At 47.1% G+C, this 136394-nt stretch overlaps 16 protein-coding genes, 1 long non-coding RNA gene and 3 other non-coding genes across 31 annotated transcripts in view; 7 read left to right on the top strand and 13 right to left on the bottom strand.

Annotated features, from left to right (window-relative positions):
• Positions 1 to 14371: 14371 nt before the first annotated feature.
• Positions 14372 to 16916, bottom strand: nkx6.1 (NK6 homeobox 1). The gene is made up of 3 exons (XM_040169815.2): positions 15900 to 16916; positions 15634 to 15806; positions 14372 to 15126 (listed from the first exon to the last, which is right to left on the bottom strand). The coding sequence occupies exons 1-3, from the start codon at positions 16414 to 16416 to the stop codon at positions 14881 to 14883; spliced, it is 936 nt and encodes a 311-aa protein (XP_040025749.2). The 5' UTR covers positions 16417 to 16916; the 3' UTR covers positions 14372 to 14880.
• Positions 16917 to 20348: 3432 nt separating this feature from the next.
• Positions 20349 to 22481, bottom strand: rpl17 (ribosomal protein L17). The gene is made up of 7 exons (XM_040169823.2): positions 22293 to 22481; positions 21931 to 21980; positions 21701 to 21741; positions 21325 to 21459; positions 21153 to 21251; positions 20507 to 20698; positions 20349 to 20427 (listed from the first exon to the last, which is right to left on the bottom strand). The coding sequence occupies exons 2-7, from the start codon at positions 21968 to 21970 to the stop codon at positions 20380 to 20382; spliced, it is 555 nt and encodes a 184-aa protein (XP_040025757.1). The 5' UTR covers positions 21971 to 21980; positions 22293 to 22481; the 3' UTR covers positions 20349 to 20379.
• LOC120814754 (small nucleolar RNA SNORD58) lies at positions 20833 to 20898 on the bottom strand. The gene has a single exon (XR_005711393.1). It is a non-coding gene; the product is annotated as a small nucleolar RNA SNORD58 (small nucleolar RNA).
• LOC120814755 (small nucleolar RNA SNORD58) lies at positions 21582 to 21647 on the bottom strand. The gene has a single exon (XR_005711394.1). It is a non-coding gene; the product is annotated as a small nucleolar RNA SNORD58 (small nucleolar RNA).
• Positions 21808 to 21875, bottom strand: LOC120814753 (small nucleolar RNA SNORD58). The gene has a single exon (XR_005711392.1). It is a non-coding gene; the product is annotated as a small nucleolar RNA SNORD58 (small nucleolar RNA).
• A 1438-nt stretch (positions 22482 to 23919) lies between the features above and the next one.
• mfhas1 (multifunctional ROCO family signaling regulator 1) lies at positions 23920 to 35992 on the bottom strand. The gene is made up of 3 exons (XM_040169816.2): positions 32021 to 35992; positions 26088 to 26284; positions 23920 to 25805 (listed from the first exon to the last, which is right to left on the bottom strand). Exons 1-2 carry the CDS (start codon positions 34989 to 34991, stop codon positions 26154 to 26156), a joined length of 3102 nt encoding a protein of 1033 aa, XP_040025750.2. The 5' UTR covers positions 34992 to 35992; the 3' UTR covers positions 23920 to 25805; positions 26088 to 26153.
• Positions 35993 to 36591: 599 nt separating this feature from the next.
• On the bottom strand, positions 36592 to 39257 carry ppp1r3b (protein phosphatase 1, regulatory subunit 3B). Its single transcript, XM_040169821.2, has 2 exons — positions 39048 to 39257; positions 36592 to 38066 (listed from the first exon to the last, which is right to left on the bottom strand). The coding sequence occupies exon 2, from the start codon at positions 38044 to 38046 to the stop codon at positions 37183 to 37185; it is 864 nt and encodes a 287-aa protein (XP_040025755.1). The 5' UTR covers positions 38047 to 38066; positions 39048 to 39257; the 3' UTR covers positions 36592 to 37182.
• Positions 39258 to 40431: 1174 nt separating this feature from the next.
• lmbrd2b (LMBR1 domain containing 2b) lies at positions 40432 to 48875 on the top strand. Its single transcript, XM_078088531.1, has 18 exons — positions 40432 to 40616; positions 41690 to 41896; positions 41970 to 42058; positions 43075 to 43173; positions 43247 to 43414; positions 43826 to 44036; positions 44108 to 44182; positions 44255 to 44368; positions 44497 to 44680; positions 44787 to 44968; positions 45134 to 45267; positions 45690 to 45795; positions 45885 to 45982; positions 46218 to 46321; positions 46409 to 46455; positions 46609 to 46723; positions 47197 to 47308; positions 47381 to 48875. The coding sequence occupies exons 2-18, from the start codon at positions 41723 to 41725 to the stop codon at positions 47442 to 47444; spliced, it is 2076 nt and encodes a 691-aa protein (XP_077944657.1). The 5' UTR covers positions 40432 to 40616; positions 41690 to 41722; the 3' UTR covers positions 47445 to 48875.
• A 101-nt stretch (positions 48876 to 48976) lies between these two features.
• On the top strand, positions 48977 to 52404 carry cfap53 (cilia and flagella associated protein 53). Its single transcript, XM_040169820.2, has 8 exons — positions 48977 to 49174; positions 49677 to 49906; positions 50031 to 50204; positions 50330 to 50633; positions 50796 to 51014; positions 51511 to 51727; positions 51829 to 51931; positions 52006 to 52404. Exons 1-8 carry the CDS (start codon positions 49106 to 49108, stop codon positions 52295 to 52297), a joined length of 1608 nt encoding a protein of 535 aa, XP_040025754.1. The 5' UTR covers positions 48977 to 49105; the 3' UTR covers positions 52298 to 52404.
• Positions 52405 to 53254: 850 nt separating this feature from the next.
• myo5b (myosin VB) lies at positions 53255 to 75131 on the top strand. Of its 7 annotated transcripts, none has more exons than XM_078088533.1 (39): positions 53255 to 53415; positions 58298 to 58408; positions 58492 to 58663; positions 58804 to 58948; positions 59026 to 59182; positions 59471 to 59614; positions 59692 to 59773; positions 60339 to 60446; positions 60534 to 60643; positions 60725 to 60990; positions 61542 to 61623; positions 61702 to 61842; positions 62069 to 62191; positions 62472 to 62555; positions 62789 to 62923; positions 62998 to 63095; positions 65130 to 65216; positions 65324 to 65435; positions 65512 to 65723; positions 65864 to 66020; positions 67856 to 68095; positions 68165 to 68395; positions 68482 to 68575; positions 68641 to 68804; positions 68894 to 69013; positions 69084 to 69218; positions 69316 to 69381; positions 69485 to 69724; positions 69798 to 69895; positions 70806 to 71004; positions 71078 to 71171; positions 71283 to 71426; positions 72176 to 72327; positions 72395 to 72484; positions 72665 to 72815; positions 73070 to 73364; positions 73446 to 73620; positions 73691 to 73771; positions 73913 to 75131. In XM_078088533.1, exons 1-39 carry the CDS (start codon positions 53386 to 53388, stop codon positions 74063 to 74065), a joined length of 5478 nt encoding a protein of 1825 aa, XP_077944659.1. In that variant the 5' UTR covers positions 53255 to 53385; the 3' UTR covers positions 74066 to 75131. The 7 variants fall into 7 exon arrangements, with proteins under 7 accessions (XP_077944659.1, XP_077944660.1, XP_077944662.1 ...); XM_078088534.1 differs by having other exon boundaries at positions 69801 to 69895; XM_078088536.1 differs by having other exon boundaries at positions 68659 to 68804.
• Positions 75132 to 78832: 3701 nt separating this feature from the next.
• il7r (interleukin 7 receptor) lies at positions 78833 to 82902 on the top strand. Of its 2 annotated transcripts, none has more exons than XM_040169829.2 (8): positions 78833 to 79030; positions 79394 to 79520; positions 79601 to 79755; positions 80732 to 80883; positions 80969 to 81122; positions 81480 to 81591; positions 81670 to 81742; positions 82100 to 82902. In XM_040169829.2, the coding sequence occupies exons 1-8, from the start codon at positions 78946 to 78948 to the stop codon at positions 82433 to 82435; spliced, it is 1194 nt and encodes a 397-aa protein (XP_040025763.2). In that variant the 5' UTR covers positions 78833 to 78945; the 3' UTR covers positions 82436 to 82902. The 2 variants fall into 2 exon arrangements, with proteins under 2 accessions (XP_040025763.2, XP_040025764.2); XM_040169830.2 differs by having other exon boundaries at positions 78926 to 79030; positions 81483 to 81591.
• Positions 82903 to 83888: 986 nt separating this feature from the next.
• On the top strand, positions 83889 to 85551 carry LOC144388269 (uncharacterized). Its single transcript, XR_013452590.1, has 2 exons — positions 83889 to 83999; positions 84171 to 85551. It is a non-coding gene; the product is annotated as an uncharacterized LOC144388269 (long non-coding RNA).
• capslb (calcyphosine-like b) lies at positions 84403 to 87054 on the bottom strand. The gene is made up of 5 exons (XM_040169831.2): positions 86784 to 87054; positions 86404 to 86542; positions 85127 to 85304; positions 84846 to 85055; positions 84403 to 84601 (listed from the first exon to the last, which is right to left on the bottom strand). Exons 2-5 carry the CDS (start codon positions 86538 to 86540, stop codon positions 84500 to 84502), a joined length of 627 nt encoding a protein of 208 aa, XP_040025765.1. The 5' UTR covers positions 86541 to 86542; positions 86784 to 87054; the 3' UTR covers positions 84403 to 84499.
• A 3573-nt stretch (positions 87055 to 90627) lies between these two features.
• LOC120831720 (uncharacterized) lies at positions 90628 to 100244 on the bottom strand. Its single transcript, XM_040197418.2, has 3 exons — positions 100153 to 100244; positions 96664 to 96718; positions 90628 to 95857 (listed from the first exon to the last, which is right to left on the bottom strand). The coding sequence occupies exons 2-3, from the start codon at positions 96669 to 96671 to the stop codon at positions 93958 to 93960; spliced, it is 1908 nt and encodes a 635-aa protein (XP_040053352.2). The 5' UTR covers positions 96672 to 96718; positions 100153 to 100244; the 3' UTR covers positions 90628 to 93957.
• A 202-nt stretch (positions 100245 to 100446) lies between these two features.
• LOC144388270 (uncharacterized) lies at positions 100447 to 102177 on the top strand. Its single transcript, XM_078088547.1, has 2 exons — positions 100447 to 100775; positions 101108 to 102177. Exon 2 carries the CDS (start codon positions 101623 to 101625, stop codon positions 102031 to 102033), a length of 411 nt encoding a protein of 136 aa, XP_077944673.1. The 5' UTR covers positions 100447 to 100775; positions 101108 to 101622; the 3' UTR covers positions 102034 to 102177.
• Positions 102178 to 105207: 3030 nt separating this feature from the next.
• On the bottom strand, positions 105208 to 109620 carry hsdl2 (hydroxysteroid dehydrogenase like 2). Its single transcript, XM_040197452.2, has 11 exons — positions 109302 to 109620; positions 108165 to 108328; positions 107792 to 107890; positions 107413 to 107527; positions 107227 to 107330; positions 107049 to 107147; positions 106337 to 106531; positions 106187 to 106258; positions 105894 to 106043; positions 105638 to 105766; positions 105208 to 105495 (listed from the first exon to the last, which is right to left on the bottom strand). The coding sequence occupies exons 1-11, from the start codon at positions 109316 to 109318 to the stop codon at positions 105380 to 105382; spliced, it is 1260 nt and encodes a 419-aa protein (XP_040053386.2). The 5' UTR covers positions 109319 to 109620; the 3' UTR covers positions 105208 to 105379.
• A 141-nt stretch (positions 109621 to 109761) lies between these two features.
• Positions 109762 to 118436, top strand: LOC120831765 (polypyrimidine tract-binding protein 3). 5 transcript variants are annotated; one of them, XM_078088540.1, is made up of 12 exons: positions 109762 to 109909; positions 112724 to 112899; positions 113345 to 113500; positions 113676 to 113786; positions 113925 to 114081; positions 114728 to 114787; positions 114975 to 115087; positions 115157 to 115190; positions 115268 to 115360; positions 115706 to 115928; positions 116246 to 116323; positions 116405 to 118436. In XM_078088540.1, the coding sequence occupies exons 1-12, from the start codon at positions 109762 to 109764 to the stop codon at positions 116535 to 116537; spliced, it is 1482 nt and encodes a 493-aa protein (XP_077944666.1). In that variant the 3' UTR covers positions 116538 to 118436. The 5 variants fall into 5 exon arrangements, with proteins under 5 accessions (XP_077944666.1, XP_077944667.1, XP_077944671.1 ...); XM_078088541.1 differs by having other exon boundaries at positions 112724 to 112857; XM_078088545.1 differs by lacking the exon at positions 109762 to 109909 and adding an exon at positions 111980 to 112363 and having other exon boundaries at positions 112724 to 112857.
• A 1050-nt stretch (positions 118437 to 119486) lies between these two features.
• Positions 119487 to 129179, bottom strand: ugcg (UDP-glucose ceramide glucosyltransferase). Its single transcript, XM_040197455.2, has 10 exons — positions 127671 to 129179; positions 123719 to 123863; positions 123539 to 123641; positions 123347 to 123448; positions 123163 to 123275; positions 122114 to 122292; positions 121943 to 122029; positions 121623 to 121730; positions 121458 to 121536; positions 119487 to 121186 (listed from the first exon to the last, which is right to left on the bottom strand). Exons 1-10 carry the CDS (start codon positions 127766 to 127768, stop codon positions 121016 to 121018), a joined length of 1185 nt encoding a protein of 394 aa, XP_040053389.1. The 5' UTR covers positions 127769 to 129179; the 3' UTR covers positions 119487 to 121015.
• A 15-nt stretch (positions 129180 to 129194) lies between these two features.
• LOC120831775 (molybdopterin synthase catalytic subunit) lies at positions 129195 to 130678 on the bottom strand. The gene is made up of 5 exons (XM_040197534.2): positions 130537 to 130678; positions 130246 to 130363; positions 129887 to 130043; positions 129509 to 129632; positions 129195 to 129430 (listed from the first exon to the last, which is right to left on the bottom strand). Exons 2-5 carry the CDS (start codon positions 130361 to 130363, stop codon positions 129326 to 129328), a joined length of 504 nt encoding a protein of 167 aa, XP_040053468.1. The 5' UTR covers positions 130537 to 130678; the 3' UTR covers positions 129195 to 129325.
• Positions 130679 to 133113: 2435 nt separating this feature from the next.
• Positions 133114 to 136394, bottom strand: part of man2a1 (mannosidase, alpha, class 2A, member 1) — a 9397-nt gene continuing 6116 nt past the window's right edge. Inside the window, exons 17-24 of the mRNA XM_040197339.2 lie at positions 136056 to 136178; positions 135867 to 135981; positions 135626 to 135759; positions 135169 to 135310; positions 134785 to 134918; positions 134349 to 134543; positions 134087 to 134197; positions 133114 to 133972 (exon numbers count right to left, since the gene is read on the bottom strand). Coding sequence (XP_040053273.2) covers positions 133802 to 133972; positions 134087 to 134197; positions 134349 to 134543; positions 134785 to 134918; positions 135169 to 135310; positions 135626 to 135759; positions 135867 to 135981; positions 136056 to 136178 — 1125 coding nt within the window. The 3' untranslated portion in view covers positions 133114 to 133801. The remainder of the gene's footprint in view (positions 133973 to 134086; positions 134198 to 134348; positions 134544 to 134784; positions 134919 to 135168; positions 135311 to 135625; positions 135760 to 135866; positions 135982 to 136055; positions 136179 to 136394) is intronic.

Consider the following 136394-nt stretch of genomic DNA (forward strand, 5'->3'; position numbering starts at 1 on the left):
TATGCTAAAGGAGCTACTAAAGGAAGCAACGAAGCACCTCTCCTATGCTAAAGGAGCTACTAAAGGAAGCAACGAAGCACCTCTCCCATGCTAAAGGAGCTACTAAAGGAAGCAACGAAGCATCTCTCCTACGCTAAAGGAGCTACTAAAGGAAGCAACGAAGCACCCCTCCTATGCTAAAGGAGCTACTAAAGGAAGCAACGAAGCACCTCTCCTATGCTAAAGGAGCTACTAAAGGAAGCAACGAAGCACCTCTCCTATGCTAAAGGAGCTACTAAAGGAAGCAACGAAGCACCTCTCCTATGCTAAAGGAGCTACTAAAGGAAGCAACGAAGCATCTCTCCTATGCTAAAGGAGCTACTAAAGGAAGCAACGAAGCACCTCTCCTATGCTAAAGGAGCTACTAAAGGAAGCAACGAAGCACCTCTCCTATGCTAAAGGAGCTACTAAAGGAAGAAACGAAGCACCTCTCCCATGCTAAAGGAGCTACTAAAGGAAGCAACGAAGCATCTCTCCTATGCTAAAGGAGCTACTAAAGGAAGCAACGAAGCACCTCTCCTATGCTAAAGGAGCTACTAAAGGAAGCAACGAAGCATCTCTCCTATGCTAAAGGAGCTACTAAAGGAAGCAACGAAGCACCTCTCCTATGCTAAAGGAGCTACTAAAGGAAGCAACGAAGCACCTCTCCCATGCTAAAGGAGCTACTAAAGGAAGCAACGAAGCACCTCTCCTATGCTAAAGGAGCTACTAAAGGAAGCAACGAAGCACCTCTCCTATGCTAAAGGAGCTACTAAAGGAAGCAACGAAGCACCTCTCCTATGCTAAAGGAGCTACTAAAGGAAGCAACGAAGCACCTCTCCTATGCTAAAGGAGCTACTAAAGGAAGCAACGAAGCACCTCTCCCATGCTAAAGGAGCTACTAAAGGAAGCAACGAAGCACCTCTCCCATGCTAAAGGAGCTACTAAAGGAAGCAATGAAGCATCTCTCCTACGCTAAAGGAGCTACTAAAGGAAGCAACGAAGCACCTCTCCTATGCCAAAGGAGCTACTAAAGGAAGCAACGAAGCATCTCTCCTATGCTAAAGGAGCTACTAAAGGAAGCAACGAAGCACCTCTCCTATGCTAAAGGAGCTACTAAAGGAAGCAACGAAGCACCTCTCCTATGCTAAAGGAGCTACTAAAGGAAGCAACGAAGCACCCCTCCTATGCTAAAGGAGCTACTAAAGGAAGCAATGAAGCACCCCTCCTATGCTAAAGGAGCTACTAAAGGAAGCAATGAAGCACCCCAACGACTATCTTGAAGAGCACTTGGATGATGTGAAGGTGACCTCTGGTCCACACGTGGGAGACGGCGGGTGAGAGAGCCAGCAGGTGTTGCCGTGGGAGACGTGGGTGTTGTCGGTGACTGAGTGTGGGACCTTCACTGGGATCAATAATCTGTTATCAGCAGCCGCTCCATGGAGCTCAGGTTCCCACCGGCAACGCAGTTACCATGAGAACTACTGGTCCCTGAAGGCATCATGTGTGCCAAGGTTCCATCAGAAAATCCAACAGACACTTCATTTTACAGATACTCATGAACGCATCCCAATAACGTTACTTTATTCTGGTATTCTTGTTCCTTTGACTGGTTTCTTGTTGTTCCTTTGACTGGTTTCTTGTTGTTCCTTTGACTGGTTTCTTGTTCCTTTGACTGGTTTCTTGTTCCTTTGACTGGTTTCTTGACTGGTTTCTTGTTCCTTTGACTGGTTTCTTGACTGGTTTCTTGTTCCTTTGACTGGTTTCTTGTTGTTCCTTTGACTGGTTTCTTGTTGTTCCTTTGACTGGTTTCTTGTTCCTTTGACTGGTTTCTTGTTGTTCCTTTGACTGGTTTCTTGTTCCTTTGACTGGTTTCTTGTTGTTCCTTTGACTGGTTTCTTGTTCCTTTGACTGGTTTCTTCTTGTTCCTTTGACTGGTTTCTTGTTGTTCCTTTGACTGGTTTCTTGTTGTTCCTTTGACTGGTTTCTTGTTCCTTTGACTGGTTTCTTGTTCCTTTGACTGGTTTCTTGACTGGTTTCTTGTTCCTTTGACTGGTTTCTTGACTGGTTTCTTGTTCCTTTGACTGGTTTCTTGACTGGTTTCTTGTTCCTTTGACTGGTTTCTTGTTGTTCCTTTGACTGGTTTCTTGTTGTTCCTTTGACTGGTTTCTTGTTCCTTTGACTGGTTTCTTGTTGTTCCTTTGACTGGTTTCTTGTTCCTTTGACTGGTTTCTTGTTGTTCCTTTGACTGGTTTCTTGTTCCTTTGACTGGTTTCTTCTTGTTCCTTTGACTGGTTTCTTGTTGTTCCTTTGACTGGTTTCTTGTTGTTCCTTTGACTGGTTTCTTGTTCCTTTGACTGGTTTCTTGTTCCTTTGACTGGTTTCTTGACTGGTTTCTTGTTCCTTTGACTGGTTTCTTGACTGGTTTCTTGTTCCTTTGACTGGTTTCTTGACTGGTTTCTTGTTCCTTTGACTGGTTTCTTGTTGTTCCTTTGACTGGTTTCTTGTTGTTCCTTTGACTGGTTTCTTGTTCCTTTGACTGGTTTCTTGTTGTTCCTTTGACTGGTTTCTTGTTCCTTTGACTGGTTTCTTGTTGTTCCTTTGACTGGTTTCTTGTTCCTTTGACTGGTTTCTTGTTGTTCCTTTGACTGGTTTCTTGTTGTTCCTTTGACTGGTTTCTTGTTGTTCCTTTGACTGGTTTCTTGTTCCTTTGACTGGTTTCTTGTTCCTTTGACTGGTTTCTTGACTGGTTTCTTGTTCCTTTGACTGGTTTCTTGACTGGTTTCTTGTTCCTTTGACTGGTTTCTTGTTCCTTTGACTGGTTTCTTGACTGGTTTCTTGTTCCTTTGACTGGTTTCTTGACTGGTTTCTTGTTCCTTTGACTGGTTAGAATGTTTATATATTTCTCTGATTTCCTCCTGTTCTCTGTCTCTCTGAGCTTGTGTCCTTGTGTCCTTGTCTCCTCCTCCAGGACCTCCAGGAGAGCTTTGCTGAGAACACACTGAACCCAACAGGCGATGCGTTTAGGAGCGTTGGACCTTCCTGTTGCAGGGAGGTGACTGGGTGACAGGGAGGAGGAGTGAGGAGGACATGTTCATCTATTTGGAGACAGACGGAGCAAACAGTCCATAAGAGAATGTAAATGAAGTAGCCTGAGCCAACACACCACTACTTTCTGTCTATCATGAATAAATATCGGTGCTTCTCCCACAATGCCTCACATTCCTCGCTCCGGCCAGACGAGCGTCTTGGTGGAAAGCGGCCTGTTATCAGAGGGCCCGTTGGGGGGTGAACACGAGTCATTAACCCGCGGCCCGGCTGCTGTTTGGAGAGGACGTTCCCTCCGGAGGACATTGTAGTCACTCGCATGTTTCCACCATCTACCTCCACGCCGCCCCACTGCGCCTCAGACACCACAGAAGAAGAACCAGCCGGTTTGGGAGATAAAAGATGGAGCTGAAAACATCTGAATTGATACATTTAATGATGATTGAATGAACTGGTTATTTATTTATTTTTATTTATATTATTATCTAACAGATTCAGGAGACAAACAGCACAAAGGGACGAGGAAGGAATATTCATACTAATGAAGTTTACATGGCTGGAAGTAATGATTTTATCTCCCGTTGATGACAATCAGATGCACACGATGCGTCTCTGAGGCAGAATTATGTTTTTCTGAACAAATCGTATATATATAATGTTTATGGCATCAGAATAGTAGATTTATTATAATTGGTCGTTGTCATGGATACGGGTTTCACTTGACCACTTCATTTTCTCTTTGACCACCGCCTCGTCTCCATGACGACTAATCAGTGCATTGTGGGAGAAGTAGTTCTCCCTCACATAGAGGAGTTGGAATGATTGATTAAGTGTGTAGGGTCCACTACCCACAATGCACCTCTCTCTCTGTCTGCCTCTCAATTGATGGAAAACAGGTATCAACATGTTTGTAGAATAGGAAAGCGTTACGATCCCTGCAAAGAAATATTGATCCAGATCTTGTTCATGGACAGAAAAGCAGAGATCAGACGGTTGTCGACCTGATCCTTCATGTCGCTCTGTGGTCTCAGCCAGAGGTCAAAGGTCATCAGTTCTTCCCCGAGGCCTTTCCGTTTTAATGTCACACTAATCTATCAGAGCCGTGACGGACATCGTACAGAGGCTCTTCTTCCCGTGGGCCCTGATCCACATGGTCCTGTCTAATTATATATATATATATATTACATATTATATATATATATATATATATACATATATACTTGTCTATATAATATATTAAACCACCTCTCTTTCACCCATTGATTCTCACACTTTATTTATTACATATCATTTTTAAAAATGTACCTTTTTGAGCAGAATCATAGTCTTTCAAAGTGATGATATGTGAGTGTATAGATTTAAACATCATTTAAATAATCAATGTTCTCACTGCTAATTGTTTGAAAGACTCATAATAATTAAAAGAATAATTAATATGTGGCATATAAGGAATACGAGACGTGGATCAGCAGTACAGAGGAGGGTGTGATTTAGACTCCTCGTTAGAACCTCCATGAAGACTGGCCCTGAGCCATCGGGGGGGGGGGAGGGGGTCAGTCCATCGATCCACAGAACTCAGAACCACGAGGACCCATAACAGTAAAACTTGTCTCCATTGATTTCTGCATCAGAATTCATCTTGGTGCAGAACAAAGACCCATCGGGACGAGTTATCACCGTTTGAGTGATGCGCTGTGTCGCTGGGGTCAAAGGTCAGGGGCAGTAATGAACTATGTGGGTGTGGGGGGGGTGTTAGCGTACCACATTTGTTAGCGTAGCATCACTCTGAGCTGCATTGCCCACATTTCACACAAACCCTGGACAGATCTTATCGTTCACCTGGGCTTTAAGATTTGGTTTGTAACGTTAGGAGATCCGTCTCAGAGGCTCTTCACTCGCTGCATTTCTTTATGTCTTCACTGACCAATCAGACAGCTGATTGATCGGCGAGCGATCGATCGATTGCATCGCGTCTCGCTGGTTGATCAATGGCTCTGAGATGAGAGAACTTTGTGCTCCGGTGAAGCAGAGACAGCGAGCGGAGCCTAACGGGGTCCGCCTGCTGCTCCCAGAGACCCTTTGTCCCTCGGACCCCCCCCCCCACACAGGGGCCTCTCTAATCCTTTTAAGTGGAAAAATACCAATTTGCAACGATTTGTCTCACAGCGGGTTTCGGTGTTAAAGTGTGCGTTGGTCTCTTTAACCAGCCACCATGACAGTTACCCAGCATGCATCACTGCTGGCAGCTCCTCCTGTTGACTCACAAACAAACACATCAGCAGTCTGGGGGGGGCGGGGGGGTAGCCCCCCCACAGTAAACATGTTGGAGTACTGTGGAGTAGATGGGTCTGCATCAGGAAGAGTTACAGTACTATTATATATCTCCTCTGGTGCCCCCCAGGTGCCCCCCGGGTGTCCCCCCCCCCCCCGGGTGCCCCCCCGGCTGCTTCAGGTGACATCCCTAATGAAGCATCAACACACAGTAGTGACATCACTAAGCAAACGGCGAGCCTGGGAAAGCAGCGTGATGGTGCAGGGAGTGTCAGTCAGCGGCTGGTTTCCCAGGAGGGGGGGGGGGGGGGGGTCGTGGGTCTCTCCCAGTATGCTGCAGCTGCTCTCACTGGGTGTGGTGGAAACCAGTGGCTGTGACGCCAGGCGATCATCTACCAGCTCAAAGTTGTATGAATAAACAGAGTAGATTCTGCTTCATCATCACTCTCAGATGCTTCTCTGCTGTGACGACCCATAATGCAACACGCTGTGCAAGTTGCTATAATACGTTGTGTCATTTAGCATATGGCTAACCAGCGTCTCCTCCCCCTCTGCAAATTCCTAGCTGCGCAGCGTTAGCGACATGTGCTACGTCTACACACTGAGGGCTCAGCGAGGTGTAATTACGTTTCCATGACGACGTCACATGTTGTCATGCACAGTGGAAGCAGCGCGCCCGTCTTTGTCCCCAGAGGGTGAACCAGGACTCCGCAGGCTGAATGGGTTTGTGGTTCAACAATGGTGCCGTCGGTCCAATCACTTACATCCAGCCTTATCAATACCGGCGCGTATTGATCGGAGCCGGGACCATGAACCCGTTGCTCTCAGCGCTAATATCCCAAATGCTTCTTACGACATACTTATGACGTGACCTTGGAGGATCTATCGATCCCAGCGGCGAATGATTGGACAGAGGGGAGAGTATCTCCCCCCCCCCCCCCCCCCCCCCGATGACCAGGCTCCTCCCCCCCCAAAGTTCAAAGGTCAGAAGTCATCAGCCCACACAAGGTCACGGCCGCATTAGCATCGTAGCGCAGTTAATTCAATCTTCACAAAGCTCAGCTTCCACTCAAAGAAGAATTCTGGTGTGAAGTACGACATTAATACAGCCGGGTCATCGGAGGAGACGTCTCCATAATCAATGAGTCAGACGCCACACGCCTCGACCACGCCCATCTCTGCCCCGCCCCCTTAGATGATCGCTAACGTCGGGCTAAATAAAGTTATGTAAAAGAGCTAGAAACTGCTAAAAGCTAACAGCTAAACAGCTTACTTTATTAAAGTAAATGAATAACATTTAAAATACTTTTGGGGATTTGTTGGACTTTTTCAAACCAAATCCAGCAAAAAAGTTCTACTTTGTTGTGATCCAATCTGAATCCAGAGGTTTACCTCAACGATATGGATGAATGAATATGAATGAATATGAATGAATGAATATGAATGAATATGAAAGAATACGTCTTACTGAGAGGCGGAAGCTCCGCCCCCTGAACCCTCGGCCGGTTTCTGCTGAGCTCAGCCGGCCTCTCGTTGCCTTTCACTTTGTGTCATTTTACTGGAGCCAGTAAAACACGCGGCGACCCCCCGAGCCGTTAAAGCGCAAAGAGCCGGGGCGAGAGCCGCCCGTCACCGGCCTGCCAATAAAAGATGAGAAGCCATTTAAGCCGACGGAGCAGCAGCGGCGCGTCTGCCGGGCGGTCGATAAAGCAAACAGCGGTCGGATCGGTGAGCCCGCCTCCCTCCGCCTGTCCGTCAGAGACCACAAGGTCATGTCATGGAAGAGAAACAAAGAGCAGAAGGATTTAAATAGGGATGCGCTTTCCCGTGGTTTGGGACGTGGCTCTGGAAGCACTTATCAGGTTCTTGTCATGTCACCCATGTTACCTAAAACAACATGGCTCCTGCAGCGGTTCCTAATGAGGACACTCGTCTTTAAGGCTCCAGTGCTTCACTGACAGGCCTCTGGATCATCAAACATCTATAAGATGTCCTCATTTCCTGGTTACTGTTGGCTAAAAACACACGAGATGGCGCCAGACAGAAGTCCGAACTTCAGGCTCCGTCATGACGACTGCGAGTAAAAGAACCTGTAATCAGGCTCCAAAGTTCTGGTTCTCTTTCCCATCTTTCCAACCATAACCCCCCACTGCAGCTCGATGGCTGTCAACGGTAACGTGTGATTATTGTGGCTAAGATAATGCAATAAAATATTTATATAATACTTTTTCCTTCCGGTGTGCATTGACCCCTGACCCCTGAAGCCGCCACGTGCTGCAGTCAGTGAGACGCAGAGAGCGAGAACTTTTAGCAGTGGAAGTAAAACAAACTTCAACAGAAGAGTGACAAACGCACTTTAGGACTGATGTGCCCAGAACATGTTGCTAGATGCTATGCTAGCTGCTAGGCTACCCCTGCACCACCACCGTGTCCCTAAAAGACAGTGGTTTGAAGACGTCCTGCCTAAATGTGGGGACATTGTTGTCTAACAGGAGGGGGGGGTGAGTGGCAAACAGACCACTTTGTCCACTACTAGCTAAGCTAGCTGCTAGGCTAAGCTAGCTGCTAGGCTAATCCTCTAACGTTACCCTGCGCGACCCACAGTCTGAAGAGGAGCCCCACCGTGTCCCTAAAAGACGTGGTTTGAGAACGTCCTGCTGAACGTTGTCACTTCAAACACAGACGTTAATGATGAGAGCGAAGTTCAACATGTTCCGTTTAACGAGCGCTGACCAGAACCTTCTGCACTTCAACATAGCAAACAGACATCAAATGCATTTAACAAAATAAAAACGTTGGCTTTTATTATACGTGAACATGAATATATTACGTCCCCACGTTCTCACACACATGACCAGCAGCAGCCTGCGTGGTAGCTCGGGCCGTAGAGGCCTAAACGTGGACGTACGAGGTCGTCAGTACTCACAGAACCCGTCCAGCGCTGAGCGGAAGCTGCTGACGGACAGCAGGCTTTGAGGCCGACGCTGTCAGTCACAAACGTCCGTCTCCTCCTGCAGGTCACCAACACGTCGCCGTCCTACACCAGCACCTGTTCACTTGCTCTCTCCGGGTCCACTCAACCTGAACCGGCCGCATAAGCCCCGCCCCTCTACCTGAGAATGGAGTTGGATTGGCTGTTAGTGTCAGGACGAACCAATGAAAGGGTTTTACTATGTGAACTATACTAATCTCTAATTGAAATTCCTTTTATTCACCTGTATCTATTTTTTACAGTACTTTTAGATTAGAACAAATGTTTTAGAGATGATGCATTCTTCATATTTTCTGTTAATATTCTTTATAATAAGTGTTGATATTTACTCAGTTTAGACTGTTTAAAGTCTAAGAGGGTTAAAAACCAAATGAAGTCAGTTTTAAGAGACTATGGACAAATATTATGTACCATATTTTATTTGGCCTTAACTTAAGAACTAGACTGGTAATGAGATGTTGGAGCCAAACAATAACTTGACCCCGTTTGACCTTTTGTTAATCGAAGCCACTTCCTCCTGCGGCATCGCTCAGTGATGAAGGATGAGGAGGCGCGCTTCATTTAATGTTGTTTCCTCAGATGCTCACACGTGTCACATGCTCTCTGCAGTAAGTGAGCCCTCCTCTGTAATGGAGTGACGGACACATGGGGGGGGGGGGGGTCCCTGTTCATCATGGGACGCATTGGACGAGCATTCATCAAAACAGGGATCCGTGAGGAGGTTAATGATCCGCGGGAAATTAATGTGTCCATAAAAGAGAAAAATACACCGACTGAAAAACCGCCGGATTACACATGACCAGGGGGCGGGGTTATCGCCACATGTCTCTGTGAGGAGGTGATGTGTCTCTGTGAGGAGGTGATGTGTCTCTGTGAGGAGGTGATGTGTCTCTATGAGGAGGTGATGTGTCTCTGTGAGGAGGTGATGTGTCTCTATGAGGAGGTGATGTGTCTCTGTGAGGAGGTAATGTGTCTCTGTGAGGAGGTGATGTGTCTCTATGAGGAGGTGATGTGTCTCTATGAGGAGGTGATGTGTCTCTGTGAGGAGGTGATGTGTCTCTATGAGGAGGTGATGTGTCTCTATGAGGAGGTGATGTGTCTCTATGAGGAGGTGATGTGTCTCTGTGAGGAGGTGATGTGTCTCTGTGAGGAGCTGATATGTCTCTATGAGGAGGTGATGTGTCTCTATGAGGAGGTGATGTGTCTCTATGAGGAGGTGATGTGTCTCTGTGAGGAGGTGATGTGTCTCTATGAGGAGGTGATGTGTCTCTGTGAGGAGGTGATATGTCTCTGTGAGGAGGTGATGTGTCTCTATGAGGAGGTGATGTGTCTCTATGAGGAGGTGATGTGTCTCTGTGAGGAGCTGATATGTCTCTATGAGGAGGTGATGTGTCTCCATGAGGAGGTGATGTGTCTCTATGAGGAGGTGATGTGTCTCTGTGAGGAGGTGATGTGTCTCTATGAGGAGGTGATGTGTCTCTATGAGGAGGTGAAGTGTCTCTATGAGGAGGTGATGTGTCTCTATGAGGAGGTGATGTGTCTCTGTGAGGAGGTGATGTGTCTCTGTGAGGAGGTGATATGTCTCTATGAGGAGGTGATGTGTCTCTATGAGGAGGTGATATGTCTCTGTGAGGAGGTGATGTGTCTCTATGAGGAGGTGATGTGTCTCTATGAGAAGGTGATGTGTCTCTGTGAGGAGCTGATGTGTCTCTGTGAGGAGCTGATATGTCTCTGTGAGGAGCTGATATGTCTCTATGAGGAGGTGATGTGTCTCTATGAGGAGGTGATGTGTCTCTATGAGGAGGTGATGTGTCTCTATGAGGAGGTGAAGTGTCTCTATGAGGAGGTGAAGTGTCTCTATGAGGAGGTGATATGTCTCTGTGAGGAGGTGATGTGTCTCTGTGAGGAGCTGATATGTCTCTATGAGGAGGTGATGTGTCTCTATGAGGAGGTGATGTGTCTCTGTGAGGAGCTGATGTGTCTCTGTGAGGAGCTGATATGTCTCTATGAGGAGGTGATGTGTCTCTATGAGGAGGTGATGTGTCTCTATGAGGAGGTGATGTGTCTCTGTGAGGAGGTGATGTGTCTCTGTGAGGAGGTGATATGTCTCTATGAGGAGGTGATGTGTCTCTATGAGGAGGTGAAGTGTCTCTATGAGGAGGTGATGTGTCTCTATGAGGAGGTGAAGTGTCTCTATGAGGAGGTGAAGTGTCTCTATGAGGAGGTGATGTGTCTCTATGAGGAGGTGAAGTGTCTCTATGAGGAGGAGGTGAAGTGTCTCTATGAGGAGGTGATGTGTCTCTGTGAGGAGGTGATGTGTCTCTGTGAGGAGGTGATATGTCTCTATGAGGAGGTGATGTGTCTCTATGAGGAGGTGAAGTGTCTCTATGAGGAGGTGAAGTGTCTCTATGAGGAGCTGATATGTCTCTATGAGGAGGTGATGTGTCTCTGTGAGGAGGTGATGTGTCTCTGTGAGGAGCTGATATGTCTCTATGAGGAGGTGATGTGTCTCTATGAGGAGGTGATGTGTCTCTATGAGGAGGTGAAGTGTCTCTATGAGGAGGTGAAGTGTCTCTATGAGGAGGTGAAGTGTCTCTATGAGGAGGTGATGTGTCTCTGTGTGTGTTGTTTATTTGTAGTGATTCATATGATGAAAGTACTACACAAAGTACTTCATTCCTGCAGTGTCCTCATCAGGAAGTCAATCCGTCTCTATTGTTTATCACCTCCTTACGTTTGTGCCGACTGTCCATACTTACTGTTTTTATATGCCCCCCCCCCCCCCCTCGCCCCCCCCCCCCCCCCCCTCCTGCATATTTGCATAGAGATGAATGAGGGCGAGTTTCCGTGACACGTGACTTTTAGGATATGATTGAAGAGGTTATTATTGCTGCTCTGTGATTCGTGTTAACAGGTTATGTTAGCAACAAAGGACTCGGGGGGGGGGGGGGGGGGGGGGCAGTTCCATTGCCTGAGTCTACTGAAGTGGCTCATTCTGTCATTACCTAGCCCCGCCCCCACCCTCACACCTCCACCAGCATCCATCCTCCATGAGGCCACGACCGACTGCAGCCGTGATTAATCACTGCTCTGCCCCTCAGACCACGCCCCCAAACGCTGCGATTGGTCAGATGTGTGGCGGTGCAGAAGGAGGCGGGGTTTCAACATTTATGAAAGTTTCCTTTCAGTCAGTATTACGTATTCTGAAACAATATAAAGTAGTATGTGTACCCCTGAGACTTGGTACTGCATACAGTACTACATGTACCTCTGAGATGTAGTACAGTATGAAGTACGTTGCATTTCACTCTGCATTGACGGGGTTGTTGGAGCATTCATCAGAGGACATTGAGGCTGGATTGGAAGCGTCCTTTCTGCTCAGGAAGGTTCCTCACTGAGGATGCTAAGGAAAAGGTGCTACTTTGCTTCCTTATTCAGCTCCTTTAGCAAAGGAACCACTGGACCAAAGGAAAATATATTATCTATCCCACAATTCCTTGCGGCGGCAATATTTGAATAGTGATGTATCGTTGCATGACTGTAACAACACATGAAGGCATCTAAGATGCTTCATGAGTCTCCGTCCATCACATCTACATAGCTTAGCGAGAGTCGATTCCCTAAATACCGCCTTGTCTTTTCCTAACTCCTCATGAACTCTCCTAACCACCTTTCCTTGACCCTATGACGTTTTCCACAGAGGTCAAGGAAAGGTGGTGAGGAAAGAGGGTTAGGAGGAAATATGTTTGACAATTCAAATCCAGCCATCTCTGAAGAAAGAGATCACACATCCTCCTACAGGAGAGGGGGAGGAGGGGGAGGAGGAGGGGGAGAGGAGGAGGGGGAGGAGGAGCCAGAGGCCCTCTGGCTCCTAATAGTAGGCTGTTATCTCAGGCCTGCAGGCGGAGATAACAGCCCCCCTCCACCCCTTGTAGAACATGGAGGACTCACAATGGGCTCTTTAGGAGCATTAGTCACAGCAGCTATCAAAGGCTCAGTCAACAGGTGGAGAAGCTAACAGGTGGAGTCACTAACAGGTGGAGACGCTAACAGGTGGAGTCACTTTCAGCTAGAGACGCTAACAGATGGAGTTGCTAATAGCTGGAGAAGCTAACGGTTGGAGACGCTAACAGATAACCCACTAACCTTTAACCCGATTATTACACTAAAGCCTGTTGACTTTTTAACATAAATATTTCAAATCAGACCTCCTCCTCTCCTCCTTCAGGGGATCAGACCTCCTCCTCTCCTCCTTCAGGAGATCAGACCTCCTCCTCTCCTCCTTCAGGACATCAGACCTCCTCTCCTCCTTCAGGAGATCAGACCTCCTCCTTCAGGAGATCAGACCTCCTCTTGTCCTCCAGGAGCAGGAGGAGGCTGACCAGCAGTGTTGTGGGACAGTGGGAGGAGGAGGGGGGGTGTTGATGTTCATCACACCTGGAGGACATTTAATAAAGAGACCTCAGAGTGCTTGTTTACTCCACCTGGACCTCCGTCGGCCGACCAGCTTGTACCTTAACTTATTAACTTATTTTTTACATTATAATTATTATTATCGTTATTATTCAAACATGATAAAGTCTCCTGTTTGGTTTTAAATTAAATAATTGAGACACAACTGTAAATATTATTAATAACAATGTGATCATATTTATTGACACATTTTGATCATATTAATATGTTTACTTTTCTCATTATATTTTCTCATTATGATTTAATTTAGTCATCATCAAAAATGAAATGAATCAGTTTTATATTGTATACTTTTATTTCCAATACAAATGACATCCTGTGTGTACAGAAAACCTGACTATAAATTTGATTATTGGTATTTAAATGTTTAATAATAATTAAACTAACTAATTGATTTACTATCCAACAGCTGCAGCTTATTTTTCACATGAAACGTTTTTATTTTCTTTAATCTTTTATTAAACCCACCAGTGTTTTTTTCTGCCGCTGCTCCTTCAGGGTGGAGGTTCCCAACGCGGGATGGAGGTTTCAGAGTACACGTCCTCATTTAATGACAGATGATTATTATTTTTGTTTGCATTCAATCTGTGTTGTAATGTTATTTACACATATTTAGAATCCATTATTTGATGAAATCGACAATAAATAAAACATCAAAGTTAAGTTGAAAAAATATCAAATGAAAAAAGGTCTGAATGTTCATTAATAATATGTTGTTATATTTAAGAGAAATACAATTACGTGATTCTGAAAATGACGAATTACGTCAATTAAATCTGTTCAATCTAACCTGCAAAATAAGTCTTTTAATATTTATTTTATTTTTTTTTGTAACAATTTGTTCATAAGAGGTTCATCAAATATCTCAAATTAATTATTTCGTTTTAAAAATGACTTTTTGTTTAAAGGGAAAAACCGGAACTTTAACAGAATAGAATATTAATATTTAGATTTTAAGGGCACAAATAGTTTGGTTTGCTAACGATTTCTTTGTGGTTTGTCAAAGTGAAACACTTGTGATTTATGTTGTTTTCATTACATTCTTGTGACTTGATGATGAGACACGTGACATCCGGGTCCTCGTGTGATAAATTAAAGATGCTCAAAGCGCTTCAGTGACTTTCAATCTGAGGGAAAAACGAGGTGCTGATGAAACGTGAAGCGGATCATTTTCAATGTTTCATGAACACGCGGCCGATTTCTTCTTCCAGCAAAGATTTCTTTCTTTGACTTTTAACCTTTTTTGTTAAAATCGAGTCCAAAATGTTTAAACGTTTTAACTAATGTTAAATAATTAAATAATAGCATTAATAACAGTAATCATAAGGATAATACAAATGAAAGCTTATGAAATAACAGCAGGAAATATATAAATGTTAAGTCTGAATCAATGACGTATCAAACTATTAAATGGACCATGAATTAGTGACGTCACTCACTAATTACACGTCTCTTATTAACGAGCTGTATTAATTAAACAGGTCTCTTATTAACGAGCTGTATTAATTAAACAGGTCTCTTATTAACCAGGTGTATTAATTCATCATTAATGTTTCGGCTGAACACAACAAGCTTCATGTGGTTTTTATTAAATAAAAGTGCATTACATGAACCCGCCATCAAACAACTTGAGACAGATAAATAAGAAGGGGATGTACAGGTGCGTGTGGTGCGTTTAAGGCCGACGGGAGAGGCCTTCACGGACCAGGTAAGGTTAAATATCTGTAAATCCAAAAGGAGAAGGAAGTTTCCGCCGATCTGAGACCAGCGCGTCTGTACAAAATCTGTTTTTCACGTTAAAGACTCGTTTCTACCGGACACGACTCCCGGTTCTATTTACAGCTCCGGTCCCACCGGAAGTCAACAAGAAAAGAACCGAAACCAGAAGATCTGTGGAAACGTTCGACTCGCGCAGTTCGTGAGATCCGTAAAAAGGGGACGAGGAGCAGCAGGAGGTCGAGGAGCAGCAGGAGGTCGAGGAGCAGCAGGAGGTCGGGGAGCAGCAGGAGGTCGGGGAGCGGGGGGCAGCAGGGGGGCAGCAGGGGGGAGCGGGGGGCAGCAGGGGGGCAGCGGGGGGGTTACGCGCTGTCGTTCTCCGACGTGTGCAGCAGCGGCCCCGGACCCGGTTTGTGCTTCTTCAGCAGCTGGGAGATCTTCTCGTCGTCGGAGTCCGGGTCCAGCGGCTTGTTGTAGTCCTCGTCCTCGTCCTCGTTGTCCGAAGTGCTCTTGAGCCGCTCGGTCTCCGAGTCCTGCTTCTTCTTCGCCGTGGCCATCTCCGCCGCGTGCTTTTTCCTCCACTTCGTCCGTCGGTTCTGGAACCAGACCTGCGGCACGCGCGCACACGCACACGCACCATGAGACAAAATAAAACCGGAGGTTATTAATGAATATTTGGTCGATGAAGCGGAAATCAAACACGGGTGCTCACTATTATTATTATTATTATTATTATTATCAATATTATTGTTAAATACAAGTACATATATAATGATTTCCTGGTTAAATTAAGGTTTAATCATTTAATTAATCAGATAATAACACAGTAATTTAATGTAACAGTTTATATAAAAACAACAACAATTACAGTAATTATAAGAATTATAGAAAACAACTCCAACAATTATAATAATAGTAACTAGATTTATCAACCTCATTTTAAACATTAAAAAAATGAAACAATGCGCGGCACAAAATACTGTAAAGATACATAATTCACCCTATGAATTCTGGGAAGTTATGAGAGGAAATGCGGGTCGTGCACAATGGCTTCGCAATAAAATAACGTGGTGTTTTTTTGGTCTAAATTGGGCGTCGGTAGCGCGCGTGCTCACCTTCACCTGGCTCTCCGTCATTCCCAGGGAGTACGCGAGCCGCGCGCGCTCGGGGCCCGCGAGGTACTTGGTCTGCTCGAAGGTTTTCTCCAGCGCGAAGATCTGCTGCCCGGAGAAGGTGGGCCGCGTGTGCTTCCTCTTCCCGTCCTTGTCCAGGAGGATGGAGTTCTGATCTGTAACCATGGCAACGCGCAGGGTTAGAGCCGCGTGCGCACCGGAGGACGCGAACGACCCTTCAAGCTGCTTTTTAAACGATAAAGACTCACGCGGGGAGCACGCGAAGCGCGCGTCCCTCCAGGGGGGGGGGCTCTGCATCACTCCCGGCCAGAAGATCGGCGTCCGGCCAGGCAGGTCCGCGAGGGGCTTCGGGTACCGGGCCACGGCCACCGCCGCGCCGCCGGGGCCGAAGTAAAGTCCGTGAGGCGGCGGGCTGAGGCTGCCGAACCGGGGAAGACCGGACAGGAGCCCCGCCGGCCCCCCGGGGAGCGCCGCGGGGGGCCGGCTGAGGATGTCGTTGATCCCGTGCGGGGTCGCGGAAGAGCACTGCTGCGGGGAACTGAGCCCCGAGGACGGACCCGAGGAGCTCTTGATCCCCGGGGAGGAGGACCCGGCCATGCCGCCCGGGTTCGGAGAGGTGGAGCAGGTGGGTCCGGAGGAGGAGAGCGGGTAGGCCGGGTACAGCGGGGTCTTCATCTCGGCCATGCTGTGCAGAGCCGCCAGCGGGGGGGTGCTGAGGAGGAAGGCGCTCTGTCGGGACCCGTCCATCGGACCCACCGCCAACATTACCGCTTCTGGGTCCGACTAGAACTAAACCGGGACCCGCTGCGCTCTGGACTCACAGGCAAAGTCCATCTCAGAGGAAAAGCCCAAAAGTTGAGATGAAGGAGTAGACCGGCAGGGAGGGGATCCGGGTCCGGGTCCAGGTCCAGACGAGCACGGGACGCGCACAGATGTGGAGCTGAACAACTTGTGAGAGATAATAAAACACGATCACGTGTTCTGTCTATTAGCTCTCCGGACAAACTTTAGAGGAGGCCCTGATTGGCTCAGCGCACGGTTACGTCACACGTTGGATTTCGGGGAGCCTCCTGATTGGCTCGGCTCCGATTTGTCAGATGAGCCACCATCGAAGAAGAAATATTTGACGTCAAATAAACTTTAGAAAAAGGAAGAAAGTGGATTTTAAAGTCAGAAGATGTTTTGCTGTTTCAATGAGCACGTGATGCAGTTACAAGATTATGATTTAAATGATGTATTATTTAGTGTTGAGTAAAATAAATGTGTTGTTTAAATATTGTGACACATTAATTAACTCCAAGGGTGTAAGATCTGACTAAAAAACAATTTCAATATTTCTTAAATTTGACATTATATCTGTCCCAACTATCCTAATTGATGTTCCTCATGTAAAGTAACTGGCGGCATCGTCAGCGTACGCGTTGATCGCAGCGCCGGGCCAGTAGGGGGCGACTTCCCAACTTCCATCATATTTATATGGATGTTTGACAAAATCTGATTTCATAATCAAAGAGTCTCACAAGGATTCGATTATTTAACAGAAAACACTCCGTACTTTTGTATTTGTTTATTATTTATTTGCAAAATGTCAGATTAATATTCACCATATATTCAATTGAACCATTAACTTTGAAGCTGAACTAAAGTATTTATGAAGTTGTGGTGCATCATGGGGGATGTCACGTGAGACGGACGGAGGTCACGTGACCGACAGTCATCGGCTGCTTTTTACCTTTTCGTTTTTTCTTTAGCTCTTTTTAATTCTTTAATCTGGATTTGTTTGAAATCCGAATTTGAAAAGAGGCGAAACATCGGGAGAGACTTTTCTCCTTTACTCATCTTTTATTTCTGAGGCTGAACGTCTCTTTAATCCAACGATTCATTCGCTCTAATTCATATATTTAACGTGTGATTTTAAATAAAATGAACAAAGAAAGAATAATTCAAAGACCCCGAACGCACCGTCAGCGGATTCTGATTATTTTGTTATTGTTTTTTAAATGGTTCAACAATGAAGTTTCTCACTGAGATCCCATCAATCATCTTTATTTATACGCATACAAATACACTATCAGCACACATCTATTCCTGGAATATACATTTGGGAGCAGTGCTGTGTTTTTAATTAAACATCTGGAGTCATTATTACTTAAATAAGATCATCTCATAAATTATGAAGCATTGTTGTAGATCAAACTATGTATTAATGTGTTATTATGCACCCATTCATTACTATATATACACAAAAGACTAACAAATTGTAGCACTTAAATTACACTTATAATGGCACTTAGAGCAAATTGTAAATTGGCTTATTTAAGGAAATTTCACTTTCTTGTTTGTGTCCTTATGGTTGAAATGCATTTATTGTAAGTCGCTGTTGATAAAAGCGCCAGCTAAATGACACGTAATACATATTTATATATATATATATACATTAGTTTTATATATATGTAATAATTATATACATAAATTATAAGTCACGAGATGTTGGTATGAAAATCTAAATTAAGAAAAGCAAATAACAGCATTGACTTATAAAATGATTTAAAATATAATGACCTACAAAATATTATAAATTATAAAATAATCTGTTGATTGTAAAAGTTATTGTCAGTGTTTTGTTGTTGTTATGTTTAATATGTCAGTAAATGTTTTGTGAAATAAACAGTTAATGAGAATAAAATGATTATTTGTGGATGGAAACAGATTATTTGGACGTTGACCATAAATATGATTGACGTGGTTCAAATAGAATTAGCCTGTTGTCCTCGCGACACCTCGTGATATTGGTAATAATATAATAATGAATATTCCGTGTGAGGGTGATGAACTCTGAGGCCCGGCGGCGCCCCCCGCTGGTCAGGATGCGTCATCACGATCACTGAGCGACGCGTCACGTGGGACCTTTCTGAGTGCCGCTCTTATCATGGCCATTTGACCTTTGACCCTCTGCCTCAGACACCTAAAGGATTGTGGGTTCATTCAGTTGCAGCCGAAAGTCCAGGTATTTATACTATAAATTCATGTATTGAATTATTACACTACTTTAATACTAAAGCTACTCTAGTTAATTGCTTCAATACTATTTAATCATAGTTAAATACTCCATTAATTACTAGAGAACTTAAACACGTCACCCTTCTCATAAATGTGTGTAAGCGTCTTCAGAAACATTCATATCGCTAAAGTCAAGGAAATGAAATTGATTTATCAAACTAGTGTTTTCCCCGCATGGTTTGGTATTTGCACCACGGGGGGCGAGGCGGGTAACGCGAGACATGTGGTCATGTGACCATGTTTTCAGCGGGACGGAGACGTTGGTGCTGATGCTGTGGGAAGTATGGTTTCACAAAAACTGGTTTTTGTATGTAAAAGTAAAGTTTCTTTTAACGAATTGATGTCATACATGTGGATGAACACATAACATATTAAACCATGTGATTGGTGCTAGCTGAAGATTAGCCTGAAGAGACGTTTTTAAAATGGTGGCTGTGGGGTAAAGTGAGACACTGTCTCCTTGTCTTCCTCTTAAGGACGACTGCATGATAGGAGCACCTCCAGGGGCCAAAGGTGGACGAGATCATCCGCTGCAGACCACTGGGTTCCCTCCTGACCCGTAATCACGTTAAAGGTTCTGTTGTGCTCGAGGCGACGCGTTCAGGCCCCTTACAGCCGCGCTCTGGGTGGATGAGATCTAACCAGCGGTGTGTCTACGTGGTACGCAGGGATTCTGCGTCAAGGATGAAAAGTCAAGGATTTACCCGCCAACTAAAGCGCGGTGATACGTAGCAGCAGCGTCGTGACAGAACGCTCCAAGTGTCCCTCATAAATTCACCCCGTCTGAAGTCACGTGGGCGGCCTATAAAACTATAGATCCTCGCTTACTGACGGACACATTGTCCTCACGTCTCCGTCCCGTCAACAGTCAGTATACTCACTACAAAAATATAGACCACCACTGGATCGAACTCTGGCAAAACACTGCTTGTCAGCAGTGACTCCACAGAATATCACGTCTGGACTCGAGTCCACTGGGATTTTCCCGTGTAACCGTATATTTTTCCACAGGAAGCGTTTGCATCATCCATGGTGTCAGACCGGCAAACCCTGCAGCCACTCGTCCGTCCACGTGAGGTGATCCGGAAGGTTGGAGGTTCGAGTCCCGGCCGCCCCCATGTCTTAAGTCAAAGTGTCCCTGAGGAAGACACCTGACCCCCAATTGCTCCCCGGGTCAAATGTGAAGAGGCCGTGGGTTTAAAGTGTAAGTCGCGTCAGATAAATGACATTAACTGTAGATATTTAGAATTAGACACAGCGAGAGATTTGTGGGTGTTAAATATTCTAAATGAGCCTTTAGGGTAAATTTCCAGAGGAACATTAATTCCCTCCGTTCATTAAAAGCAACTAAAACAGTCTACAACTTTCCTGTAAGTCGGTCAGCGATTGACTTGTTTATTCTACTCTTGAGCGACAGCCGCGGATCAGATTCTGATCACTTGTATTGAAGAAACGTCCTGAATTAGAGAAATGGGTGAATTTAACAATCAGAGGTACTACTTCATGTTTCTTTATGTCTCCATGGAACCAGACTGATAGCTGAATATATACTCATCACATTTATGGGAATACGATAATCATCACCGACAGGGAGTGATGTCATCGCTCATGAAGTGTCAGTCAACAATCAGACGTTATTGTTCATCACAAGTCTCGTTTTATTGGTTTTTACTCGCGGGCCATCAGCTTCTGCTTCTTCAGCTTCTTCTGAGAAACCTGCACAACAGAGAAGGACACGTGAGTCATCCGCCAGCACAGGCCCCTCCCCCGGCCCACAGGCCCCTCCCCCACACACCTTCTTCTTCTGGGCCACCTCCTCCTCCGGCTTGGGGACGATCTGCTCCTTCTCCGTGAGGATCATCTCGATGTGACACGGGGAGCTCATGTACGGGTTGATGCGCCCGTGAGCGCGGTACGTGCGCCGCCTCATCTTAGGCGCCTTGTTCACCTGGATGTGCTCGATGACCAGGGAGTCTACGTCCAGACCCTGGGACACGTCACACGGAGACACCGGGGAGGGGACGGACACGGAGGACAAATGATATTAAGATGTGAAAATTGAGCCAAAGTTACACGTCAACAATAAGTCCAGGTGAAGGTTTATTATTCATCATTTATCAGACAGCTCAGATTTCATCTTTAATCTTCATGTAGAATCAAAGGTGTCCTAAATACTCATCACTGCTGTCTCTACCACTAGAGAGAGAGATATAGATACATAGGTGTATTTAACTGGTGTGGGTGTTCAGGCACCTCCAGCTCCGATCAATAAGTGATGGGCAGGCGGTGCGTTCAGGTACCTCCAGCTCCGATCAATAAGTGATGGGCAGGCGGTGCGTTCAGGCACCTCCAGCTCCGATCAATAAGTGATGGGCAGGCGGTGCGTTCAGGCACCTCCAGCTCCGATCAATTAGTGATGGGCAGGCGGTGCGTTCAGGTACCTTCAGCTCTGCGTTGCTCTCGGCGTTCTTCAGCATGTGGAGGAGGAACTCGGCGCTCTTCTTGGGCCACCGTCCCTGAGTCCACCCGAACTGTTTGGCCTGGAGACAAGAACAGCTGATCAGACCTGAGCGGCCCCCCTCTGACCCGCGTGCCGGCGGCCCGACGTCCCACCTGAGCGCAGCGGCCCACGCCGCCGTTGTAGCGGCGGAAGGGGACGCACTGGTGCTTCACGACGACGTCCCGCAGGTACTTGTTGGCCTTGCGGATGTGCATCCCTTTGATGGCCTGGGCCGTCTCACGGGTGTTCTGGCGGGGAAAACAACGTTTAACGTCAATTAATCCTCTACTTACATATTCTTTAGTCTGGATCAATTACAAACTAACACTACTTCCTCTTATAAATCACATTTGATTAGTTTTAGTGACGCACGGCTCAGATATCATATTGTATCTTCAAGTAGAATCAAAGGTGTCCTAAATAATCATCACGGCCGTGAGCCCTGAGCTACTAACAGTTCAGTAAACGCGTCCTTAATGTTGTTCTTACCTTGAAGTGAACTCGCAGGTTCGATCCCCTCGACTTGCATGCTGTAAAAATAAAGACCCTCCAATTACTGCAGAACTTTCACTCTTTAAAACACATTTAAACTTCAAGAAGCTCAGATCTTTAATAGTCATTTTCATGCGTAATTCAAAGGTGTCCTAAGACATCATCACAGCCACAATGCTAACAGAAGCTAGCCGGTAAACACGAACAGTCGACCCGGGGATACTCACACTTGGTCGGGTTCTCGGGGTCCAGAGAGTAGCGGACCATTTTCAGATATCTGGAAGATCAGAGAGCGGTTTGATTAACTAAACATAATGACTCAACCGGCAGAACTACAGTAGCAGCGTGGACACGTGAAGCAGGTAGTGAGCCAACATGGCGGAGAGCTAACGTGATAGCATCCAAACCGGCATCCGCAGAAAGACCGCACTAAAACACAAGTCCCGCGTTCAAACGCAAAAATTCAACAACAGCCGAGATCTTCAAATGTTTTTAATGAAGCTCGACAAGTTAAGAAAGCGGGATGGACATGAATTAGTTCAGATTTAAGCTAGATTGTCGTCGTGGAGAGAGAGGACGGGTCTCTTACCTCTGAGGCCGCGGAGGGAAGAGGAAGAGCCTGGACGGAGCTCCTCTTCTTCTGCTTTATCTCCGCTGCACCGCCCCCTGGCGGCGCGGAGGGGGCGTGGACACCGCGCAGTGAGTCCGTCCGGGCGGCAGGGGGCGGTGCTGGACGCGTCACAGCTCACGTGTTCCTCCTTTGAGGAACATCCGGGACTTTCTGTCGCTGACACAAGGACATTTATACTCTATTTAAGTACAGTTTAGAGTTAATGCTCGAGTAAATGTTGTACTTTTTACTTCAATTAATTCAAATATTTAAGCATTGTACATACATTACATCTGACGGTGTTTATATCTGACGGTGTTTCCATCTGACGGTCGTTTATATCTGACGGTGGTTTTATCTGACGGTGTTTATATCTGACGGTGTTTATATCTGACGGTGTTTCCATCTGACGGTCGTTTATATCTGACGGTGGTTTTATCTGACGGTGGTTTTATCTGATGGTGTTTATATCTGATGGTGGTTTTATCTGACGGTGGTTTTATCTGACGGTGTTTATATCTGACGGTGGTTTTATCTGACGGTGGTTTTATCTGACGGTGGTTTTATCTGATGGTGTTTATATCTGATGGTGGTTTTATCTGACGGTGGTTTTATCTGACGGTGTTTATATCTGACGGTGGTTTTATCTGACGGTGGTTTTATCTGACGGTGGTTTTATCTGACGGTGGTTTTATCTGATGGTGTTTATATCTGACGGTGGTTTTATCTGATGGTGTTTATATCTGATGGTGGTTTTATCTGACGGTCGTTTATATCTGACGGTGGTTTTATCTGACGGTGTTTATATCTGACGGTGGTTTTATCTGATGGTGTTTATATCTGACGGTGGTTTTATCTGACGGTGTTTATATCTGATGGTGGTTTTATCTGACGGTGGTTTTATCTGACGGTGGTTTTATCTGATGGTGGTTTTATTTGACTGTGGTTTTATCTGACGGTGGTTTTATCTGACGGTGGTTTTATCTGACGGTGGTTTTATCTGACGGTGTTTATATCTGATGGTGGTTTTATTTGACTGTGGTTTTATCTGACGGTGGTTTTATCTGACGGTGGTTTTATCTGACGGTGGTTTTATCTGACGGTGTTTATATCTGACGGTGGTTTTATCTGATGGTGGTTTTATCTGATGGTGTTTATATCTGACGGTGGTTTTATCTGACGGTGGTTTTATCTGACGGTGTTTATATCTGACGGTGTTTATATCTGACGGTGGTTTTATCTGACGGTGTTTATATCTGACGGTGGTTTTATCTGATGGTGTTTATATCTGACGGTGGTTTTATCTGATGGTGGTTTTATCTGATGGTGTTTATATCTGACGGTGTTTATATCTGACGGTGGTTTTATTTGACTGTGGTTTTATCTGACGGTGGTTTCACACGGAAGAGGTCCGGCTGACGGGGGTCGATGGTTTTACTGGTCTGGCCCACATGAGATCAAAGTGGACAGTATGCGGCCCGCTACCTGACATGAGTTTGACATCTCTGACTTAGACAATTGATCAATGAACCGAGGAAAGAATAATAATAACAATAACAATCAGCTGTTGATGACCTCAGAGATAATAAACCAATCAGAGCTCAGGTACTAAAGCAGTAGTTGTTTATTTGGTTTACTTCCTGTTGTTCTGTGACACCTCAGATCAGCTGATTGTCCAGTAAACACTGTAGATAATGTCAACATACAAAAATAAAGATATTATTTATACGTGAAAAAACACCCACACGTGATTTGAAGTAAAACAAATTGTGAATCTTCTGAATATTCATCCCATGCTGATCTTCTTCTCCTCTTCCTCCATTTTGTCACGTAGTTTAGCTCAGCCTGCAGTCAGTTTTTTTTATAAAGTAACGTTACCAAGTTATGACAAAAATATATATATTTAACTAACAGTGGGAAATATTAAAAGAAATTAATAAATATGGCGAAGTGTTTGATTTATTTAATTAATTCCTTTTGCCTTTTGATTTTTTTTAAATTAATATTAAATTGAAAATAAAATCAAGGTACTTTTGTAAATATAGGTACCTACCTATATCTCGGCGTAAATGTTGTACTTTTTAATCACCTAATAAATTGTGATTTCTTCATTAAATCTTTAAAGTAACAAACATTCAAAATTATAATATATATGTATTATTCTACATTGTGAGTACTTTTACCTTTGGCATTTTCAATGCATTTCAATGCTGATACTTTGGTACTGAAGTACGACTTTGAATGCAGGATACTTGTAGGACAGTATTTATGAACTGGTATTAGTAGTCTTGGCCTTCCATATTTCTTACATTTATTAAATGCTCCCTGATCAGTCCGATATACATAATAATACAATCAATATCATCAATAAGTCTTAATGATCTTTAAATCGACCTCATGATTATTTTACATCACATTCGCTGTAGAGATGAATTATTAAAATGTTCCGATATGACGTGTTGGCCACAGAACCATCTGTTTTCAGTGTTTATGCTAAGCTAATCTACCTTAGCTAAGATCAGAGGAAGCTGAACTCACGCCGGTGACGCTCAGGGGAAAAGAAGAAGAGACACAGCTTGAGATTATCTTCAGATATATATTCACATGTTCATATTCACACGTGTAAATCTTCTTCTCATCTTCATCGGCTCAAACGTGCCAGAAAAAATCCGACATGAGACTGAGAGATAAGATAAAAAGATGAATTTACGCTTTGTGCTCATGGAAGTCCTCTAGAAGAGTCCAAGCTCCTCTAGAATAGTCCACGCTCCTCATGAAGATCCAAGCTCCTCATGAAGAGTCCGAGGTCCTCTAGAAGAGTCCAAGGGTCTCATGAAGAGTCCAAGCTCCTCCTGAAGATCCAAGATCCTCATGAAGAGTCCAAGATCCTTTAGAAGAGTCCAAGCTCCTCCTGAAGATCAAAGATCCTCTAGAAGAGTCCAAGCTCCTCTAGAATAGTCCACGCTCCTCATGAAGATCCAAGCTCCTCATGAAGAGTCCGAGGTCCTCTAGAAGAGTCCAAGGGTCTCATGAAGAGTCCAAGCTCCTCCTGAAGATCCAAGATCCTCATGAAGAGTCCAAGATCCTTTAGAAGAGTCCAAGCTCCTCCTGAAGATCAAAGATCCTTTAGAAGAGTCCAAGCTCCTCATGAAAGTCCAAGCTCCTCATGAAGAGTCCAAGGGTCTCATGAAGAGTACAAGCTCCTCATGAAGATCCAAGCTCCTCATGAAGCGTCCAAGGGTCTCATGAAGAGTCCAAGCTCCTCATGAATAGTCCAAGGGTCTCATGAAGAGTCCAAGCTCCTCATGAAGAGTCCAAGTTCCTCCTGAAGATCCAAGATACTCATGAAGAGTCCAAGATCCTCATGAAGAGTCCAAGCTCCTCCTGAAGATCAAAGATCCTTTAGAAGAGTCCAAGCTCCTCATGAAAGTCCAAGCTCCTCATGAAGCGTCCAAGCTCCTCATGAAGAGTCCACGGTCCTCTTGAAGAGATCTGCAACACAAACACACACGTCACCTACACACAGACACACAAACAACACTTACATACGCACACGTTACAAACACAGAAACACACACGTGACCTACACACAAGCACACTTATCAACACGTCATTGATAAACCCTGTATAGTATATTACTTATTTGTGAAGGGAAATCCTTGTCTCTGATTGGCTGCTGCTCTAACATGTGATCAGCTCGCACTCCCTCCGTTATAAGAGCAGGGAGAAGAATGTAGTTTGAGACAAACGAAAGTGAAGAGACGATGTACGTACATGTGAGGCAGTGAGATCCAGTGTGATGGGGGCTTGATGCAGGCTGTGGGGGGCAGGGGGGTCAGATCACTTGAGACAGGGGCTGACCACGGTGGGGGTGGGCGGGTAGACCAGCACCACGTCAACCCGCTCCGTGCCGTTCTTTGGACAGACGATCTCGGTCAGACCTTCAGGCCTCGGCTGACTCAGCAGCTCACCTAAAACAGGAAGTCAGACAGGAAGTTACACAGTCATTTAAAGCTCATCTTGACCCATCCACGATCATAACTACACGGTCAGTGAATCCTGTTGCAGAGACGAGAACATTTGGTGCTATTAACTGCACTCCGCTTCTTTAAGTCCTATTGATCGGATCGATCCCAGTTTGTGCTTGTAAACGGTGAATCAACAATGACCACCAATGTTGGTCACGGAGTCCCACAAGGTTCTGTACTTGGACCGATTTTATTGACCCTCTATATGCTTCCTCTGGGCGAGACCGACCAGCTAGTTAGACTTCAAGAATGTCTTGTGTCATGTCCTTCAACTCTCACATAAAGAAGACTTCAAGGACCGCCTATTTTCATCTACGTAACATATCAAAAATCAGGAACTTCCTGTCTCACAGTGATGCAGAAAAATGAGTTCATGCGTTTGTCACTTCCAGACTGGACTACTGTAATTCTTTGTTATCAGGCTGCTCTTGTAAATCTCTCAAGCCTCTCCAGTTGATTCAGAATGCTGCAGCACGTGTATTAACAAGAACTAAGACAAGGGATCATATCACTCCTGTATTAACTTCTCTGCACTGGCTCCCTGTTAAATGAAGAATAGATTTTAAGGTACTTCTCCTCACCTACAAGGCACTTGCTGGTGAGGCACCGTCGTATCTTAAAGAGCTTGTAACACCTTATTGCCCTACAAGGCAGCTGCGCTCCATAGATGCTGGGTTACTTGTTGTTCCTATGGTTTTAAAAAGGAGGCTGGGGGCCAGAGCCTTCAGTTATCAAGCTCCTCTTCTGTGGAACCAGGTTCCACTTTCAGTCCGGGGGGCAGATTCGGTCAGCTCTTTTAAAGTAAAACTTAAAACGTTCCTCTTTGATTGTGCCTATAGTTAGGGCTGGCTCAGGTTAGTCCGGACCAGCCCTTAGTTAAGCTGCTATGGGCTTAGACTGCTGGGGGAATTCTTAGGACACACCAAGCTCCTCTCTCACGCTCTCGTTCTACAATAACTCACGTTTTATTAATGCACATCACTAATTCAGCTTCTTTCCGGGAGTTTGTTGTGTTTTCTCCCCTAGCAGGTTTCCATGGATCATGGTTCTATCTGGACCCTGGTCCTGACACCTGCCGTGGCCCTGCTGCTGCCATCATCATGATTACTATTACGGTCATCGTAAACCAACATTACCTTCTCCTAAAGTCTCTGTGCTCGCCCTCCCACAGGCTTCTGTGGATGGTGGTTCTATCTGATGGTGGTTCTATGTGAAGGTGGTTCTATCTGAAGGTGGTTCTATCTGATGGTGGTTCTATGTGAAGGTGGTTCTGTGTGATGGTGGTTCTGTGTGATGGTGGTTCTATCTGATGGTGGTTCTGTGGATGGTGGTTCTGTGTGATGGTGGTTCTGTGTGATGGTGGTTCTATCTGATGGTGGTTCTATGTGAAGGTGGTTCTGTGTGATGGTGGTTCTGTGTGATGGTGGTTCTATCTGATGGTGGTTCTGTGGATGGTGGTTCTGTGTGATGGTGGTTCTGTGTGATGGTGGTTCTATGGATGGTGGTTCTGTGGATGGTGGTTCTGTGTGATGGTGGTTCTATCTGATGGTGGTTCTATGTGAAGGTGGTTCTGTGTGATGGTGGTTCTATCTGATGGTGGTTCTGTGGATGGTGGTTCTGTGTGATGGTGGTTCTGTGTGATGGTGGTTCTATGGGATGGTGGTTCTGTGTGATGGTGGTTCTATGGATGGTGGTTCTGTGGATGGTGGTTCTGTGTGATGGTGGTTCTGTGTGATGGTGGTTCTATCTGATGGTGGTTCTATGTGAAGGTGGTTCTATCTGATGGTGGTTATATCTGATGGTGGTTCTATGTGAAGGTGGTTCTGTGTGATGGTGGTTCTGTGTGATGGTGGTTCTATCTGATGGTGGTTCTGTGTATGGTGGTTCTGTGTGATGGTGGTTCTATCTGATGGTGGTTCTATGTGATGGTGGTTCTGTGGATGGTGGTTCTGTGTGATGGTGGTTCTATGTGATTGTGGTTGTATGTGATGGTGGTTCTATGTGATGGTGGTTGTATCTCATGGTGGTTCTATCTGATGGTGGTTCTGTGTGATGGTGGTTCTATGTGACGGTGGTTGTATGTGACGGTGGTTCTGTGTGACGGTGGTTCTGTGTGATGGTGGTTCTATGTGATGGTGGTTGTATGTGATGGTGGTTCTATGTGATGGTGGTTCTATGTGATGGTGGTTCTATCTGATGGTGGTTCTGTGTGATGGTGGTTCTATGTGATGGTGGTTGTATGTGACGGTGGTTCTGTGTGATGGTGGTTCTATGTGATGGTGGTTCTATGTGATGGTGGTTGTCTTGTGTACTCACAGTTATTTGAATAATTTCTCTTATATGAATTGAATGTATCGTTCATCTTCTACATTGTTCATTCTGTCCTCATCACATCATCGTAGTCTGTCCATCAGGAGACGGATCCTCTGACGTTCTCACTGAGGTTTCTTCTCTTTTCTCCCCATGAAGGGTTCTCATTGTTGGGGGGTTCCTGTGCTGATGTGAGGGTTTGGGGACAGAGGATGTTGCATTGTACGGACTGTAAATCCCTGAGAGCCGTACTAAATAAAACGAATTGAATGATCATAACAGCAGTTTACAGATGAGTCTCTGACTGATGAACTACAATAAGTATCTATATATCTCATCTTTGTTATTACACAATATTTACCAACCTACTGGTATTACGCTGAGCAGCGCAGCCTCAGACCTTCTTGTGGTATAAAGTTTAGATTTAAGGAGTTAAATGAGTTTCACGGTAAACCAACAAGATGAGGAGCAGCTTTGTTCTTAACCTCGTAAATAAAGCAGCACTTCACCATTAAGCGTATTGATCCTGCTGCGGTGACGGAGGAGTCACACATCAACCCCCCCCAGGTAGAAGAATCCTCCACATTCCTGCAGGAACTCGCATCCATAAAAGGACAAAGTCACAGCGCAGACAGATGACATCACTTCCTGTTCCACTGTGACCCTCAAGACGTTTAAAGACGTTTGGACATTTAAGAATACTCGATGCTTCATTTACAGACCAGTGGCAAAACATCACAGCAAACAGCTGGATTAAGGTCACCAGATACCATCAGGTCACCGTGGCAACGGGTAACAGACGACTCAAATGGACTTTCTGGATCTCACATCTGGATCCATGTTCCTCATCAGCCTCCGAACTCGTGTGTTTGTTCCTGTGACAATTTGAAACACTCGAGTCTCGTCTTCCTGCCGTCAAACCACCGCGATGTCACATCTTCATCGTCACATGACCACACAGTCCACCAGGTCCACGCAGAACCAAAGATCATCATGTGGGACCTGAAATCAGCTTATGGTCTAATCCCCCTCAGAGAAGCTGCTCCCATGATGCACTGGGCTGCAGAGGGTTGGACTCATTGTCCCAGAATACCTTCATATGTCTGAAGTAGATGGAATCATGTCTAATGAGTCAGAGCAGCTTTAAAGCTCTTTCCTTCTACAATGTGAGACATTTGAGACTCGCTGACCTTCAGGTCACAACACAGCTTTTCTCCACAATTAGTCCTCACACACACACACACACACACACACACACACACACACGATTCTCTTGAATAATCAGTTAAACTAAAGTGGCGTTTCTCCTCAGTTTCCTTGTGACGGATCATTTAGTTCCACATTCTTCTAAATACCACATTTTATCTGAGTGGAAGTTTCACCACTAAAAACTCAGACAGACAGACAGACAGACAGACAGACAGACAGACAGACAGACGTCAACATCTGGGGTGCAACACTCACATCATTCGAAGAAGTAAACACACTTTGTGTCTGTTGGTTTCTGCATAAATGTTTTAAACTACAGACATTGAGCTTCATTAATATCTTTTACTAACACGATTAACTAACAAGCTCGTTTCCTAGCTGGTGGTAATTAGTGGTTCTTGGGACTTTGACACGTCCAGAGGGAATAAAATATTGAAGTTAAAAAACTATAATAATCTAACTAAATAAATGAATATAAAGCATTTGTTTTCAAATGGACTTAATCCATTAAATCAGCTGGTTTGACTCTCGACCTGAATCCACAGGAAGTGGCGCTGTTCCTCTTCTTCTTCTACTGCAGAATAAACTGCTTCTGTGAGTTTAATCCCCGTTTAATCCGTTAATCTGATTAAAGATCAACGAGTGGAGCTGAGTTTAGAGGAGAGAGAAAGTGCTGCGACTCCAAACACACAATATACACACGTGTACACGTGTCGTCGTGTATGTTTAAACAAATACACACAAAGAAGAATGTATTCATTGTCATCAAAGGTGGAAGAAGTAGAACCGTGTAGAAATATAAAAGTATGAGCATGAAATTAAACTGAATAACAACGGTAATTGTGTTTTGTGCCAATACAGGCGTTTTATTTTGAAGGAGTCTTTAAACATGAAGTTGTTCCTCTAAAGGTCACCGCATGTTTGTGCGTCTTTACGTGTCGACGCACTCGTTTCCCTTCCTGGTTGTAAGGTCGGCCTGCTGCGTCTCTGACAACGCAGAAGCATAAACTAGTCTTTATTCTCGATGGAATCTGTGTTTATCTCATCACTTCCTCTCCACCTTCATCATCTCCACCTTTATCCTCATCTTCATGGGAGGAAACTTGGTGACTGACAGCAGGAAGTGTCCATCTTGCTGCAGGCAGGAGTTTCTCTGCGTCTACTATTTATTTTGCATTGATAGTGTTTGAGTCCAGCCCCCCGGAGCCCCGTGAAGCCCCCCGGAGCCCCGTGGAGCCCCCCGGAGCCCCGTGGAGCCCTGTGGAGCCCCGTGGAGCCCCCCGGAGCCCCGTGGAGCCCCGTGGAGCCCCCCGGAGCCCCGTGGAGCCCCGTGGAGCCCCGTGGAGCCCCGTGGAGCCCCCCGGAGCCCCGTGGAGCCCCGTGGAGCCCCGTGGAGCCCCGTGGAGCCCCCCGGAGCCCCGTGGAGCCCCCCGGAGCCCCGTGGAGCCCTGTGGAGCCCCGTGGAGCCCCGTGGAGCCCCCCGGAGCCCCCCGGAGCCCCGTGGAGCCCTGTGTGCACGATGAGCACGATGTCCACGATGTGCTGATGGGTGATTATTATTTTTTCATCTTCAGGAATAAAGGTCTGCAGAGAAAACTCTTGTTTTGGAATTTTAAAAAGCTGGAAACGGACGGAAAGATCTGCACCTTTTGATCGCCGTTGGTTCATTAAAACCTTCTTACCAACTGTTTATTTATTGATGATTATCAGTTTAATCCACAATAACAAGTGTTGTTTAAAAGCAGCAACTGCAGAGAGGAAGAGAAACGAGTTTCATCGTCCTCGTCTTGCTCTGCGTCTGAGGGCCGACACCACACTATAGCTGGTTAGCTTAGCCTAGCATTAAATAAATATTATTATCAAACTAATTATTGTAATTATGATGATCAGTTGTATCATCACAGTAACTATTATGATTATGATGACTTATCTTATAGATTGAACAGAATAAAACTGTCTTTAAGTTTGCAGCGATGACATCATCTCACAGATAAACATGACGACCTCACAGGAAGTTTCATTGTCATTTTTCTGAAAATCAAATCTGTAAAAGGATCTACTGACATGCGTGACATGCGTGACATGCGTGACATGCGTGACCTGCCCTCATGCGTGTAGCAGTATGTAAACACACAGAATGGCGGCTCATGGCGGGCTCACCTGGGAAGGCGTGCGGGCTGGAGGCGCCTCTCCTCAGGCACCTGGAGCAGAGCACGTGCACCGAGTAGTGGAGGCCCGGCCACTCCCCCAGCAGCGCGTTCAGCTCCTCCACCAGCGGCGTGACGGCCTGCCACGCCGTCCACATGTTGGGCAGCGAGGCGCGGCTGGCGATGGACAGGGTCTCCGGCCGCGCCGCCCCCCCCCCGGCGGGCCGGTGGCTGACCACCACGGGCACTTTTCCCCGGTGGGCCGAGATCTGCCGCCGGCCGTCCGACCGCTGCACCACGTGGCCGTTTATCCGCACGCCGAAGCGGGCGAACAGCCCGGGGGGGAACAGGAAGGGGAAGCTGTAGCGGATGTGCAGCTGCTCCACGGAGAAGAAGGGGCACGGGGGCAGCGGCGAGGAGGAGGCCTCCGCCCGCACCTCCTCCTCCTCCTCCTCGCCGTTCACGTAGCTGGGGAACTTGTACAGCGCCGCGGCGCAGTGGGGCGGGCGGCTGCGTGGCTTGTTGACGCAGTAGCAGATCCCCATCTTCTCCAGCAGCTCCATGATGAGGCGCAGGTCCTGCTGGGTCTGGATGAGCGGCCGCAGGAGCAGGCGGATCACGTTGGCGGGCAACAGGCCGTGTTGGAGGAAGCCCTCCACGTGGTGCTGCAGGTGGGTCACCCTGAGGGTCTCTCCCGTCTCGTCCTCGATCACCAGACTCACCCTGGCCCGGCCCCCCCGGCCCCCTTCTGAGAGGAGCCTGTCCAGCAGCGACGACTCGTCCCTCTGGAAGAAGACGTTGAGAATGGCGATGAATCGCGGCAGGTTGTGAAACACGTACTCCTTCAGGGTGGGGGAGTCCTCGAAGTAGAGCAGCTTCCCGCTCTCGTGCAGGTAGGACAGGGCGCTCTGCAGCCGGTCCTCCGTCAGCCCCGCCTGCAGGCCCAGACGGGCCGAGTCCCACCACGACAGCCACAGCGCTTTGGGTTTGAAGTGCAGCTCCTCCAGCACCTGCCAGGACTTGGGCAGCACGCGGTGGAGGTTGGGGAAGATGTCCCTGTGGTCCGCGATGGACATGAGCTTCTCCCTCAGCCGCTGGATGTTCCTCTGGCTCTCCGAGCAGCTGACGCTCAGCACGGGCGACAGGATCTGCAGCCGGTGGTTCAGCATGTACTGCAGCTGCGATTTCCTCCGCCGAAGGTTCCGGTCGGAGACGCCATAGAAGAGGACGTGGGGGCTGGAGGAGCGCAGGTTGAAGCCCTGCTCCAGTGCCTGGTCCACCTGCAGAGCCTGACTCCTCAGGACCTGGATGTCCCTCTTCTCCTGCAGCCCGATCTGCCTGTGAATGTCCAGGCTCTTCTCCTCCGCCTCCACTCCCCCGCACAGGTCTGCGTGCGTCCCCACCAGGCACACAACGGCGTCGGGCACTTTAGCACCAAGGAGGCGGAGGAAATACCCGACGCGGGCGTAGAAGTTTCTGGGCGAGTAGGTTTTCAGGTTGACCACGAGGACGTAGAGGGCCCCGGGGGAGAGGAAGAAGGGGTTGATGAGGTCATAGTTCTGCTTCCCTGAAAGGTCGAACACCAGAAAGGTGAGGCAGCGCTCGGCGTCCGCCACCCAGTCGGTGACCTCGATCCCTCCGCTCCCCTGGAGGCCGCCAGCGCCCGTCGGCCGCCTCGCCACGCTCAGCCTCAGGCGGGTCTTCCCGGCGTCGCTCGCGCCCATCAGGACCAACTTGAGGCGCGGTTTGACGGCGAGCTGCAGCTGAGCCAGCTCCTTCTGGTAGGCCGCGATGTACGGGATGCCCTTCATGCAGACCTCGTAGGGGGGCTGGATGAGAGGGTTGTCCTTCACTTTCCAGATGTTCACCCTGGACAGCTTCCCAAAGTTATCGGGGAGAATGGCGATTTGGTTTCCCTGCAGCACAAGCTCCTCCAGCTTCTCCAGCTCCACGATGGAGTCAGGCAGGTACGTGATGTTGTTGTTGTCCAGCCAAAGGTTGGCCAGCTTCAGCAGCTGCCCGACCTGCTCCGGGATGTGGGTCAGTTTGTTCCTGCTCAGGTAAATCTCCTCCAGCCCCGTGATACAGAAGAGGACCTGAGGGAAGTCCTCAAACTCGTTGGAGGACAGATTGAGCATTTTCAGTCTCTGCATGCGTCCGAAAGCGGCGGGCAGCGCTGACAGCTCGTTCCCGTCCAGCATCAGGCTCTCCAGGTGGTGCAGGTGACAGAAGGAGTCCGGCAGCGCTGACACGTGAAGGCTGCTGAGCCACAGGATCTTGAGGGACCGCAGCTTCATGATGTCGGCCGGCAGCTCCTGGAACTTGTTCCCGGAGCAGTCCAGCTCCTCCAGCTCGCCGAGGGCCAGGATCTCAGCGGGGAAGCGGTTCAGCTTGTTGTGATCCACGTCCAGCGTCCGCAGCTTGGCGAGGGCGGAGAAGGACCCGGGGAGGTCGCGCAGGTCGTTGAAGCTGAGGTCGAGCTCCTCCAGAGCCTGAAGACCTCCGATCTGAGCCGGCAGACTCTGGATTTTGTTGTGACTGACGCAGAGCTTCTTCAGCTCCCTCAGCTGGCCCACGCCTTCAGAGAGGCTTCGCAGGACGTTGTGGCTCACGTCCAGCTCCACCAGGCGCACCAGCTCCAGCACCACCCGGGGCACAGTGGAGAACTTGTTCCTGCGGAGCACCAGGACCCGCAGGCCGTTGAGGCTGGATCCCAGCCCGTCGGGCAGCTGCTGCAGAGAGTTGTTGCCCAGGTTGAGCGCCTCCACCTCGGATATGTCGTCGGGCAGAACGATCTGGTTGTCTTTGGAGCAGAGCGTCAGCTGGCGCAGGTTGCTGCGCAGCTTCCTGGAGCGCAGGGCGGCATCCCTCCACAGCCGCGCCGTCTTCACGTCGCTCTCCTTCTCCTCCGGGGCGTAGCAGCCGGAGCCCCCCTCCTCCTCCGCCTCCTCCTCCGCCTCCTTGTTATCATGGAGAGTCTTCATGGAGAGCGAGCGGGCGGCCGGGCGGACGGCGAGTCCTCCGCCGCGCAGGGGACACAACGCGGGGCGCGTCCGGGGATCGGGACACTCTTCGACGGCAGCGGGAGCAGCGTGTGCGGCGCCGGAGGCATCGTCACCGCCGCGCGACGCGCGACGACGCCAGAACAACGCGCGTTACAGCCGCGGGTTCGATCCCCGCTGCGGGGCGCGGGGGCGCGCGCCCGGCGCCTCCCTCGCGCGCGTCCACATCGTCCTCCGGAGCTCCGGTCGTCTGTCGGCGTGTCGGCGCGGCGCGTCCCGGGCCGAAGGCTCTCTTCCTGGGAGCGGCGAGAGGAAGTGAGGCGGCCGCTGCTCACTGCGTCAGATCGGAGAGCCCTCCTCCTCCGTTACTCCTCCCCCTCCTCCTCTTCCTCCTTCTCCTCTCCCTCCGTTACTCCTCCCCCTCCTCCTCTTCCTCCTTCTCCTCCTCCGTTACTCCTCCCCCTCCTCCTCCTCCCCCTCCTCCTCTTCCTCCTGCTCCTCCTCCGTTACTCCTCCCCCTCCTCTTCCTGCTCCTCCTCCGTTACTCCTCCTCTTCCTCCTCCTCCTCCTGCTCCTCCTCCGTTACTCCTCCCCCTCCTCCTCTTCCTCCTTCTCCTCCTCCGTTACTCCTCCCCCTCCTCCTCTTCCTCCTTCTCCTCCTCCGTTACTCCTCCCCCTCCTCCTTCTCCTCTCCCTCCGTTACTCCTCCCCCTGCTCCTCCTCCTCCCCCTCATGCTGAGGGGAGACTGAGGAAGAGGAGGAGGGGAAGATGTGCTTCGAATAAGCAGAAGTCGTTTGTTTCGCAGAGCAACGTTTCAATGAGAATCAAACGTTAGACTCGTGCACATGGACAGATCGGATTTAAGGGACACGTTAGGAAGACAGAAGACACAAGCACTTTGTCTCCATCTGCAGGACACAAACTGTGTGGTGGGTTAAACTTATTCCATCATCATGCAGCGAACTAAATAAAAGGTTAATAAAAATTTAACATCTTTTGAGTTTGGTTCAAGGAGACCGACGAGTACCTGAAGTACTTCAGGTACTACTGAGCAGTACTGACCACTAAGAAGTACTGTCCCAGGTGAGTGGATGACAACATACCAGTCTTCATACACGTCCCTGCTGTAGACCCAGGTCAGTCTGGCTCCCAGACGGGACCCGTTAGACCTGCAGGACCTTCACCTCCTCCTCTGTGAGGAGGTGAAATCCCCCGAGGAGGAGACATGAGATCCTTCACGAGCTAATCTATGATCGAGGTCTACCGGACGAGATTATATATATATATATATATATATATAAAGTAATACACACATAAAATAGACACACACACGAATCAATCTGTTGAATAAATAAACTTTTGCACAAGAGTCGAGCGAGACCAGGACCAGCAGCGGACCAGTTGACCCAGTTAACGTCTCATTGGTTCTACCTGTCTGACCAGAGGAAACTTCAGCTGCTTTGAGTTAATATTCAGTCATCGTTTTCTTAACATGAATAAAAACCTTAAAGCAAAACTATTAAATATTTCTTTGTACAGTTTCACATCAAACTTTGACCGACATTAAAAAAACAAGACAAGTTTAAAAAGTTTGACTTTATTGACTCATTTCTCCAGCGATGTGCATAGAAACATATTCAAGGACTCAGCAGCGTCTCTGTGGCTCAAACAAGGCGATAAAAAGGTGCAAGTTGAGGCTCCGCAGTGAAACATGGAAGAGCTTCATAAGAATTCAGATCAATAGCAGCTAAACAATCCTTTAAAAACAGCTCACTTTATTAGAATAGTAACTAACAGACGGTCTGAGGGTGGAACCGCGCTGTGATCAATTTATTCACATTAATGCTCACGATGAACAGACAACAAGAAAACGATTCTAAAGTTCTGACACTTGGTTAAGAAAAGAAGCTCAGGCAATTACCAAGTTCCCCCCTCCGGTGGACCCTCAGGTGGACCCTCAGGTGGACCCTCAGGTGGACCCTGGTTACTCCCCAGGAGACGCTCCACACGGAGCATGAAGCTACGGCTCGTCCACGTTCTGCATTCAAAATGTCAGTGGCAGAGCCACAGTTCCCAGTCGGACCTTCTGGGGCCACTTCCTGCTCAGTAGTACGCCCACTTCCTGCTCAGTAGTACGCCCACTTCCTGCTCAGTAGTACGCCCACTTCCTGCTCAGTAGTACGGCCCCGTGTTCTCGTGGCCCGCGTAGCTCGGCCAGTCGGGGAAGATCCCGTGTGAGCAGGTGGGGCTGCCGTATCTGTCAGAGTGGATCCCAAAGTCGAAGGAGTCCGCATGCCGCCTGGGGCCCCCCGGCCGGCTGCGCCTGGCCGAGGACCACACAATCCGGTAGTTGCCCCCCTGGCTGCCGCCCCCCTGGTTGCTGTCCCAGTACTCTCGCCCCCCCACCTGGTAGCAGACGGCAAACTCCACGTGCTCGTGAGGCCGCAGCCGCTCCGGCAGCGAGGCGCTGAAGGAGAAGGTGTCGCTGAAGGCCGTGGGGTACGAGTCCTTCACGTACTCGCAGACCACGTCCCGGTGGCTCCTCCAGCCGTCCGACGTCAGCCGCAGCTTCACAGACTTCTCGAAGGACACGTTTTTGACCTTGACGGTTCCCGCCAGAGCTTTCTCCTTCAGCACGCAGTGCTCCAGGCAGACAAAGTTCTCCTCCAGGCTCTGGCGGAAGCGCAGGTAGTCCGAGGAGGGCTGAGCGAAGTCCAGCACCAGCTGGTCTTCCTCGGCGGTGAGGGTAAGGGCGGAGCTCAGCATCTCCTGGATGTTCAGAGGGATGTCGATGGGGTCGTCGAACTGAGAGAAGACCTTCACCCTGGTCAGGGACAGACCTCGATGGTCAGCGAACGTCACCCGCTTGGCGGCCCGGCCAGAGTCTCTCCCGGGGGCTCGGGCCTCCTCGGGCGCCGTTGGCTCCTCGTGGGGGGAACGCCGCAGCCTCAGGCAGGAGCTGAAAGCCGGTTTGCGTGTTTTAGGAGACATCCTGTAGACAAACTGCTCCTTGGACAGGTACAGAGGTGGAGTCATGTTGGGGGGCCGGGGGGGCTCTGAAACACAGGAGACACGTGACTGATGACGAGATGATGTCTACTAAACCACAGCGGCGCTATGACATCAGAAGTCAGACGGTGTCGTAGATCTGCAGAAAAACACATGAATATCAATGAAATGTATCAACAACAATTCCTCATTTCTCCCCAGAGAGCTTCATGGGCACAGAAGCCTCCTTCAACCTGCTGAACATCTACAACCTGGACGGCCTTCTTCACAGGAAGGACTTCATGAGCTCCTCCTGTTCCTACAGCGAGGATCTGAATATCTGCTGCTCCGCCTTTATCATCAATACACCAGCTTCTCAACACCGAGGCTGCCTTTCCTCCATGTGCTCTTCTCCCTGCCGCTCCACCACATGGTCACCTCCACCACTGCAATGTGCACCTCCACCAGGAGCTCCACCTCTACTATGTGCACCACCCCTAATGCAATGTGCACCTCCACCAGGAGCTCCACCTCTACTATGTGCACCACCCCCAATGCAATGTGCCCCTCGTTTTTGAGCACCACCTCCTATAATAGCACCTCCACCATGTGGGTTGGTCGGCGGGTCGCCGTGTCCCACTCGGCTCGTGCAGCGGTGACCAGTGACTGAGTGACGTCACGGTGGGTGGGAGCTGCTGTGAATGACGACATGAAGCGTTAACGCGCTTTGAGTGGTCACGAGACCAGAGAAGCGCTACACAAGTACGGTCCATTCGCCCCGCCCCCTCCTCATGTCCCTTCCTCACATCTCCTCCTCTTCCTCCCTTTGGTTCCTTTCTGCTGCATCCGGTCCACGCCGTAACATCTAAACACTTCATAAAGTAGCAGAGGAACTTCTACGTCACTTCATCAGGCCGCACGCGACCCGGAGCACTCGGACTACCTCCCCCTCCTCTTCCTCCTCTTCCTCCCCACTACTTGCGGGGACTTTGTTTGCAGGACTTGAGCCCCCCTCCTCCCCTCACCTGGCCCGTTTCCCGCTCACTCACCTTCACCGTGTCGGCGTCATGGCGGTCTGGTCTTTGATCCGCGCTGCGTGCTCGCGAGCTCCTCGCTTTCTAATCTTCTCACACATGTTTGTCTCCCACACGGGGTTCACGTGAACAGCTGCACGTAAGCCAATGGGGGAGCAGGCTGAGGAGTGGGGGAGGGGCTTTAAGGGGGAGGGGCAGGAGAAGCCGGCCGTCTGTCAATCAGCTGTCTGTGAGAAGTACGGAGGCTCATTGGTGTCAAAGTAAATGCGATTTGTAGGATTATTCACAATTGATGTTTTATCATCGATTAAAATCTAAAAAGTAATTCAAATTAATTTGGATCTTTAGTCCACACTTTGTCAATTCAAACTCACTAAGCCACATGAGTATTAATTAGGAATTTTATTTTTGTCTTATTTAACCAGATTATTTATTCATGTCTGTTTAGTACCTAAAATAAATTGGAATTCTGACACTCTTATTAATCCTTTAATAGTTATGGTCGGTACAAAGTTATTCTGGAACCAGCTGTTCTTTTGGGCCTCCGATAACCTGGTCAATATTTGCAGAGGGTTAAACCTGGAGGAGAAGGGGAAAGGTCAGAGGTCTCTGATAAGGCCTCCATGTCCTGACTGAGCCACCGCGAGTGGAGCCCGACCTGCACAGGCTCTCTGCTCATGGAACCCAGCTAGAGGGAAAAAAGGGATCGATGGCAGCTCTCGTCTGGACCTTCTCATCAGGTCAATGTTCTGGTGTTGCTCTGAGCCCCCAAACATGGATTAACACGAGCACAACATGCACAAATCAGAATCACAATCAGGCCGAGTCCTGCACGACGCAGACTTGACTTGATAGTTAACGGCCTGGTTGCCTGGTTGCTGGGCTGCCCACCTGGATGTCGTCAGGTTGTGACCTTTGACCCGTGGGTCCTTTGGACCAGCTGCCAAGTGGTAAAGTACCGGGAGAGAAAGCAGCTTCTGCTTGGAGTGGATGTGACCTGGAGGACAGTCAGTGGGGGGCCGTGCTTGTAATGCGTTTTACAGTTCACCAATGAAATCATTGTGACGGGGCCCCGGACCCCTTTGTTGGATAATTAATTCCCCCGCCTCTCAGCCCACATTAAATAAAGGTGAACAAAACCAATGATAATGTGTGTAAAAAAAAAAGATCATGTGTTTATTCTAGCATGCCGCCTGATACAGAAACTGGCATTATCTATTAGATTCTCCATATATACGATCCATCCATAGAGTTAAGAATATTAACTGTGATTGTAGTAATACATTGTTCCATCCTGTAGGGGGAAATAATAAAGTCCAAGCCGAAGAGAAGGAAGAAGAAATAAACTACCGCGCATGCGTTGCTCTACCGATCGGTTTTGGGTGACGTCATCGTCCTCTCCTCTGAATTCCTCCTGGACAGAATACCCGGATGTGACTGTTGCATGCAGCAGACGGCGATTCGTCCATCGGGAAACAGATGTTTTTCACGTTAAAACATCGCGGAGAATAAAAACGTTGCCGCACGGAGATTTTACCGAGCGTTCTGATTTCACCTCACCGGTGTAGAGTCACATAAATCACGGTAAGAGTCTTCCCGGCGACTGTTGTCGTTTTGTTTTGCAACACAAGCCAGCTAGCTGGCTAGCTGTCATGTTAGCTTAGCCGGTTAGCTGATGTGGCTCTGTTCAAGTGGGTGGAGAACAGCTAGCTTAGCGATGCCTGTGTGTCCGTACGTGTAGCGGTGTTATGAGGAATAACCTTTAGTTGGTGTTTTGATGCGCTGACGTGTGACTGTTAGTTGTTCAGCAGTGAGTCGGTCTGACAACAACAGAGAGCAGCTGTTTATTGTTGTTATTATTATTATTACAGTGTGTGGTACACCGGAAGTACAAAGCGCTGTCGCCTACAACGTATCATTGCATTAACCATTGATTTATTCATCGAGAAGTGTATGTTAGAAAAAGTCAATACAAAAACAAGCAGCACAATATATTTATTTCATCACTGTGACCAACTTGATGGTTCCTGATGTCCAGACTGCTTCTGGGCTGTAGTTTCCTTAATCTGATCCCCACATTGAGCAGACCGGCTGGGTTCTAGTCAGGACCAGTTCCCCGGTGTCATAGTGGTGTTTAGTGGTTTGAGCCGTCCTGCCCCCCCTGGAATGGCACAGAGGACTCATAGATGAAGCTCCTTCTGCTGCTGCTGGAGTCTCTTGTAGTTAATGAAGCACTAATCATGTAGCATGTAACTGTCTCATCATCATCATCATCATCATCGTTATCGTCAGAGTTTCACAGGCATGTTTCAGTTGCCTTTAGTACTTTATTAATTCTTAAAGTAGTTCATTGATTCTATTATTATTCTATAAATACTCAACATTAGTACTCTGGACACATTCTACCTCTGATTTATGATAAATATGTTATTATTCAATTTATATTTGTAAATGAATAAATGACATCATATTTATCACATGACAACAACAGCTCAACACATAATCAACATTCACACACACTAAATCCTCATCGTGTGCAAACTGAAGCCCAAAATGAACCCAGTGCTGTGATTTGATGGTGATGCCGATTAGTGGAACGCCTGAATGTTTCCTCTTCCTCTGCACTTGTCCATCATCTGGACCTGGACCCCCTGCAGGTCTGGGCCGGCCCGCTGAGAGGAGTAGGCGGGATGAGCGGAGCCGCTCTGGCCATCGAGATCGTGGTGGTGTTTTTCCTGGCGCTGTTCCTCCTGCATCGGTATGGAGACTTCCGGAGGCAGCAGCGCATGGTGCTGTTCGGCACGCTGCTGGCCTGGTACCTGTGCTTCCTCATCGTCTTCATCCTCCCGCTGGACGTCAGCACTGTGAGTACCGGGCATGGACCTGTGCACCCGGGCCCACGGCAGCACGTGATCCCGTCTTCCTCTGTCCTCACAGACCATCTACAAGCAGTGTAAGATAGACCAAGAGGGACACGCCCCAGCCAATCACACGCCGGCGAACGCCTCCGTCACGCCAACTGAGAGGTGAGTGTTGAGGTCTTTAGCTTCAGCAGGACATCGGGACCCTCAAGGGGTGGGGGGGGTTTAGAGGAGCTTTGATGCTTCCTTTATTAGCTCTTTTGGCCAAAGGCTGGATTGAAATAGTCAAATGTTCTCAGGAAGGTTCCTCACTGAGTGAAGAGAGGTGACGTAGTGGAAGTGGCACCATGTTGGAATTCTCTAATGCTAAGGAAAGGAGCTACAATGCTTCCCCACTTAGCTCCTTTAGCAAAGGAACCACGGGACCATCCTTTACCAAAGAAAGTGTCCCACAAAGTGCTCCTTGCAATATTTAAATAGTGACGTGTCATTGGTCCGTTCAGGAGAACGATCGTGACGTAGAAACGCAGATCATGTGAGTAACGGCTGCATCACTCACGCCAAACTGCTGCCAAAAGCTCCTTCTACCAATCCAGAATCCAATCTTCATTTTATGACCCCAAAAAACTCTTTTCCATCTTCTCCAACCTCCTCGACCCCCCTAGTCCTCCTCCCTCCTCCTCCCTTCTTCCAGGAGACTTTGGCAACTACTTTACCAAGAACATAGCTGACATACGCTCCTCCTACTCAAACCCACTGGCTTCACCTCTATCGCCCTCACTTCCCTCCTTCACCCCCCGTCTCCTAACCAGGTTCTTACCCTAGTAACCTCTGCCCACCCACCTTTCCTTGACCCCCTACAGAGGTCAAGGAAAAGGTGGTTAGGAATAGACGTTTTTTAAGAATTGAAATCCAGCCTAGGAAAGGTTGGATGCGTCCTCTATTAGCTCCTTCAGCCTAGGGAAGGTTGGATGCGTCCTATTAGCTCCTTCAGCCTAGGAAAGGTTGGATGCCTCCTCTATTAGCTCCTTCAGCCTAGGAAAGGTTCTACGACGCTTCCTGTATTGGCTCCTTTGTTATTAACCCCTTATGAAGAAGAGGTGGTTAGGAAAGGACGCTAGGAGCTCTGTATCTCAGCTCACACCTGTTCTCCTCCTCCTCCTCCTCCTCCTCCGCTGCAGCAAACTGAAGCCCTGCTACAAGCCATGGAGCTACATCCCAGATGGCATCATGCCCGTGTTCTGGAGGGTGGTGTACTGGACGTCCCAGTGTCTCACATGGTCTGTTCGACTAGCGTTTTATAAATACATGTGCTCATGTATGTATATTGAACACTGCGTCCTCCTCTGCCAGGCTGCTGCTTCCTTTCATGCAATCCTACGCTCGCTCAGGAGGCTTCTCCATCGCCGGGAAAATCAAGACGGCTCTGATAGAGAACGCCATTTATTACGGGACCTACCTGCTGATCTTCGGCTCGCTGCTCATCTACGTGGCCGTTCATCCAGAGTGGCACCTGTCCTGGTGAGTGGACACCATGGTTCTCATCGAGTCCTCATGTCAGATGTCCCCATGACGTCCTCATGGTGTCCGACGTCCTTGTGGTTTCCTCAAAATGTCCTCGCGGGTTCCTCTTGGTGTCAGATGTCCTCGTGTGTAGACAGCATGATGGGGTCTTTCTCACTCACAATGTGAGTCCTCGTCTCTTTGATGTTTCTCTGTCGCCGTCCTAAAGACACAACGGTGGAATCTTCTGTAAACTATTTGATTTGGCTTATAAATCTTTGGAATTTTAAGAATTGTTTCTAAAGCGTCTAAAACCATTTAACCCAAACATCAGTGATCATGAGACCTCACAGCAAGTGGGCTCCTCCCACAGGAGGACAGTTGTCTTCCCGTGGGACCCACGAGGCTTTGCCCCCTGCTGTGACTCAGGTACGAGCTGCAGACCATCGGCATCACGGCGGCCAACACCTGGGGCCTGTTCCTGCTGGTGCTGCTGCTGGGCTACGGCCTGGTGGAGATCCCCCGGTCCTACTGGAACGCCTCCAGACACGGACACCTGCTCATCAAGACCTACTTCAAGGCCTCCAAGCTGATGACGGAGAAGGCGGATGCGGAGGAGAACCTGGAAGACGTCATGGAGGTCAGCGGGGAGGTGAAAAATGAAGGTGCGAGTCATCCGTGATTTTGTCTCTGACGTCTGGTTTGTTGCAGGAGGTGAGAAAAGCCAGCGAGTCCATCAAGTACAACCACCCGCTGAGGAAGTTCATCGATACCATTCTCCGAAAGGTAAGAGCAACTACTTCCACGCCGGCGGGGTGGTCCACACAGCGGGTGGATTGATCTGACGTGTCCCCTCAGTGTCCAGTGGAATACCAGGAGAAGATGGGCCGCAACATGGACGACTACGAGGACTTTGATGACAATCAGAACACTTACCCCAGCGAGAAGAGCCTGGTGAAGCTCCACAAACGGGTGAGAGGAAGCACAAGCTCCTCCTCCATAAGACGAGGCCTGTAAACAGGAAACATTAGGGGCTCTGACGCAGGGCCTTGTGGGCCACCACGGGGCCAAACCAGGCTCACCTGTGTCTCTGCGTCCAGGTGATCTACGCGGTCCAGAGACACAACAGGACTCGGGTCCAGTGGCAGATCCTCCTGCAGCAGGCGGTCCACCTGGAGGACGTGGCCAAGAACGAGACCAGCACCACCCACCAGTTCGTCCACAGCTTCCCCCCCCCCGGACCCCCTGGCTGGTTCAGTAGGTACCTGTATACGCCGACCGCAGGTGAGTCAGGGGGCGGGGCCTCATGTTATGATGCGTCAACCAAGCGTCCGTCAGAATCTATTGATCCAACACGTAACCGAGGTTACGGTGCGTCCCCTGCTTGCAGAGTGGTTCTGGGAGTGTCACCTGAGGTGCTGGTTCTACCGGCTGCTGTCCGTGGTCCTGATGGCGTTCAGCGTGGCCGTGGTCTGGTCTGAGTGCACCTTCTTCAGCACGCGTCCCGTCCTCTCTCTGTTCGCTGTGTTCATCCAGCTGGCCGAGAGAGACTACAACTACCTGTACATCGAGGTGAGGCCTCCCATCATGCACTGCTCCCGACCCGGCCCCCTCGGCTCGTTAGTCTGCCTCCCTGCACGCTTTATCTGAAGCAATTACCCACGATTCATAGCAGAGTGATGTTAGACACGGAGAATCACGCGATGCGTTCTAACGAGAGTGACCTCCGTCCTCCAGATGGCGTGCTTCGTCACCATCTTCTTCCTGTGTACCTGCGTTTACTCCACCGTGTTCCGGATCCGGGTGTTCAACTACTACTACCTGGCGTCGCACCACCAGACGGACGCCTACAGCCTCCAGTTCAGCGGCATGTGAGTCACGGCGTCCGTCATTTACTCTTTTTATTTATTTGAATAAAGTAAATATCTCTTTTATTTATAAAGTTTATTTCTGGGAGCTGTGACTGACTAGAAATCTGATACATAAATACAATATGAAGTACATAGAAATACTGCTTAACTATATATTTCTATATTAACTATGTATTTTATAAAGGCGACTAAAAGAATAAAACACCATGAACGATAAAAAACGAGTGAGATTAAAAGATTCAGGGATGATTTATCATTATGAATAATCATCTTCATCGTCCATTGATCTCGGGCCTCCGGGACCAGACGCCAGTAAAGCCAGGAGCATGCTGGGTAGTGGAGGTTAGCCGCTTTAGCTTAGCGATGAGACGTGAGAGGTTCTGTAGAGTCCGATCCAGAACCGCTGCCTCTCTGACCCGCAGGTTGTTCTGCCGGCTGACGCCTCCTCTTTGTCTCAACTTCCTGGGTTTGATCCACATGGACTCAGCAATCTCCCACCAGAAGAAGGAGCAGACGGCTTACACCTCTGTGGGTCACAGGTCTCCTCTAGAACATCTGGAGCAGGAGATGGAGGTTCTGCTGGTTCCAGGAGCAGTAACAGCTGGGTTGTGTTTCAGATCATGGGATCCATGCGAGTCCTGTCCTTCATCGCTAACGGCTTCTACATCTACTACCCCATGCTGATCGTCCTCCTCTGCATCGCCACCTACTTCAGGTGCTCTTTCCCTCCACAGGAGGTCACATGCTCTTCTCTGCTGTTTGGGGTTGATCGGTGGGAGGAGCTGCAGGGATGAGCTTGTTAACCAATCAGCCGGCAGGTTGTTTCAACATGCTAATGGGCTGCTTGTATTGACCTCTCATGGCTCTTAGACGTGGCGTTGACTGATGTTCTAATGGACCAACGGGTTAATCAATAAGGTTATTGATGAGCTGATCACCTCCCTCCTCAGTCTGGGGACCCGCTGCCTGAACCTCCTGGGCTTCCAGCAGTTCGTGGGCGACAGCGAGATGACCTCTGACCTGATCGACGAGGGGAAGGAGCTGATCCGCCGAGGTGAGGACTCGGGGCGAGGGAGCAGCAAGCGGCTGGAGGTCGTGACCTCGTGGTCGTTGTGACGCGCTCATGTGGTTGTTTTCACAGAGAAGAGGAAGCGCCAGAGGACTGAAGACGGAGAGAACCGGCGCAGGGTGAGTGGCTGTAATGAGCTCCATGTTCCACTAAATACGGCTCACGGACGGACAAGTAGACACGTGTGTGTGTGTGTGTGTGTGTGTGTGTGTGTGTGTGTGTGTGTGTGTGTGTGTGTGTGTGTGTGTGTGTGTGTGTGTGTGGGTGTGTAGGAGTGGAAGGAGCGCTATGGAAACCAGAGGGACGACCACACGGCGAGGAACCGCACCAGTCACGAGCTGAAGGAGACCAGTTACTCCGACACGGTGACGGCCGGCAACGCCAGACGTGAGTCGTCTCCACGGCAACAGTCAGACTCCGCGTCCACGTTCTGGTCTCCGGGCTCGTTACTGTCGCTTTAAACCCGCCTGTCCAATCACGGCAGAGGAGGGGCGGGACACGCAGCTTGTTTAGAATAATAAGGCATACATTTTATGACAGTGAAATGTGGACCAGTGTGGTCGTCGTGGCGCAGGGGGAGAGAGGGAGCGCCGGTTCGAGTCCCGGCTGCCCCGTGTCCCATGTCCAAGTGTCCCTGAGCAGGACACCTCACCCTAATTGCTCCCCGGGCAAAAATGTAAAAGCTGCGGGTTAAAACTAATGTAAGTGTCGTTGGATAAAAGCGTCAGCTGAGTGACCTGTGATGTGATGTAAGCTGGAGAACCGGATGAAACCAGCTCCCGGTTGCAGCTGCTTCCCGATGGGGTCATCAGGGGTCACGGAGCAGTAACATAACCTGGTGGGTGCCGTGTGTTGAACAGAAGCCAAGTACTCCCGCTCGGGGAGGGACTGCATCGAGCTGCTGCAGGACGCCGAGCCGCTGGACTTCGACGAGTCGCTGACCGACGACCCTGTGGAGGCGGAGCCTAGCAGGTAAAACCCAGCACTGTGGATGTGTGACGCTCCTCGGGGTCGCGTGTTGCTTTGACTGTGTTTGTGCCTCAGACACGCGGGAGGACGGTACCTGTCCATGTCCTCGTCTCACAGCCGGATATTTGACGACGTGTGATGCTGGGCCTGGGGGAGGAGCCGCGGACAGGAAGTGGACGTTATTGCACAGTAAAGACGAGGAAGCAGCGTTCAGGCCTCTGACATCAGCACGTGGATCCGCATGGCGGTCTGAGCGCACGGCGTCGCTTTGTGTACCTGTTGTTTATTTACCTGTATGATCGTCACTGATGACAGATCAATAAGTGCGTGTGAAAGGTTTAGTCCGTCCTCTCTTCACATCTTCACACCTATACACGTATATGTATATATATGTATATGTATATATTTTAGGGCATCGTGTTTTACTCTAAAAAATATCCATATTCCATCTTTAAGATTCCCTTGATTGAAGATTGAACAAGTGTTCAAATGCTCTTTTTAATCCCTTTACTTCTTCTGAGACGTATTTAGAATAAAAGCAGCAAGCTGAATGTTCAGTGAACGTTAACGTCAGTGAACTTTGGCCACGCCCACCTGTGATGTCACAGCGTACCTCAGCTGAAAGCTAGATATCATATTGGCGATATATGATTTCGTCCATGAGCTACGAGAGAAGTGATGAATATTGACCACAAACTTAGACAAATACTTTTCATTTGACTTTGAGTAAGTCATGAAGCTTCTTCTTAATCATAGTTCACCTGGTTTACCCACATACATTTAAATTAGGTTTTTCATTTTTGAAATGACATTTGTAAAGAGAAAGAGGCAAAGACCTTCAAAGGGACCAGCCTGTGTTTCATTAGCTATTAGTCACTTTAATGATTACTCTTTAAAATGCTGAATACATCTTTACTCATTTCTAACCCTTCTCTGTCACACGGTGACCAATCAGATTCAAATCCCAAACAATACTTCAGAGCTCTGAAGTCAGTAAACCTTTCAAATAAATGTTGTACTTATAATTTACATGTGGTCATTTACATGGAAATCAAAATGTTCTCATGTTCACTGAGCTGAGCCTGAAGGCATCATGATGTAACTGAAGTGAACATCCATGATGTCATCATCAATGATTTCACTAAACTTTATGATAAACGTGTTGGGGGGGGCACTGCTCAGGTGCATAACAGTCTGTTACACCACTAAAGTAGAGTGAAACACAGGTGTGTCCCGTTAAGGACGTTAGCATGTAGCTACCTTAGCATGTGGTGGACTCTGCTGGCAGGTTCAGCCCAGCCCAGACCTGAGATCAGCGACGGGTCCTGCAGGTGTCAATTTGTATCATGGGTTTTATATAAAATATGAATGATTGACAGAAAGCATTAAAGTGACTTTGTATTTATTGGTAACTCTTTGTTTCCTGATTGGTCTGATGAAGTATTGATGTTCTGTATTTATTGATCTCTTTGTTGTAGTGAATTATCAAAAGATTATTAGTTTTATTATTGTGGGCTTCTCTGCTGCAAATGATCAAGTGTCAATAAAAATGATCAAAGTGTTAAAGGCTGCTGACGTGTTGTGTACATGATTCTGAACCAACGTGTGTTTTATGGAGGAGAAGCTTCTGGAACATCTCAGTTAACTCGCTTGTGTTCTAAGCAACAGAGCGCCGTGTCCGCGTGCGTCACCCATTACGTCACTTCCGCTGTCCGCAGTCACCATGGTGACAGGACGCCGCGGCTGTGTTGTGTTTTAAACGAGCTCGCAGGTGAATCGATTATTAATATTCATACAAACATGCTGCTTTGTCAAAGAAGAAGGAAGTGTCGCGAGCTCACGGGACCGACGCCTCACGCCGTGGCTGTGGTGAGACATGCTAAGCTAAGGCTAATGCTAATGCTAATGCTGCTTGTTTTAGGGTTTTATTCGGTATCAACTGCTGTTTGACGCTGAAATGAATCAACCACAACTAGTAACGTTACATTTAGTCCATTTATCTTCATTAGGTAGTTTTGTTTTTATTTTTAGCCAAAAGTAACTTTACTTTCAAAATACTCTCTACTCTACTCGTTAATTTCGCATTTTATTATCATCATTAGAAATTGTAGTATTATCCAGATCGGAGCATTATTGGACACATTCATGTATTTGTGTTTCTTCATGTTTGGCTTCAAAACTAATTTCCTCTCGTAAACTGAAAACTTGAAATGGTATTTTTGTGTAACGCAACACGGTATTAATACATACTATTAATATAGTATTAATGTATATTAATAATATTAAGAGATAAAGTCAGCTGGTGGGTTTCATTCATTTATAAATCCTGACATCTTTCACAGCTTAATAAGTCAAACGATCCTCTGTGCAGAGAGCGAAGTTCCCGTCCTCGCGCCCTGCAGACCAGCTGACCCTGGACAGACAGAAGCAAGAGGCCTTCAGAGACCAGGTCCTGGACTCCACTCAGAACCAGCGCTCGTGTGACATCACCGCTTCCTGGCTGCAGAGCTCACAGCTTCGCTTCCTGAGAGGAGCCGTGGACCGCCGAGTCCAGGCAGCTCTGGACCAGCAGGAGGTCCACGTGGCGGAGAGGAGAGACAGGTCCGTCTCTGGGGGGCGGAGTCTGTCTCCTCCTGTTTGTACCCGTGTGTCCCCACCTGCCCGTCTCGTCAGGTCTGCCTCCACCTCTCTTATGTGTCCTCCTGTCTGTCTCCTTCTGTCCCAGGCTTCGTGTCCTGTTGGAGACGGAGGAGCAGCAGCTCCAGCAGGAGATGGAGGAGATGAAGGAGACGTCGCTGGAGAAGCAAGCGAAGATGAGAGGACGAGCTAAAGCGCTGAGAGAGGAGAGAGAGCGAGAGCGCCGGCAGCTGGTCTCCCACAAGCTGGAGCAGCAGTTCAGGTGAGCTCACCTGTGAGAGCAGCACACAGTACACAGTACGCAGTACTGCTCTCACAGGTACACGCAGTACTTTAGACAGTACAACAGAACCTCCTGCTGACGTGTGTGGACCCTCCTCCAATCAGAGAGCAGTGCGTGGAGCTGCGGGGCGTCCAGAGCCGGCGCACCGAGCAGCAGGTGTGTGAGGAGCGAGCCGCCCAGGTGAGGAGCCGGCAGCGGCAGCGGGAGCAGCAGCAGCAGGAGGAGGAGCTGATGGAGGAGCTGTGGGAGGCCGACCGAAGGGCCAAAGAGGAGAAGGAGGCGCAGAGGGAGGAGCACCGGCGCCAGAGGAGCAAACAGCAGCTGGACGACATCAGGAGTCAGATGGAGGAGGCGGCGCAGCAGAGGAAGAAGCACCGGGAGCTGAGAGACGAGGAGGCGGAGCTTACGGTGCGTCTAATCACATCCACGAGAAACTGCTCCAGGTGTTCTCATGGTTCCTCCCAGAGTCCTCCTGGTCCCTTCATCCTGATGGGGCTGCTCTCTGGATGAAGGTAGCAGGAGGACAGCTGTTCTCGTGGCTCCTACCTGCCATGTCCCTGTGGTCCTCAGCGGCGGCAGCAGGAGGTGCAGCGGCTGCAGGAGCAGCGCGAGCGGCAGCAGGCCCAGCGGGACCGGCTGACCCGGAGGAAGCAGCTGGACCAGGGTCTGCGTCTGAAGATGAAGCGTCTGTCCAGAGAGCAGCAGGACGAGCTGCAGCTGGACATGAGCGTCCTGCAGACGCTGCTACAGCAGGAAGTGGACGAGAGACGGGACGCCGCCGTGAGGAAGGTAAAGGGGAGCGAGGTTATTTATACTCACATGACTACTGGAGTCAGAGTGATACCGCTGTGTATAAATACTAGTAGAATAAACTAGAATACATATAAAATGGGTCATTAGCTACCATTTTTATCTTGTATTAATACTACACACCTAAAACCGTAATATCAGTCGTTAGTAACATTCATGTTTCACCAAATCATTTACAAATATATTTAAATATGTGTCTAAAGTACAGTTATAATGTGTTACTTTAACTACGTCTCATACTTTAACCAAAAGAAACACGTTTATAGATGTACTTCAGGTACTTTGTTATATTTCACCACAACGCACTGGGAATAAAGGTAGTAAACATGAAGTTACTGGTCGTGACCAGCAGAGAGCAGCACTCAACCATGTTGTTATGGATGGATTGTAACGAAGCACAGAACAGCTGGAGGAGGAACCTGAGGGCTCCTCCATCAGGTGGAGAGAGGGTGAACGGTGGCTCTTTGTCGTTGAGGCCGAGTGGCGTGAGGAGCAGCAGAGGTACCGGCAGCATCTATCGGAGGAGCTGAAGCAGCAGAGGAGGGAGGAGGAGGAGATAGAGCAGCTGGTGGAGGAGTCGCTGAAGGAAGTCTGGACCAAACGGGCGGAGCAGAGCCGCCTGCAGAGGGAGGCCAGAAACAGGCTGATGGAGGAAGTGATGGAGGCTCGGAGTCTGCAGATCCAACACAAACGTAAGAAAAGCCGGAGGTGGACGACTGACGACATTCATCGATCCCTCGTGTTCCACAAGAAGCTGCAGCACCACACAAAGGTTTCTGCGTGTGTGTTACAGTGGACCAGAACCTACAGAAACAAGTGGAGCTATCCAAAGAAAAAGACCAGTTGGACAAAGTGATGGAGGAAACGAGGCTGATGGAGGAGGAGGAGAAAAGGAGGTACGTCGTTGTCGTGTTAATCTCCATCTGCTCTCGTGTCTCACTGGCTGAATGGTCTCTGGTGGTCCTCTCAGGCTGAAGCAGACCTCGCAGGAGTACCAGGCCGCCCTGAAGGCCCAGATGAAGCAGCAGCAGCAGCTCCGTGGTCAGCAGAGAGCTCGGGCTGAGATGGAGCACCAGCAGGGTCTGATCCAGCAGGAGCTGTACGAGCAGAGGAAGGAGGAGATCCTGTCCAGGCCCACATCCCACACCTCCTCCTCCTCCTCCTGCCATCCCTTCAGAGTGGCCTCCAGACGTCGCCTCACAGAGTCAGGACCCTCACATCTTATCCACGAAGGAGATGTACCAACACATCAGAGTCTGTGAGCCTCTATTCGCCTCCATCAGAGCTCACGAGTCACTGGAATACTGCATTCAATATTCACCTGTTAAACAATATATAATAAAAAGATACAATATACCTTCTCAAATAATACACGTTCTCTTTTCTGAATGACCAGACAAACGTGTTTCATGATGATCCTCGTTGGTCACGTGACCCTGTGGTGTATCAGGAGTACTTTTACTTCACAGTACATCTATGTATAATACATCATTATGTAATTCTTCCTCCCTCCTGAATAACAGACACTTTTTTTATTATCTTCTAATCATGATAATTATAAAGGAAACAAAGTGTCACTTTTTATATCGCAGATATGAGGTCATGTGACTTCCGGCCAATCACAGACGGGCAGGCAGCTGAGGGGCGTGGCCTATAAACAAGTGGAGAGGCGTGTGAGATGACGTCAGAGGTGTTCTGCGTGGAGCTGCTTGTTTCTCAACCACGACGTCGACGGTTCGATCCCAGAAGCTGCGCATGCGCAGGATGTCTATTGATATGTTACATGAATAAACTCTTCATTCAAATAATAAGAGTAGTAACAACAACAGCAGAATAATCATAAATAAATACAACAAGTCAACTTTACAACTAGATGTAAAGTAAACGTCTTGTAATTCTTATAGCTTACTAACAATAATAATGGATTTTAATTAAAGAGATCAACTTGTCAGATTTTACAAAGGCAGCAGTGGATAAATAACAATGATAATACAAATAATATAATAAATGTGACTTGTAGCATAGTATAAATAATAATACTAATACTATGATAATTATGTTTACATTAACACAAAACAATATAATAATATTAGCAAGAATGAATAAAAATGACGTGTCATCATAATGCGGTGCAGCAGCGCCTTGTGGGCGGGGCGTCGTGCCCACAGGTAAACATACCTGCGGAGGGCGTGACGGGGTGTGGGCCCATTATCTGTTGAAATGTCGCTGTGCTGACAGGTCTGAGATCAGCAGCTTCCCACAGTCACACGATCCACAGCTGCACAGCATGCTGGGACTCCTGAGGGTCCGGTGATCTATTGATGTATCGATCTGCTGATTGGCCGACAGGATGACCAGCGACTATTACCCGTATTCCAAGGTAAAGGTCCTCCTTATCTTCTCCCTCCCTCCTTATCAGCTCCACAGCGATAACAGCTGATTCACACTCAACTCGTTGCTCTTTATGCCCCTCGGTGCGAAGGAGACTTATGGAACATGGAGACATTTCCACAACATACATGTCAACAAAACCAGGTTCAAAGACGTGAACATTTATGATAACAACTCTTTAAATATCTCCATATGATACTATGATACTGTTAACAGACATAAAATAAATCAAATCACTGAAGACTTCAGTATTGTTTAAATCTCAGTGATTCTGTGGTTTTTATATTTTTAACTGTCTCTCATTATGTTTCATAACCGTCGTAGTAGTTTATTTTATAATATTTGATTCTTTGTGTGAAGTTCTTAACTTCTATACATTTTTATTTCTTGTGTCTATGTTTATTGTTATGCTGTTGGCGACGATGAAAACTGTGACGCTGTGCTTTCATTGGCTAGATGAAAAAATAAATAAATCATAAGAGCAAATAAAGTAAATATATATGAATGAATAAGTAAATTGACAAATTCATAAATAAGCAAATTAATGATTGAATAAATTAAAAAGTAAATGGATGAATTATTTAATTATATGTAAGTAAGTCAATAAATGAATGCATAACTAAATGCCATTGACATAATTATGTGTTTTAACGCGCTCCGTGTATATATTATATACACGAAGTAACTTTCTATTAAATATTGATATATATCTATATATTGTATATACGACCACTATGAATATAATAACAATAATAAGCAAATTTTCAAGTATGAAATTGACAAAATGTTGTTAAATATAAAAATAGTGCAAATCAATACTAGACATTGACGATGTACATTTTTCTAACCAAATAAAAGAATTAAAAAAAGAATGAATACCTATTAAATAATATTTGACCTCCTTTTATAGTTTTTATTGATCAACATATGAAGTTTCTACCTGGGGGCCGTTTTGGGGGTCGCGAGCATCAAGTTGAGCCCCAGTGTGTGTGTGTGTGTGTGTGAGCGTGTGTGCGTGTGTGTGTGCGTGCGTGTGTGTGAGCGTGTGTGTGTGTGTGTGCGTGCGTGTGTGTGCGTGTGTGTGTGTGTGTAAGCGTGTGTGTGTGAGCGTGTGTGTGTGTGTGTGTGCGTGTGTGTGTGTGAGCGTGTGTGCGTGTGTGTGTGTGTGTGTGTGTGTACAGTAGGAAGAGGAAACAGCCAATCAGATCGTCTCTTTTCTGCCCGGAAGTCTTGGTCCTGCAGCCGTTTGTTCCACCTAATTACCGAACCAATACGGGACCAATACCGGGTCATTACCGGGTCAACACCGGGTCAACGCCGGACCAACACCGGGCCACTACCGGGCCGATACCGGCTCTTTACCGCGTTAAAGTGGGACGCCGGGGAACCTCCGCGGTCCGGTTACCGGAGGGAACACCTGCCCGGTGCGTCGCCCGGTTCACACCGACTCGCTTGCGGGTCGGAGGATTTTAACGGGTCACGGCACGAGCGGACTTCGTCCGTTCGTGGGTCCACGAGCCGGACGATGTCGGTGAACGAGCTCTACTCAAAGGTGAGTGACCCTACCTGTGGGGCACGGTGACGTCACGGCGGCGCGAGGACGCTGAAACAATATGCCAATCATTTCCGCGGCTGATTAACGGGAGGCCGAACGAACCGGGGAACCGGGCAGAGTTCTGCTGCCGAGTCGCGCGCTGACGTTCAGCGCTTTAAGTGGTGATTCTTTAAAATACACGTTTATCAATATGGAGTCCGGCGGCGCGCTGCGCGGGCACGAGCGGGCTCAGAGCAAATGTAAATGATTGTTTTCATGCGGTTTGGAAGCAAAGAGACAGTTTGAAATGTTGTACAACGATGTGAAAGTAGTTTGTGAAATGAATATATATGAATTCTACTTCTTAAACACTGATAATAAGCATCGTCATCGTCGTTAATACACAAATGACTACTTACTAAACTTTATCAACACACCCACAGAGATGCTTGCAGCTGTCTTCTGCTTCAGGTTGTTGTGACGTCACAGTGACGTCATGGGGCTAAAGGTTCGGCAGCCGGCGGTCTCCAGGTGCATTGTGGGAAACGGGGCTTCGACTTGAGTTTGACCCGCAGTGACGCGACATGGTTTGACGGATCAATAGATTTGATTTGATGAGTTTTAGAAACATAATTCACTTTTAATACGTAGAGAATCTGAATTATATGTTTATCAGCTCATAACATCATAAATCAATCAGTGAAAACCTCTTCAAACAATTGCATTTATGATGTTCAAACTCAAATAGTTAATAATCAATAGCACAAACATAAAGAGATTAAATTCAACACATCAATCTGCTACATGGATTGATCTTAAAATATGAGATGAGTGAATTTGTGGATAATGTGTCGTGTTATTATTAATTGCAACAATAATCTCTTCTCGCAGTGTTTCATATGGTTATTCTCACTCAATGATCAATAAATAAACCGTTTGTGTTGAGTAGAGATGAGACTGAGACGGTTGACGACGTGTGATGAAGCTTTGGGGTCTTAAGGAAGAGGATTACCCTGAAGGGGGGGGGGGGGATTTAATGTCTCCCTCAATCTGTTTGTACATTTCATTTGGGGAGATTGTTGAAGAGACACTTTGCTAATCCTTGCTGGTTAACCAATAACTAGCAGGCCGTCAGAGTGAAGTATCGGTCGTCATAGCGACATCATCATTAGTTTGTGGACTTCATGAAGCCTCCAGTTCTTTTTCTTGTTTTTTTATCACCCGTTGAACAGGAAGTGACCAATTAGGAATGAGTAGGAGGGCGTACCGACGCCTTATTCATCTGTTAGAGACCTGTCAATCAGCGTCTAGCCCCGCCCTAAAGCATCTCCTGCTTTATGGTCTATTGGCGACCTGTCAATCACGTCCCCTTGTCTCACTTTTTGACGTGATCTGAAGATCAAAACTCCTTGTCAGGTAAATGGGTTAATTTTACTTCCTGTGGGACACGCCCGCCTCCTCTGTGATGTCACGGCGTGACTCATCAGTGGGCGGAGCCTTGAGGCAACCCGAAACCCGGCTGCTCTCAGTGCAGTGAGACAGATTCAAACGGTCTCACTGCTTCAAATCAGTGAGGTTCCTACTGAACCTGCTCCTCTAGTTCTCCTCCTCCACCTCCCCGTGTGCGTGTGCGTGTGTGTGTGTGTGTGTGTGTGTGTGTGTGTGTGTGTATATATATATATATATATATATATATATATATATGACAGAGTCTCATACGAGCTTCTGCTTCATGTAACTGCGAAAAAGCAAATATGGCTGCTAAATATTTACCGGCATGTGGAACACTTCCTGTTTCTAAAGAATCCTTCTTTGTCTGATAGAAGTAAAAGTCAATTGATAATAAATGATGAATAAGTTAATATTTGTGATGACATAATGAGGCGAGGCAAACACTGAGCTGTTGTTGTTGTTGTCGTTGTTGACTCACTTTGAATTATTGATGTAAAACGTTGCTGTTCTGCTTAATGAATCTGTGTTATGTGGCTTCATCTATTCAGCCATTGTGTGTGTGTGTGTGTGTGTGTGTGTGTGTGTGTGTGTGTGTGTGTGTGTGTGTGTGTGTGTGTGTGTGTGTGCTCATCCCTGCTGTTGTCTCCGTGCCGACCACGCTGATGAGCCATTGGTCGGTTGGTGTCCCAGATACTGACTGAAGGGCTCCTCTGATTGGCTAACGTCTTTAAAAATGATTGTAGTTTCTGTTCAGGTGAAAAAACAATCATTTAAATCATCTGATCAACCGACCGTTACTTTATTGATTAATCAGTCTAATCAAATCCTCTAATGATTAACTCTTCTAACACATTATAATATCCCGTTACGTCTTTTCAAATGTGAAACAAAAAACATTGAACCAACAATTTAAATATATATTATTGGTAGTAATAGATCATAATATAGAAAATAGACAAATGTTGAGTCTTATTAGTGCTTGTTAGTTTGAGCTTCAGCTGATCTCAGATCAGTCTCTGTTTCTAAAACCACACATGGCGTCTGTATATGAACATACTGATTCATTATTTATATATATATATATATATATATAATATATATATAGTGAGAGAGAGAGACAGATAGAATCAAGACTCACTGGTTAATAATTCAGATTAGAGCTCAAAGAGCAGTTTTGTCCTCGGCAGCAGGAAGTCTGATTACTTCTATGTTTTATTGATCTTCCTTTAAGGAAGACATCACTTCCTGTCCGTTGGTGAATAGTTCATTTGAATTATTATTATATTATATTATCTTTTGCTTAATTGCATCGGGTACGTCTGAATTTACAGCCTTCACAGAAAAATGTTGAAACCTCACTGATAATTTACTCATAAACAATTCTACTGTGCTATTTATGCATTAACAGCATCACAAAGTATTTTAAGAAAAGTGAATAATAATAACTTTTAATTAATATAATTTTACAAATGCATTTGAGACAGAAGAAGTGTGAAAACAGCACAAAACGTTGTGTTAAATATGTAAATATAAAAGACGATACTGTCATGAACAAAGAGACCATCACGTCCCTTCAATAGTGAGATGAGATGGTTTTGGGTCATGTGACCACAAGTGTTTTCATTCAAACAACCTTCTGGTTTCACAGAAGCAGATTTGCATCCACGTCCGATCGGGACATTGTTCTCCTCCCAAAGACACGGACTCAGAATCAGCTGCTCGTTAGGATTCATTACTTGATGCTTCCTGACGTCCTCGTGAATGAATCCGACCTGCAGAGTTCATGTGTCTGATGATGAGCACGTTGTGTGCTGTTTGCTGTGTTGTTTCAGTGTGGTACTCTGAGCACCACTGAGCTCCACCTCATTGGTCTCTTGTGTTCCAGTACACGCGGGTCTGGATCCCCGACCCGGACCACGTGTGGAGGGCTGCCGAGATCGTCAGGGACTACAAGGAAGGAGAGCCGGTGCTCCACCTCACTCTGGAGGATGACACGGTATCTATCTGAACAACAAACCCCGTTTGTTTTGTTATTGATTGTGTATTGATCGGGTCATTGATTCCCCCCACCCTGCCCAGCCTCTGGAGTACCCTGTCGGTCCAAAAAGTAACCCCCTCCCTTTCCTGCGTAACCCTGACATCCTGGTGGGCGAGAACGACCTCACTGCTCTCAGTTACCTGCATGAACCTGCAGTCCTGCACAACCTGAAGGTCCGCTTCCTGGAGCCCAACCACATCTACACGTACTGCGGTGAATAAATGTTTCCTGATTCCTGATTCCTGATAAACAGGCTGCTTAGATTCACATTGGTGATGTCTGCATGTAGAGAAGCATAAACATTATTGAATGAATTGGACGATGAATGGATGATGTCTTGGCGGTGTGTGCAGGTATTGTTCTGGTGGCCATCAACCCATACGAGCAGCTGCACATTTATGGGGAGGAGGTGATCCGGGCCTACAGCGGTCAGAACATGGGCGACATGGACCCTCACATCTTTGCCGTGGCCGAAGAGGCCTACAAGCAGATGGCCAGGTTACCGAGGGAGCTACAATGACCTCATTGACTTCTCCTGGAAGCACCGTGGCTGATGAATCTCTTCTTGTGTGCAGAGACGAGAGGAACCAGTCGATCATCGTCAGCGGGGAATCAGGAGCGGGAAAGACGGTTTCCGCCAAGTACGCTATGCGCTTCTTCGCCACGGTGGGCGGCTCGACCAGCGACACCAACGTGGAGGAGAAGGTGCTCGCCTCCAGTCCCATCATGGAGGTCAGTGGGCTCCCTGCTGTTTCACCGAGAGTCACATGTTCACGCTGACCCCCCTCCCTCACTTCTGCACAGCAACTACCAAATTAAAGCAGACCCAAACTTTAAAGGTTCCTAACTAGCACTCCTCAAAGACCTTGTTCCTCATGAGCAGAGTTCAGATGCCACCCATCCAAAGTCCCTAAAGTCCTGTTCCTGGTGAACATTCCCTGCAGCTGAAGGTGTTACATGATGCTGATGACTCTGTCATGGGACTGTCTTATAGTATTTGATCTAATCTTCTGTTAACAGGCCATCGGAAACGCTAAAACCACCCGGAACGACAACAGCAGCCGCTTCGGGAAGTACATTGAGATTGGCTTCAATCGCCAGTACCGCATCATTGGGGCCAACATGAGGACGTACCTGCTGGAGAAGTCCCGCGTGGTCTTCCAGGTGGGTGTTGGTTCCATGGGTCAGTTTCTTGTGCCGATCGCTAGGTCACGTCTCAATGTTTGAATTGTGTGTTTTAGGCAGAGGACGAGAGGAACTATCACATTTTCTACCAGCTGTGTGCCTCAGCCAGCCTACCGGAGTACAAGGACCTCTGCCTGGGTAAGTCACCGCTAGACCAGCTTTACCCAGACCAGCTTTACCCTGACCAGCTTACCAAGACCAGCTTTGCCCAGACCAGCTTTACCCTGACCAGCTTTACCCAGACCAGCTTTACCAAGACCACCTTTAACCAGACCACCGTTAACCAGACCAGCTTTGCCCAGACCACCGTTAACCAGACCAGCTTTACCAAGACCACCTTTAACCAGACCACCGTTAACCAGACCAGCTTTACCCTGACCAGCTTTACCCTGACCACCTTTACCCAGACCAGCTTTACCCTGACCAGCTTTACCCAGACCACCTTTAACCAGACCACCCTTAACCAGACCAGCTTTGCCCAGACCACCGTTAACCAGACCAGCTTTACCAAGACCAGCTTTACCCTGACCAGCTTTAAAGGAGATGAACAGCCGTTTGTGTAAATTTTAGTTTGAAGCTCAGTTAGTTGAAGAAGACTGGTGTGGTTTGTCTTTGTTTGTGGTTTTACAGGTTTTAGATTCAATCAATATAAATGTTATTACTTAATCTATTGTTGACTTCTTGATGCTTTCTCGTCACTCAGCCAGTGCTGAAGACTTCACCTTCACGTCTATGGGAGAGAACATCTTCATTGAGGGAGTGAACGATGCAGAAGACTTGGAGAAGACCAGGGAGGCCTTCACACTGCTGGGTGAGGACGAAAAATGACTAATGATTAACATTGAGAGGATGTCCTCATTGTCCTCATTGTCACAAACGTTGATTGTCTGGTTCTCAGGGATAAAGGAGGGCAATCAGAGCAGCATCTTTAAAGTCATCGCCTCCATCCTTCATCTGGGAAACATCGAGATTTGCTCGCAGCGAGACGGGGAGTCCTGTCACGTCTTGGTGCGTCGCCACAGTTACAGCTTGCACCTATGATCAGCACGTCCTCTAACAGGTGTGTGTGTGTGTGTGTGTGTGTTGCAGAGAGACGACCTCCATCTGAAACACTTCTGCACGTTGCTGGGGGTGGAGCTAAAGCAGATGGAGCACTGGCTCTGTCACAGGAAGCTCGTCACCGCGACCGAGACGTACGTGAAGAACATGTCGACCAAGCAGGCGGAAAATGCCCGCGATGCGCTCGCCAAACACATCTATGCTCGCATGTTTGACTGGATTGTGGAGCACATCAACAAGGCCCTGCACACCTCCTCCAAACAGCACTCCTTCATCGGAGTCCTGGATATCTATGGGTGAGAAGTCCAGCAGTCTTTATATAATCAATAGATAGAGCTCTCCCTGACCGTAAACCCGAGCCAGCCCTAGATGTGAACCTGAACCAGTCCCAACTGTAAACCTGAGCCAGCCCTAGAAGTGAACCAGTCCCAACTGTAAACCTGAGCCAGCCCTAGATGTGAACCTGAACCAGTCCCAACTGTAAACCTGAGCCAGCCCTAGATGTGAACCTGAGTCCCAACTGTCCCCTGAGCCAGCCCTAGATGTGTAAACCTGGATTAGCACTAGAAGCTGCTCCTACATCACTTTAACTCTATAGACTATTACTTCCTGTGTATTTCTCAGTGTATAAACGGTATATTAATAACTTCCCATTTACATTAATTTCCAGTCACTTTGCGTTACTCTACACCTGCTTGCCACAAATATAGTTTATCTCAAACACATCTCAGATTCTCAGACCTCTTCTCTTTCATATATATTTAATGAACTTTGTTGGAGGAAATGTGAGACTTTCTGGAAACAAATAACTTCAAAACCTTTAAGTCCTCCTTCTGCTTGTCTGCAGCTTCGAGACGTTTGAGGTGAACAGCTTCGAACAGTTCTGCATCAACTACGCCAACGAGAAACTTCAGCAGCAGTTCAACTCTGTGAGCCTCCTCCTTTGATTCCAATGACCTCCCGTCGTTCTCGTCTCCACGTCTAACGAGTCTCCGTTGTGTCCTCAGCACGTGTTCAAGCTGGAGCAGGAGGAGTACATGAAGGAGCAGATCCCCTGGACGCTCATCGACTTCTACGATAACCAGCCCTGCATCGACCTGATCGAGGCTCGGCTTGGCATCCTGGACCTGCTAGACGAAGAGTGCAAAGTCAGTCGACCCGTCTCGTGTTTCCATCCTGAGCACATTACATTGTTCAATGGCAGGTTCAGGAAAATGAGAGATGTCAAAATCCTAGGATTGTTTTTTGCCACGTTCGCTGCTAACAATTTAGCTATTTTACATCTCTGTTTGTAGCTAAAGTCAAACGTTCTGTAGGTCCAAATAGTGGTTCTGACACCTTCGGAATTCCTGTATGATCCACTTCCTGTTTCAGGTGCCGAAGGGCACGGACGAGAACTGGGCCCAGAAGCTGTACAAGCAGCACTCAGTCAGTGCTCACTTTCAGAAACCTCGCATGTCCAACGTCTCCTTCATCATCGTCCACTTCGCTGATAAGGTGAGTGGAGGCCGACCGGGTCAAAAAACCAACAAACAAAAGTCCTTTCACCGCTTCCTGAAGCAGAATAGTTTTCTAAAGAAGTATAAAGAATATGTAGTGTTTTAATAGATAAACTAAATATGAAGATGCATAGAAAAGTTCACATAGAAGAAAATAACTAAGACTTTAATCGTGTTGATAAACCTGCCGTTATGTTGCCACGGCGACAGGATGGAACATCTTGGAGGTAATCATGTGATTATTGTGACTCTGATGCAGCTCTCTCTTTTCTTGACAGGTGGAATATCAGAGTGAAGGTTTTCTGGAGAAGAACCGGGACACGGTGTACGGGGAGCAGATCAACATCCTGAAGGCCAGTGAGGTAAGAACCAGAACCGTGGAGCCCAGCCAAGAGTTTGACATCAGTTTAGCATCATAGCTAATGTAACGCTAGCGTTTAGCAAGGCAAGGAGGAATATGGCCAATAAGTCGCGTCATAAGGCGGGGCATAGGGGAACCCGGCGAATCAGCTGACCGTCTCCCACTGTCAGCCAATCATAATGTGTGATGTAGCGCGACCTGGTTCCTACACAACGTTTAATAGTCTCCTCTCAGTTTCAGCTGGTTGCAGATCTCTTTCACGACAAGGACGATGTAGCCCCCCCGAAGTCCTCCAGAGTGAACGTCAGACCGGCCAAGTCCACCCCCAAAGCCCCAAACAAAGAGCACAAGAAGACCGTTGGACATCAGGTGAGCTCTCTGCTGGTCCCTGCTGGTCCCTGGAGGACTCCCACAGTGACTCCCACTCATGATGTTCCTCTCAGTTCCGCAGCTCCCTCCACCTCCTGATGGAGACCCTGAACGCTACGACTCCTCACTACGTCCGCTGCATCAAACCCAACGACCTGAAGGAGCCCTTCATGTGAGTCCTCCGTCTCTGCTCAGAACGTACGATCAGCATTACATGAGTAGTAAGAACCAGCGAAACGGATCGCTCGTCGTCTTAACCACACATTTATTTGATTTATTTTTACTATTTAACACCTGAAATTTGAATATTGGTCTCAATAAAGGTTAGATCTAAAAACATTGTAGTGTTGAATAATAACGATGAACATTAGCAAGACACCAAACCCCTAATTGCTCCCCGGGCAAAATTTTATATTTTATATACACATTTTATATATATATCTATAGATATAGAGTGTGTGTGTGTGAGTGTGTAATACATACACACATTTCATATATATATATATATATATATATTAGTGTGTAAACTATATGATCTAGGTCTGAAAAGTACCTGTAGCTGACGGACCTGACAGGAAGTCACTGTCTGTCACTTCCTGTCAAGTCTCCAGTGGACGGAGCCCATGAAGAAGAGTCCGGAGGTCTGAGTGAATGTTGCTGCTGACTCGTCTTAACGTCACATGACAGATTCTCAGCTGAGCCTCATTCAGCAGGACGAGGAAGACGAGGTGGGAGGAAGAGATCGCTTTCAGAGCTGAGCTTTGTTTTAAAATACGATGAAGATGATGATCTGAAGTGTCTCCTGTGATGAAGATGATGGTCTGAAGTGTCTCCTGTGAGGAAGATGATGGTCTGAAGTGTCTCCTGTGACGAAGATGATGATCTGAAGTGTCTCCTGTGAGGAAGATGATGGTCTGAAGTGTCTTCTGTCATGAAGATGATGGTCTGAAGTGTCTCCTGTGATGAAGATGATGATCTGAAGTGTCTCCTGTGATGAAGATGATGGTCTGAAGTGTCTCCTGTGAGGAAGATGATGGTCTGAAGTGTCTTCTGTCATGAAGATGATGATCTGAAGTGTGTCCTGTGATGAAGATGATGGTCTGAAGTGTGTCCTGTGATGAAGATGATGGTCTGAAGTGTCTCCTGTGACGAAGATGATGATCTGAAGTGTCTCCTGTGAGGAAGATGATGGTCTGAAGTGTCTTCTGTCATGAAGATGATGGTCTGAAGTGTCTCCTGTGATGAAGATGATGATCTGAAGTGTCTCCTGTGATGAAGATGATGGTCTGAAGTGTCTCCTGTGAGGAAGATGATGGTCTGAAGTGTCTTCTGTCATGAAGATGATGGTCTGAAGTGTCTCCTGTGATGAAGATGATGGTCTGAAGTGTCTCCTGTGATGAAGATGATGGTCTGAAGTGTCTTCTGTGTGATGAAGATGATGATCTGAAGTGTCTCCGGTGATGAAGATGATGGTCTGAAGTGTCTCCTGTGATAAAGATGATGGTCTGAAGTGTGTCCTGTGATGAAGATGATGGTCTGAAGTGTCTCCTGTGATGAAGATGATGGTCTGAAGTGTCTCCTGTGATGAAGATGATGGTCTGAAGTGTCTCCTGTGATGAAGATGATGGTCTGAAGTGTCTCCTGTGACGAAGATGATGATCTGAAGTGTCTCCTGTGAGGAAGATGATGGTCTGAAGTGTCTTCTGTCATGAAGATGATGGTCTGAAGTGTCTCCTGTGATGAAGATGATGATCTGAAGTGTCTCCTGTGAGGAAGATGATGGTCTGAAGTGTCTCCTGTGAGGAAGATGATGGTCTGAAGTGTCTTCTGTCATGAAGATGATGGTCTGAAGTGTCTCCTGTGATGAAGATGATGGTCTGAAGTGTCTCCTGTGATGAAGATGATGGTCTGAAGTGTCTCCTGTGATGAAGATGATGGTCTGAAGTGTCTTCTGTGTGATGAAGATGATGATCTGAAGTGTCTCCGGTGATGAAGATGATGGTCTGAAGTGTCTCCTGTGATAAAGATGATGGTCTGAAGTGTCTCCTGTGATGAAGATGATGGTCTGAAGTGTCTCCTGTGATGAAGATGATGGTCTGAAGTGTCTCCTCTGATGAAGATGATGGTCTGAAGGATCTCCTGTGATGAAGATGATGATCTGAAGTGTCTCCTGTGATGAAGATGATGAAGTGTCTTCTCTCTGCAGGTTTGATTCCAGGAGAGCGGTCCAGCAGCTCAGAGCCTGTGGAGTCCTGGAGACGATCCGGATCAGTGCAGCTGGGTATCCGTCCAGGTGAGTCCTCCTCTTCTTCCTCGTTGTCTATCAGGTAAATGTCTTGTCAACGCCGCAGTGTTTAAATAAAGTTGTGGATGATTGAAAGGTGTGTCCCGTGTCTCTAGGTGGACCTACCCAGACTTCTTCAACCGGTACCGGGTGCTGCTGAAGAAGTCCGAGATGGCCTCAGCGGACAAGAAGCTGGTGTGCAGGAACCTGCTGGAGACCCTGATCAAGGTTTCTTTCTCCAAACGTCATTGACACAACTTCTGCCAGTCGCTCTGCTACGTTGTGACATCACTGGTGTCCTCAGGATCACGACATGTTCCAGTTTGGGAAGACGAAGATCTTCTTCCGGGCGGGGCAGGTGGCCTACCTGGAGAAGCTCCGGGCCGACAGGTTCCGCTCGGCCTGCATCAAGATCCAGAAGACTGTGCGTGGCTGGCTGCAGAGGGTCCGGTACCGCAAGGTCCGCAAGATGGCCGTCAGCCTGCAGCGCTACGGGAGGGGGTACCTGGCCCGCAGGTCGGTGGTCTTCTCATCCTTCAATCATGTGATCCAGCAAACACTGAGCTCCATCTTCACATGCTCTATGTTTTATTCATAATGCTTCTCACCTCGTCTTCTTCTAGTTCCTCTAAAGTTTGTCTCTTTTTTTTCTGCAGGCACGCTGACTTCCTGCGTCAGACCCGAGCCGCCCTGCTCTGTCAGAAGCAGTACCGCATGGTGAGAGACAGACGGGCGTACCTGAGGGTGAGACGGGCTGTCGTCACTATCCAGGCCTTCACCAGAGGGATGTTCACCCGCCGCATCTACCAGGAGGTACTGGTCCTCATCTGGTCCTGATCTGGTCTTCACATGCTCCTCAGGTGCATGTGAAGACCAGATCAGGACCTCGTGTCCTCCTCTCCTGTGTTGTCTCATCTGAAGACACTGTAATGACATCATCAGTGAATTGGAGGCAAAGCGTCTTCAATTCACTCTGGAATGTCTCTCTCTCTCTCTCTCTCTCTCTCTCTCTGGGGGGAAGTTGAGTGTTGAGCTTGTGGAGCGTGATTGGGAGCATCTGATAGTCCGTTTGATATTTCTTGCTGTTGTGGTGGTGTATTCTACGTGTTGTGGTGTAATATACGTGTTGTGGTGTATTCTACGTGTTGTGGTGTATTCTACGTGTTGTGGTGTATTCTACGTGTTGTGGTGTAATATACGTGTTGTGGTGTAATATACATGTTGTGGTGTAATATACGTGTTGTGGTGTATTCTACGTGTTGTGGTGTATTCTACGTGTTGTGGTGTATTCTACGTGTTGTGGTGTAATATACGTGTTGTGGTGTATTCTACGTGTTGTGGTGTATTCTACGTGTTGTGGTGTATTCTACGTGTTGTGGTGTATTCTACGTGTTGTGGTGTAATATACGTGTTGTGGTGTAATATACGTGTTGTGGTGTATTCTACGTGTTGTGGTGTATTCTACGTGTTGCGGTGTATTCTACGTGTTGCGGTGTATTCTACGTGTTGCGGTGTAATATACGTGTTGCGGTGTAATATACGTGTTGCGGTGTAATATACGTGTTGTGGTGTAATATACGTGTTGTGGTGTAATATACGTGTTGTGGTGTAATATACGTGTTGTGGTGTAATATACGTGTTGTGGTGTAATATACGTGTTGCGGTGTAATATACGTGTTGTGGTGTAATATACGTGTTGCTGTGTAATATACGTGTTGTGGTGTATTCTACGTGTTGTGGTGTATTCTACGTGTTGTGGTGTATTCTACGTGTTGCTGTGTACGTGTTGTGGTGTATTCTATGTGTTGTGGTGTATTCTACGCGTTGCGGTGTATTCTACGTGTTGCGGTGTAATATACGTGTTGTGGTGTATTCTACGTGTTGCGGTGTACTCTACGTGTTATGGTGTAATATACGTGTTGTGGTGTAATATACGTGTTGTGGTGTATTCTACGTGTTGTGGTGTATTCTACGTGTTGCGGTGTAATATACGTGTTGCGGTGTAATATACGTGTTGCGGTGTAAAATACGTGTTGCGGTGTAAAATACGTGTTGCGGTGTAATATACGTGTTGCGGTGTAATATACGTGTTGCGGTGTAATATACGTGTTGTGGTGTAACATACGTGTTTTGGTGTATTCTACGTGTTGCGGTGTAATATACGTGTTGTGGTGTAATATATGTGTTGTGGTGTATTCTACGTGTTGCGGTGTAATATACGTGTTGTGGTGTAATATACGTGTTGTGGTGTAATATACGTGTTGCGGTGTTATATACGTGTTGCGGTGTAATATACGTGTTGCGGTGTATTCTACGTGTTGTGGTGTAATATACGTGTTGCGGTGTAATATACGTGTTGTGGTGTAATATACGTGTTGCGGTGTAATATACGTGTTGTGGTGTATTCTACGTGTTGTGGTGTATTCTACGTGTTGTGGTGTATTCTACGTGTTGTGGTGTAATATACGTGTTGTGGTGTATTCTACGTGTTGTGGTGTATTCTACGTGTTGTGGTGTAATATACGTGTTGTAGAAGAGCTGATGTCCCGATTGTTGCTTTCTTTTGTGTTATGGCCCATAATGGTTTCTTGTACTTTGTGCGGTTTCGTGGAAATAAAGGTGCTTGAGAAATCTCCCTCTCCCCTCAGTTCATGCTGCACCACAAGGCCATGCTGATCCAGAAGGTGGTGCGCGGCTGGCTCCAGAGGCGGAGGTTCAGGCGCGCTCGTGATGCCGCCATCACCATCCAGTGTCTCTTCAGGCGGGTTCGAGCCCGCCGCCGCCTGAAGCAGCTGAAGGTGGAGGCTCGCTCCGCCGAGCGCCTCAAGAGCCTCAACAGCGGCATGGAGAACAAGATCGTCCAGCTGCAGAGGAAGATGGACGACCAGGTGAGCAGAGGACTCCTGGTGGTCATGTGATCCATCTTCACATTAATAACCACGACGTGTCCTCCTCAGTCCAAGGAGCTCCGCACGCACAACGAACAGCTGCTGCAGGTCAACAACAAGCTGCAGAAACAGCTGGAGGAGGTGCAGAGCCGGCAGGGAGGAGCAGGAGGAGCAGGAGGAGCACAGCTCTCCTCGCTGCAGGAGGAGCTGGACCGGCTGAGGGAGGAGCTGCAGGAGGCGTCGGCCCAGAGGAAGAGGATGGAAGAGGAGCACGGCAAGGAGAAGACGGGGCTCCAACTGGTGAGGATGGGGACAGAAGATAGGTGGGGGGGAGAAGACTGGTTCTGACATCCTGTGTCCTTCTGGGTCCTCATGTGTCTCCTCAGCGGGTGGAGGAGTTGGAGAAAGAGAACGCTCTGCTGAAGAGTGAGAAGGAAGAGATGAACCACAGGATTCTTCAGCTCACTAAGAGCTCTGGAGGTGAGACACAAGGACACCACCTCTCTGTCTCTCTGTCTGGCCTTCATTCTCACATGACTTATTAGATGGTGTCTCTCGTCCAGAGGACAGCGGCAGTGTGTCTCTGATGGAGACATCGCTGCAGGCGGAGCTGGACGCAGAGAGGCAGCGATACCAGAACCTCCTCAAGCAGAAGACCACGGTGGAGCAGAGATACGACAACCTGAAGGAGGAGCTGTCCATGAGCAAGGTGACCTCCGTCACCTGCCATGTGGTTTCACTTTGAATCACCTCATTCTTCTTCAGGACTCACAAATATGTCCAAATGTCCTCCTCCAGTTCCAGCCTGGCCACAGGAGGAACCCGTCCAATCAGAGCAGCCTGGAGTCCGACTCCAACTACACCTCCATCTCCACCTCGGAGTTGGGAGACACCGAAGACTCCATCCAGCTAGTGGAGGTGAGTCGGTGCGGAGGAGAGGGGGGTCGGTGCTCGCCTCCTGGTTCTAACTGTGTCTCCTCCTGAGCAGGAGATGGGCCTGGAGAAGGCCGCCATGGACATCAGCCTGTTCATGAAGCTGCAGAAGAGAGTCCGAGAGCTGGAGCAGGAGAGGAGGAGGCTGCAGGTCAACCTGGACAAGATGGAGGAGCTGGCCAGAAGCAGGGTGACTTCTGCTCCCATGTCTTCGTTCTTCATGGAGAGGAGCTTCGCTGACAAACTGAGTTAATCTCACTTTGGTGTTTGTGTTTGCTTCACTGTAGGGTTCAGAGTCCAGAAGCTCCACCTCGGAGCAGGAGACTGCTGATCTGGCCTACAATAACCTGAAGGTACAGGACCTCATCATCTCCTCACGCCTCATGTGCTCACATCATATCCCTCTCTCACTCCATGTGCTTCTCCCACATCATCTCCTCCTCTCACGCTCTTCAGAGGCAGGAGCTGGAATCAGAGAACAAGAAGCTGAAGAAGGACCTGAACGAGCTGAGGAAGTCTATCTCTGAGCGAGCGTCTGAGAACGACTCGTCCAAGGAGCTTCAGGACAGCTACAACCTGCTGCTCAGCCAGCTCCGCTCAGCCAATGAGGAGCTGGACGGCCGTAAGGAGGAGGTCCTCATCCTGAGGACTCAGATAGTCAGCGCCGCCCACATCCGGGAGAACAACCAGCCAATAGTGAGTGTGTGAACGATGTCTGCAGGTCATACATATTACATACGTGCATGTGTTTATGTTGTTGTTGTTTCAGCAGCAGAGCAGTGAAGCTCCGGAGGTGAGCGAGGACAAGGAGCCGCTGGACAGCGAGGAGGCTCTCAAAGCGTACCACGGACTGCGCGAGTCCAAGAAGTAAGTCCTGTCACCCCGTTTAAAGTGTCAGACGCTGCCCCGGATTTGATGTTCTCAGGTGTGTTTGTTTTTTTCCACCTGGTGTCTCGCCTGATGGTAACGCCTCCCGCCCAGCAGGGGGCAGTGATGTCACGCAGAGGACTTTGTTGCTTGCAGTCAAAATGTTGTTAAGCTTTAGTTTAGTTCAGATTAAAATCATGGTTTAAAGTCATGCTGCACCAAACCTTAAATCTAAGTTAACATAATATATATAATTAATGTATTCTTACTTTTGATATGATTTGTTTATAATTAATTGATTCACTCTTTTTCTTCTGTTACGCCTCCACCCCGAGACATGAAACTGACTTTCTGTTGTGGACCTCAGTGTCTCCTCCAGCTTCCTCACGCTGCTTTGTCTCCTCCTCCTCCCCTGTATCCTCCTCCTCCTCTTCCTCTTCCTCTTCGTCCTCTTCCTCCTGATGGGCGCTAGCAGCACTCTGCAGGACTGGTGTCCTCTCGATGAAGACGGGGAGCTGGGTCTGGCTTACCAGGGCCTCAAACAGGTGGCCAGGTCTCTGCTTGCTGCTTCTTCTTCTTCTTCTTCTGCTTCTTCTCGTTCTTCTTCTACTCTTCATATCCCTGCAGTAACATCTGTGTACTCTGGGCGGCTCCTGACTCTGCTGTGTGCAACTCGTACGACAGTAAATTAATACATTAATCCTAATTATCCTCAAACCGTAGTCTTACATCAGAAGTGTACGGACGTGCTTCTGCTTTCAAGACAAAATGAACCTTGTGAGGGAATTATTTTATTACATTAAAGGAATTATTGAATCTGTCTTTATTCATGTAGTACGGAATTTAAACTATTCATATATGTATATAATATAGAAATCATGAAGTATATATTTGTATGGACATATAACAGGCTGCTGGAGGCTCAGCTGCAGACTCAGTCCAGGCAGCATGGGGACGAGCTGGAAGCTCTCCACACACAGATCGAGCTGCTGAGGGACGACATTGAGAAGAAGCAGGAGATCTTGAGCTACACGGCGTCTCTGTCTCCGGAGGCTCGGGTGGAGTACAGCGTCCAGCAGGAGATCACCAGGCTCACCAACGACAACCTGGTGAGGACCGGCTCCAGGGGACAACAACTAGGGGGTGAAGCAACACTCATCGCCATGTTGTCGTTGTCTGTAGGACCTCAAGGAGCTAGTGGAGAAACTGGAGAAGAACGAGAGGAAGCTAAAGAAGCAGCTCAGGATCTACATGAAGAAGGTTCAGGAGCTAGAAGGTGAGAGCAGCTGGTCAAAGGGTCGATTCCGTCAGCTGATCAGAGACTGTTGTGTCTCAACCTGCCTCCCCCTTTTTCAATCTGTGTCCCTGTCTCCTTCTGTCTCTGTAGCTTCTCAGGCTGCAGCTCAGACCAGCCGGTCCAGACCTGCACTGAGCCGCCAGGTGACGGTCCAGAGGAAAGAGAAGGACTTTGAGGGGATGCTGGAGTACTACAAGGAGGACGAGGCCCTACTGTTTAAGACCCTGATCACAGGTCAGTCTGTTCACTGATCACAGGTCAGTCTGTTCACTGATCACAGGTCAGTCTGTTTACTGATCGCAGGTCAGTCTGTTCACTGATCGCATGTCAGTCTGTTCACTGATCGCAGGTCAGTCTGTGCACTGATCACAGGTCAGTCTGTGCACTGATCACAGGTCAGTCTGTGTACTGATCACAGGTCAGTCTGTTCACTGATCGCAGGTCAGTCTGTACCCTGATCGCATGTCAGTCTGTTCACTGATCGCAGGTCAGTCTGTGCACTGATCACAGGTCAGTATGTTCACTGATCGCAGGTCAGTCTGTTCACTGATCGCAGGTCAGTCTGTACCCTGATCACAGGTCAGTCAGTGCACTGATGACAGGTCAGTCTGTGTACTGATGACAGGTCAGTCTGTGTACTGATCGCAGGTCAGTCTGTTTACTGATCGCAGGTCAGTCTGTGTACTGATCACAGGTCAGTCTGTTTACTGATCGCAGGTCAGTCTGTACCCTGATCACAGGTCAGTCTGTGTACTGATCGCAGGTCAGTCTGTTTACTGATCGCAGGTCAGTCTGTACCCTGATCACAGGTCAGTCTGTGTACTGATCGCAGGTCAGTCTGTTCACTGATCACAGGTCAGTCAGTGTACTGATCACAGGTCAGTCTGTGTACTGATCACAGGTCAGTCTGTTCACTGATCACAGGTCAGTCTGTTCACTGATCACAGGTCAGTCTCACTGACTGGACTCTCCATGTGTTTCAGACATCAGGCCCAACACCGTGTCGGCCACAGTTCCCTGCCTGCCGGCTTACATCCTCTTCATGTGCATCCGCCACGCCGACTACGTCAATGACGACCAGAAGGTGGAGTCCCTGCTCACCTCCACCATCAACGCCATCAAGAAAGTCCTCAAGGTGAGCGTCCTCCACCCAGCGACCATCTGATGAAAGCTAGATGTTTACGTTGTATTTCCGTCTGCAGAAGAATAACGAGGACTTTGAGATGACGTCCTTCTGGCTGGCGAACACCAGCCGGCTGCTCCACTGCCTGAAGCAGTACAGCGGAGACGAGGTGAGAGCAGAGCCCCACCCGCACCACCTGAATGCAGCTAGGCTAACATGCTAACAGGAAACCTGATCTAATGTGCTAACATGGAGCTAAAATGAAACTGGCTGTAGATAAAATGCTGAGCTAACATGCTAAATGTCAGCTTTGTAATGGTCAGAGTAACAAGCTGTTTTTGTTGTTTAGGCGTTTATGACCCAGAACACGGGCAAACAGAACGAACACTGCCTGAAGAACTTTGACCTGGCCGAGTACCGGCAGGTGCTGAGTGACCTCTCCATCCAGATCTACCAGCAGCTCATCAAGGTGGCTGAGGGCATCATACAGCCCATGATCGGTGAGTTCTGGTTATATATGCTAGTGATGTCCGCTAACTGTCGCTAATGCTAACGAATAAAAGGATTCCCCTTCGCCACAACACCAAGACGCTACAAAATATTGTGTATTGTGATATCATAGTAATACTTTTAGTGTACTGTTATATATCATATTGATGTATAAATGATATAGTGTACTTTTATGTATCATAGTCATCAATACATTATATAGTGTAGGGTTATATTATAATAATGCCCCCCTCCTCCCCCTCAGTGTCGGCCATGTTGGAAAGCGAGAGCATCCCCAGCCTGGCGGGGGTCAAGACGATGGGCTACAGGAACCGCTCGTCCAGCATGGACGTGGACAGCGGCGGGCCCGCCACCTACACCCTGCAGGCGCTGATCCGGCAGCTGGGCCAGTTCCACGGCACCATGCGGGACCACGGCCTGGACCCCGAGATCGTGGGTCAGGTGGTGCGTCAGCTGTTCCACTGCGTCAACGCCGTCACCCTCAACAACCTGCTGCTGCGCAAGGACGTGTGCTCCTGGAGCAACGGCATGCAGCTCAGGTAGCGAGACACGCGGCGTCCCCTTGGGTCCCGGGTCCTGTCTCCTACATCCTGTCTCTGACCCTGTGTCTGTGTGTGCAGGTACAACACCAGTCAGATGGAGGAGTGGCTTCGGGCCAACAACTTGTCCCACAGTAAAGCTGCAGAGACCTTGGAGCCGATCATCCAGGCCGCTCAGCTGCTGCAGGTGAAGAAGAAGACGACTCAGGACGCCGAGGCCATCTGCTCGCTGTGCAGCGCCCTCAGCACGCAGCAGGTCAGCTGACCCCCCCCCCCAGCTGATTGGAGACATCGGGCGTATTGATCACCGTTGTCCTCTGTTGCAGATCGTTAAGATCCTGAACCTCTACACTCCTCTGAACGAGTTTGAGGAGAGAGTCAGTGTGTCCTTCATCAGGAGCATCCAGGTGAGACATATAAATACATAAATATATATATGCAGATACTCATTTAAAATAGGATTTAACAGCTGGGCTCTGTCTTAAAAGTAAGTGGTCCTTCCCAGTGACCCCCCACTGTGTAACCTGGTTGTTTACCTGTGTGTCCAGACCCGTCCTCAGCAGAGACACGACCCCCCTCAGCTCCTGATGGACACAAAGCACATGTTCCCCGTCCTGTTCCCCTACACGCCGTCCGCCCTCAGCCTGGAGACGCTGCACATCCCCGCCTCCCTCGGCCTCGACTTCCTCATCCGGGTCTGAAGGAGCAGTGAACTGACCCCAGATCAGCTGAGGACCACCATCAGATATCACCTCCGATATGTGAAGACCTCTGCTTCTTCTTCTGCTAAAGCCCAGCTGTTACGCAACGGGAAGTGATGGAAGGAACGGGAGAGAGTCTCTGTAGGCTCATTAAGAAACATATCCTACTTCAGGTTTATCAATCACATCTTCTCTGTTCGTATCATTAAGTTCTGTTAGTTTACGGTTTAATGATCGCGTTGCCTTCAGGTCTCGATGCGAGAATCAGACGTCCGGCTCTTCAGTCGTTTGATTTGTAAAGTGATTTATTGATAGGAAATACTGACAAAAACCTCCTTTATTCCTTAGTCTAGCAGCTTTATTCGTCCTCAGTCGGGGTCATTAAAGGTCGCTCTGTTCCCTTTTAACCAATCAGAAGTAATCAATGCTGATGGCCGCTTTTCTTTTTCATTTTCTCCTTTGATTATTCTTATTTCTTTTATTTTTATATCTCCGTGTGGGATAATCGTCAGTTTTCTTTTCTCACTTTAAGCTTCTTTGTCTTTCTTTGTTTGATTAGGAAAAGGATCCGGTGACACTAATCGATAACTCAGATATGAGTAAACGCTGTAGGAGGAAGCTTCCAGTGTGAGCCGGACATTAGATTATCAACACTAGTTATTAACACCAATCATTAACACTATTAACTCAAGTTATTAACACTAAAGACTAATTATTAACAATATCGAACTGAATCAGATTCTCAGAGAAAAGCATTTTTTATGAAATGAAACTGAAGTTAAGTTTTTTTTAATCTTTTGAGTGAACAATGTAGAAAGTTGAATAAATTCCTGCTGAATATTATATATTTTCATAAGATGAAGTAAGGAGCAGCGGCTGCGTATCATACTACATACAAACTGATTCCTTCACTTTCAAACTTTGATGTAAATGTTTTCTTCCACTGGACGAAGCACAAAGTAACTTCCTGTATTTCAAAGAATATCTTTTGGTGACAAAGTGACTCACAAATACGAATGTTTTGTTCATCTGACAAGGAATAAATACTTTTCCAGCAAAAGCAAAATTCTACAGTTTCCTTTTTAAAGTATTTTTCACAGAATGAAACATTGAAATTATTATATTCTAATATTGACGGTTTCAAACTTGTTAACAATTCGTTGTTCTTTTAAGCACCAACAACCAAAAAAACTATGAGGACACATTATGAATCTTCTATTTCCCGTTTTCTTCAGTTTAATATGTCTCTGTATTGAAAATAAAAACATTCAAAGAAAATCAGCAAAAACTGGTTATCACTGTATTGATCTACAACAGATGAAAACCATAAACGATGTTCAAAGATGAAGTTAGACTAGAAGCTCAGCAGCTCCAAAACTTCTCCCAGAGTGTGTTCTTATGAAGATCATACAACTAACAGGAAGTCAGGAGTTCTAGTCTGTAAGCTCTCATGCTCAGTTAAACTGAATAGAAGAATATGTATCCATTATACATCAAAAAGTAAAAATACAGCTAAATGATTGTACATTAAAAACATGACTACATACACACATATAGCTGAGCGAGCCCTACCTAGCCCAGCCCTAATTATGAACCTGAACCAGCCCTAACTATTAACCGGAACCAGCCCTAATTATGAACCTGAACCAGCCCTAACTATGAACCTGAACCAGCCCTAATTATGAACCTGAACCAGCCCTAACTATGAACCGGAACCAGCCCTAATTATGAACCTGAACCAGCCCTAATTATGAACCTGAATCAGCCCTAATTATGAACCTGAACCAGCCCTAACTATGAACCGGAACCAGCCCTAATTATGAACCTGAACCAGCCCTAACTATGAACCGGAACCAGCCCTAATTATGAACCTGAACCAGCCCTAATTATGAACCTGAACCAGCCCTAATTATGAACCTGAATCAGCCCTAATTATGAACCTGAACCAGCCCTAACTATGAACCTGAACCAACCCTAATTATGAACCTGAACCAGCCCTAATTATGAACCTGAATCAGCCCTAATTATGAACCTGAACCAGCCCTAACTATGAACCTGAACCAGCCCTAATTATGAACCTGAACCAGCCCTAATTATGAACCTGAACCAGCCCTAACTATGAACCTGAACCAGCCCTAATTATGAACCTGAACCAGCCCTAATTATGAACCTGAACCAGCAGATATTATAAGACCTTTCAAAAAGGGCCGTCTTCAACCCACTCTTAAATGTGAGTCTGCCCAGCGGATTGAACCTAGAAGCTGGTTCCACAGAAGATGACCTTTGGTTGTGTTGAAACCCAGCAGCTGTTGATACCAATGAAGGTTTGTGGGCCACATTTACTCTGATCCTCTCTGGTCTCCTGGTGACGAGCTCCAGGTTCTGGGCTGATGTGTTCGAGTTGAGTGGTTTTCTCAGAGAGACTGTGTGAACTCGGGGGGGAGAAGACTCCCACAGCAGTCCCCCGTGTCGGTTGTTCCAGCTGCCTGTGGTTTACCTGTCGCTCACGCCGTCACATCAGGATCAAGTAGTCGTTTAGTCTTGTTCACATTTACTAACAAGTATTGTGCCTCATAATGCTCCATTATGAGTTTACTTAATCCCACTAAAGCACCAAGTGGGGAAACTACTCCTGCTCTTCGTTTGATTAAGAACTCTGTGAATTACTGTATGTTTGTGGTTTTAAAGATAGAGGCACAAACAGGAAGTGACGGATCAACGTGTTGTTTGAGGTTTGAGTCTCTAAGTAACAAGAAAGAAAAAATACAGAAGTAAATCTGTGCAAACTTTGTGTCGAGTACAGTTTGACGCTTCGGACCCTTAACGAGCCGGCCTGAGGAGCCGGGCTCTGATTGGTCGAGAGCCACATTACTGTAGAAAGTGTCTCACACTGTGTGCTCCAGTAGAAGTGTGTGAGTGTCATGAAACGTTAAAGTGTCTTTAGAGGACGGTGACAGAAGAAACAGGATGTGGTGACGAGTCACTTCTGAACAAGTCGAAATCTGCAGGACGAGCAACACCTCCCTGCCAGAACCTGTCTGTCTGCCTCTGTCTGTCTGTCTGCCAGAACCGGTCTGTCTGTCTGTCTGCCAGAACCTGTCTGTCTGCCTCTGTCTGTCTGTCTGCCAGAACCGGTCTGTCTGCCTCTGTCTGTCTGACAGCCTGCCAGAACCTGTCTGCCTGTCTGTCCGCCTGTCTGTCTGTCTGTCTGTCTGTCCGCCTGTCTCTGTCTGTCTGTCTGTCTGTCTGCCAGAACCTGTCTCTGTTTGTCTGTCTGCCAGAACCTGTCTGTCTGTCTCTGTCTGTCTGTCTGTCCGCCTGTCTGTCTGTCTCTGTCTGTCTGTCTGTCAGCTTGTCTGTCTGTCTGTCTGCCAGAACCTGTCTGTCTGCCTCTGTCTGTCTGTCTGCCAGAACCGGTCTGTCTGCCTCTGTCTGTCTGACAGCCTGCCAGAACCTGTCTGCCTGTCTGTCCGCCTGTCTGTCTGTCTGTCTGTCTGTCCGCCTGTCTCTGTCTGTCTGTCTGTCTGTCTGCCAGAACCTGTCTCTGTTTGTCTGTCTGCCAGAACCTGTCTGTCTGTCTCTGTCTGTCTGTCTGTCCGCCTGTCTGTCTGTCTCTGTCTGTCTGTCTGTCAGCTTGTCTGTCTGTCTCTGTCTCTGTCTGTCTGTCTGTCTGTCCGCCTGTCTGTCTGTCTCTGTCTGTCTGTCCGTCTGTCCGCCTGTCTGTCTGTCTGTCTCTGTCTGTCTGTCTGTCTCTGTCTGTCTGTCCGCCTGTCTGTCTGTCTCTGTCTGTCTGTCTCCCCCCTTTCCAGGCTTAGCAACAGAAGGTGGAGCATGTATGTGTACATATATGCGTGTATATTATGTGTGTGTATATTATATATAATATATATATATATATACATATATATATTATAAAGCAGTCAGTGATGCGTGACCACGTACAGATCTCTTGTAATAAAGTATAAAAACAACCCCCGCCCACTTTTGGGACACTAATATGCTGCTTTTATTTAAGCACAATAACAAACCCTTTCATCAGATATTCAAACCAGATGTTTGTGTTATGTGAACAAAATAATACAACAACAATGATAACAATATTAATAATGTGAATAAATTAATCCTATTTTTTTGTAAAATCACACGGAGTACTGCGTACACCGTGTACATGCTGTGTACTTGTTCAGGTGGCAGAAGGAGGAGATGGAACACACGGAACCACAGCCGCTGATGTTCTGAGATGTTGAGCCGAGATACGAGGCCTGAGGTTAGAGGAGGCGGGACTTAACCCAAACCTCCACTCAGAGTACAAATACACCAATAACTACTCCCAAAGTACAAATACACCACTGTATACCTATTGGTGATGAGGACAGACAGACGGGTCATGAGGACAGACGTAGTAAAGATGTTTACCAAGTGGCCTCATTTGAAGACAACGTGAGGACCGGATGCAGGAAGTGGTTCTGGTTTTGTGTTTTCATGTTTCCACATTTTCATGTTTACATGGTTTTAACTTTTTTTGTCAAACGAGATCCACATGAGATCCACATGAGATCCACATGAGATCCACATGAGATCCACATGAGATCCACATGAGATCCACATGAGATCTGCTCTCCAACATGTGAAACGATCTCTGTTATTCTTCTGACTTTTAAACATTCACATTATTAATGAGACACAATAAAACAGTTACACAATATTCACTGAGTTTATTCACTATCACGGTCGCCGTGGTAACAGCTGTGTCTGGGTCCTGCTAACAGAGTGAAGATGTTTGCATCCTGTGAGCCCCCCCCTCCCCCCCTCCTTCCTCTCTGGTGAGCACAAGCGGTGGCTCCTCCTCCTCCTCAGTCTTCTCTGGAGGACGTGAGGAGATGCCGCGCTGCTGGACCGCCGCGCTGCTGCTGCTGCTGGCGGCCGGGACCCGGCCCCACAGCGGGGGGGGGCCCGGGGACGAGGGTGAGCAGGTCTATGATGTCATAGAGGGTCGTTCTGTAGAACCATCTACACGTCGTGTTTTTAATCACAAACACGATCTGTCTGTAGATCCGCTTGGGTTAAAATAGTACAGCAGTATATATGTGTATATATATATATATATATATATATATATATATATATAGTAATACTTTTCATGTCTTTCTCCCTCTTCGTGTTCCGTTTCACTCAAACTTCACACTCACATTTTATTCGGTGTGGATGAACATGTTTGTCTGCCGTCGTATTACATGAATGTCTCCTCAGTCCAGTAGGAAGACACAGCGTCCTGCTGGTCCACATTGTGATCACTCAGCGTGTCTCTAACCGAGCGTCTCCTCTCAGAGCCCACGATCAGCTGCACGTCTCACATCCTGACGTCAGGAAGCAGTCTGACCTGCTGGCTGGCGGGGGGCCCGGTGGAGGACGATGAAGACGAGGGGGGAGACGGCGTGGGCAACATGACGGCGTGGTGAGAGCATGGCCCCTTCGCCCTCAGGGACCTTCAGAGGCACTTCAGAGGGAGCTTCAGCTCTGCTCTTCTGTCCTCAGCTTCTTCGACTACAGTCTCAATAAGGCAAAGTGCCTGGAGGCGTTCGGGGACACCTTCAGCTCCGGGGACCTGCACCCCATCCTTCAGCTGAACGTCACCGTCCACCTGAAGAGAGGAGGCCGCATCACGACCACGGTGGACCTGCAGAAGATCAGTAAGTCCCTCATGAAGAGAATCTGAACTGAACACACCAAAGTACAGGAGAGAGTCAGGCTTCATTTCACCGCGAGGAAACCTCCACTTCTTTAATGTGAAGCTAAAGCTCCATGAGTTAAAGCTGCATTCTGTGTAGTGACCAGCAGGGGGCGACTCCTCTGCTCCCATAGACGACTATGAGGAAATGACTCTACTTCTCTGTAGTGACCAGCAGGGGGCGACTCCTCTGCTCCCATAGACGTCTATGAGGAAATGACTCTACTTCTCTGTAGTGACCAGCAGGGGGCGACTCCTCTGCTCCCATAGACGTCTATGAGGAAATGACTCTACTTCTCTGTAGTGACCAGCAGGGGGCGACTCCTCTGCTCCCATAGACGACTATGAGGAAATGACTCTACTTCTCTGTAGTGACCAGCAGGGGGCGACTCCTCTGCTCCCATAGACGTCTATGAGGAAATGACTCTACTTCTCTGTAGTGACCAGCAGGGGGCGACTCCTCTGCTCCCATAGACGTCTATGAGGAAATGACTCTACTTCTCTGTAGTGACCAGCAGGGGGCGACTCCTCTGCTCCCATAGACGTCTATGAGGAAATGACTCTACTTCTCTGTAGTGACCAGCAGGGGGCGACTCCTCTGCTCCCATAGACGTCTATGAGGAAATGACTCTACTTCTCTGTAGTGACCAGCAGGGGGCGACTCCTCTGCTCCCATAGACGTCTATGAGGAAATGACTCTACTTCTCTCTGGATTTATTCCCTCAGTAAACATTGTAAACATAAGTTTATGTCTCAGTCTCTAGTTTCAAGTCTTCTTCAATACAGATGATGTTCATTTAGTGAATTATGGTCCATTTAGAGTCAAACAGACCACGAAGCAGCTTTAGGGCGGGACTACATAGACAGCATCTTAACGTCCTCCTCAGTCCTGATATGGTCACTTCCTGTTGACTGACAGTGCTCTTGTGTCTCTGCAGTTCAGCCAAGAAGTCCTCAGGTGAAGGACGTGACCTTCGACGAGGACTCTCACCAGGTCGTGATCCGCCTCCAGACCCCCTACGTCAACGAGTACCTCAAAGTAGACAACCAACTCTTCCAGCTGCACATCTGGAGCGCTGGCAGCTCGACGGTGACGTCATCTCCATCGCCTCGCTCCTCGTCTCCACCTGCTGACGCTCTGCAGCAACTGACTCGTGTCTCCCGCTTTACCGCAGACTCAGAACGTCTCGTCGGACTCTCTGAGGATGGACGTCCAGAACCTGCGGCCGCACGCCAAGTACCACGTGAGGGCGAGGGCCGTCCCGACCAACGGGCTGCAGGGCTCCTGGAGCAGGTGGAGTGGAACCTTCAGCTTCTTCAGTCCAGCTGGTGAGAATCAGACCAACAGACTCCGCTTTACCTGGCTGCTCCTCCGTCGGGTGGAGCACATGTTGAATGTATCGTATAACTGACCTGAGTGAGACGTCCTACCAACCATCTCTAAGAAGTCTTCTTCGCTAATGTTCTTATTAGAAAAGCACGTTCATGTTTTGCACTGTTCCCTTAATATGAAAAAGTCTAAAAGTTCTAACAAACGATGCTCTCTGCTCCTTCAATCAGTCAGCATTTCATTTGCATTCTACTGTTTCCGTATTTGTTGGTATTTTGGTACTTTGACCATAAACGGTTCCATAGAAGGGATTTTAATAACTGCTGGGCCTCGTCTTCTTCTCTCTTTGTCTCCAGAAGAAAAGTCCCAGAATCAGACGTCTGGAGGACCGGAGACCAACGGGCTGATCGTGTGTCTCGTCATTCTGGTGGCGGTGCCTTCCAGTGTTGCTTTATTCTGCAGGAACAAGTAGGTTTCTGCTTCCTCATCAGAAGATCCGCGTCTGAAGGGCTTCGTTGGTTTTTACACCTGCTGTTTCCTTCACAGAATATTTACCTACATGTGGCCGAGCATCCCCCACCCCAAAGACACGCTGGTGCACATCTGCAAGATGAACAAAGTGAGTCCTCCTACTTCCACCTAAAAGCCCAATGCTGGTTGCGTGATGGCGCCCTCTAGTGGCGGGAATCACAAGTGTGTCGGCCAAATGAAACCAGTCGGTAGCGTTTCTGTGAGGTTTCCTCCTGTAAAGGTGCAGGATGAGGATCAGGGACCGGCCCACTGCCCCTCCAACGCCAACAGCTGAACATCTACAAGCTAGCGGTGCTCAACGAGCTAATCAAGCCAGCAATAGCAATGGTGCTAGGTGCTACGTTTCCATGACAACGCCTTCGTAATTAACAATCCGTGTTCTGCCGTCTGAGATCAGACGTGTTGCTGCTGCTTGATGACTAAGACGATGCTTCTGTGGTGCCAGGGCCTCCTGTTGAACTTCAAACCCGAGGAGTTCAGCGCCCTCGACGTAGAGAAAGCAGAGAAGCAGTCGTGGGAAGAAGCGGAGCCTCCGATGAAGCCGAGCTGCTCCACCCAGACCTCCGACGGCTGCATGAGCACCACCAGCGTCAGCACCGAGGAGCTGGAGCTCTCCACCTTGCTGAGCAGGAGCTCCTTGGACGGAGAGGAGAGCCTCCAGAGCGCCAGCCCCTCCCCCTTCCAGGACCTCCGGCCCGGGGAGAGACCTCCCTCGTGCAGTGGTGGGGTAAAGGAGGCCGAGGCCTACGTCACCATGTCCAGTTTCTATCAGATCAAGTAAGTCAGGAGGAGGATCACGTCAGAGGCTCTGAAGGTTTGGCGTCCAACACAGAGGTCACGACCTCACAAGGCCCAAGATCAACAATAAGGTCTTAAACCAAAAAACGTGAGAGAGCAGCGATCCCTCTCGTTACTCCACCCACCACTTGGATCTGCCTCAAACATCAGCTTTGTGCAGAGGTGCTTCACTCCGTCCTACGTGACGTTGACTTGAAAATTGGTCCAGACAATAAACCTCAATGGCTTCTTCACCGGACAGTCAAAGCTCCTTTTAAATCGTTTTAAATGACCCCATCTTCAATGTCCAGTATCTCTTTAATATCTTTTACTGTCACGTCTCAGTGTAAAAGTGGAGGATTGTGACCCGAATGTAACATGTAGCAGTTTGTGAAAAGTAGCTTTTTGTGTATTGTGTGGTTTTGATGCTGTCTGATTATATAAAGTATGTTTCCTTCATATCTCATTGTATACTGACCCTAGAATCTCCTCAATCATCCTGAAAACCACAACAACCACTCAAAGGACTAGTAGAACCTCCTAAACAAACTAAAAACAAATCACAGTTCAAACTCTAAATGTTATAAAGATATATCTGATAAAAGTGACCATCAAACTTCTCCTCTGTGATATCTACCTTAATCTATGACTATGAGAACAACAGACCTCTAGCCTCCAGACCTCTCATAGGAATTGCATGTATTATACATTGTTCATTCTGTACACATGGCATCCATTGTAGTCTGTCCATACCGGGAGTGGGATCCCTCCTCTGACGTTCTCCCTGAGGTTTCTTCCCTTTTTTCCCTCTTGTAAGGGTTTTTTCATTTGTTGGGGAGTGTTTCCTGTGCCGATGGAGGGTTTCGGGACAGAGGATGTTGTATGTGTACAGACTGTAAAGCCCTCTGAGGCAAATTTGTAATTTGCGATTATGGGCTATACAAAATAAAATGACTTGACTAGAACCATAGGAAGGAGCCTCACAACCTCCTACATGACTGATAGAACTTTGTAACAAACCTTTAGAACAATAAGGAGCCTCACAACCTCCTACATGACCCTTAGAACCTTGTAATGGACCTTTAGAACCATGAGGAGCCTCACAACCTCCTACATGACCCTTAGAACCTTGTAACGGACCTTTAGAACCTTGAGGAGCCTCACAACCTCCTACATGACCCTTAGAACCTTGTAACGAACCTTTAGAACCTTGAGGAGCCTCACAACCTCCTCGCTCACTTACCTGCATTCTAGCAAAGTGGTTGAATAAAACTTCAGGAAGCAGAAGGCTTCTGATACGTAGATCTTCTCCAGTAAACATCAGATTCTGCAGGTAGAAGGTTCATGAACGAGCTGAACGAACAGAGGGGTCATGACCTTAGAGGCTTCTAGCATTCCTCAATGTGAGAGTCGCTCTTAAGCCAGAAAGTCTTGATACGATCGGTTTCATGTGTTCATGTGTTTCTCTTTCGTTTGTGTAACAAACAGTCATGAACACCAGCGACGTCCTGCGAGACGAAGCTGCTCAGAACTCACTGCTGCTGCCAAGCAGCCGAACCACACAGGAAGTGAGAGAACGACACAACCACACAACCACAACATGTTCACGTGTAGCTGCTAAAAGTACCGTATGAAAACTAGACTTAATCAATGGGTTTATTTTAACAAACAATAAAGTTAAATGGTTAAGAACCCTGATTTTTTTAACTACAGCACATGTTCATCTTCTTACATCACAGGTCATTCAGCTGACGCTTTTATCCAACGCGACGTACATCACAGTTTTACCCGTGGCGTTTTAGCAATTAGGGGTCAGCTGTCTTGCTCAGGGACATGAGGCAGCCGGGGCTCAAACCACCAACCTTGCGGTTCCCAGCGCTCCGTCTCTACTCCTGCACCACAACGCCCCACTTCTTACAACAAGCTGCAGAAAGTTACTGTTTAAAACACGGCAATAATTCAGAGGAATGATTTCTTAAAAGCAGAGAGTTTATTACAGCTGGAGAGTATCTGAGCTCCACGTGAAGAAGATTCACCACGTTTGTCTCCATGAAGACGCTTCATGTGCTCAGAGCTTCCAGGCGTTGGTCATCATCAGGATGAAGTACGCGTCGCTGTCGATGGAGGCGCTGACGCCGCAGTAATAGTTAACAAACTCTTCTTTGGTCACCTGTTGATGAGAGGAGAGATGGTTACTTGTTTCAGAGGAATCAACCAAACAATAATCTCTGCAGAAAAGCTCCAGATTAACCAGAGAACACCATGAAATGAACATTGGCCTCCGGAGCTGCTTCACCACAATGGAAGTAAAGTCGTTCTCCTCCCTCCACCAGCGTGATGATTCATGAACTCCACCTGAAGGGTAGGAGATGACCTTCAGCAGCTCCTCCCTCTGATCCCCTGATGACAGGTACCTTTCCATCTTTGTCGTACGGAGAGTCAAAGCTGTCCAGGAACTTCCTGAAGACCTGGTCCTCGGTCCACTCCCCGTTGCGGTACTTGGGGTGGTACTGGGCGTTGTAGACCCCCCGCAGGTCCTCAATGGTGATCACCCCGTCCGACGTCTTATCCAGCTTCCGGAAGGCCTCCATGACCACCTCCTTCCTGGCTTTGGACATCTGCGGCTGAGGACGCAGAAGATGGACTTTGAGGAGCCGAAAGCCGCCCGTCGGTCACCTGGTATCCGAGTTCTTACCCTCAGAGTCACCAGGAACTCGTCGAAGTCGATGGTCCCGTTGCGATCGCGGTCGAAGAGCTGGAAGAGAGCCGTGGCCTCCTGCTTCTCCATCGGGATCCCGTAGTCATTCAGACCCTTCAGGAACTCCTTCAGGTCCAGCGAGCGGTTGCTGTCGTCATCCATTATCTTAAAGGTTCTGACCAACACAAATGTTTGTATGTTCGGCAGAATGTGAGATCTCTGTATTCAAAGTGGTGATGATGATGTTGTGCTACTCTTTATTATGTGCTTGTATTATTTGATTGGAGCTGTTACATCCTCTACTCCCTAATTTTCTTCTGCTTCACTTAATCAAAGTTAGACTTTACAGAGAGAATGTCCTCGTAAGGAGCTATTATCTGGGAGAGGTTTAAAGCTGCAAATACATCATCCAAAGTGGTAAACAACCTGAAACTTGTTTTTATTTCTGCTGTGTGCTATTTTCATTTACTTTTAACCAGTAAGACATACATTCATATTTACACATGTGAACAAATCTCATAGGTGTTCCCTTCTATTACATCACACACAAATGATTCAAATAGACCTTGTGGTTGCAGAGATATACTATTTTAAACATGGGTATGTCAATTCTGAGCAGTGCCTAAAAAATGGAAGAGGGTTAAGAGGTTATTACATCACATTACAGGTCATTTAGCTGACACTTTTATCCAATGCGACTTACATTACATTTTTAACCCTGACCCTTCTTTACCTTTTTGCCCAGGGAGCAATCAGGGTGTCTTGCTATTATGTTACATCAACGTGATTAACGAAGGAAGTAGGTATCTGCGGGAGAGTTTATGTATTTATAGTTTTTTCATTGCTTTACTGAATGCACTTTGGCGTATGAGCGGACGTTGTGTCGTTGTGAGGAGACTCTTCATGAGCAGCTACAGACGACCAAACACAACTTGTGCAGCAACACAACGATGTGACAACAAAGTGAACACCAGAACCCCCGGCGGCGTCGGTGTGTCGGGGGAGCAGCCGTGCGTCATCGACTCCCTTTGACAGCTTCAGGCGCCTGGGGCTTCGTTATGGCCCCGGGTAGAGAGCCAATGGTTGCCGGGCAACAGGGTGTTTTTGTGAGATGTCATGAAGGTCATAGGTCATAGTGTTGTGTGTGGGAAATATTTCAGTAATGTGAATCATAATGAATCAGAGAATAGAACATGAGCATATTTAGTATTTCATGCTGTATTATGTCCAAAAATATATAGTGTTAATGCAGAAAGGAAGTGGGAGGAGCTTACCTGCCCAGCCCTTTGATACCTGACGACCCTCTGCACAGACACTGGAGCCGCAGCCGCTCCACCGGGTCAGAGGTCACCGACAGCTGCCGCTTCGCCTCCAGGGACATCTCTCGGTCGTGTCTCGACGTCCCCGCCATCGCTGCCCCCCCCATACGCACACACAGACACACACATGCACACACACACACACACACAGACACACACACACACACACGAAGGTCATAGTGTTGTATGTGGAAAATATTTCAGTAATGTAAATCATAATAAATCAGAGAATATAACTCATAACAGGCTGAATGATCAATGAACATCAATAATAATCAATAAACATCAATAATTATCAATAAACAAACACGTTGTGTAATAATCGTTCGACTCACCGACACTTTGAAGCTTCTTCTCTTCAGATGGAAACAAACATCAAACAATCCTGGTTGCTATGGAGATCCAGCGTGCTCTCCTGTGATTGGCTGTTCAGTCTCCACGTGTTTCAATGAGCTGACGTTTCACCAGAAGAGCTCAGCTGTATCCGTTAGAATACACACAATACTGTTAGAAGTACTACTAAAGGTACTGTAGACATGTGGCTTAACTAGGTCATAGTACTTCTAATAATAATGCAGTATTTCATTCACCATCTGTACAGGAAGTGGTTGGCTATTCTTCCTGTGGTTACTTCAAAATAAAAGCCAAGCGCAATCCTCGTGTGAAAATGTGTGTATGTATTATACACACACACACACACACACACACACACACACAGGAAATATTTACATTACATTACAGATCATTTAGCAGACGCTTTTATCCTAAGCGACTTACATCACACTTTAAACATGTGGCTTTTTCACATTGTTTGCCCGGGGAGCAATTAGAGGTCAGGTGTCTTGCTCAGGGACACTTCGACATGGAACATGGGGCAGCCTGGACTCGAACCACCAACCTTATGCTTCCCAGCACACCTTCTCTAACCCCTGCGCCACGACGACGATTTACACATGGCCGGGTATTCACAGAAACAAATATTTCTGCCCCTCCGTTTTCAAAAAGGTTTGTTTATATGAACCCGCTGTTAGAGAATACCACTTATTGTGCTGTTATTATTAAGTAATATACTGTTCCATTGTCCTGGGTTGGTTGCATTAAAATAGGAAACGGTGGACTCAACTGTATTTTCTGCACCAAACTGAGGGTCCAGACACACATACGTTATCTCTCACACACATACATTCACCTGTGTAAGCTGTGTAGGAGCCACACATTGGCTTTGATTATTCTTTTGTATTATTTCTTCTTTCCTTCTACATTGTTGGTGTGTGCGCGTTTGGTGTGACGTCATTTGTATTTACGACACCATAAGGGGGTTTGCTGTGTGTATTAGCGTGTCTGGTCACCTGTGGGGCTCGGCGGGTTGTTTGGAGCTGCAGGGTGAGAACGGGGAACAAACGTTCTTTTGACCGTCACCGTCACCGAGTAATTATTGTCACTACGAAGTTTTATGCGCTGTTGATCCTCTCTTGACCGATGAAAGGCATCTATCGAGTAAGTGATTGGCGTGTTTCTGCTGGTGAAACGGAGTAAAACATGATGATAAAATACTTCAGTGTGACGCGTCTTGAGTATAATCTCCTCACGTCTTAGCTCCTCCATAGTCGATAGCGCATGTCTTGTATATCACATTCACTACAACCTCATTATTTTTTTTTTCCAAAAGTCGATCCGTATTAAAAGTTGCCGAGATATTCACAGATTCTGACTTTTTTCGGTATTTTAAAAATACGGACCGGTCTGCGAGCTGGACGCATCGGTCTTAATGTGGCGGTAATGATGGTAAATGATGCTTGTAGCTGGTTGTCATCTACGCTCCACTACGTTACATAAAGGTGGCGTTTGTGTTTTCACAACGTTTTATCTCGTAATGTCGACTTTCTATCCCTTTTCTTCAGTGCGGAAATGCGCTTCTATAGTTGTGTGAATGCATCACTCCAGCCAATCCAAAGACGGGGTTTCTAACCAATCAGGTGTAGAGACCATGTGACTGTCTCCGCCCCCTGGCGACTGGCTACGCCCCCTTACTGTCAAAAAGAACAACAGTCAGCGTGTAGAAAACACCTTCCAGCGCGAGCAGAGACTCACCTCGCGAGGAAGTTCACGCTCCGCGAGCGAGCAAATCTCTCGATGTTTGATTTACACGCGCTCATCACCCTGATTGGGTCAGTCTCTGGTTTCAACTAGAGCTTCAATACAGATGTTCCTTTGGTGGATTATGGTCCATTTAGACCATGAAGCAGGGGATTCTTTAGGGCGGGGCTGCACGATGATTGACAGGTAAATACAAGAGACGTATACGGCGACTGAGTCCAGATAAAGTAATTTCCTGTTCATCGTTGTTTGAACATATGTTGAACCGTTTGGCTCGGTTCTTTAAAAGCAAAGCCTTAAAAAAGCAGTTTGACCTGAAAAATGACACCTGTATTTACGCGTGTTTCCTTCAGAATCACACATGTATAATATATTGTTCCTCTGGGGTTCCTCTGGGGTTCCTCTGGGCGGCTCGGCGGAGCAGCACTTCACGGAGAGCGTTCCCATGGAGACGGCGGCGCGTTTTAGCGACGACCTGAAGCGTCTCAGCTGTGACATCAGAGCGAGGAACGTCGACCTGCCGCTGCCCTACGGCTACCTGGAACCCGTCTCCATAGAGAACAGCGTGGCCCGCTAATGCTAGCTCAGTCAGCTGCATCAGACTGAGTTAGCTTAGCATCCGTCTAAGTAGTTCAAATATAAGTATTCATTGATCAATAAAAGTATTACTGCTGCATTATGTTGCTCTTGGACGCATTTTCAAATCATCTTCCTTCATTTTGTCACATCATCCATCCATCTAAACACGCGCTACAGTGGAAAACAGTTTAACACCACCCACTGCTACGTCACCCTAACCAGCTGTACCCTTCAACATTCTCTCATCGCTTTGGTTATTTGCTTAGGAACTCTCAGGAGTAGCAGTGGTGCACTATTTATTGAATGTACTCGTGTAAAAGACAGCATCTGCCTAAATATATCGCACTAGATATTTCCATCTGTTCCAACGCGCACACAATGCACGTTTAACAACACTAGTAAGTGAACCTCTGGGACGGACCAGTGTGAACATCTGGGAGAGTCATCTTCTCACACTGGTCTGGACCACCAACACCTCCATCATAAGGACCAGGGTGATGCAATGGTCGGATGTAACTCTCCTATTGGCTATTACATAGAAACAGAATGGCGGTTTGAGGAATCAGTAGAGGTGTCTCCAGGTTCACCACAAAGACTCTCTATCAATATTGTGGTTGTGGTTCATCTAGCAACCACACCTTCATCCTAGTAAAACACTACCACGTGTTCCCTTATGATGCCGATCTAAAAGTGACTTATGAAGTTTAAATCTCTAGCCGCTAAAGAAACGTTTTATGTAACAAATAAACTTGTTTATTGAAGAAATTTTGGTTCAAAAACGACAACTGTTTTGAAGCCCGGCAGCAAAGATCACACCAATATTCATGTAAACTGACGCAGGTAGGTGATGGGCAGATGAATACAGAACGTTTGTGCACGCCCCTTTTAGGGGAAGCTGCATAAAAAGGTAAAGGTTTAAACCTTTACACTGACCTCCCGAATATTACAAGTTAGTCCCACATGGTCTGATGTCTTGGTTGGTTTTGTTTGTTAGAGATATTTGAAGTGAACAGTATTTAATCTTTTTATTCTTTTGAAGGTTTCCTTATTGTTTCAGCAGGGTTATTATGTCATTATTTAGCCAGGGATGGTTTATTGTAGAGTGTTGTTGCACTGGGCAGGAATGATCTCCTGCATCGGTCCTTGTGACAGCGGAGCTGAAGGAGTCTGATGGAGGACGTGCTCCGCTGTCCCTGCAGCAGGTGGTTAGGATGATCCAATATGGATAACAGTTTCTTCAGTGACCTTCCCTCCAACGCCTTCTCCAAGCCGTCCTGTTTGCAGCCAACGATGGAGCCGGCCTTCTTAACACGTTCGTTAAGTCTGTTGGTGTCACCGGCTCCAACGCTGCTCCCAATCGTCTTTGCCTCAGTTCATCCTGTCTCTTGTGCGTTATCACCGGGTCACGTTACTATAACAAAAAGTACTAGTATTTATGCTGCTATTTGTAGTGGAAATTCATGGATTAAGCCCTTGTGAGAAATCGAAAGTATCTTAAACGCGTTTGTGATTAAGTATTTATTACTAAAAGAATACATCAACACAATCATCAACACAAGTTGTAAGTACAGACAGAAGTGAAATGACTGAATTCACCTGAAAAGGGACAGATTGTTCCCCTTTCAGAGGAGCAGGACGATCTGACCAACCTTCATGGTGTAGGAGAAGCTTCGATACACATCAGAGAGGTTTGTGCTGTCCAATCAGAAGACACCCCTGCGCATGTGTGTGTGGTGACACGCCCACAGGACCGCAGAGGCTTCACATCATCCGCCTCAAACTAAAGACACACCTCTTCAGACTCTACCATATCTACACAGTATCTCCTTATATGGAAGTAGACATATTTATATCTGTGACACACCCACAATGGAAATGGGTTAACTAAGCAACCCATCCACCTCTGACAAGGATTTAATCATCAGGAATCAGGAATCAGGAACATTTATTGCCATAATATAACTTGGCGGTTGGTGCGTGGCAGCAGACGGTACGACAATGGACGCAAAAGGAATAAAATTTAAAATATATATATAATGCTATGGGTTAGTAATATAAGGTGATGGGTTAGTTTAAAAATAAAGGAATAAAAGGTAAAAGTTAAAAAGATAAAAATAAAGTGCACCAGCTGTGAGCATTGGGAGGGGCTTCACACTGCTGCACATTGACTGAGAAAATGAAGATTTTTACTGGTAATCTACCAGACATAGTGGATAAAAGCAAAGCTGTTTCTAACTACTGTACATCAAGGAATGACGCATATCGCACAGTGGAGAAACTTGATGTTGGATCACATCTCAATAGGAAATCTATCCCCCCCCATCACCCAACAGGACACCACACCATCGGCCATGTAACACACAGTGAGACAGTTATTGATGTTTGCAGTCAGGAAACACATTGACACACATGCAAGTCATCGTCACAGCTACTCAAATGTCTATATAGAAGACAGATAAACAGGGGGGCAGGGTGACTTTCACATATAGATGATCATCTTTGGAGATTTAACACACACATACACCGTGAGTGCACAACCTCCTGTCAGTTAAGGAACGCAGTAAGTTTGACAGTGTCAACCTCATCACTGGAAGGGTTTTTCTTTTCCAAATGTAATCCACAGACTAAACGTCCTCTTGTTGGTCACTAACAGGCACTGAACTTACTACAGGTAACACATCTAGACTCTGTAAGATTATTCAATTTTAGTCATAATATGCTTAATCAATTAACCAACACTAATTCATTGAACTTTATGCATTACATGTCATTTATCTGACGCCTTTATCCAATAAGTGCTTTTCAACCATAAGGATATCAGAGATGTCTTCAGAGACCTCCTTCCACCATTTAGGAGCAGGACAGCAAAGAGTGGAGATCTAGTGGAGTGTTTTGCTCTCAGTGAGGAGGAACAAGCAGTTTATCACATGCAGAGCGGAGAGGTCAGAGGTCGGGATGTCGGGTTGGACCAGGTCCTGGATGTAAGCTGGACCCCATCCATTCACAGCATGGTACCTGAGCACCATGTTTAGAACTGGATGAGCCACCGGTACCAGTGAAGAGAGCGGAGGAGTGGAGGAGTGAGGGAGAACTTAGGAAGGTTAAAGACCAGTGGAGCTGCTGCATTCTGGATGAGCTGCAGAGGCTGAATGGTGGTAGCAGGAGACCTGCAGGAGAGAGTTACAGTAGTCCAGGAGGGAGACGACAAGAGCCTGAATCAGTACCTTCTGAGTGAGAAGAGGACGTGTTCTCCTGATGTTGTAGAGCGAGTATCTACAGGATGGTGTTGTCAGTGATGTTGGAGTCAGGGAGAGTCGGCTGTCGACGTCACGCCGAGGTTCCTGCAGTCAAAGTGGACGTTAACACGGAGTCTCAAAGTTAACCGTCAGGTCCTGTGAAGGAGAATCTTCTCACATAAGGAGAAGTAGTTCAGTCTTGTCGGGGTTGATTTTCAGATGGTGGGCGGATCCACTGAGAGATGTCAGTCAGACAGGCAGAGATCCGAGTGAGGGAAGGAGAGAATTAGTTGGGTGTCATCAGCATCGCTGTGGTAGGAGAAGCCATGCGAGCGAATGACAGCACCGAGAGAGTTGGTGTAGAGCGAGAAGAGGAGGGGACCCAGGACGGAACCCTGAGGAACTCCAGTAGTAAGAGGACAAGGTTCCGACACAGATCCTCTCCAGGTTACCCGGTAGGTGCGTCCGTCGAGGTAGAACGAAAGAAGGGAGAGAGCAGAGCCTGAGACACCAAGTTCCTGAAGGGAGGAGATGAGGATCTGGTGGTTGACTGTGTCAAATGCAGCAGAGACGTCCAGAAGGATGAGGACAGAGGAGAGAGAGGAGCTCTAGCAGTGTGGAGAGATCAGTCTCTGTGGAACGGCCTGATAAACCAATCAAGCAATGTAATGTTTACATATTCGTACATTTGCAGATGATTACAGATTATATAGTTTTATATTTGAGATTTTATAAACTGTGATTAAGCCCGTCTCAATATGCGATAAAAACACATATCGCTCTCTGAAATCGCGTGCAATAATTTTTGCTGCTGCGATATTCATTTTACATCTAAATGAACGCCACCAACATTTAAGTTGATCCTCTGTCCCTTTTCCTAGTGGAAAGGGGGCGGGGCTTATGCAGCACGCCACTGACACAGAGCGACACCGACAGGTGAAGAGAAGCAGTGAACCCACTACGCTAACTAAGCTAAAATGTCACCCAAATATATTGATATCGTAACAGCCGTAACTGTGATGAAGCCCGGCAGCAAAGGTTGCATCAATATTCATAGTAAACTAACCCAGATAGGTGATGGGCAGGTGAATCCAGAACATTTGTGCACATTGTGCTCTCATGGCTACGCCCCTTTTTGTGAAAACTGCATAAAAACCAGAAGATGGAACACACCTTCAAATGTCTTCTTTAAACGAGTTTGGTTGCATCAACAATTATTCCCAAAACACGGATTTGTTCTAAAATTACATCCCAAAGGTGATATTTATTTTATTTTATTATTTAGGAGCTTTGTGTCTCCAAGTGATAGTCCAGACTAGGAGGACGTCTTCATCAAATCTGTGCTTCCTTTTTGAAGGAAAGAAAGTCGGTTCTCATCAGGAAAGAAACAGGAAAGCGTGCGTGTAGGTATTAGACGGGCGTGAAGGTGATCAAAAAGGTTTGTTTAACTGGAGAGGCATGTAGAATAGCGTAAAAATGAAAATCCAAACAAACGTCACACTTCATTGGCGTCCAAAGGGTCGCTTAACGTTGTATGACGGCCAGTATGAGCCGGTCTGATGCATCGTCAGTCTGGACGTCAGTGGCTCTCATCATTTTACTTGCTGCTGACAATTTTACGATACTTTATCGCTGCGATATCTCTTTTATCTTTTCTACCCGACATCTCTTTCAGCTTCTGGGCCTTCTTGGTGTCCCCTTTCTTCTCCATCTCCTTGATCAGGAAGTCCAGGTGGACGTAAGTGGAGACTGAAACACTCAGGGCGATCTGGTCCAGTCTGACCACGTGGTCGTAGGCCTCATACAGGGATTTTGTTTTGAGTGCCTCAAGAGTTTCCATCTCTTTTTCAAGACTTTCCAAAATGTCCAGGCTCTTCTCATTCTGTGCTTTATTCTCTTCATATTTCTTCTTCACATCTTCCAGAGTTTTTTCAACCTTTCTGGTCTTGGTCACATACATGTAGCCTTCTTTAACGTGGTCTGCTACAGGGCACTTGTTGGTACATGAGGTGCAGCGGCCTTCTTTCATGACCTCACAGTCTGAAGGATTGTGGGACATGGTGCATCCAGGATAGTGACAGTTCTCCTCACAGACATTGCAGGTGACAGCTCCATTATAGAATAACAAGCCCCACATTCCACTTTTTATAGGCTCTTTAGCTTTGTATGGCTCATCAACTTCTATAGTGAACCCTTCAAAACACTTCATCCTTTCTTCATTTTTCTTTTTCACATCTTGCAGAGTTTTTTCAACCTTTCTGGTCTTGGTCACATACATGTAGCCTTCTTTAACGTGGTCTGCTACAGGGCACTTCTTGGTACATGAGGTGCAGCGGCCTTCTTTCATGACCTCACAGTGTGAAGGATTGTGGGACATGGTGCATCCAGGATAGTGACAGTTCTCCTCACAGACTTTGCAGGTGACAGCTCCTTTATAGAAGAACAAACCCCACATTCCACTTTCTATAGGCTCTTTATCTTTGTATGGCTCATCAACTTCTATAGTGGACACTTCTAAAGACTTCATCCTTTCTTCATATTGCTTCAGAGCTTCTTGAGTCTGCTGGATTTCCTTCTGTTTGAGTTCCATACACTGGATTCTCTCCTGCAGGTTCTGGATGCAGGCTGTCAGTCTGATCCGTTCATTCAGAACATCAACGGTTCTCTCCAGCTTTTGAGGTGCATAATTTTGCAGAAGGGTTATGAACCGCTCCATTTCATGCATAGCTTTGTTATATGCATCTTCAAGACCCATGTCGTCCTCCGTCCTGTCTTCGTTTTGGCAGAAATCGAACAGGAAGTGGACAGGCTGGTTCCTGTCATTTCTGGCACACTTAATCTTTGCAGCATCGAGGGCAGCCAGAGCATTTTTAGGAACCCTTCCAGTTGAGTGTGTGAGGAGGGCAATGATGTTTTGCTCTAGATCTTTTCCAAATAGAGACAACACCGAATTAAGTATGTATGAAAGTCGGTCACTCAGTCGATTCTCGGCTGCTTTCAGCACCAGACCCACCGCATTGATCTCGTGAACTCCACCCACTGAGCGGAACAAGTCCAATAACCTTTGACTGACTATTTCATCGTGTTCAATCTCTTCTGTGCATCCGAATCCAGGAGTGTCGATGATGGTCAGAGAGTGGGGCAGAGTTTTATCCTCAAGTCCAAAGATCTCGTATACGACCACATCTGACGTCTGACTCTGTGATTGCTCTTTCTTCTCGCCCCCTTCGATCTGAAACCAGACATCATCCTCCCACTTCACTCCCATGGCGAAGTTCACCAGAGCGTTGACCAGAGTAGACTTTCCTGTTCCCGTTTCACCAACAAGCAAGATGGTTTTGTTTACCTTGTTGGGATTCTTTACACCAAGACTCATTCTTTTCAGAGTTCCAATGTTCTCTTCCGTTAGTCCCAACTGGTAGATTGTAGGAGATCCTTTTTTGATCTCATAACTTTTTGAGATGATATCTTTATATTTCGATGCAGCTTTAGTCATCCTGTCAAAAAAGAAGTAATACATTTACACATTTACACACCATCCATTTACTTCACTGTGTTGGTGGTGATTAGTTCAATAGCTAATTACAGTATACTGTAATTCCGGAATGCTGCAGCACTGCTAACAAAAACTAAGAAAAGAGATCACATGACTCCTGTAATAGATTTCTGTTTGTTCCCAGTAAAATGTAGAATATTTATAGTTAGTGGAGGAACCAACACGGTTTTGGGAACCAATCTCAGGTTGGCAGTATGTATTATTGTATTTCCGCGGACCAGACCTTACTACGCTGGTATAGGCAGCTTAAGCAGATGTTATAGGACCAGTCTGCTGGTAGACTTGCTTGGATACATTTGCTCCACATGTCTCCTTCAATATCTTCCTCGGGGTCCCTGGAGGGGCATCTGGGTCCCGTCCCTTGACAGAAGGGTCCTGGTTGCCTGGCCTTGCGCTTTGTGCCGCTCTGCTGATCTGCAGCTCAGGTTCACTAACTCCAGGCCACGGACCCTCCTCTCCCTCCCTAGACCTGCTAACCACAAACCATCCACTAGATGCCCTCAGACCTTCTTACTAGTCCCACTCACCTGTGTGCTACGTTGTTCATTTATCTTAATATGTCTTTATTGGACAAGGTTATTCACTTCATATGGTTATGCCCCCCCTCCCCCCACCAGGGTTATACTACATAGTGTAAAATCTGTGTGTCAGGAGTCCCTCCACATCATCCATCACTCAGAACGAACACCTTGTCAGATATTACACTCTCATTTAGTGTAATGTCATAGAAATGTTTGTGATACTTACATTGCCATGGTAACTGCTTCACAGGAATTTGATGACTGAGCACTGTCAGATTTTCCTGGGTGAAGGAAAAACAAGTAACTTAGCTTGACTACTGTCAACTTACTGCAGTGATGAGAAGCTGTATTTTTGCCTTCAGACAAAATAACAATTTCTAAGTATTTTCTTGAAAGGGAAACAATTCCAGCAGTTCATCTCTGCATTAATGTTTTCACATAAACTAGATGTTATATTATAATGTGGTGGGCAGACCTGTTGCGTCAGGGTAACACATGTGCAGAGCGCATTCAAAACATGCATTTCTGTGACCATGAGAAGCTGCTCGCACACGTCTAGACGGTGTTTCCTGTTTACCAGCAGAGCAGCCAGATTTATTTTTCCATAACAATACTTCTACTTCTATAGAGAGAGACAGATATATATACATAGATTGTTTTAGGTAGCGCCATCCAAACAGTTTCAGTAAACATTTCAGTATTATTCAATGCAAAAAAAGGTATCCAACACGCATTATTTGCAGTTAAATACTTATATACTTATATTATTTAACAGTTTACCATAATAAGGTTGTTGGAGCCATATTTTCTGTTTTGTTACAAATCATTATTTGTTTTGTTGGTAGGAATTATGTGTATTCACTTAATGTATTTTTTGTTCATATTTGAAATAACTTTCTTTATGATTCGTTAGATGCACCTGATGAGGGGGGGGCTGAGGCACCGGGGGCTGGCTTTTGTACTGGACAGGACATCGGCTCAGTCTTTCCTCACATTGTTCACTCTATTAATCATGTTGAAATTAAACGACCAAATGTAAAACTTAAATAAACGACTGTCACGGTGTGGTTTTATTTCCTGTCTTATTTTGTAGTTTCTGCCACTCGTGTCCCTGGGTCACTTCCTGCCTGGTCCTGTCATCCCCTGTGATCGTCTGATTGTTTCCAACTGTGTCCAATCACCTGCACCTCCCTAGTGTATTTAAGCCATGCGTGTCTCTTGTGTCACGTGTCGCGTCATTGTCGAACGTCCTGGATGTGTCTAGTTCATGCCTGCCTTTTTGCCCCTGGTTCGTGTGTGTTTTTGCCCCTTGGCCCTTTGCTTTTGGTATTTTGGACTATTAAGTCTTTTGTTCCCTGCATCCCTGACAGAATGACACGACCAAGAAAGGACTCGGCGGAGTTTTTTCCTCGGGAGGAGTTCCGGGGAACCCGTCTGGCTAAGGGCGGGCCGCTCAGTCTCCAGCTGGCTGCCGGCCCCGAGACTTGCTCCTGGACTCAGGCTCCCTCCCTCCCATCCCGTGGTCCTCTTCCACCCTCCCGTTGGTGGCTTGGGGGGCCGTCTGGGATCCGGCACTCGACGGGGGGGCAATGGCGGGGGCTGAGCCAGCGACTCCGGAGGTTTCCCGTGTTCCCCGTGCCAGCCATCCCAGAGACGTTCAGTGCTCTGCAGTCGGCGCTCCGGAGCCGGGCAACTGACTGTCCGCCGGGCCGCCCACCATCGTTTGGTTTCCCTCCCTCCCGCCCCTTGTCTGTTCTTGGTCTGGTTAGGGCCATCTGGAATTTGGCCCTTGAGGGGGGAGTTCTGTCACGGTTTGGGTTCATGTCTGGTTTTATTTAGTAGTTTCTTGGCTCTTTTCTCCCTGGGTCATGTCACTTCCTGCCTTGTCCTGTCCTCCCCTGTGATTGTCTGTCATGTCATGATGATGATGTTTCCAGCTGTTCCAATCACCTGCACCTCCCTAGTGCAACGATTCCGAGTGTGGGCCGCGCCCCCCTGGTGGGCCGCGAGAGGTCATTTACAATAAATAAATAAAAAGTTTGAAATTTTTGAAAAGTTTGAAATTAATATAAAAAACATGTATGATGCGGCACATTAGTTATGTGCAACATTAATTGATGAAGCACAAACAATTTAAACGAACAGACGAACAGCAACACTGGTTGCACACGGCGCTCAAGGCCAAACACGCCAAAGCTCGTCTGCGACGGCGAGATGCTGAGTGAGATACGGAGCTGCTTTCAGGGCGCGTCGGAGAAACAAAGCTGTCGTTCTCGCCGAGCCGAGACGGCGCCCTTTTCTCTACAGTAGCTGAACCATCTTAACGGGGAAAATAAGTTATTCTAAAAGCAGCCGGAGATTTAAGGCGTGGATGGCGAGGGGGGCGAGGGGGGCGAGGGGGGCGGACGCATCGATCGGACCCTGAAAGAACTCTGCGTCTGAGTCCTACCTTTACCTCCACGTAGCCCCCTGACAACGACGTAAATGAGAACACAGGCATTGTGTCTTCGATGGAAGCGACAACGTGTGAGTCAGGAAGCGGAGACCCGGCCACCGAAACGAGGAAGTGCAAAAGACAATTCAGTATATTAATGAATATGTATACAATGTTCAGAATATGATATAACTACCATATCGTAACTATTATAAATATCCAGTATAAATATATATATATATTGATGTATGAATATATTATATTAAAGGAGAAATCTAAAATAACATGAATATACTTATGAAACATCTATGTAAAGACCAACTCAAAAGCCCCACAAAACTATTTTGGATCAAATGTCCCTGTTTTGGTCCACGTCCTGGTTGCGTGTCCTCACGGCAGTCCTGTGCGCGTCGCAGCTGGGTAGTGATGTTATATTGCCATGTTCCTATGATATGAAAGGGTCAGGTCTTCTTGGAAGGACACTGCTCGTCTTGTTATGTTCGTGGTGTTACACAACCCTCCAACTTTTACATTATTGAAGATAAAGTACTGCCTCAAGTACCTTATTGCGTTTATATTACAGTTACCAGCGACATTATAAATAGTAAGTAAATAACTGGCATTCAGCACAAAATAGTTGTAGCCACCAGACGTTGTGTGTCTCATTTCAGTGTCTAGAGAAAAAATAGTCCCCATAGTCTGCTGCTATTGATACTAAACCTACTATTACTACTTCTACTGCTAGTACTACAAATACCACAATTAATACCACTACTAATATTACTACAAACAATTTTAAACCTCTTTTTAGTCGTCTCAGCTTTTGTTATTTCTGTATTTTTTTAAATTCATTTAAGCTCCTGCAACTTCTGTATTTTTTTTGAAAATCTATTGAAATTCAGCTTCTCCGATTTCTGTATTTTCAGCAGTTTTTTTAAATGATTTGAGCTTTTATTATGCCTGTATTAACAGCAATGTTCTAATAATAATTTCTGTGTTTTTTTTCAATTTTTCAAATTCATTTCTTTTTTCGTTTTTCAGCAAAACTATTGAAATTCCTTTCAGCTTCTCCCATTTCTGTATTTTCAGCAATTGCAAATTAATTTCAGATTTTCTAATATCTGTAATATCAGAAAATATATTCAAATTCCCTTCAACTTTCTGTAATTTCAGCAATTTTCTGAAGTTCATTTCAGCTTTCAGCTTTTTGCATTCCAATGCATTTTCAGCAGGAAATGCATTTTCTAGTTATATCATTTATGTTTCAGAGAGTTTTCTTACCCAAGCTGTTGATCTCTGAAGAAGAGGATGATGCGGAAGAAAAGAGAGAGTGTCTATAAACCAGAGGGGCGGGACCCCGGGAGGTCACATGATTTCACTGAAACCGGTTCAGAGACTGATGTTATAATAATTATTCATTTCTAGTTATTTGTACTTAAAAGCTTGTATCTCAGTTGTATCTAAAGGAGATAAAAAAAGATGTATTTCATTTCAAATCATGAGACCATAAAGAGAAACATCTTCACTTTCTCTCTGTCCATTTCTTGAAGTCAGCCCGTTTCTCTGAAGTCACGTGACAAGTTGAGGGGGGGGGGGGGAGGGTTACACGCTCTCCAGATTTACCACAGTTTTCTCCTTTTTCGTTTTAAATCCAAAACGAGAAAACAGAAGTGGGCATTCGTTTTCTTGTTTTTTGTTTTCTGTGTTTTACGGTAAAAGGGACTATCAAAACGTACACAAACCAAAAAGTTGTGGACCAGTGAGGCGCTGGAGGATCTTCGGGCTTTGACTGCACAGACTGGGATGGTTTCAGGACTGCTACTGACAGTCTGGATGAGTTCACAGAGGCTGTAACTTCCTACATCGGCTTCTGTGAGGACAGCTGTGTACCATCATGCACCAGGGTGAGTTACAACAACAACAAACCCTGGTTCACAGCGGAACTCAGAACACTACGTCTGCAGAAGGATCAGGCATTTAGGAGTGGGGACAAAGACTTGTACACAGAGGCAAAATACAAGTTTAGCAAGGCGGTGAGAGACGCTAAACGACTGTACTGAGAAACTCCAACAACAGTTCTCAGCAAGTGACTCTGCTTCGGTTGGGAGAGGCCTCAAACACCTCACCAACTACAAGCCAAAAACCCCCACTCCATGAATGACCTCCGCCTGGCAGACGAGCTCAATGAGTTCTACTGCAGATTTGAAAGACAATGTCCTGATCCCATCCCCCACAGCTCCACCAACCTGCAGTTCGCCTACAGAGCCAACAGGTCTGTGGACGATGCTGTCAACATGGTCCTCCACTACATCCTCCAGCATCTGGACTCCCCAGTAACCTACGCCAGGATCCTGTTTGTGGACTTCAGCTCTGCCTTCAACACCATCATCCCGTCTCTGCTGCAGGACAAACTCTCCCAGCTGCACCGCCCGACTCCACCTGCAAGTGGATCACAGACTTCCTGTCTGACAGGAAGCAGCACGTGAAGCTGGGGAAACATGTCTCAGCCTCTCGGACCATCAGCACCGGTTCCCCCCAAGGCTGCGTTCTCTCCCCTCTGCTCTTCTCCCTGTACACCAACAGCTGCACCTCCAGCCACCAGTCCGTCAAGCTCCTGAAGTGTGCGGATGACACCACCCTCATTGGACTGATCTCTGGTGGGGACGAGTCCGCCTACAGGTGAAGTCTGACCATCTGGTGTCGTGGTGCAGCCAGAACAACCTGGAGCTCAACGCTCTAAAGACAGTGGAGATGGTTGTGGATTTCCGGAGGAACAGAGCCCCACCCTCCCCCATCACCCTGTGTGACTCCCCCGTCACTATTGTGGACTCCTTCCGTTTCCTGGGCTCCATCATCACCCAGGACCTCAAGTGGGAGCTGAACATCAGCTCCATCACCAAGAAGGCTCAGCAGAGGTTGTTCTTCCTGAGGCAGCTGAAGAAATTCAACCTGCCAAAGACGATGATGGTGCACTTCTACACGGCCATCATGGAGTCCATCCTCTGCTCCTCCATCACCGTCTGGTACGCTGCAGCCACAGCCAAGGACAAGGGCAGGCTGCAGCGTGTCCTCCGCTCTGCAGAGAGGCTGATCGGCTGCAATCTGCCGTCCCTGCAGGACTTGTTCGCTTCCAGGTCTCTAAAGCAGCTAAAAAGATGGTAGCCGACCCCTCTCACCCCGGACAAAACCTGTTTGTGCCCCTTCCATCTGGCTACCACTGTTGGGTTCTGTCAAAGAACGCACGGACACACGGGTCTACTTGGTAATATGCTTTATTTTTCCTTTTGCAGTGAGCAAGTTTCTTTGCATTTGTTGCTCTGCTCCGCTCCTCGGCTTTGCCCCTGAGCGTCTTCTCCCCGCTCCAAGTCCTGCTCACTGCTTTTACAGGGGAGACAATGACTCAGAATCTTGTTCAGCTGTGTTTGTTAATTTCCTGCCGGCACCGTCCCCTGAACCACTCCCCCGCTCTCCCCTCTGCAGCTGAGCTAACCACGCCCGCCACCACATACCCATCTCCCTGTCTGTCCCTTCTCCACCGTACTGTATCTGGCCTCTCTCTCAGATAGTTTCCGGCTGATGTAGAGGACCGGGCGGTCCACCCTCTGCACCTGCCAGGACAAGATAAAAGGGAGAGAGAAGTTGAACCTCCCGTAGTAGCCTACCAGCCCCAAAAACTGCTTCACCTCTTTTTTTGTCTTGGGCCGCAGGCAGGCTGCGATGGCTGCAGTTTTGTCCACCGCACCCTCCCGCCGCCCAAGTGGTACCCCAGATACCGTACGCCCCTCCGTCCGACTGCACACTTCCCCGGGTCCATGAGGCGTTGGAAAGTGGCCGGGGCACCAAACAACCCAAAGGGAAGCGTGGTGAATTGGTATAATCCAAACGGACTGGAGAAAGCCGTCTTTTCCTTGGACTCTGGTGACAAGGGAATCTGCCAGTAGCCCTTGGTCAAATCCAGTGTTGTAAAAAAACGCGCGGTGCCCAATCGGTCCAGGAGTTCGTCGACCCGGGGCATCGGGTACGCATCAAACCGTGACACAGCATTCACCCTGCGATAGTCCCCACAGAACCTCATAGAGCCATCCTTCTTGGACTCCTGACCCCCATCCTAAGCATTCAGCACAGCAGCCAATTCTCGCTGAACAATTTTCCTCGTGTGTTCAGGTAACCTGTAGGGCCGCGACCGCACCGTCACGCCCGGGGACATCTGAATGTGATGCACTGAGACCTGTGCAACCTGGCAGGAGGGAGAACGCATCGTTAAACTGATCCTGCAACTGGGCTATGTCTGTTTGCTGGGTTGCAGAGAGATGGGCGTTGAACGGGAGCCGGGTCGGATTGGTGGGCTTTGGCCCCAGCTCCTCTCTCTGAGCTACTGCAGACACCAGGGAAACAGACTCCGCTTCCCTCCATAATTTGAGAAGGTTGAGGTGGAAGTTCTGTGTAGTTCCACCCCTCTCAGATCGCACTGAAGTCCCCTATCCGGCGTGTGACCACAAAGGTTCCTTGACACTTGGCGAGTAGATTTGAGCAAGACAAAGGAAGCAATACAAGTACTTCTTCTCCCGGTGTAAATTGTCTCAGCATGGCCTGAAGTACTACAAGCCTCATGTACCAGGAGCCTGAAGTACTACAAGCCTCAAGTACAACGAGCCGGAAGTACTACAAGCCTCAAGTACCAGGAGCCTCAAGTACTACGAGCCTCAAGTACTACAAGCCTCAAGTACCAGGAGCCTGAAGTACTACAAGCCTCAAGTACCAGGAGCCTGAAGTACTACAAGCCTGAAGTACTACGAGCCTGAAGTACTACAAGCCTCAAGTACTACGAGCCTCAAGTACTACGAGCCTCAAGTACTACAAGCCTCAAGTACCAGGAGCCTCAAGTACTACGAGCCTGAAGTACTACAAGCCTCAAGTACAACGAGCCGGAAGTACTACAAGCCTCAAGTACCAGGAGCCTCAAGTACTACGAGCCTGAAGTACTACAAGCCTCAAGTACTACGAGCCTCAAGTACCAGGAGCCTGAAGTACTACAAGCCTCAAGTACTACGAGCCTCAAGTACCAGGAGCCTGAAGTACTACAAGCCTCAAGTACTACGAGCCTGAAGTACTACAAGCCTCAAGTACCAGGAGCCTCAAGTACTACGAGCCTGAAGTACTACGAGCCTGAAGTACTACGAGCCTCAAGTACTACGAGCCTGAAGTACTACAAGCCTCAAGTACCAGGAGCCTCAAGTACTACGAGCCTGAAGTACTACGAGCCTGAAGTACTACAAGCCTCAAGTACTACGGACCTCAAGTACTACAAGCCTCAAGTACCAGGAGCCTGAAGTACTACAAGCCTCAAGTACTACGAGCCTGAAGTACTACAAGCCTCAAGTACTACGAGCCTCAAGTACCAGGAGCCTGAAGTACTACAAGCCTGAAGTACTACAAGCCTCAAGTACCAGGAGCCTCAAGTACGACGAGCCTCAAGTACTACAAGCCTCAAGTACTACGAGCCTCAAGTACCAGGAGCCTGAAGTACTACAAGCCTCAAGTACTACGAGCCTGAAGTACTACAAGCCTCAAGTACCAGGAGCCTCAAGTACTACGAGCCTGAAGTACTACGAGCCTCAAGTACTACGAGCCTGAAGTACTACAAGCCTCAAGTACCAGGAGCCTGAAGTACTACGAAGCAGAAGCTACAAACCCCCAGTGGAGACCTGAGCGGACCACGTTGATGCGGCGTGCAGGAACCCTTTGGAGCCTCGTCTCATCATCTCCCTCACTGATTGCTCCTCGTGGTCCAAACCATCGCCAAGAAAACTCTTCTCATGAAGTGAACATCAAGGAATGACGCATATCGCAGCGGAGAAACTTGATGTTGGATCACATGTCAATAGGAAATCTACCCCCATCACTTACAACACAGCAGAAGACTCCATCAGCCATCACACACACACACACACACACACACACGTAAAATCCTTTAACGCAACATTTGCAACAATGTTACATTGTTAAACAGTGTAGCTGCTCAACCTGCATCACTGGAGGAGTTTTTCTTTCTCCAGATGAAATCCACAGCTTCAGACTGAACGTCCTCTTGTTGCTCACTAACTGCCCCAATAATAATAATAATTCATTATTGAATTTTAGGCATAACACGTTTAATCAATGTCATTTTTTTCATCTTTGCCCATCACTAATTAATTAATTCATTGAACATTGACAAGTGGTAGAAAATTATAGGACAACAACTTTATAAAACAAACACAAAAAGGACATTTTAACTTGATGGAATATAAATAACACCAACATTTGAGTCTTGGAAAGGAAAAAAAATCAAACCCAAAAGTTCATTTTCTTTATTTAGTTGTATGTGAAGGTCATTAGACGTCAAGTAGCCTCAGCTGTCAGTTTATCATCAATTAGATCTAAAAACTGGTCGTTGTCATCATCTTTACTGTGTACATCTACAAGCAGGGGGCGGGGCTTGATAGGGCCTGGGGGCGGGGCTTCAGCCTCACAGTTTGGCCTTGCTCATGCGCCCCATGAGTTTCTCCAGTTTGAGGGCGAGCGTCATGTCGCCTTTGATCTTCAGCTTCCCCGACATGAAGGCCATCGTGGGCTTCAGCTTCCCTGGAGAAAAAACAAAAACACACGCCGTCACCGTGGAAACGGCACAGCATGAGCCCAGCGACGTCATCGCTGTGGTCACAGCCCCATGGGTCCCACAGTTCCTCCCTGATATCTTCCACGTGTTACCCTGGTGACGGCTCACCTGCAAACATCTTGCTGAAGTCACTAGAGTCCATCGCCATGACGACGTCGGCCTTGACAGGCGACTGGCCCTGACCTGCACTGCCAGCGCCGCTCTTCAGGTCCAGGAACCAGAGGCCCTTATTTTCTCCTTATATGGACATGTTCATATCAGTGACACGCCCATCACATCTCCATATATGGACATGTTCATATCAGTGACACGCCCACCACATCTCCATATATGGACATGTCTACATTGTAAGATCTGCTTCTACCTGATAGGTCGAACTGATAAATCCCCTGCGTCAACTTGACCACGTCTTCGTTGATGACTCCTCTGATGGCGTTGAAGGTGCTTTCTATTGGTCCGCCGGAGGACGGCTCGGCTGACGACGACGGTGGTGGTTTGAAGGCTGGTGTCGCCCCTGGCAACAGGATAACAAAAACAGGAAGTTTCCACCAAAACGATACACCTATTAAATGAGAAACTGCCGTACGGTGTCCACAGTATCTGCATCCATCGAGTGTAACACGAGTCCTAGTGTGATAACAGCATTTGTGTATTTACCATGTTGCTCCATCTGCTCCACCAGGCTCTCTGGTGCTTCGTCCAGGAAGAAGTCCGGCAGCAGCGGGTGACCTGTTGACCAATCAGAGACCACCGTGAGCATCACATGACAGAGTTAGGTTGGCCTAACACAGCTGGCAGAGAGCGTACCTGGCTGGACGGCGTACTGTTCAAAATCTCTGACTCCCTGCTCCTTCAGGACGTCCTCGTCGACCAGGAAGTGACCCGTGTAGTGTTTGGGTCGGGACAGGACAGCGTAGGCGGCGTCCGCCATGATGTCAGAGGTACGACACTGTTTACTGATGCCCTCTCCGCCCAACATATCCATCGCGGCTGTCTGGATCGCTACGGCAACAAGGGGCAGGGTTAGCACGCTAGCTTACTGTGAGAGGTCTGTTAGCACGCTAGCTTACTGTGAGAGGTCTGTTAGCACGCTAGCTTACTGTGAGAGGTCTGTTAGCACGCTAGCTTACTGTGAGAGGTCTGTTAGCACGCTAGTTTACGGTGAGAGGTCTGTTAGCACGCTAGTTTACGGTGAGAGGTCTGTTAGCACGCTAGTTTACGGTGAGAGGTCTGTTAGCACGCTAGTTTACGGTGAGAGGTCTGTTAGCACGCTAGTTTACGGTGAGAGGTCTGTTAGCACGCTAGCTTACGGTGAGAGGTCTGTTAGCACGCTAGCTTACGGTGAGACGTCTGTTAGCACGCTAGCTTACGGTGAGAGGTCTGTTAGCATGCTAGTTTATTGTGAGAGGTCTGTTAGCATGCTAGTTTACTGTGAGAGGTCTGTTAGCATGCTAGTTTACTGTGAGAGGTCTGTTAGCATGCTAGTTTACCGTAAGCATGCTAACATTTAGCCACTGACCAGTTTTAGGCCAGAGGGCGTTCACGGCGATTTGACCTCTGAACTCTTCTGCCATTCCCAGGACACACATGGACATGCCGTACTTCGCCATCGTGTACGCTGAAAAGAATAGAAAGGCGGGATGAACAGAAGTGAGCGGCTGGATGATAGATGGCGGCTGGTCGGTTGCCACGGTTACCCGTGTGGTTCTTGAACCAGACGGGGTTGAGGTTGAGCGGAGGCGACAGGTTCAGGATGTGAGGACTGCGACTCTTCAGCAGGTGAGGGATGACCAGCTTCGACCTTCAACATACAGACACGCGTTTGGTGAAGGTCGTTAGCCGGAGGTCATGGGTCATCTGGCCGTGTGTGTGTGTTCTCCTACGTCATGTATGTCCCTCTCAGGTTGACTCCCAGCATCAGGTCCACCTTCTTCAGGGGCGTCTCCAGGGTTCCCGTCAGACTGATGGCGCTGGCGTTGTTCACCAGGATGTCGATTCCTGCCAATCAGACACATTGATCGTGATGATGTCACGGGGGGGGGGGCGCTCCATCACCAGCCTCCCACCCACCGGTACAACTACGTCCAACTGGGACTTGAAAATAATGTTTTCTTCACCTCTAAAGCCTTGAAGAAACCTTCGTTTCTATTTACAGCAGATTGAATTATAAAAAGTCAGTCATGTCTTTGCATTAACGGATGTTGTACAGTTTCATAACCCTTCGTCATTTCTTCGGAGTCGTTCTGATGAACGATGTCTCACCTCCGAACTTGTCGACGGCTTTCTGCACGGCGTCTCCCACCTGCTGCTCGTCGCGGATGTCGACGATACAAGCCAGCGCCTTACCGCCCGCCGCCTCCACTGCAAGGACACACGCCGCTTTACTGTGAAGCCTGAACTACCCTTCAAAATAAAGCTCCTGCTCCTCTGGAGACAGAACGCCGACGCAGAGAAGAAGAAGAACTCAAACACGTCTTTAGAGCACAATGACAGTTATGACATCATCGATAAGAAGAAGAACGTTCAATTATCTAAAATCTGGCGTCCCCCCGTCTCACTGACGTGCACCAATGAGGTACCAAGCCGCAACAGCGTGCCCGTCTCTACAGCGGCTGACTTCCTGTTAGCGCCTCACCCTCCTGAGCGGCGGTGTAGATGGTCCCCGGGAGCTTGGGGTGGGCCTCGGCGGTCTTGGCGGCGATGACGATGTTGGCCCCGTCCCTGGCGGCCTTCAGGGCGATGGCTTTGCCGATCCCCCGGCTGGCCCCGGTGATGAAGAGCGTGCAGCCCGCCAACTTCCTGAGAGAGACGCAGGCAGTTAGCTCACATGCTAACACACAGCTAAGCTACATCACTGGCATGCCAGCGGCTCTTTGTTTCCTGACAAATAGATATTTGGCTCCCAGAGGTTTGAAGGTTATTCATAAAAACAAACTAATTCATTGAATAAAAGAAGCCAAAGTGGACAAACGGTCCACCTTGTTCTTTCCAGCCAATAGGACAGATTGAAAAGTGTGTCAGATTATAGATAAATGACAGCTTGTCCTAATAAAAAGGTTAAGAAATAATCAAGTTTACAGAAGTAGGACTGTGGAAGTTTAAGTGAGTAAAAACACGTTGTGATGGTGTAGCAGACACCTGTCAATCAGCGTCTAGCTCCACCCAGAGCGTCCTCTGCTGACGTCATGCTGTATTACATTGAGATCATAAACAATATTGTTTACTAAGTTAAGTATTTTAAGTTTTTATCTGAACTTTAGACCTAATGTGATGAGGGGTGTTGACATAATCAATAATGCCTCTGATCACTTTTGGAATGTCTATTTTTAAATGTGAAAAAGTAGAATTAAGACATTACAACTTTAGAGAAATCCATCATTTCTTTACAAGATGGGACATAAACAGCAAGATTAAACTGTATGTGGCTCATTAGATTAGATTAGATGTCATTATTGTTGTGTGTTGGAACAGGACACAGTAATAAAGGATCCCTAGTGGTTGTCGGTTTGAAGCCGTGTCCCTGCGTAAGGCCAGGCCGCCGTGTGAGCTTAGGTAACAGCGCTTTGCCTTGCTCGAAGGTCATGAGGCAGGGGCAGCAGAATCAAACTACTGCGGTGTCGCAGGCAGAGACCTTTGGATCGCGATTGGAATCACAAACTAAAGACTAAATGTTAAATGTAAACGAAGGTGAAGTCTCGCGCTGCTTGTGTCTTTTCTGGTGAAAAGGTGCGTTCGAATCGCCGCCCGTGTGAGCCGGTTCCGTGTCGCTCACCCCGTGTTCTGCAGCATCGTCGCTTCTGGGTTGGAGGAACGAAGGTGAAGCAAAGAATGACTCTGTTGTCTTCGCCACCTTTCACCCACTAACAGTACGCGCCTCAACCGGAAGTCATGCGTCAACTGCTCCTTCCACTTCCGGTTCACCGGCAGCTTCGTATATATAAATATATATATAATATTATTTATATAATATATATATATTTATATATACATATATAATTATATACATATTATATATATATATAAATATATACATATACGACATCCAGGTGTTCTTAAGTAGACCACGGTGTCCATCACAGATCTACTGATGCACAAACTAATCATGGAACCTTCTGAGGAGGTGAAGCATCTAATAAGCTGTAATCAGACAGTCGCGGACCGGCTGAATGCGGAAGGATGATTATTGATCCGTCCGCATCCCTCCGATCGGAGGCGTGTCCGCGCGAGCAGCCATGTTCTCCCATGACGTCGCCAAATCGGACGTGAGGTCATCGCTCTCTGCAGCGGCTGCGGAAGGCTCGCGGACCCAAACAACTCCTCTTCCTCCTCCTCCTCCTCCTCCTCCTCCTCCTCCTCCTCCTCCTCGCGGACCATGGACGGGTGAGCTACCGCACGTTTCCGTGGCGACTGAACCGCACCTGCGCGCGCCTTCCGTCTGCCCCGCCCCCTGTTTGTCGTCGTTGTTGTTGTTTACTTGACTGAAACTCATTCCCGTCTCTCCACGCGCTGCTTAGTCGGGTGTGTTTTCGGGTCGGGTTTGTTTTGGTGTCGCGAGCAAAGGGGGGCGATTCCCCCGCGAGACCTTAGTGGTTGAAATCCCGCGATAACTGAGTGTAGGAATTAAGATTTAAATGTTTATCCTAAGGTCACGTGTTTGTTTAATCTGACTAAACAATGTTTAAAGGTTATTACGTCAAAGTGATTAAATGCCTAATTCACAATTCAATGGTTTGTTAGTTGCGACCCTAAAAAATATTTTGGAAGTTTAACAAACATTTATCAATAATGTTTCCATTTTTTAAAAGAATTTAATTTGATTTCATATTTATTTTATTCTACATAATGTCATGTATATTTGCCTCTAATTCTGTTATCTTGTTGACCCTGTTGACAATGAGTAACTCTGTGTTTACTTGATCTTGTCGTTTTCGGTTTATTGGGAGATCAAGGGTCCGTTTCAAGAAGCAGGTTTAGTGTAAACTCAGAGTTAGTTAAGCCTGAGATGAGGGAAACTCTGGCTTGTTTCACAAAGGGAAACCGTCCTTCACTTCCATTAATATTTGCAGCTCAATAGGAGTGAATATATTGTTTGGTGGTTGTCATGGTAACTCATAGTATCGTGGATCCTTTCATGCTGTGGTGCTGCACGCGCTCAACTGAGTCAACCGACTAAGTTGATTGAACCGAGTCTAAACAGCTGTTCAGAAACCAGAAACTCAGAGTTTGTTAAACCTCCTACGTGGTAAACTGAGTTAGCCGGATCATCTTCAGGATGAGATGTTCAGGCTCTTCGGTTCCCCAAAGCAGGTTTGTCTAAATCACCACAACAACACATGGAAACACTTGAACCTGCTGCGCTTCATCTGAGCTGCTGGAAAGACCCGTTAAGCCGCCATGACGTCCTGCACGAGCGCTACAGATGCTACAGATGCTACAGATGCTACAGATGCTGCAGATGCTGCAGATGCTACAGATGCTGCTGATGCTACAGATGGGGAGGACAAGGAGTTTATTTTTATTTATTTATGATTTATTTACAAGAAGATTTCCCCGTTCCGTTACGTGATGAACACCACACGCTGCAGCCCAAATGTTGTGTGAATTTAATGTATTATACATATTTCACGTTGTTCATTCTGTACGTCCATCGCAGTGTGTCCGTCCCTGGAGGATCGTCCTCTGTCTCTAGAGGTTTCCTCCCTTTATTCTCCCCATCAAATACTTTTCATTGTTTGGGGTTTTTCCTGTGTTGAGTGTTTCTGCACAGAGGACGTCACATGTGTACAGACTGTAAAGACACATGAGGCTAATGAATCATATGATCATGTTAAACACTTTTATCCAAAGCCACTTTAAACCCGTGGCTTTTTTTTAACATTTGGCTCAGGGAGCAATTAGGGGTCAGGTGTCTCGCTCAGGGACACTTCGACTTGAGACATGAAGCAGCCGGGACTCGAACCACCAACCTTGCGCTTCCCACACCCTCTCTACCCCCTGCAACACTGTACGGACAGAATGAGAGACAGTATGTAAGACAGTATGAGAGACAGTATGAGAGACAGTGTGAGAGACGCGGTGTGAGAGACGAAGTGTGAGACATTGTGAGACAGCGTGAGAGACGCGGTGTGAGACGGCGTGGTCTTCATCACGTACCACTTCGGCTCCTGAAGTTCTTCTTGTAAATAAATGGTTCCTGTCTTCAGCATCGTACAGGACGTGATGAACTTGTGCAGCACTTTTCTAGTCTTTGTAGTGTTAAAGTGCTTTAACCCCACATGACATCATTCATCCATTCACACACACACACCCACTGATGACAGGAGAACCACACACACGCACACACACGCACGCACACGCACACACACACACACGCACACGCACACTAGCATTCACAGAGCTACAGGAGCCGTGTGGCTCAAGTGTCTCGCTGCCTTTTATCCAGGGAGTGATGAACTAATCCAGCAGCTCAGATGAGCCTGAGTTGAGGTTTTGGACGTGTTGCCATGGTGATTGAGACACACCGGCGTCCCTGATGAAGGTGCTGACGCTCTTCCTGCGTTGCTCTCTGTAGGAATCAGGCTTCACTTCCTCCTCCAGCTGTGCTGAGAACATGAGCTCCTCCGGTCCCTGCACAGGTGAGCCCCCCCCATCACCGGCCCACCCGCTGATAATCGTCCCGCTCACCTGTCTGTCCGCAGTGGACGCCACCGATAGGCTGTGTGTTCCTGAGCGCGCTCAGTCCGTCCCGTCTCCGGTCCTACGCCCGCCTCAGCTTCCTGTTGACGTCTCTGAACAGGAAGTGAAGTTATTAACCCGATAACGGCCTAAAAACAGGTAACGGCTGATATCCGATAGTTATTAATAATAATATATTTCATTGGAATAGCGTTAGTTGGTTAACATTTAACCGTTAACAGCTAAGAGCTAAAAGTGGCTAATAGCCAACTATTGAAATTTGTTACTGCGTAAATTTCAAAACTATTCTGTAATAGATTTTTTCATTCTGTCGAATGTCAATTTCATTTTAGGAATAATGATTGAAATTAAACATTTTTAATGTTTAATTTCATGTATTTTATTTCTCATTTTGCTAGAAATAAAGAGGTTTTACTTTGTGTAACTTATTAATGTTTTTATCTCAATTTGTTCATTCTGATTCTCCAATTTGTTAAATGATCTTTCTCACGTTTTTAGAAATGGCGTCCGAGGAGGCGGCTGTTACCATGGTGAACTACTACACTTCGGCCCCGCCCACTATCAGGAACCAACCAATGTTCATCCAGTACTCCACCCATCGTCAGCTCAAAACCGACAATCTGACCAATCACGTGAGGAGCTGCAGCTCTAGTCCCGCCCAATCCACACATCATGTGTATACATATATATATATATATATGTATATATATATATATACATATACATATATATATATATACATATACATATAGAATATATATACATACATACATATATATGTATGTATGTATATATGTATATATATATATACATATACATATATAATATATATACATACATATATATATATATACATATATACATACATATATATATATATACGTATATATGTGTATATATATTATATATATATACATATATATATGTATATATATATACGTATATATGTGTATATATATATTATATATATATATATTATATATATATTCAATCTGTTTTAAAAGAAAAATTCAAATAATGAATGAATACAGACAAATTGAATGATATGGCAGCGTTCTCTTTTTTTACCGTAGTAATATATAGATCATTTTTTAATTCTAGAAACGTGTTTGTTGACAGGGAGCGGCTCTGCAGGCCATCAGTGCAGCAGCAGTGCATCCTGGGAACATGGCGTCAGGGGTAGAGGGGCGGGGCTTAGCGCAAGGTCAGAGTCCCGTCCTGAGAATCATCGTGGAGAATTTATTCTACCCGGTGACTCTGGAGGTCCTGCAGCAGGTTGTCAATCACTTTATTCCTTATTATAACCGTTAGTAGAATTATTGTTGTTATGACTACAATATTTAGATTTGTACTAATCTTAATGATTATTATTACCACATGTATTGTTCGTATTACCATTATTATGTTTGTATATTACTGGTTTCACAGTTTTATCATTGTGTGGTTGCAGATCTTCAGTAAGTTCGGCTCGGTGTTGAAGATCATCACGTTCACCAGAAATAATCAGTTTCAGGTTCTTCTGCAGTTCAGCGACATCGTGCACGCTCACCACGCCAGGGCTGTGAGTCACGTGCACCATCTCACACACTCAGTCTGGACCCGGACCTTTGTCCCAGCATTAGAATAAAGAGCTCCAGTCCAGAGTCTGAGGAAGCTCGGGACCAATCCGATTGCACCCGTGTCACTTCCTGTCTTCTAGTCTCTGGACGGTCAGAACATCTACAACGGCTGCTGCACGCTGAGGATCGACTTCTCCAAGCTGAGCACGCTCAACGTCAAGTACAACAACGACAAGAGCCGAGACTTCACCAGAGCCCACCTCCCGCCCGGAGAGATGGACCCCGCCGCCGCCTTCGGTAAGGCCAGCTAACGCTAACGCTACGCTAACCTCGGCTAGCCGGGGCCTCAAGAAGGAGAAGAAGAACCAAACAGGAAACACACTGGATGTGTGGAGGTCTCTAAGCGGCGTTCTCTCTCCTGACCACCAGGGGGCGACTTTTCAGGACCCACAGAACGGTGGTCTCCAATCACCGGGCCGGGGACCGGCACCGGTCCGCGGGCCGTTTGGTACCGATAAACTTTTATTTGAAATATTTATTTGGTAAAGCGAACGTATTGTCTCCTAATGAAATGCGCTCGTCCCTCTTGACACGTTGTCTCAGTCACCAAACACAAAAAAATAACCTGCAACTACTACAAAGAAAGATTCATTCAACAGGAATCAGGAGCTGAAAATACAGGCTCATCGCGTCGGTCTTTAACGGTATATTTTATATTTCTTTGTGTTTATCCGGTCTGCGTAATATTGTCTAACATGAAACCGTCTATGGGAGCGTAGACGTCTATGAGCAAACACCTGATTATTCCCTCAGTAAACAATGTAAACATGACTTTATGGTCTCGGTCTCTGTGTGTGTGTGTCTGTGTGTGTGTGTGTGTGTATATATACATATGTGTGTGTGTGTGCGGTCGCTTCCTGTTCACGTGTTGCGTGTGTTACAGGTGTTTCTCTTCCTCCGTACGGAGCAGCAGCTTTCCAGCCGACCTTCCACCAACACACAGGTAAGAGCTCCTCCCCCTCCTCCTCCCCCTCCTCCTCCCCCTCCTTCTCCCCCTCCTCCTTCACATCCTCCCCCTCCTCCTCCTCCTCTTCCTCTTCCTCCTCCCTCCTCCTCCTCCTCCTCTTCCTCTTCCTCCTCCCTCCTCCTCCTCCTCCCTTTGTCCCCTGACTGTGTGTCTTCTCCCTCAGGTCTGTCCATGGCGGTCGTCCCCGGCCCGTTGCTGTCTCTTCCTGGTGTCTCCCTGCAGGTGGCGCCTCCTGCTGGTCACTCGGTGCTGCTGGTGTCCAACCTTAACCCAGAGGTCAGAGTTCACGCTGTCTCCGGGCGCTGCTCTCTCAGGTGACCGTACTGACCCTGTTTGTCTCCGCAGAGCGCCTCTCCTCGCTGCCTCTTCATCCTGTTTGGTGAGAGCCTCCGTTGTTCGTCAGCAGGACGCTGAGACGTGGACGTGGACGTTGACGGCGTGTTTGTGTGTTTTCAGGTGTTTATGGAGACGTTCAGAGAGTTAAAATCCTCTTCAACAAGAAGGAAAACGCTCTGGTTCAGATGAGCGACGCCACTCAGGCTCAACTCGGTCCGACGCTTCTTCGCCTGCACATCATATCTAACACATTTACTGATACAATGAAGGACAAATCATGTTAATACTTCTACTACATGTTTATTTAAATATTACCAACAGCAGGAAACTCTAAAGTCAGTTAAATCATTTGATTCATTAATACAAGAGTTGTAATTATCTTAAATCCATGTTTGCATGATGGAAAAATGATCTTACATCATCGATTTGAGATGTTTTACAGACTTTATGTAAAGCTTTGAAAAAACACCAACCAGTTCACATTTTAAACAAGAAACACCTGAAATTAAAATATTAAAGATGAATATTAGATATATAATATATTCTCACTCCTGACAGCGATGAGTCATCTAAACGGGCATCGTCTCCACGGCAACGTGATCCGGGTGATGCCGTCCAAACACCAAGCGGTGCAGCTGCCCCGCGGGGGGGCGGGGCCAGAGGAGCAGCCGCTGACCTGGGACTACTCAGGCTCCGCCCTCCACCGCTTCAAAAAGCCCGGATCCAAAAACTTTAACAACATCTTCCCTCCGTCGGCGACGCTTCACCTCTCCAACATCCCGTAACCCAAATGACACATAATAATAATATCTATAAATGTAGACTGGTACTGGTCATTTTATCAAATATTTATATTTATATATATATTTAACATTTTTAAAAATCATCATTATAAATATATATTTATAATGATGATTTTTGCAGTATATATTATCATGTATTTTGTATTAAAGACGCGTCTTCACGCTGATTGACAGATAGTCCCGTCGTTGGTGGTGTTGATGTTGTATATAATGTACAGGTAATAAGTGTACATGGGTATCACATGTGATACACATGTGATACACACGTGTCAGGGTTTGACGTGTCTGTCGTCAGGTCTTCGGTCAGTGAGGAGCTGCTGAAGGACTTGTTTTCCTCTGCTGGGGTCACAGTTAAAGCCTTCAAGTTCTTCCAGTGAGTAACAACAGCAGTTTGAACCCTTCAGTTATGGAACGAGAACTCAATGTAATGATGTCACTTCCTCTGATGTCACAGGAAGGACAGGAAGATGGCTCTGATGCAGCTGGCGTCTGTGGAGGAGGCCATCGAGGCTCTGATCGCTCTGCATGACCACCAGCTGGACCACAACCAGCACCTCCGGGTCTCCTTCTCCAAGTCCACCATCTGACCTTTAACCTCCGGGTCTCCTTCTCCAAGTCCACCATCTGACCTTTAACCTCCGGGTCTCCTTCTCCAAGTCCACCATCTGACCTTTAACCTCCGGGTCTCCTTCTCCAAGTCCACCACCTGACCTTTAACCCCAGGTTCTCCTGCTGTTGACAGACTCCGCCCCCTTCTTGTGATGCTTTGAGCGGGGCTTCTGATTGGCCCAGGTGGGGAGCAGATGGACTAATGGGATCTCCGACTGGACCGTTCTGTGCCTACAAACACTCTGACATCACAGTAACAAGTGAAGCGGTTACCAAGGTTACACAGCACATTCCTGAGCAGACTGAGCGGCCAGTAGCGAGGCATTGTGGGTAAGAGAGTCCAACGAGCCAATAAGGTTTGAACGTTTTTCTGTCTGAATGTTAAAAAGAAAAAGTTGATTTCCTTTTTTTATTGTTTTGATTTGAATAGTTTGAAGTGTCAGTTCCGGGTCCTCACTGCGTCTCATTCAGTCCTCTAAGTCTTCTGTGCCTTATTTTCACTCTATGAATTATTCTGCTGTCTTAAGTCCATCCGCTGGTTGTTTGTGCTGATTTAAGTTTCTTAGTTATTTGGAATCATTTTGTGTTTTAAAACGTGAGCCGGTGATGTTTTCAATGCTCGCTGTCGTACCTGTGTGTGTGTGTATTTATACATCTGTATGTGTGTCTGTGTACATCTATACACGTATATAGATGTATACATACTTGTGTGTGAGTGTGTAACAAGCTGAGCTGTGATTGGTTGATTTTCAAGTTTCCCTTTTTTCTATTAAAAACATTTCATTCGATTCCAGCTCTTGTTTTTTAAATCTCCCGTTTATTACAATTTTATTCCGGAAACAGGAAATAAGCCACAAAAAACCAGAAAGCTGCTGTGTTCCAGTCACCCTTCTGACTCTTAAACAATAATAATACTGCTTGTTTGTTTAGCTATGAAATGACAACAAATGCAATATTATGTTTTAAGTTATTTTTAAATTCAAGTCTTAAGGGTTTTGTTTGGTACTTGTTTTTTATTTGTTACAGCAAAATATTAAATATGATTTAATTGAATAGAATAGTTTTTAACAGCCGACAAAAGTCACGTTTAAGAAAGTTTTTTTAAACTTAATGTGATAATTAGGAAACCTAATTAGTAAAAATGGGGGACGGGGGTCAAACCACGTGCCTTTAATTGGACCAACTAATTCTCTCATTATGACATCACTTCCTGTTTAAATGGCTTCCAAACTGTTTATCTTTACATTCTCCAGTGTATTGAAGTTTCTACCTGTTTTTAAGTCTGAACCTGAAAAGGTTTCTTGTTTTACAGGAAGTGAATGTATTTTCCTCATGACGTCACATCCTGTTTCAGGGCGTATGACTTTTATAACGAGTAGCTCCGCCCACTCAGTCCATCACAACAGCGACCAATCAGAGCCAAAGGAAACCGGCTGCAGGTTCTGACTGACATTGTAGTACCAAGTGCGTTCTGTGAGTACACTTTGAAGTACTATAAGAGGTTGAACATGTATCAGTATATCAGATACAATACCTGCACTTACTACCGTGAACATGAAGTATTACTTGTTATGTAATACGTGTAACCACACAACTTGTAAGATGCTCTTTGAGTTGTATTTAAATATAAAATAGAAGAATATTTAATACAATACTTGTTACAGTTGACAAGTATATTTATTTTATTTGGACATAATTCATGTATTGCAATGTTGAGTATTTAACATGTTACATTTTAATACTACAGTACAGGTTCTATATATTTACGCTGTGTACTTTGATGAGTAATACGTGTAACAAGTATTGTTACGTGTAACATTAAGACATGAAAACATAAAGCTGTTTACCAATAAAGAAAAACAAACTGTCGTTTAAAACCTTTCAGAATATCTGACCAGAGGATTTTAGTGATTATTTTGTTTTGCTATGCTAATGTTAAGTGGTACTGATGCATTGTGGGAGCCGATGGCACTGGGCTTTCTGTGCTGTGTTTATTGTATTGATTAGATTAGATATGATTGATCAGATATTGAAGTCATCCTTGATGAATTCAGCTTTGACTTGGTTGCACGAAAGCAGGTTGAATTAAACCCGGACAGGAAGCCGTGGTGGTTTATTTAGTCTGTTTGCCACTGAGCTTGTTTTCTAAGCCAGGCTGTTAATAAAAGCACTATTTGTCGTACTGTCAGTGTGTGTTTGCCACTGAAGTCCTTGGCTCACATCTTTATTACCTTCATGGACACAGAAGAATGCGTCACATTAAAGAGGATTTCCACACATTCCGTACGTGGTGATAGTGTTTGGTGCACTGGAGAATGTAGCATGTATGAAGAGGTGGAGCAGTATCTGTCCCACCCTGAATCCCCCCATCACGGGCTGCCTGGTGTAACACAAGGACCACGTCCTCAGCGGGGCTGCAGCCTGGAGCCCCCCAGTGCAGACAAATGAGCCTCCTTCTCACCTGCTGACATCAGTTTACGTTAAACATTCATATGTGAGCAGGTCGTTTCTACACCGTCTGCAAACCTACAGCCTGCAAACGGTTTTTATCTTTGATCTTTTCCTGTTTGTTCTGGTTAAAAACGTGCCGCGCGCGTCTCCTCCATCTGTGCATCAGCAGACCTGTGACGGACACCGTGGTCTACTTAAGAAAGCCGAGGACTGATCCCAGATGTGTGCACCTGGATTGACTTAACTCCTCCCCCTCATCCCGGCTCAGCAAGCGATTAAGATCAAACTAAGTCAAGCTGCGCTTTTTCACTCATCCTGGATTTCTTTATTCTACTTTTGTGCAACAGGGAGTGAGACAGGAAGTGGTGACATGAGTCACTGAACAAACAAATAATCTGCCAACCAATGGCTGCTGCTGGATTTCTAGAGGCTCCGCCCACAAGCTGCTCCTGAGAGAGACAAACACGCGTTAAATGTCACCTTCAGAAGGATAAACCTTTATTGTTCCCGCGTGGCCGCCATCCTTCACTGTGATTGGTCGGTTCGCAGACTACAGCAGATATTTGTCATAAAAAAACAAAACACAACAGTGAACGCAAGAATTCTATTGGACGACGGAAACTGAGGTTCGTCCGACTTGTAGCTGACGTCATCAACCAAACCCCGCACGCACGCTCGCACGCGCACACACACACACACACACACACACAGTGTTTAGACTGCAAAGGTTCAGAAATGTATTCATTCATTTCTGTATTCGTTAATATTTGGTCCTGTTTTTTTATCGGATGTTTCGAATCACTTGAAATGTTTTGACCTTAAAGTGTCAGAATACTGGAATCATTCAGCGCTTGTTTTTGTGTTGGGGACGAAAACTAAATCTAAAGAATATATTTATAAGGAAAAATGTGAGATTACATTCTCAAATCAGAATTGCTGCGATGTCATTGGCCGATCTGGTTTGAGTCAATTCAACTTCAACGCTCAGAATAATTCACTAAAGTTAATAAATTAAGACATTTTCTTTAAGATTCAGATCTCTTCATTCACCCTCGACAGTTTTTATAAATAAAGATTTTACAGCTTTATAATAATTTTGTTTTTGAATCATCACGAAAAGAAGAAGTTGTCGTTATGAGATCTTTTTCCAGAATGAGCAACTTTGTAACAGTGAAAAAAGAAATTCTCACAACAACATGAAGTAAAAACTAAATAAAGATCTTATTCCAATGACAATAATTTTGTGGAATAAGAAAATACTTTGAAAGAAATATTAATATATAACATTCAGGAATTATGAGAAACATAAGACAATGTTACAAAACGTGTGTTTTTTTGGGAAACATTTGCTAAAAAACATGTTTTTGTTTGTTTTGTCCTTAATATTTAATCCTCACTCCTCATTGGCTGATTTGTCTTAAATGTTGACACTAAAGAAAACCACCAGACAGACGATTTATAGTCAAAATCTGATATTTCCCCTCCAGCTGACGAGTTCATTTAAATAAATATCTTTGGAGAAGTTTTTAACACAACAAATTGTCTCCACTGGTTTTTTTCTTTGTGAATATTAATCACAACTTAGTGTTTGTTTCCGAACTAAACACTGAAGATCACCTGTGAATACTGATGAGTCGCCGCTCTGACTTCTGTTCTATCTGAACATGAAGTCCTATTTACTTGTAATTATTTTATCTTCCAAAAACAATAAAATAAACGCTCACAAGCCGATCAGGAGAGCGACTTCTTCCTCCTCCTGATTGGCCGTTTCCGCTCAGATCAAAGATCATACGATTCAGCGCGACGCGTCACTCACTCTTCCTTCCTGCGCTCTCATTGGCTTGTTCTGGCATCATTTAGTTTTAGCACCAAAAAAACATAAATAGGTAAAAACGCGCACACACACACACACACGCACACACACACACACACACACACACACACACACACACACAGACACTTCATTTCCTCTCATAAAAAACAAAAACAGTCTGTTTCTGGCCGACTACACGTCGAGGATCTCCTCGGCGGTGCCGCCGCAGCGCAGCCGGTACCGGCCGGTCCTCCAGCTGATGGTCGGGTCCCACAGCGCCGACAGGAAGATCTGCACCGCCATGGACTCCCGGATGAACCAGGCCACGGCGAAGTCCAGCTTGGAGAAGCACAGCGGGCCGCCCTGCCAGATGATGTCATCGATCAATAACCACACGTCTCGTCCGTATTAGTCTCTAATCGAACGTTATTACAAACAGTTCGTCAACGTCAATAAAAAGGATGAAACACGCAACTAAAAATAGTGTCAAGTTTACAAAATAAAATCCAAACATCTCACTGTAACCTTTCAAAATAAAAGGCTAAAATATGTTCTTGCAATCTGTATATAATCGATCCGGCATTTTAATATTTCTCTAGAAAAAATAAGTAAGTAACAATGATTCTAAATGTACCTGAACGCCAGTCAGCTGGATGTAGTCCGATATAAACCAGGCGAGACAGTGACACATGAAGAAGACCATCATGTCCCACCTGCAGCTCACCAAACAAAGACATGGTGAAATAGATTCACGGACAGAAGAAGCACGAGGACGATCATCGAGCAGGTGTCTGCCTACCTGAAGACGTAGTGAGCAGCCCAGCCAATGATGAGGCTCGCCAGGAAGCACTCGGAGACGGGCTCCAGCACGGTGCCGGGCAGCATATTGATCCTCAACTTGGTCCACCTGAGGACACAAAGTACATCGGAGGACCACACGCAATGGAACAGATATTTAATAAAACGTTCAACTCATTCAAGCATTACGGTTTAAGTGAAAGAGCATAAATAAATGAATAAATAAGAGATGAAAATAAAAATAGTAGAATCGACCAGCCTTTCCTAACAACATAAAGCATACAACTCAAGTGACTATTAGCTGTACGGCTTTGAGGTCACCTGATCATTCGGGACTGGAACTGGCCAATCGAGTACGACCCAGAGTTCTGCAGCGCCACCTGCGTTGCCATGGAGAACTTCCAGCCTCTACGGGAGAGACGGCATTAAAAGAAAATACATCAACAAAACTTATCTCAACCGGCGCTAACGCTAGCATGCTAGCACGCTAACCTGTCAGCGATGGCTTTGGCCATGAAGTAATCCTCGGCGATGTACTGAGCGAAGGCGACCAATCCGCCGGCCTGGTCCAACACGTCCTTCCTCATGAGACACGACATCCCCGTCACACACTTTATTCCCGTCACGTTGGCAGAGATGTACGAGCGAGGGTGGGACGTCCCGAAATACACCTGGTGACGGGTTAGCGTTAGCATCTGTTAGCGCTGCAAAACACCGCCGGTTTAATCTTTATTAAAACGGGACAAGTGATAGGAACAGAATTTTGGAAGATAATTAGAAATATAGAAAGTAAAAGTCCTGAATTGGATCCCAGCGGGACGCCTTTTGGAATAATCAAGATTGACTTTCATACAGGTCATTTACAGGTCATTTAGCAGACGCTTTTATCCAAAGCGACTTACATTACACTTTAAACACGTGGCTTTTTCACATTTTTGCCTGGGGAGCAATTAGGGGTTAGGTGTCTTGCTATGGGGCAGCCTGGAATCGAACCACCAACCTTGCGCTTCCCAGCACACCTTCTCTAACCCCTGCGCCACGACGACCCCCGGGTATGCAGTATACCACATGCAGCGGTAATAAAAAAGCGTTTCAAACAGTTTAACATTGAAACGGGCGTCCGGTTATGGCTGCCACAATATCACACTTTTGTTGTGCCAACATTTATTGCAGCATGTTAAGCATCGGCCGCAGGACGGCGTCCCTCCCGCCCAAAGAGGCGAAGGAGCCGTCCGGAGGAACCGACAGTAGTTCAGGTTAAAGACGGGCGGACGGTTGTTGTTTGGGCGAGAGTTTAGCTTAGTTAGCTTAGCTTAGTTGGGCTCACTGCTTCTCTTCACCCGTCGGTGTCGCTCTGTGTCTGTGGCGTGCTGCATAAGCCCCGCCCCCCCGGCCACAAGGAGGGACAGAGGATCAACTTAAATGTTGGTGACGTTCATTTAGATCACCAACAGTTATTGCGCGAGGCTTCAGAGCGCTTGATGGCGCATTGCGACGGGCCTGCGCTCGCTTCCATAGCACTCGCTACTCGTTAGCATTACCTGCTCCAGCGTGGCGGCGAATCCTTGTCGATCGGAGACATACGGCAACCCGTGGACCAATCCCACCTTCTCCGTCATCTGATTGGTCATGTCGGTCAGGGTGTCGGGTTTCACTGTCACACAGTCAGCATTAATAACCCGACGAGGGACTCGGCGCTGATGTTGGTCGTGTGACCTCACTGACCTCGGATGCCGCTGTCACAGATCCACACCAGCTCGTACTTGGCTCCTTCGTAGCCCGGCATCAGGTTGTTGATCTTGGGGTTGATTCCAACTTTCTTTCCCCCTGAGAACAAAAGAACGAACACCGGCTAACGTTAGCTGCTAACGAAGGCGCCATTACAGCGAGAGGAAACCAACAGAAGTCTTCGCTCACCGATGAACAGTCGAGCGTCGACGTTTGGATATTTGCCCAAAAGCTTTTTACAAACGTCCACGGCGGGATCGTCCTTATCCTGGACGCACAGCAGGATCTCGTACTGCGCACAAAGGAAGGGTTAGAACACGCGCCCTGCTGGGGGGCGCCGCTCGGGCTACGGGGAGCTAGTGGGCTCACCTTTGGGTAGTCCAGTGTGAAAAAGGTCTCCAGGTTGGAGATCAGGTTCGGGTCGACGCCCTTCAGCGGCTTCAGCAGGGAAACTCCAACCAGCTGCACAAACGGCTGTTTGACCTCCGACCTTTTCTTGTGGAGATGGAGACGCCTGAGTGGGACAGAAGTTGGTTATTACGTCACAGCAGGTTCCCTGAACAGATGATGTCACCTTCAGGATCAGAACTATTTGCTTCTGCTTTGAAATCCTTCAGATTAAGTCTTCTGCGTTTGTTTCAGAGCGACGCAGGGGACGCGCAGGGGACGCGCAGGGGACGCGTGTCTTTTCACGCCTCCTTGTGTGCGTTGACCCATTTTTCTAGTCTAGCGTCTAAAGCGACGCAGCGTCCTGCAGCACCAGGCTGTGATCGGTCTCTGACTACGTCCTTTACGGAGTCTCACGTCTCCGTTTTCACAGCACAATACGGCCGTTATTAAAAGGAAGAACGTTTACGAGAGAACGGATCGGATTGAAGAGCTTTTAAATATGAGCGCTTGTACAAGCCGTCATTGGCGGACTATGAGGACGCCGGATGGCCTCTGATTCATGGAGGGAGATCTCCACAAACGAGGGGGACAAAGTCGTGGAGGAAAATACGGGACAAATGTGTCCTTGATGAAAAGCAGCAGTGTGGATGCACGGGGCAATAAGGTCTGTGATAAATAAATAAAGCAACCAGCGACTTCTACACACAAAGACGTGACTCTCCAGGTCGTCTTCAACAAAACACGTGACTCCACCTGTTGTTCTGGAAGTGAATCGCTCTGCAACACACGCAGGACTTTACAACCAGGAAGTGAAACCAGCGCGTTGACGTAAAGACGCAGAAACACGCGGCGGCCTTTAGAATGAAATCCTGTAACAAATAAATACAAATGCTACGCTAGCTCACCTGCGTGCCTCCTGCTGCGTTCTGATTGGCTGTTACCTGGTTACCAGGGCATCAGTGAATTAGCGCGAGGTGGATATTTTCACCCCCGTAAGTTCGGAGGTGTCTCTGGATACTTTTTAAAAAGGTGTCCCTTGTTTATTATGAACATCAGAGCGCTCAGCGCTAACATATGCTAGGCTAGCTGCACGCTGATTGGCTGCTGGGAAGTCGCAGTTCGGTGACGAGCTGGTGATGTTCATCTTGCAACAGAAGGTGTTCTTACTTTATATGCATTGTTAAGAATTTAAATGTGTCGTTTTAAAGTCCCCCAGATAGAGATTAAACGTCCGATTACAACGCGTTGATCGAGTGATCGTGTCCGGGTTTTGTTTTAGTGACTGAGACCAGCGGAGAGATCCGAGCCTAAAAGCACCAGAACAGGGAGGAGAGGAGAGGTCCGTGCCATGAGAGCCACCATGCGAGCGTCGGAAAGGAGATGGCGTAAATATAAACGACCTGACGACCTGCTTGAATTTCAATCTCTCCTCTCCTCGTTCTCTGCCTCTATCTCTGCTGCCAAAAGCTCTTTCTACCAGTCCAAAATCGAATCCTCATTCTCTAACCCCAAAAAACTCTTCTCGATCTTCTCCAATCTCCTCGAACCCCCTACCCCTCCTCCCCCCTCCACCCTTCTTCCGGGAGACTTTGTCAACTACTTCACCAAGAAAATAGCTGACATACGCTCCTCCTTCTCAAACCCACCACCTACTTCTCGCGTCCCACCGACCTCACCTCTTTCGCCCTCACTTCCCTCTTTCACCGCCCTCTCTCCTAACCAAATTCTTACCCTAGTAACCTCTGCCCGTCCGACCACCTGCCCTCTTGACCCCATTCCATCACATCTTCTACAATCTATCGCACCTGACCTTCTTCCGTTCCTTACCTTTCTCATCAACAACGCTCTGTTATCTGGCTGTTTTCCCAATTCTCTGAAGGAGGCAAGAGTCAACCCTCTCCTGAAGAAACCCACCCTCAACCCTTCTGAAGAAAACAACTACAGACCGGTCTCTCTTCTTCCCTTCTTGTCCAAAACCCTTGAACGTGCTATCTTTAATCAACTCTCCTCTTATCTCCACTGTAACAACCTCCTTGACCCCCACCAGTCAGGTTTCAAGGCAGGCCACTCTACAGAGACTGCTCTCCTTGCTGTCTCTGAGCAACTCCACACTGCTAGAGCCGCCTCTCTCTCCTCTGTCCTCATCCTTCTGGACCTCTCTGCTGCATTTGACACGGTCAACCACCAGATCCTTATTTCCTCCCTTCAAGAACTTGGTGTCACAGGCTCTGCTCTCTCCCTTCTCTCGTCCTACCTCGATGGCCGCACCTACCGGGTAACCTGGCGAGGATCCGTGTCGGAACCGTGTCCTCTTACTACTGGAGTTCCTCAGGGTTCCGTGCTGGGTCCCCTCCTGTTTTCGCTTTACACCAACTCTCTTGGCGCTGTCATTCGCTCGCATGGCTTCTCCTACCACAGCTATGCCGATGACACCCAACTAATTCTCTCCTTCCCTCGCTCGGACACCCAGGTGGCGGCTCGGATCTCTGCCTGTCTAACTGACATCTCTCAGTGGATGTCCGCCCACCATCTGAAAATCAACCCCGACAAGACTGAACTACTTCTCTTTCCCGGAAATGATTCGCTTACCCAGGACCTGACAGTCAACTTTGGAAACTCTGTGCTAACGCCCACTTCGACTGCTAAGAACCTCGGCGTCACACTCGACAACCAACTCTCCCTGACTCCCAACATCACTGCGACAACGCGATCCTGTAGATACACGCTCTACAACATCAGGAGAATACGTCCCCTTCTCACTCAGAAGGCAGCGCAGGTACTGATTCAGGCTCTTGTCATCTCCCGCCTGGACTACTGCAACTCCCTCCTGGCAGGTCTCCCTGCCACCGCCATTCGACCTCTGCAGCTCATTCAGAATGCAGCAGCTCGACTGGTCTTCAACCTTCCGAAATTCTCCCACACTACTCCACTCCTCCGCTCTCTTCACTGGTACCGGTGGCCGCCCGCATCCAGTTCAAAACACTGGTGCTCACGTACCATGCTGTGAATGGATCGGGTCCAGCTTACATCCAGGACATGGTCAAACCCTACATCCCAACCCGCACTCTCCGCTCTGCATCTGCAAAACTACTCGTCCCTCCCTCACTGAGAGCAAAACACTCGACTAGGTCTCGACTCTTCGCTGTCCTTGCGCCGAAATGGTGGAACGCGCTCTCTGAAGACATCAGGACCGCAGAGAGCCTTCACATCTTCCGCCGCAAACTAAAGACACACCTCTTCAGACTCTACCTCGACTAAAGACTAACAAATTGCAGCACTTAAATTGTACTTGTGACGTCACTCATCTATAGCAAATTGTAAATTCGCTTATTTGAGGAAATTGCACTTTCTTGTTTCTTGTTCTCCTGAGTTTGTACCCTATGGTTGAATGCACTTATTGTACGTCGCTTTGGATAAAAGCGTCAGCTAAATGACATGTAATGTAATGTAATGAGAGGGAAGGAGCCCCGGCGGGCTGCAGAGCGACCCGGGACACATCCCTCACCGCGCGGACCAGAACCGGGTCAAAGCTCTGCGTCCGGAGAACAGAAGAAACTCGAATAACACCGGGACGGAACCGAGCCGAGATCTATACGAAGGGAGACACGTCCCACCCCTGATGAAGTGGGTCGATTATGTGAATGAAGTCTCTGTTTACTAGACACGGGTCCCCGGGCGAGTGCAGTTAACGTTAGCTGGCACAGCTAGCCGGCTAGCGGCTAACCAAGAAAACGCCCCACAGACACCCGCTCAGACGCAGAGGTGTTACCGACCGTCACACCCCCAGGACCCCGCAGAGAAAATGCACGTGTCCCCCTTTCGTGTTTTATCTGGAAGTCACAAATACCAAGGAACACAATTTGAGATAAAAGACGGGAGACGGGCTAACCGTTAGCTAGCCGCGGTTAGCCTAGCTCAGCCGTTGACTTACACATAGACGATGGACATGAAGTGCATCAGCCACAGCACGAAGAACAGGATGAAGCCGAACACAGCGAGCGCCTGCATGGCGATGTCCAGCACCGCCATGGTGCTCCCGGGATGGGGGGCAAAGGCTCCGGGGAGAAGTGACCGGCAGACCGGCCTCGGGAGTGGGACCAATCTGGGTCCGACTCTCGGTGCAACGAGCTCGGTTAGCTTTATGCTAATGCCCCGGCCTCCAGATGAAAGCAGGCGGGGGCGCGGGCCAGGAGCTCCGGTAACGGGGCGACACGGAGACCCGCCTCGGCCAGGTGCTGCGGGAACCGGGTCACGGAGGCGCAGGCGTCAGCGATTTGACAGTCACCGGACCGACCGACGGTCAGCTGACCACCGGGGGGGGAGGGGGGTTGTGTGTAGCAACAGCGACTACGTCACTTCCGCTTGTATTCAAAACAAAAGCTTTATTTAAAGGGCTGGTTGCAGCAAACTAGACACAAACAGACGGAGATTATAACTTAAAGAATGTTTAAGAAAAGATTATGATATTGAATTCGGCTACATACACGCAAACGTTTTTGTTCAACTCAAAGACAACAGATTAAAGTTGTCCACATTTATATTATTAAATCAACTACAGGTGAGAATGTTTAGTTTGTAATAATTTCCGCTGCACCTCTTGTTCAGGAATTCAAGTGAATACTGAACGGATGTAAAACGGAGTTACCTGGTAGGCTCCGCCCACACAGGTGAGTCATGGGATGATTACGATCATTTTATCGGATGTTCCGTTGACAATAGTTTTCCACCACAACCGTGACTCGAGTTCAGGTTACCTGTGGACACACCTGTGATCTTTAAATGTAATTACTGACATCTATTTTTTTTAATTCTGTTTATTGTATCTTCATAAGAAATACAAACAATACCAGTTAAACCAGCTTGTTGATTCATGTAGTGCACTGACCAGTAAACCTTTATCCTGTGAGAAGAGATGTTACACAATAGTAATAACTACTATCTGGGGGAAGTGGAATGTTTACCTGTAGATATTATCCAGCTAGGTGCAGATTTTAAGTTTTTATTTTTAAATGAAAAGATTTTGTATTTCACTTATCACACTTTTTTTCAGATTTTCTTTTATAATCCATCAATCTTATTTCATCTCCACTTGTGCAATGCATCGTGGGAGAGTTGTGTCAATCGCTTAACTGCTTTTAATAAACTTTATTTATTCCCTTCTTGAGTGATGTAATGGAAAACATGTATGTACTGTTTCACTGTATGAGTGCTGGGGTGGTGTGTCCATGGGAGTGAATTGAGCTGTCTCACACTGATAAGATGTCCTCAGTCTCGCTGTGGTGTCACAACAAGTTGGTTTACATGTGTTGGATGTAAGCAAGTTTCTGTTGATGCCGTCTGTAACTGAAGAATAGGAACTTCCCTGTTGTGATAAAGAGCGATGTTCTTGGTCTACTGAGCACGTAGCTGCTGGGACCTTTTTTCCCCTGCAAGGAAATGAACCGAGAAAGACATATTTGATTCAGAGCCTTTATTCTAATTGTCTGTGTGAAATCTTCCATCACAGTGACGACAGACATAGAAGTCTCAATCTGCTGCGAAAAACACCAACAACGCTCTTAATCAATAACTTCTGTTCTCCGCCGCTCAGACGTTTTCTCCAGGCGACGCAGCTGGAGGAACTTTTTTTTGAAAGGACCATGGACACTCTGCGTTCTCCTTCCAGCTGGCCTCCTGTGTGTCGTACACTTCCTGTTGATCAAGAAGGTCGCGATCAATAAACACCATTGGGAGTAGGGAGGTGGGGAGCGTTCAGTTAACATCTGGCACCTTCTTCCAGATGGGGAGGTTGGCCTTCAGCTGCTCGATGCAGTGCCAGATCGCCTGCTGGCCGTCATGGCGATGAGGAGACGAGATCGCCATGACAACACTGGCCTCGCCCACCTTCACCCACCTGAGGGACGAAGTTCAGAGGCGACACGATCAATACTTAATAAAAAATATTAAAATGACACTATAAGAGAGTTGTTTATTTACAAATAGCATTAGCAGTTAGCATCGTTGTCTCACCCATGGATGTATTGATCCATTTATTGACAGACGTATCTAGTGATCAACGTATCGTTGGATATATTGATAAACGTATGAGGGAAGAATTAATCAACGTATTGATTTGTTCAAAGAGCAGAAGCCATCTTGGATTCTCACCCCAGCCGGTGGTGGACGCACACGTGAGTCACGGTTGGCCAGCGCGCTCTGATGTCATCACACAGCTTACTGAACTCTGATTGGGCCATGAGTTCGTACGCCTCGTACTCTAGACCAATCACCCTCCTGCCGCCGACCTCGTCCTCGCGGGTCGCACCTACACACACACGCACACACACACACACACACACACACACACACACACACACACACACACACACACACACACACACACACACACACACACACACACACACGTTTTCAAATAACTAGTTTTATTAAATATTTCTGAAACATGTGAAGAATTGAAAATATCGTTTGTAATGAATATTTATGCTGTTAATAATTCCTATTTGAACCTATAAATATTGAAACGGCTCCGCAGGAAGTGCTGCTGACGGCGTCGACCACTTCCTGTACCGACAGCCAATCACGGCTCAGCTTGAAGATGTCCCGCCTCTCCTCCGACTTGCTCATCTGAAACAAAGTTCAAATGATCATATTTATTGATATCTTTAGAACATATCAAATATTGTTCAAAGAGTTTTTAATCACTTTAATCTCTCATATGTAATCCAGCTAAATTTATAGTTCATGGATATGAAAAACTATATATTATATATAATTTATTTGATCAATCAATAACTTACAGCTTGTGTTTATCCTCCGCTGAGCGGCGGCACCACGGCAACCTCGTCCCCGTCTCCAAGGGTTACCACCTGGTCGCCAATGGCAACGTACTGCTGACGCACTGCCAACACCACCTGATCCTGCAGGAGGGACAATCTACACACACACACACACATTATGAAAACACACACACGTACACATTATACACACACACACGTACACACTACACACACACCTCGGGTGTCGCTGTAGCAACAGCCTCCAGAGGTCCCGGCTGCTGATTGGCGTTGGCACGGCAACGCTCCCCTCCTCCTTCACTCCGGTGAGTTCCACGCTCTTAGCGAAGTACAACACAAACACCTGAAGAAGAACCAAAGATCCTCACGTCAATAGAAGAAGAACATCCCAATTATTAATGTTGTTAATATATGTTAAAATATGTTAATGTTTATTTATTAATCATTATTAATGTCTTATTCTCACTAGACTCTGGACACTAGACCCTGGACACTAGACTCTGGACACTAGACCCTGGACACTAGACCCTGGACACTAGACTCTGGACCCTGGACACTAGACCCTAGACACTGGACACTAGACCCTGGACACTGGACACTAGACCCTGGACACTAGACACTAGACACTAGACCCTAGACACTAGACTCTGGACACTAGACCCTGGACACTAGACCCTGGACACTAGACACTAGACCCTGGACACTAGACCCTGGACACTAGACACTAGACCCTGGACACTAGACCCTGGACACTAGACTCTGGACACTAGACACTAGACCCTGGACACTAGACACTAGACCCTGGACACTAGACCCTGGACACTAGACCCTGGACACTAGACCCTGGACACTAGACACTAGACTATGGACACTAGACCCTAGACACTAGACTCTGGACACTAGACCCTAGACACTAGACTCTGGACACTAGACCCTGGACACTAGACACTAGACCCTGGACACTAGACACTAGACCCTGGACACTAGACCCTGGACACTAGACACTAGACACTAGACACTAGACCCTGGACACTAGACCCTGGACACTAGACTCTGGACACTAGACACTAGACCCTGGACACTAGACCCTGGACACTAGACCCTGGACACTAGACCCTGGACCCTGGACACTAGACCCTGGACACTAGACACTAGACCCTGGACACTAGACCCTGGACCCTGGACACTAGACCCTGGACACTAGACCCTGGACACTAGACCCTGGACACTAGACTATGGACACAAGACCCTGGACACTAGACCCTGGACACTAGACCCTGGACACTAGACTCTGGACACTAGACCCTGGACACTAGACCCTGGACACAAGACCCTGGACACTAGACCCTGGACACTAGACCCTGGACACTAGACCCTGGACACTAGACCCTGGACCCTGGACACTAGACCCTGGACACTAGACTCTGGACCCTATACCCTGGACACTAGACTCTGGACACTAGACCCTGGACACTAGACCCTGGACACTAGACCCTGGACTCTTGACCCCGTAGGACAGCTCTGACGGGACTCTCTCAAATACTTTTATGACCTTTTATGATCACGTGCACGCTGCAGCTGCACGGACGCTGTGTCGCGTGCACGCGAAGCGGCGTTACATTAAGAAAAGTCCACGCAAGCTGGCGGATACTTCCCCAAACACCCCCAGCTGATTATTATCACAATTCATCATTCATAATCACGTTGAGTCCCTCGAGGACTCACCTGAGCAGACATCCGGAGTCACGAGACTAACTTTCGTCTTAAGTCTGGCTGCACGTCACTTCCGCTCCTTCTTCTTCTTCTTCTTGAGAATTCACGGTAGCTGGCGTTGTCAGTGTGACGTCACCTCCACCGTCAGCATTCATGACGGTTCCGTCTCCGTTCTTTTTTTACAACTTGTTGCGTCATAATGAATCGATTACAAGACGAATACACGAAGTTATTCAGAAATAAAATAAGCTGTGACAGTTTATACTCTTTTAAAACTCATTAGTCACGTGACATTGACACGAGTCACGTGACAGTTCAGTCAACATTTAATGGATCAATTGATCAGATAATCTATGCAACGTGTTACAATTGAAAATAAAAATAACAACATTAATATTTAATCTCATATAAAGACGATATAAGAAACTGATGATAGCGGAGAAAAATATTTATTTCTATATTTATTATTATAAATATTAACTATAACATGTATACAATGGAAATAAATTAAGAAAATAGTCAATAGAGCAAAGAATATTGTGTATGTATTAATGTGATTGTAAGCTGACGGTCCGACGGGGGGGCAGGGGGGTACACCAAAGTCGGTACCCCCTGCAGGCCGGATGAGGCCCGCGGGCCGGAGTTTGAGACCCTGCTGTAAAATATATCAATCACATTCCTAGTGAGGTACTAAAAACTTCTTGGTGCCTCTTTGCTGTTACAAATACACGTTGTCATACAGCTCGCTGCTGCTTATCGTTTACATCCTCCTAAGCGTCGTATATGTATACACATACATATAAATATATATACATATATATATGTGTATGACACAAAAAGGCAAATTAAATGATCACAAAAAGAGGATTAAAAAGAAAAATTAAAAAATAATTTATTTTGTATTAAAACCATAGATCTTTCCCAAAATTAACAATAAACAATAAACTTAACCCCAACCCATTAAAAAGATTCCAAGAACATTTAGTAGTTTCCCAAAGATTTCAGTTCACAGCAAATACACAAAACAATAATCAATATTTAAACAATTAGAAATGTGCACTTTGGAGACATTCGTCCACAATTATATATGTAAATTACACAACCGCATACAATTTTACCCACAACACCACATTCTTTCATACGACTTCATTGAATAAACTAAACAGCAGTAGCAGGAAGTCTCAAGCAAACTGTGATTGACAGTAACCATGGAAACACACTCGCATACTAATTGGACAGCTAATGACTGGTTTGGTCCTTTTATGTTGCCACGGCAACTTCCCTTCACTTCAGTTTTATCTCCCTCTGACCTATGACCTCTGACCGACATCAGAGATATTTCCACATTCACAACAGACATGTGAATGTTTTCACATTGAGCGGGTCGTCCGCTTAACAAACTACGGATCTGAGAAAAGAGTTTTTATGAATTTATCTTTATCATTTAGTTCAAAATGATTTCATCTGTTATGTATTCTTCTGCTCTTCCTTTTGGCATTAAACAATAATCAGTATAATTCAGACGTTCATGTTTCATGTTTGTAGTTCTGCTTATTCAGGCGACCTCCACGCGGAAGGCGCTGATCTCCATCGGTCGGAGGCGGGCAACGTGTGGCTGCGCCGGTTGCCGGGCGGATTCTGGTTGGTCGTCTTCCCGCAGCAGAGTGAGACCGGAGCGGCGGACCGAATGGAACCGAAGAGGAGAGAAAAGACGGTCCAGATCCACCTGCAGAGAGGAATACTTGATATATGACGTTATATACATTACATGTATGACATATGTCATTTTCACAACTTTACAGTTTACATTTATAATAATGACATGTATGTGCGTGTCCACCTCCTCCTGCGCACTCCACGTGCACTGCAATGGCGCCTCGGGGGCGGAGCTACAATCAAAGCCCTTCCTGTGGAGGAGTAGAGCCACTTCCTGTGACGGACTGTCTGATTCCTGTTTGTCCACAAAGAAAGAACCATTATGACAATCAATTATTAAAATAATCGATTACTACAGTGTAAAGTATTTCTTTTTTACTTTTTAATATAAATCTGTTATCCATATTTGTGGATGTCTTTATCCTCCAGGTGTTTCCAGGTGTTACCTGTGAGTCCTCCAGCGTCCTGAGGTTCAGCAGGTGAACGTCGCACGGCAGTGATGAGCGGAGGGGCAGGAAGGGGCGGAGCTTTGGCACTTGGCTGTCGCTAGGCGCGACCATGGTGATTGGCAGGTGATTAAGGGACAGTGAGGTCAGGTGGGCGAGCAGCGACATGTGTTCAACTGAGGCTCCTCCTACTTCCTGTCCCCAAATAAAACCACAAAAAAATATATATGTAAATGAAAATAGTAAGAAAATTAAACATAAACATTAAATTAAACAAATGTATCTGAATATATATATATATATTTATATATATATATATATATATATATAAAGTTTTAGTCATTCATAATAAACAAACATAATTTAATTATTTGTCACAAAAAATATCATGTTGATGTTGTTTCCCGCCGCATTTAACAGAGCCCCGCCCCCTCACCTCAGCCCCGCCCCTCCTGTCCTCCAGCAGCAGGTGGTAGAGACTCGCTGTCAGCTTGTTGTCGGTGACGCCCTGACCGAGGCCGCGGTTATCATCCTGCTGCAGCCGCCGGTCCAGCACCACCTCCAGCTCCCCTGCACGGGTCAGAGGTCAGAGGTCATCACAGTCACTGACAAATAAGCTTCATTCATCTTCTTACAAAGTTGAGTAGACAGTTCTGAGGTTAATGAAGGTCTCATGTAACTATTTCACCGTCCATTGACTCGTTTACGGATTTATTTATACTTCACAGACAAATGTATTGATGTATTCCTGTTTTCAAACAGTGATCAATGAATACACATCCCTGATGATACGTGGCATTAATCCGTAGGAGCCGCTCACCCGGTCGCAGCGATGCGACGGCCTGACTCTGAGCCGACAGCAGCGACACGCGACTCGTCGCGTCCTGAAGGAACGCCGCCGAGGTCATCGGGTAGAAGTTGGCCTGCAGGGGCAGCTTCTGCAGGGTCCGCCGCTGCTGCATCTACACCAATAACCAATCAATTATCTAGCTGTAATGTGTCCGTCAATAAACAATCAATCAACCACTATCAGTATCAATAATGAATCAATAACTAATGAATGATCTATAAATAAATCTACTAATAATCCCTATCAATAAATGACCAATAAATCATTATTTATTTAATAATCCCTATTAACAATCCATCGATAATCATCAACAATCTACTAAAAATCCCTGATCAATGATCAATAAAGTCTGATTGAATAAAATGAGTAAATCATCAATAATCGATCAATAAAGCACATGATGAAGAGGCGTGAGATGCAAGTGAACCTGGAAACCGTTGAGGTCGCTGTAGAAACGGTTGCCGTTGGCGACGTCGCTGACGAGCCGCATGACAAGCTCTCGGTTGAACTCTGACCTGATGTCCACCATGTTGGAAATCTCCAGGGATCTCCCAGCATGCCCTGGGGCAGACAGGAGACTTTTATTTTGAAACAGCCCACTTGTTAAAATAAATAAACATAAAATAAATGAAAACATAGAAACGGATCAACGGGTTAAATGTGTTTACCGTCCAGGTGATACAGCCGCACCGTGTGTGTGAAGTGTCGGAAACAGGAAGTGATGTCAGAGAAGACTGGACCTCTGGAGACCCGAACCAGAGGGGGCTCTGAGGACGAGTAGAGCTGGGGGTGGGCGGGGCGACATTTTAGTCCTGGTTCCGCTTGGTCAGTGGTTCTGGTTGTGGTCCTGGTCTTACCTGGGCCCCCTCCTCCCCCGGCAGGAACAGGTAGGCTCCGCTCTTGTCCTGGTTCCTCTGGGTCCCGTACCACAGGAACTGGACCTGGACCTCCCGGACCGGACCGGGCAGCAGACGCAGCTTCTACGCGCCGAAAGAAAAAAATTATGAAACGTGAACAATTAAAATCCCTAAAGGGTTTAATAATAATAATAATAATAATGACGGTAATAACAAGAAGACTGAATATAATGAAAAACATAAGAAGAATTATAATAATAATCATCATCATCATGAAAGTATTATTAGACAGTTTGGAGTCATTTCTGTTTCAGTTCACAAAATTAAAACTTGATTCAG

The sequence above is a fragment of the Gasterosteus aculeatus genome, chromosome 14, assembly GCF_964276395.1.
Source record: "Gasterosteus aculeatus chromosome 14, fGasAcu3.hap1.1, whole genome shotgun sequence".
Classification (NCBI taxonomy): Eukaryota; Metazoa; Chordata; class Actinopteri; order Perciformes; family Gasterosteidae; genus Gasterosteus; species Gasterosteus aculeatus.

Coding starts and splice junctions, on each gene's coding strand:
- hsdl2 (XM_040197452.2), bottom strand. Junction 107,528..107,791: donor AGCCGTCGACAAGTTCGGAG/GTGAGACATCGT, acceptor TCTGATTGGCAG/GAATCGACATCCTGGTGAAC. Junction 105,496..105,637: donor CTTCAGCAAGATGTTTGCAG/GTGAGCCGTCAC, acceptor TTTTTTCTCCAG/GGAAGCTGAAGCCCACGATG.
- LOC120831775 (XM_040197534.2), bottom strand. CDS start 130,363: ATGAGCAAGTCGGAGGAGAGGCGGGACATCTTCAAGCTGAGCCGTGAT. Junction 130,044..130,245: donor AGCCGTTTCAATATTTATAG/GTTCAAATAGGA, acceptor GTGTGTGTGTAG/GTGCGACCCGCGAGGACGAG. Junction 129,633..129,886: donor TGCGTCCACCACCGGCTGGG/GTGAGAATCCAA, acceptor TTCGTCCCTCAG/GTGGGTGAAGGTGGGCGAGG.
- ugcg (XM_040197455.2), bottom strand. CDS start 127,768: ATGGCGGTGCTGGACATCGCCATGCAGGCGCTCGCTGTGTTCGGCTTC. Junction 123,642..123,718: donor TCACACTGGACTACCCAAAG/GTGAGCCCACTA, acceptor CTTTGTGCGCAG/TACGAGATCCTGCTGTGCGT. Junction 121,731..121,942: donor TTCCAGTCCCGAATGATCAG/GTGACCTCAAAG, acceptor TTGTGTCCTCAG/GTGGACCAAGTTGAGGATCA.
- nkx6.1 (XM_040169815.2), bottom strand. CDS start 16,416: ATGTTGGCGGTGGGTCCGATGGACGGGTCCCGACAGAGCGCCTTCCTC. Junction 15,807..15,899: donor GCGCTTCGCGTGCTCCCCGC/GTGAGTCTTTAT, acceptor CCATGGTTACAG/ATCAGAACTCCATCCTCCTG. Junction 15,127..15,633: donor TGACGGAGAGCCAGGTGAAG/GTGAGCACGCGC, acceptor CGCGTGCCGCAG/GTCTGGTTCCAGAACCGACG.
- ppp1r3b (XM_040169821.2), bottom strand. CDS start 38,046: ATGACTCCACCTCTGTACCTGTCCAAGGAGCAGTTTGTCTACAGGATG.
- capslb (XM_040169831.2), bottom strand. CDS start 86,540: ATGGCGGGGACGTCGAGACACGACCGAGAGATGTCCCTGGAGGCGAAG. Junction 85,305..86,403: donor GGTATCAAAGGGCTGGGCAG/GTAAGCTCCTCC, acceptor TGTGTTGGTCAG/AACCTTTAAGATAATGGATG. Junction 84,602..84,845: donor CGTACGACAAAGATGGAAAG/GTACCTGTCATC, acceptor TCTCATCAACAG/GTGACCAAAGAAGAGTTTGT.
- myo5b (XM_078088533.1), top strand. CDS start 53,386: ATGACCAGCGACTATTACCCGTATTCCAAG. Junction 66,021..67,855: donor CCCGCCGCATCTACCAGGAG/GTACTGGTCCTC, acceptor CTCTCCCCTCAG/TTCATGCTGCACCACAAGGC. Junction 73,772..73,912: donor CCTTCATCAGGAGCATCCAG/GTGAGACATATA, acceptor CTGTGTGTCCAG/ACCCGTCCTCAGCAGAGACA.
- LOC120831765 (XM_078088540.1), top strand. CDS start 109,762: ATGTTCTCCCATGACGTCGCCAAATCGGACGTGAGGTCATCGCTCTCT. Junction 113,501..113,675: donor CTCTGGAGGTCCTGCAGCAG/GTTGTCAATCAC, acceptor GTGTGGTTGCAG/ATCTTCAGTAAGTTCGGCTC. Junction 114,082..114,727: donor GGACCCCGCCGCCGCCTTCG/GTAAGGCCAGCT, acceptor CGTGTGTTACAG/GTGTTTCTCTTCCTCCGTAC.
- rpl17 (XM_040169823.2), bottom strand. CDS start 21,970: ATGGTCCGCTACTCTCTGGACCCCGAGAACCCGACCAAGT. Junction 21,742..21,930: donor CCCCGAGAACCCGACCAAGT/GTGAGTATCCCC, acceptor TTATTTTTACAG/CATGCAAGTCGAGGGGATCG. Junction 21,252..21,324: donor GCGTGGGCCGCTGCGCTCAG/GTGGGACGTCGG, acceptor TCTTGTCTCCAG/GCCAAACAGTTCGGGTGGAC.
- il7r (XM_040169829.2), top strand. CDS start 78,946: ATGCCGCGCTGCTGGACCGCCGCGCTGCTGCTGCTGCTGGCGGCCGGG. Junction 79,756..80,731: donor GGTGGACCTGCAGAAGATCA/GTAAGTCCCTCA, acceptor GTGTCTCTGCAG/TTCAGCCAAGAAGTCCTCAG. Junction 80,884..80,968: donor GGAGCGCTGGCAGCTCGACG/GTGACGTCATCT, acceptor GCTTTACCGCAG/ACTCAGAACGTCTCGTCGGA.
- mfhas1 (XM_040169816.2), bottom strand. CDS start 34,991: ATGAAGACTCTCCATGATAACAAGGAGGCGGAGGAGGAGGCGGAGGAG. Junction 26,285..32,020: donor CAGCCCGCACGCCTTCCCAG/GTGAGCCCGCCA, acceptor TTCCTGTTTTAG/GTGAGCTGCTGAGTCAGCCG.
- lmbrd2b (XM_078088531.1), top strand. CDS start 41,723: ATGAGCGGAGCCGCTCTGGCCATCGAGATCGTGGTGGTGTTTTTCCTG. Junction 42,059..43,074: donor TCCGTCACGCCAACTGAGAG/GTGAGTGTTGAG, acceptor CCTCCGCTGCAG/CAAACTGAAGCCCTGCTACA. Junction 46,322..46,408: donor GAAGGAGCTGATCCGCCGAG/GTGAGGACTCGG, acceptor TTGTTTTCACAG/AGAAGAGGAAGCGCCAGAGG.
- cfap53 (XM_040169820.2), top strand. CDS start 49,106: ATGCTGCTTTGTCAAAGAAGAAGGAAGTGTCGCGAGCTCACGGGACCG. Junction 51,728..51,828: donor TCTGCAGATCCAACACAAAC/GTAAGAAAAGCC, acceptor TGTGTGTTACAG/TGGACCAGAACCTACAGAAA. Junction 51,932..52,005: donor GAGGAGGAGGAGAAAAGGAG/GTACGTCGTTGT, acceptor TGGTCCTCTCAG/GCTGAAGCAGACCTCGCAGG.
- LOC144388270 (XM_078088547.1), top strand. CDS start 101,623: ATGGTTGTGGATTTCCGGAGGAACAGAGCCCCACCCTCCCCCATCACC.